We start from the raw sequence: 123455 nt of genomic DNA on the forward strand, positions 1-123455 counted from the left end.
TGGGGCGGCCTCGGCCCTCCAGAAGGATCTCAGACATTCAGGAATCACCCAGGAGGGGAGTTCTTGGGAAAGGTAGTGCCCAGGCTCAACCTCAGAGGCACCAGGAAGGGAGGCTCAGGCCGGGGGAGGCTGAAGACGTGCCCGGGCCCTGCGCCTGTGAGCCTGGGCTATGAGAAGCTCTTCTAGCAGCCCAGGGCAGAGGCCTGAGGCCACTCCCACAGTCGTTGCCCTCTGGTGCCCAGCCAGTCCCTCTGCCCAGCTATGCGCTGGGTGACAGGGACACTGAGGGCAGGGGGGAGTGGGAATGGGAGGACCATGCATCTGGCCCAGGGCAGTCGAGCCGTGGTGACTGTTAGTTCACTGTCTGTGCAGAGGGAGCTGAGGCCGTGATGTGGTGTGGCCACTGGGGGCAGGGCGGGGGGGACAGGCTGAGGGTGGGGTTGGCTGGAGAGTGTCCCTGTGGAGGAGGTTCAGAGGATAAGAGGAAAGGCAGGGCAGCATGGAGTTCAGGGGCCAAGGAGGACAGGACACTGCCTGGATGCCCACGGGGCTGAGGTGAGGAAGGACCCGGTCTCTGCAGGGCACCTGGGTGTGCAGGGTGGGCAGAGCCAGGCGGGTATCCAGCCTCAGCAGTGTGGGACCAGAGTTCAGCTCAGTCTTGAGGAAACTGCAATCAGTGTGTCCCCCCACCCTGTGACCTGGGGATTGAACCTGGCACTCTGCCCCGGAGCCACTCCCCCGGTCCTGCTTATTTTATGCCCAGGCTGGCCCTGAATTGAATGACCCTCCCACTACAGCCTCCCGAGTGACCGGGAACACAGGCTTGTGCCACCGTGCTTGGCAGCAAAGGTACTTGTCAACGTATTGCCACCGGAGAGTCATAAAGGCTCGTGGACATGCCCCCATGCAGTGAGCTGACACCAGTGTGTCAAGGAAAAGTGACAGGAAAGTCCAGGGTCACCTGGGACTGCTGCTGAAGTTGGGGCTGCGGTTGGGATACAGGCCTCGCCCCCTGAGGGCCCCATAGCAGCAGCATCCGCTGCTGGGAGCAGAAGTGGCAGCACTTCCACATGGGCCCGCGTGAGGCAGCTTGGCTGCGGGAACTGTCCTGGCTCCCGGTGCCCAGGCATGGGGACAGAAGCCCTGTGAGTAGCAAGGGCACCACAAGGGATTTAGGCCCCAGGAGCCTCAGCTATGAAACGCTCGTTGGGAGACATTAAAGAAGCAAAAGATGGGACCAAGCAATGAGTAAAGGTGGGGAGCCTCCCAGTGACCATGCAGACACGGAGGGGAAGCAATGACGTTTTGAGATGAGGAGAGGACAGTTGCCGAGTCTCCGTGGCTGAACTGGGTAGCATGTCAGGCACAGCTGGAGAGAGGGAGTGGAAGCCAGGTGTGAAATTGCTAGAAATTCTCTCAAAAATTGGTGCAAGACTGTGTCCACAGTTGTCGTTAGCACGACTCCTATCAAGTTAAACAGAAACCCACGTGTATGCGTGTTGTGGAGAACACGAAAGGATCCTGGGAACAGAGGAAGAGGCCCCTGCCCGTCCAGGCATGACCAACAGAGACGAGGTGGCAGGAGAGGGTAGAGTGGTGTGTACCACCCAGGACCGAACCCAGCAAGGTCACCTGCAAGCAGGAAGGCCAGATACGTTTTCAGATGCATCAAGGTGAGAACGTCCTGCCATGTGGGGTTCTGTGGATGTGCAGACCAATGGAGGAGCAAGGTGAGAAGCAGCCGTGGTCACCAAGAGCATTGGCACCAAGAATCATGGCCTCAAAATGCGTCAAGCAACGACTGGTAGGATCATACCAGGTTTTAAGACATGCTGAAAAGTCATGGTAGTAAACATAAAAAGAAGGAACAAAAGCAAACTACTATTTGGGCTTAAAAACAGACCGACAGAGCATCCGGCAGCTCAGAGGGACCTGGGCTATGGTAAAGATGGCAGAACAAACCACAAGCTCTCCACGTGCAGAAAAACGGAGTGGTGGCCCGTCCAGGGCCACACCAAAGCTGGCACTAGGCCTAATGATACAAAGAACAGCTCCCAAGGCTGCTAGGACAGGGTGGTCCAGGACTTGGTAAGCATGAGTTAGATAAAGGGTGTCTTTGTTTACGTCAGAGTTAAGATGAGAACCACACCGAGCGGAAGAAGGCGTCCCACTCGAGCCCAGAGCCGACAGCACCTCAGCTGGACTCCACTAATGAAGGACGTCGCAGGTAAAGTGGAGGTTAGGTGAGGCGTGAAGGTTCCGCAGAGAGAAGATGATGATCCAGACCATAGGTGATTTCCACAGACAAGCAGCGCCACGTGGGTCCAGAACAGAAGTGAGAACACAGAAGAGGGGCCCAAGGCCAGCAAGTGAACGGGAAGAAGCATCAACCCTAATAATCAGCCCAATGCACGTGACAGAACGTGTCACCGCACGCCTCTTGGGTCAGCAGGAATTAGCTGGTGGATGCCTGGTGTTGGTGACAGCCAGAGGACGTTGGGTCTGTGGTGCATCCTGTGAGAGATGTGCCGTGGTGGACGTGTGGAGAGCTGTCCGACACCATGGGGCCACATGAGGTCGCACATCTCTGATCAGCCAGAAGTCTCACCCCTGAGTCTGCAAAGAAAGCAGTTCTCATGCTGGTCCCAAAGCGGCCCACGAGAGAACGTACCTATAGCCACATGCGTGAGGACAGCCTGAGTGGGTGGACAGGAGCTGCCCGCCACAGGAGCAGGCCACAGAGTGGAGTGGGAGCAGCCCTCCTGACCTGGGAAGGAGGAAGTACAGACTCCACCTGCTCGGCCACTGCAGCTACCTGGCTTCCCAGCACGTGTGCGGGCAGGAGCTGGGACCCTGGAGTCAGTCCCCAGAGCAGGGCACTGGGGGATGTAAAGCCTGGCCCGGGCACATCTGGCTTCCCCTGGTGCTTCTGGGCCTAGACTCCAAGACAGTTCCAGACGGTCGTCAGCCACAGGCAGGAAGAGCTTCTGGCCGAGAGCTGGGAAGGGCTCCTGTTTGTCAGGGAGGGGAGGGACCCTGTTGGCTTCTCCATGTTTTCTCTGCTCTGCTCTTCGAGTCCCAGGCTGGGAGCTGAGCACAGGAGGGAGGGGTGCCCGTTGCCTTTGTGTTTCCTCGGCTGTCTTGGCCCCTGGCCTAGGAGACAGAATCAGCTACACGAGGTGCACAGCAGAACCAGGAAACTAAACCCCAGTTTCTAATTGGAATAGGGATTCCCCAAGAGCCAGAAAGCACTGGGGAGACACCCAGAGTGTGTGGGAAGCCACCAGAGGACGTGTATGGACTCCAGGGCCTGCCTACCCTAGATCCCACCAAACGGCCCAGCAGGAGCCCTCAGAGTTGGCACCCCACACTCAGGCCTGGGGGTGCACGGCCCCATCACACTGGAAACCATAGTTAGGACCCCAGTTCAGAGAAAGGGGCTGGCAGTGCAAACCTGGTCAAGCTGACCATCTGCAAAACCCAAGCATCGATTAACATTCTTCTTAGGATTCAAAGGGAACCCAGAGCCTCACAACAAGATGTTCACAGTATCCCAGATGCAATCCAAAAGCATGCAATATAATAAAAACCTGGGAAAATCTCAATAATCACAAGGGAAAAGACCTTCATCAGACACTAAGAGGGGACACAGTGACATTGTCAGAGACTTTACGGTCAGAGACCTTAGCCATAATCCAAGAATAATGGGGCAAGCGGGAAACTGGAGCATCTCAACAGAGAACTAGGGGACAGAGAATCCCAGAGCAAGACCAAGTGAGTACAAAGACTCACTAGAGTAGTCGTGAAAGAGACCCCTCCGATGCAGTCACCCGCTGCTTGGCAAAGGGCAAAGGCAGCACGAAGCAAGATGGCCTTAAGTCATCTGCAAAACCTACCCTAGTAAACCTTGACCCCGAATGGAAGGTGAAAACCCCCAGAACTTCAAGAAGATAAAAGGAAAGAAATGTGGGTGAGTCTGGATTTGTCCGTTTTTACATACCTCATCAAAACAAAAGAAAAAGAGTGAGAGTTGCACTTCTTCTTTAACAGTTGAAAACTGTTCTACAAAAGACATTGCCCAGAGGCGGAAGAGGCCAGCCACGGACTGGAGATGGTGCCTGCTGAGCACCTCTCTGATGACTGTGGTCCAAAACACAAAGGACTCTCAACAATAAGAAAACAACCTGATTAAAATACGGGCAAAAGAAGAGACACCAAAGACACACAGGTGGCAGGCAAGCATGGGAAAAGGTGCCGCACATCGTCATCAGGGAACTGGGATCGGATCAGCTCTGAGATCCCAGAACCCCACGCGCATGGTGAACACACCACCTGGCAGCACTGACGTGCCCGGGAAGGGGGCAGCAGGGAGGCTCGCCCTCTGCTGGCGGGAAGGAGAAGTGGCCAGCCCGGGGAAGAGCCCGCGGAGGCCCTCGCAGACCTGCCTGCTCTCAGCCTCACCCAGCCCTCTCAGCCCAAGGCATTTATCCAAAAGAGGAGAAAACCTGTGTCCACCCAGAAACCTGGGTGCGGAGGGTTACAGCCCACACTGTCTTTCTTCCAGTGACGGATAAATAAATGGTGGTTTATCCAGACGGTGGACCGGTACATGCCGCCAAAGCGAAACGAGGGGAGCCACAGGAAGGCAAGCCCGTGGCTGGGTGGGGAGGGAGCAGCAGGGAGAGGGGGGACTGAGGGGCTGTGGAGGGGGCTGAGTGGGAGACGCACTGGGGTACGCAGGGCTGGGGCGTCACCCTGCCTGGGCCAAAGCCCAGACAAGCAACACCCAGAGTGAGCCTGAAGGTGAGGTGTGGACGCGGGTCGAGAAGGTGTGTGAATTCTGGTTCACTAACCGTGTCCGCCACAGGGGGAAAGGTGGGCACGGGGGAGAAGTGTGTGTGTGAGAGGGAGGGAGAGAGGGGGAGGAGCACTAAAATTGAAATTAAAAAAAAAGATCCAAAGTAAACCTTTTAAAAGAACTAAATAGAAATTTTAAAACTGAGCAATGCAGTGGCTGAAATAAGAAGTCGCTGGGCAGTCCAGCAGCACAGGGCCACGGAGTGGGTGTGAGGCTCGGCCAGCGGAGGTCACCCCACCTGCACAGAAGAGCAGACAAGATGGACAGTGGAGCAGAGCCGTCGGTGTCGGGAGGCAGCTGCGCACACCTGGCGTTCCTGCTGCAGGTCCCGGGAGAGAGGGAAGCCACACAGGAAAGGGACGTGAGGGGCATGGCTGGAGGACTTCCAGGATGAACTAAGGACAAACTGAAGCAACCGGGGCACAACCGGCACCACCAAGCTGCTGAAGGTACCGCAGGAGAACGCGCCACCAGAGAAAGAGCCGCGTGAAGAGAACCGTGCTCGGAAAGACGGCGGATTTCTCACCGGAAATCACAGGAGCCAGAAAGAAGGGCACAGCATTTCTTAAATGCTGAAGGAAAAGAACTGTCGAGGTTTCTGCATCCAGTGACGATTCTTTCCAGAGTGGGGGTGAGGGGACTCCTCAGATGAAGGAGAACGTGGTCCCTGCCCTGTACCAGCCAGCTCCACACGGGTCTGAATGTAAAGGGGACCACACACTCGGAAAACAGCCCGGAGCTGTGTGAACTGGGATCAGGTCTTTGGAGGGCACCAGAAATTCTCTCCATAAAAGAGAAAATGTGAAAGGATTGTCCCTAAAAGACACTCCTGAGAGAATGAGGTGCCCAGGAGGGCTGGCGAAGGAGTGGGGCCCCGGGTGCTCACACTTCTCCCCACACGGGTGCAGCACACAGCCCTGGGGACTGCCGGGGGGCTTCTTTCCCCTTCTTTTTGCCGCCCTGGGGACCAAACCCAGAACTCAGCCACTGGGCCACTCCCAGCCCTGGAGGCTTCCCAGGAAGTCGGACGCGCACCTGCCGCATCCTGGGCATCTCCGGAACTCGGAGCTTCGTGCCAGCTCACCCATGATTGCCAGAATCAGGGGCAGTTCAGACATCCTTTGGTGGGAAGTAGTACATGATGGCCGCTGAGGTGGGTACTGCTGGGCAGCAGAAGGAGGCAGAGTGTGGACGTTGGCAACTCGAGGGAACCGGCCTCAAAGGCGGCACACCAACTGACCCATTCCAGGGGACTTCCAGAAAAGGCCAAGTGTCGAGGTGAGGAGTCGCAGCTGCCAGATTCAAGTCCAGGTTCCCAAGCCCACCTGGCAGAGTGGGGGCGAGTGACGGCAGGGGTGGCTCACAGAGGTCACTGAGCACCTAAAACGAGTGAGTCTTCTCGTGGAAATGGTGCCTAGTCCAGCTGAATAAACATGGGAACTTCACGTCCGTGTTAGCCACTGTGCATGAGATTGTGTTAGGCAGTTTTGTGTGACTTGTGGCCTACGTTGGGCCAGGTTTCCTATTAAAGTAAACCATGTCGAGGAAAGAAATGGGAAAGTAACAGATCGAAACACACACAGCAAACAGATGGCTCTTTTTAAAAATGTGCTTAGTGGAAAATTTAAAAGACAGATTGAGATATAGAATAATATAATTTAAATAAGAATATGCCGTGATCATTGTGCCTGGTTATGTAAGGCAGTCACCGTGGGGGGGGCTCAAGATAAGATCTCCCCATCTCTCTGCAGCTCTGTTTGCCTGAAATTTATCAAAAACTGAAAAGAACTCAAAAACCCACAGCCACGAAATCAGGCATTTCTTATAGGTTAGGGGAGTGCTGTGGGAATGTGGGGGAACAAAGAACAAGAGCCTGGGGGTTCACACCGGCCAGTGGTGACAGGAAGGGGGGCAGGGGAGAGAGCAAGCCACAGCAGCCAACGGCCGACCACTGGTGGGACTTGGGACTTGGAAGGTGCGCGCTCCAGGGGGAGGTGTGTGACCTCACAGTGGCAGCTCAGGTGGGCACCTCGGGTGCTGCCGGGGGGCAAGTGGCACACTGAGCTAGATGTAGGCAGTGTCACCACATGAGCCCAAAGAGAAGGTGGGAGCCTGGGTCCCGAGTGCTGCTTGGAAGGGGCCAACGGTGGGCGGGCCTCAGACCCTGTTGGGGTGACTCGTGGTGCAGCGCCAGGAAGAGTGCGGGGCTTTCCCTGTCAGAGGACGGCAAAAGTGGATCTTAAATAAATACGGATTTCCAGGAAATCCTGAGATTAAGGTACCATGAGGAGAGACGTGAAGCTCCCAGGTGGCAAGACAGGACCAGACACATGTGACACGGCAGAGTGACAGAGCTGAAGGCGGAGCGGCACATCTGAGCCCCTGCTGCAGGCTGCTGCAGGGTCACCGCCAGGCCTATGGAGATGCCCTTCAACAGGCATCCGTGCCACACCCAGGATGGCCTACAGACGGCCACTGCAAAAGGACCCCAAATCTCCACTCTCTAGGAAAACAGAACCCGTCAAAGCAGAGGGGCACGTCACCGGACCACAGGGGGAGGCCCCCGGGCGAGGGGCGGTGGGCGGTGGAGAGCAGCGGGAGGCTGCGCCTTCCGGACGCTCCTCACTTGTTCCCGTTTGCTGTCCACATGGTGGATGGACACCAAGGAAGCAGATGGGCACTGGACAAGATGCGGAGGACAAGGTGGGGTGCAGGGTTCCCATGCCCTCCCCGGGTGGACCCCCTCCAGGAACTGCTGTGTCCAGCCGTGCAAAGCTTCTGTGGGGCAGTAGGGGCCCCTTACTATGTGGGCACAATATGTCCCAGCGCTGGCTGTTGGTGAACAACCCAACCTTCAGCCCCTCTCCTCCCTGTCCTCCCTGGAGCTGGGGTGGGGCTGCAGGACCCCGTGCCCAAATCCCACCTTGGTCTTTCCAGCAAACAGCTTGTCCTGAGACTGCCCAGCCCCTGCCAGCAGCCCGCAGCCCGCAGCAGCCCACAGGACGCACATGGCTCCCAGGACTCCAAGAGCTCCGGAGCTGTGGATGTCTCTCTTCTTCCCCCCTTTTTTTTGTGGGGTGGGGGTGTCTAGCCAGGACTCCTAGACAAAAGTGCTATCACTGACCTGGCTACCCACAGCCAGGACCAATGTCCCAATATCACAATAAAGAAGATCTGAGCAACGAAGTGGACTGTCCTGGCTTAGTGAGCACACAAATGACTGGGCCTTGCTGTCACGAGTGAGCTGTGCCACCAAGGAGCGCCACGTGCCCTGTGTCTTTCCACAGTGTCAGAGCTTCTGAAGATAATGAGTCCGCAAGCCGTCCATTCTGTTGCCTTGATTCCCCAGGCACGCACGGCTCACCTGGGTGGCAGGAACCGAGGATCTTTATTCCCTTCTATCCTAATCGCTAATCTTTATAACACTCAAGTGGCACGTCATACTTGACATGACAGGTTACAGGATGCTGAGGGAGGGTTAAGAATGGCCTCGGGATTTGAAGGGTCGGAACTGAGCAAGGCAGGAAGCCTGCACAGGTGCCCACCCAGCCAAGGAGTGGGCTCAGGGTTCAGGGGTGGGGCTAGTTCAAGGCTCGGAGCTGTTGAGGCACTGAGCTGTCCAGGGAGGTGAGGGTCCCTACAGGCAGGTGGCTTCGAAGTGGGCTACACCAAGCAGGGGAATGAGCTGAGCTGAAGCCCTGGGGACAGAGTCAGGAGTGACAGCTCATGGCCCTGACCAGGCAGACAGTGTGGACCACCAGACCACTGTCAAGTGCCCTTCCTTGTGTGGGTCTCAGGCGAGGGGTTGCACTACTGGGGGTCTGGCGTGCCTGATACGCTCACAGGCCTGGTCTCTCTGATGTGGGCTTGATACACCTGTGCATCCACATGCTCTGATTTAGTTGGTCAGTTCGCCTGTGGTCATTTTTTACTAGCACAATTATTTATCGGCTTGTGCCTTGTGATTGTGCTGAGCTTCTGGGGTCACTCTTTTCGATGAATTGTGTATCTCCGACATCTGGTGGTGAGCTACGTGCCCAGAGACATTACCAAGTCACTCTGCCTTGGCACTTGCCCTCAAATGGAGAAGCTCAGGCTCCTCTGTACACCTTGGAGTAACTCAGAGCCACTCTCCACCCCTAGGAATCACATGTGAAATATTTATAAAAGCTGCCACACACGATGCAACACAGAGATTCTCATATAGACGACATTCTATGAAAGTACTATAACTAAATTAGAACTCACAAAAGATTTTTTAAACTCCATGGTCTAGAACTTTTAAAATATATATAAAGGGAAATTTTAAAACAGTACAAGTGAAGGGAAATTTAAACATTCAGTACAACCGAGTGATAATAAAAATAGTACCTATGGAGACTTGCAGGTCGGGGTAAAATAACATTCTGAGGGAATTTTTATAGCCTCAATACCTGTATTAAACAATAAGAAAGGTTCAAAATCAATGCATTAAGAATCTGGCTTAAGAAGTTACATAGACCTCACAATAAACCCAAAAAAGGAAGAAGGTCATAAAGGGCAAGGGTTGGTGAAGGGGGCCGGTGGAGGGGCCCCAGAAGCGGACGTGAGTCTCTCAACAACTGCTGAGAACAGGCAGGTCATTCAGATGTGGGCTGACCAAGAGGACCAGCGACAGAAGTGCCAGAATTCAAAAGGAATGGGAAGATCATGAGCAGCGTCACTCCAGGGCATTCGGAGACTTGGAGGAACTAGTCAGACTCTCAGGGATTCAGAGCTCACTGAAAGTGACCGGGGAGAGAAGCCCCACGGCCCTGCCGGGGCAACCAGACGGGCCGCCGGGGGGCAGGACAGGTGGGGCGCGTGCTTCCCGGAAGCAGGCAGCAGGGCCTGTGCTGTCGTTCCCAGGAGCTTGGAAGGTGCCCCTGCCTGGCTCCCGTGGGGCCAGCGTGGGCCCAGGCACTGGGGCAGGAGAGTTGGCTGCATCTCTCCTAGTGACCTGTCGGTGACCTGGGTGGGACAAAGCCCTGTCTGGTTCCTGGAATCTCCCTGTGGTGAGGCTCGAGAGCTGAGCTCTCCCTCTGCCCAGCAGGCCCGGGGCTCTGCTGAGGCCGGAACCCCAAGGACCAGCACCCTCCTGGGTCCTCCCTCCATCACCACGTCAGGAGCAGCCCCCTCTAGTGCCAACCCCCTCCATCTCCAGGCTCCGTCTGGTCCCTCCTGCAGGCGGCCTCGGTCCTGCTGTCCTCCCCACCCCGCCAGCTCTCCAGGTGGCAGAGCCCCTCCCACTCACCCAGGACCTGTTCACCCACCCTCTGTCCTGGCCCCCAGACCCACCCTTGTCCATTGTGGAGGTTAAGCATGGCCTGTAGGGTGACCGGGGTGCAGTCTTCCAGGGGGTGGGGGGTCCCTGAGTCTTGCAAGGGGCTGGGGGGCATCAGGAAGGACCCAGGGGAGAGGTGAGTTTCAGGCAGCCCCTAAGGGTATCCAGCCTGGTGCCCAGAGCAAGCTCAGTGAGGACGGGCTGCTGAGGCCACCAGCTCCTGAGCCGTCCTGCAGCCCCGACTTTCAGCCCCCACCCTGGGGAGGGAACTCCGGGGAGGAAGCCCAGAGACGGCTAATAGGGGCACTTCCTCCTACCTCCCGCCCCCTCTCTTCCCGGGTGGGGTCCATATGGTGTTCCCAGGGAACCATATTGAACCCAGCAGCACCTCCTCCGCCTTCCAGGGACCGCTGTCCCACCCCGTGGGGTCTCCGCGTTGCCTGTGAGGCTCAGCCTGGGGTGCTGGGGAGGGAAGCCCACCCTGCCCCCCTGGGGAGGGCCTCCAGTTCTTCACGTGGAGCCGGTGTTCTCTGAACTTTGGGGAAAGGGGTATGATTAGCAGTTCAAATATTCATTCATTTAAATTCAAGTCTCTCGACTAGCAGGTTCTGAGATCCCGTGATCATGAATGCCAGGACCTGGCGCTCACGAGCTGCCACTGCCAGGCAGGCTCTGGGCATCTGAACGAGCCAGACTTCTCAGGCCCCCACCTGCACTGGCCTCTGGGGGAGAGACTTGGGAGCCAGGAGGGAAGGTTCTGGAACCCGCAGCTGACGTGAGCAGTGACGGGCTGGGGTGCCAGCTTCCGGCTCTGCCAAGGCCTTATTTGGAGGAGTTTCTGCTGTAGGGAGGGTTGGGGGTGGAGGGGCAGGTGACTGGCACATTCACAAGCTATTCAGAGAGCTCCTCCCTCCCGGTTATTTTTAGGGTCTGACAAAGGGGAGCCCGCAACTTCCTGAGGCTTCCAGAAGTGCCAAGTCACAGACCATGGGCCAAGAAGGGCGTCTGTTTCCGCAGCACGGATAGGGAAACTGAGGCCCAGAGGGGTCTGTCTGAGGCAGGGGGGGGAGTCGGCCTGGCCTCCAGCTTGTGGCCAGTTCTGGGTGGCCAGGGAGGGGAGCACAGGCCAGGCCTGGCTGGACCTTCCCACCCCAGGCACCCTGCACTGGGGTCTCCCTTCCATTGGTCCTTCTGTGGGCCTGTCTGAGCTGACCGGCTGGGAGCACAGGGTACCCTGGTGGGCAGGGCACTCTGAGGCCTAGGTTTGGTGGCCCTGCAGGCTGGTCCCTGGCACTCTTCCTGGGAGGACAATACCTCTGGGCCGAGACGTTTGTAGGGCCCAACCCTGCCCCCCTCCCCAACCCTGCCCTCCTCCCCTGGGCTTCTTGTGTGAGCCGCCACCAGCCCTGTCAGTCTCATAGGCACCCAGGAAGCGTGGAGAACTCCCCGTCCACAGGGAGCTGGGGTGGGCTAGGCAGCTTAGAAAGTTCTGGAATAAGCCCCAGAAGCAAGCTCACAGTGCTGTGGCTTCTCTCTGGAGGCGAGCCCCGAGGAGAGCAGGGCCCGTGGGGGAGGGTGGTAGGCCCAGTTGGGGTTCTGGCCTTCCCTGACATGGGATCAGGAGGGCCTTGGAGGGTGGGGAGGCCAGCCTGAGCACACATGGCAGCCCAGACCACAGAAGTGGTCAGGGAGGATGAAAGGATAAGAGGAAGGACTTCCAACAGCAAGTCTGGCTAGAGCAGGGCCAGGAAGTGGGGTGAGAGAGGTTGTGAAGGACTTTGCCAGAAAGGTCCCTGGCCTGCTTAGAGGCCAGGGCTCCGGGAATGGGAGCAGGACTCCTCGGGCCCCCACCTTCCAGCACTGTGTTGATGCCAGGAAAGGGGTAACAGGTGGAACCCGGTGAGAAGGAGTTTCTTCTGGATCTTGAGAGTGTGGGTGCTGGCAAGAAGCACAGGACCTGGCAGCTCTGCTCCCGGAGGCTCTGTGCCCCACTGACTCAGAGACTCTAGTCATTGTCCTTATGTGCCTTTCCTTCTACCCACCCTTCCTTTGGCCACCCCCAGTCAGAGGAGCAGGAGACAGAGTGAGCTGTGAGGTTCTTGTTTCTGATCCTATAAGTACCACCACCACCACCACCATCACCACCATTACCACCATCATTACCACCACCATCACCACCACCACCACCACCACCATTACCACCATCATTACCACCACCATCACCACCATCACCATCACCACCAACACCACTATTACCACCATCACCACCACCATCATCACCACCATCACCACCACCATCACCACCACCATTACCATTACTACCACTACCACCATTATCACCATCACCACCATCACCATCATCACCACCACCATCACCATTACCACCACCATCACCACCACTACCACCATTATCACCATCACCACCATTACCACCATCATCATCACCACCACCACCACCACCACCACCATCACCACCATCATTACCACCACCATCATCACCATCACCATTACCACCATTATCACCATCACCACCACCACCATCATCACCACCATCACCATCACCATCACCATTACCACCACCACCATCATCACCACCACTACCACCATTATCACCATCACCACCATTACTATCACCACCATCACCACCATCACCATTACCACCACCACCATCACCATCACCACCACTACCACCATTATCGCCATCACCACCACCACCATCATCACCACCACTACCACCATTATCACCGTCACCACCATCATCACCACCATCACCATTACCACCACCACCATCACCATCACCATCCCCACCACCACTACCACCAGTATCGCCATCACCACCACTACCACCATCATCACCATCACTACCACCATTATCACCATCACCACCATCATCACCACCATCACCATTACCACCACCACCATCACCATCACCATCACCACCACTACCACCAGTATCGCCATCACCACCACTACCACCATCATCACCACCACTACCACCATTATCACCATCACCACCATTACCACCACCATCACCACCACCACCACCACCATCATTACCACCATCACCATCACCACCATCACCACCACCACCATTACCACCACTACCACCACCACCACCACTACCACCATCACCAACACCACCACCACCATCATCACCACCATCACCATCACCACTACCACCACCATCATCACCACCACCATCATTACCACCATCACCACCACCACCATCATCACTACCACCATCATCACCACCACTACCACCATTATCACCATCACCACCACCACCATCACCACCACCACCATCATCACCATCATCACCACCATCACCACCATCACCACCACCATCACCACCACCACCACCACCATCATCACCATCACCACCACCACCACCACCACCACCACCATCACCACCACCACTACCACCATTATCACCATCACCACCATTACCAGCATCACCACGACCATCATCACCACCACATCACCACCATCATCACCACCACTACCACCACCATCACCATCACCACCACCACCATCACCATCACCATCACCATCACCACCACCATCTCCACCACCATCACTGTTATAAGTAATGACAGCACCACCATTACCAGTAGCAGCATCACCATCATCACCATTATCACCATCATCATCACCATGACCACCATCATCAGCATGACCATTGCCATCATCATCAACACCACCATCAACACCACCACTCAAATCTTCAGCTCCAGCTCTATCCACACCACCTATGGTCCCTCATGTTCTTGTCCATCCTGGTCACCCTCACCATCCTCAGCCCACTCCTCTCCCTAGGGCAGGTGGTGCTGATGATGGCAGGTGGAGGGTAGCAGAAGAGATGGTCTCAGATTCACTGGTGACAGGTTGCTGAAGAGGATGGCACTTGTTCTGGGAAGCTAAGACAACAGAGGGAATGCATGGAAGGCCCAGGAAGGAGGCATGACCACCTCTGGACTCCACAAGGAATGGAGCAGCTTCTGGTGGAGACGCTGCAGCTGCCTTGGGTAAGGAACCCAGCAGTGGGCTGGGTCCACAAACTGGAGCAGGAGACCTGGTTCCAGGAGCAGTGCCTCCCTAACGTGGGATTCTGGCAGCAGGACTTGGACCAGAGTCTGGTGTGCTCGCTGTCGAGAGGATCATGCCTGGCCCACTCTCAGGAGCCCACGGCTCTCAACAGCTGGGTGAAGTCCTGAGGGACCTGGCAGAGGCCCAGGGGGAGGCCCCATCCTGGCCCTGAGCACCTCTGGGCCCCTGGTCCAAAGCAGTGCCCAGCACAGGGCTTACCACGAAGGTGACTGGGGCCCACCAGAGCAGGCCCGAGGGAGCATGTCTCCAACAGGGCCTTTCCTGGCTGGCTTTTGCATGGAGATTTGGGAGCAGCCAGCAATTTCTGTGAAGGGTCCTGAAGGAAAGCAAGGCGCGCTGAACAGCTGAGTGTGTGGCTGAGGCAGGACGTGGGACATGGCTTCTCCCTGGGAGGGAGGCCCAGCAGGGAGCAGCCAGGCTCTGGACGGCTGCATCTTGCCGGGCTGCCACCGAGCCGGACCCTGGTGGCGCCCACTGCTGGAGTCCCCTGCCTGCAGAGTGTGGGCTCGGCTTCCTGCTGTTTTGCATTTGGCAGTGGCTGTGGGTGGAGATGGGGAGTCAGGGAGCTGCCCCACCATGTCTTGGCCGCTCTGCCTGACCCTCCAGCCAGGCCCTGTGCTCTATGCTGCCTGCACCAGGAGGGGCTCGGGGGCTCAGGGCCTGGTCCACTTGCCCCTGGGGCGTCTCAGCTTCCCTCAACAGCAGGAGGGAGAAAGGGTGCAGCCAGTCACTCATCAGAACCCTGGCTGCTGGGTCTGGAGCGGCCTCTGGGAGGGGCCGCCAGGGCCCAGGAGCCTCCCTGAAGCAGACACAAGCAGTGTGCATGCAGAGGGCCAGTGGACTGCGCATGCCCCCGGTAGGTATAGCGTCTGGGCCTCTGGGGGCTCTGGGGGGCTCCTCAGGGCCACTGCAGACACTGCCCTCTCCCCCTGTGGTTGGCTCACCGTCCGCCACGCCCATGTGGCACCCGGGGGCTGTCCACGGTACTGTGCTCACTGTGGTCTCTACCCAGCCCGTCCGTCCCCATGTCACCCACAGTGAAGCTCGCAGGGACAAAGCCCCGGTGGGGAGGAGGGGCCCAGGCTGTCCAGGGGACCCGTGCCAGGTCGCCCCTCCTCCGCTTGGCTTGTTGGGATGACATGGTTGGGGCTGAGGACTCTAGAGAGCCTGTCACATGCCCTTTCGAGAGCTCCAAGTCCCCTCAGTCGGGTCTGCGGGGCTTGAGGAGGGGCAGTGGGCTCTGCCTGCTGAGGCCAGGCTCTCTGCAGTCCTGGGGCTTCCTGGCTGGGAGCAGCTGAGGAAGGGGCTGGCTCATGTCCCCCGACCTGCTGGCAGCTCCTCTCACAGCTCCCGGGCCAGGTTCCTGGAGGGACTCAGGCTGCCCCCTGCTGGAGACTGGGAGAGAGGCAGGAAGGAGCTCCTCAGCCTAGAAGGGCGGGCCGACTGCGGGGGGGCTCCCACTGGGTCTGGGGATGGCTCTGCATCTTCACATTTGCTTTCCCAACTCACTCCTGGCCAGACAGGGCCACGTGGTCTGGGGACAGCAAGCGTCCAGTGATGGACATAGGGAGCTGGCCCAGGGAACACGGAGGAGATGGCAGCACAGAACCCCACATTTCCTCGAATCCCGTCTGTCTGTCTGTTCCTTTAAATTACGGCTGTTGATTGTCCTTCCTGAAGGTGACTCAGGAGACAAGGGGAGTCTGACAGGCCCGGGACCAGGCTGGGGTCAGAGCTGCCTGTCCCCTCCGCCGAGGATTGCCGCAGAGGGGCAGGCACCCACCATGGGAGTGCCCAGAGTTCCCACCACAGCCTGGACAGGGCGCCTGGGAGCCCGGGCCAGACCCCGGCTGCCGACGGGGCAGGAGCTGCAGGGCCACTGGGACACGAGGCCAGGGGCAGGCCTGTCCTAGCCAGGCAAGCTGCCGACACAGACCACACACGGCAGTTGGGTTTTTAATTCTTTTTATTGAAGAAAAGAAAAGGAGAGAAAAAATAGATTCCCCACCCTGTGTCTTCCCAAAGTGGGCTTAGTCCTGCCCCTGGGGGCCTCGGGTCAGGGCTGTGCTCTCTGCCTGGGTCTGAGAGGGGCCCAGGGCCCTGGAAGGGAGTGGGGGTCTGGCTGCTTCCCCAGGGGTGGGGGGTGTCTAAAAAATGGAGCCAGGCCAGCGGGCCACAGGGGCTGGTCCTCTGCAGCGGAGTCTCAGGTGGGCATCCTGGGGACACTGGCCCATCCAGGCCTGTCCGCTGTCCACAGCCCCCCGCCCGCTGGGGCTCGCCCTAGAAGGGCAGAGTCTGAGGCACCTTTGGGCCTCTGGAGCCCTGTGCCTGCCGGGCTGCGCCACCTCCTGTCCTGCGTCTGGCTCTGGTCCCAGCGCGGGCCCTCTGCCTGGCCGTCTGTGCCCTGAGGCCGGGGTGCAGGCCTGGCCTGCGCGTGAGCGTGCCTGTGCCCGTCCTGTGGCCGGAGCGGGCAGAGCAGATCCCTCCTCCTGGCCCAGTGCGGGCCGCCGCCCGCCCACTCAGACCTCCGTCTGGAGGTCGATGATGTCCTGGCCCACCAGCGGGATGGTGGCTCCGGCTTTCTCCCACTCCACGCTCCGCAGCTCCAGGGGCGACGGCGGCAGTGGCTCCAGCTCCTTCTTCACCCAGGCGGGCGTCCCGTGGGCCTTCCGGAGGCTCTCCCAGGGCCGCTTGTTGGGTGTCTGCTGCTTTTCTGGCTGCGGGGCGAGTGGCAGGGGCGCGGGCGAGAGGCAGGGTGCAGCGGGAGGGAGAAGAGGGGGCAGACCAGGTCAGGAGGGGCTTCAGGGAGGGGCCCCGGCACATCTCACCCTACGACTGGCAGGGCCCGGGGCTGGCAGGGAGGGCGGCTGGGAACCCGCCTGCCCCCACCCTGACCACACCCGAGCGCCGTGCCAGGCTCACCTGCGTCCTGCCCCTCGGGGTCCAGCCTGGGCCCACCAGGCCGGTCCTCAGGAGAGGCAGAATGAGTGAAGGAGTGAGTGACCAGGTGGGCAGAGTGGGTGTGGACAGCAGGGGAGGCCCCGAGACCCCGTGCCGCCCCCGCCCTCCAACCTTGCTGTCGGGGCCCAGCGCCTCCTTGTCCTTCTCGGCCGCGTGCTGCAGCTTCCGGTTCAGGTCCTGGAACATGTCCTGGTGCCGCTTCCGCGTGTGCATGATCTTCTGCAGAGGGAGGCCACTGTCCTGAGCAGGGCCCGGCCGGCCATGCTGCCCATCACCAGCCCCTGGGGACAAGGCCCGCCACCGCCCCAACTCCACCTCCCTGCCCGCCCCAGTGGCCTGAGCTGCCTGGTCAGGGGCTGGGTGTGCCCTGCCTGTCCAGGGAGGGGGACATCAGCACCCACCTCAAAGTCCAGTTCTGCATACCGCGATTTTCGCCGCTGTGGGGACAAGTTTATGCTCATTTGTTACTGGTTCCCTAAGACTCCCGGACCATGAGTCCAGGTCCTCCCTGTGGTGAGGGAGGGCGACCAACCCGTCCTGCCTTCAGGGTCCACGCCAGGCCAGAGGGTGTGCCCCGAGGGCCTGTGTTCTGTGCAGGCTGCCTTTCCCTGGACTCACTAAGGCCAGCGGGGGGCTCGGGAGGTGCAGTGGGGTTGCTGTCAGCAACAGGCTGGCAGAGAGGACAGGAGCAGCTTCCTCCCGACGGCAGGACCCTGGGCCAGCACAGCCCTCCTCTCCCGGCCCCAAGGGGCCCGTCTGCCAGCTCATCTGGAGGCTGCTCCTCCCACATGCATGTGCCAGGGGCCAGAGTCAGGGCTGGGCAGGGGTGTCCAGCTCAGCCAGACCAGCACATGCTGCCCAGGGTCAGAAGGACTGACGAGGGCCACAAGGCTGGGCTCACCTGAGGATGCACTCGGATCCCAGGTGCATCCCCAGAGGCGGAGAGCCAGGAGGGGCAGTACATCCCTCAGGCCCTACCCTGACCGGAGTCTCACATCCCACTGGTCAACTCAAGACGCCAGGTTGATATGGGGACACTTGCTGCCACACTGCCCGTTCATGAGGAGGCTAGACTCAGCACCCAGGCTGGGGCCTGAGAGGGGGCAGGGACAAGAGGCATGGCCAGCATGGGCTGCTAAAAGCTCCCTCTCACTTGGCCTGCTGCCCTGGGAGTGGGCCTGAGGGCAGCGGGTCCTGGCCAGCCCTGCCCGGCCAGTGGTGCAGGTAGAAGCCGGCCTGTCAGCACGGCCCATCTGCTGCTGCTGCTGGGGGCCGGGAGCCTCCCCTGCAGGCCGGGCCGGCCGCCCGCGCCCCCTGGGACGCCCTTAGACACCGCGCTGAGTGCAGCCCAACCCGCTGGCCCCACCAGCTCAGGTGGCCCTGGTACCCTCACCTCCAAGGAGCTCACAGACAAGGTGGTGACGTTTTCGTTCTTGGTGACAGTCCCCGAGCTTGGTCCTGGGTGGGCGGAGGGCTCCCCCGTGTCCCCCAGGCTGGGAGGCGCTGGCTCCAGGGTGGGCGGTGGAGGCAGGGGCTGCTGGGGCGGTGGGGGTGGTGGGGGTGGGGGTGGCGGGGGCTGGGCAGGGGGTGCCTCTGGAGGCCCGCTGCCAGGGGGCTCGCGGGTGGGTGGGCTGCGGGTGGGGAAGCCGGCCTCGGGCGCCATGCTCAGGTGTATGAGGCGCGTCTGGGGCATCTGGTCGATGTTGATGCTGTACTTGGGCTCCTCCTTCGGCTTGGGCCGCAGCGTGGCCGTGGCCGTGGGCAGGATCACGTAGCTCGTGTCCAGAGCCTTCTCCTGGGCCCGGCTCAGCTCTGAGTCCAGCTTCTTAAAGATGTCCCCATCGCCAACGAAGGAGGACTTGGGTGCTTTGTCCTTCTTGAGGGTCAGTGAGTGGTTGGGGAAGTCGGGCAGGGGCCCACCAGGGTAGCGGGGCGAGCCATGCAGGTGCAGCTTAGACACGCTGGCCGGCAGGCTGTTGAAGGCGGACGGTGGCCCCTTGGCATGGGCCAGCTTCAGCTTCTCCTCCTCAGGCAGTGATGGCCGCTTGAGCGTGCCTGTGATGGTGGCCGTGCGGCAGGCCGCGATGTCCTTGTTCAGCACTGTGGGGTCATGAGCGGCAGATGGGGGTCAGGCAGGCCCCCAGCGGGAGGGCCCAGACAGGCCAGCACCACTGCCCCCGGTCCCACCTGCTGGCTGGCCTGGGGCACTTGCCCCTGACCCAGGCCTGGTGCGGAGCTGGCCAAGGCTCATATCTTTTTAAGCAAGGCTGGCACCTGGGTGCCCCTCTGCCTGCCCCAGCAAGAAGACAAACAACTGTCACCCACAAATGGCCTGTCCTAGCAGCTCAGAAGGACAAGCAAGGTGGCCCTACCCAGGAGTGCAGGGACACACCAGTGCGGCAGGAGGAGCAGCCTATTCTGGGGAAGGGACCCCGGCTGGTCAAGCGTCCCCGCTGCCCAAAGCCTGCTCATGGCTGAGTCGGTGTAGGGAAGACGTGCCAGGATCTGCCCAGGAGGGCAGCAGGCCCAACCCAGGCTCCCAAGCACTCAAGCCTGAGGGACGCCTCCTGCCTCCCAGCACCTGCAGCCTGGACGCCTATGCCTGGCGGGCACCCTCCACTCTGAAGGTCATCTGGTCCCTGGACAGCTGGCCCAGGCTGCCTGCCCTGTGACCGGGGCTTGGCTGGCCCCACCTCCCATCCCACTCCTGATTATCCCGCCTCCACTAGCCCTTGGAGGGCCAGAGCTTTCCACCACCCAGCGTCCACGGCAGCCTCTCCACACCCAGTGGTTCCATTCTCTAAAGAGCCAGACCCAACCCGGTGCCCCACCCACAATGGCCTGAGGATGGGCTCCTGTGCATATCCGGGCCAGCACTGGTGTCCACCAGCTGCTCCCTCCATCCCAGCTCACCAGGACCCACTGGTGTTAGCCACCACCTCCTGGGCGCTCCCCAGGCCCCTTGCAGGGTCTAGCCACCTGCGCCTTCTCTCCTGCAGCTGGCCCCGGCAGGTCATGCTTCTCCACTGCCCTCTCCACCTGCACCTTCCCCCAGGGTCAAGGCCATCTCAGGAGACACCCAGCTGGGGCTGGTCACTCAACAACGTCCCACGCCCCACGGGCCCAGACACCCCATCGCCCCCAGGTGCTCGGCTCCCTGTGTGGCAGGGCTAGCGTCCAGCACTGTGGACGGGTGGTGTGCCTCCCCTACCTGTGCCCAGCACTGGCTGTGTGGCCCCACCTGCTGGCTGCAAGCCACTCAGAAGGCACCAAGCACTCTGGGGGCCCAGTGCACACCCACGCGGCTGGGGTCCACCTGGCAGCAGCTGACATTCGTCACCTGGGACTGTCCCAGCCTCATGTCTATCTCTAGAGAAGATGCCCTAAGTACCTGACCAGCCAGAGGGAGCATGATTAGGTGGCCCCTCCACAGCCAAAGACTGCCTGCCACTGCCCCAGATACCTGGTTCCCAGGACACCACTGGAGGAAGCAGACCTCTGTTATCTGACTCTTGGGGGTGGGTTAGGAGCCTCATTAGGCAGATTCTCTTTTTGCTCTTGCTTCCAGGAAGCTCAGCACTAGCCTAGACCCCCAGTGGTGGGTCCTCCTCCCTGCAAGCTCAACCTGCCTCTCCTCCAGGCTTGGGCTAATGATGAAGTGAAGGCAACACAGAACAGGGTGGTTGAGGGAGGGTGGGTGGCAGGAGAGGGTGGCGATGGGTGGCAGGGTTTCATGCACAATTCCCAGCCTCGTTGCCTGGGAGGAGGGTGCAGGGGACTCAGGCAGGTGCAGGAGAGCTGGACTGGCCGACCATCAGGGGCTCAGGGACAGGTTTCTGGAGCACCCTCAACAGCACCACAGCTCTCCTGCAGCCTCGGGGTGTGAGGGACAGGGGCCTGGTGCCAGCAGAGGGCGAGGACAGATGAGCACACAGACGCTGGGCAAAGAGAAGGAAGCAGTGGGCCGACCCGGCCACCTGCCGTCTCACCTGTCGGTCGCTCACCTGATCTACAGGCCAGATCCACATCCTTCTCAAAGTCAGTCTGCAAGACAGAGGGTGGGCAGGGGTGAGGGCCGGGGGGCAGAGGGGCTACTGCTGCAGGGAGGCCTGGAGGGCCACACACAAGGTGCCCAGGCGCTGACGCGCTGTCACCAGGCACCCAGGCCACGTCTACAGAGTCCCTGCAGGGTGGCCACGCCTCCAAACGGGCCCGCAGGCCTGGGGGTGGGAGCGTCTTCTGGGCAGGGGCGACTGTGCCTCTGAAGCAGGTGTGGACGTGTCTGGGAACAAGTGCTCCTGTCCGCGTCAGTGTTTGTGTGCGTGTTCGCGTGTGGCGTGACAGCGTGAGCGTACGTGTGCGTGTTTCCTTGTCTGTTGTTTGCGTCGGTGTCTGCAGGCACGCCTGTGTTCTTCTAAGCCCCCACGGGGCAGCTGGCCAGCCCTGCTGACCGCAGCCTCCAACCCCAGGCCAGGAGCAGCCTCGAGGTCTGGAGCGCCTCCTCTCCTGGGCCCCTGCCACGGTGCTGGGGCTGAGGCAGGAAGGCCAGAGGCCAGGGACAGGCAGAGCAAGGGAGGGACGCCAATGTGGTGACGGCCACCACTGGCCATCCTTTGAGCAGTGGCCTGGTCCCCACTGCAGCAAGGAGGGCAGCAGCTGAGGAGAAGGGAATGACACCCAGACCCACCCTTGGCCTGGGCCCATCCCAGACCCATTCAGAGGCCACAGGGCTCCAGGGGACAATCCAGCCCTTGCTCTCAAACCTGGACGCTCCTTCCCTGCAAACACAGGTCGACGGGAAGATGAATCTTCCCACTAAGGTCAGGGGTCAGCCAGGAGAAGCATCAGGAAGGGTTGTGTCTCCAAGGGACCCAGTATCTGCCGGAAACCCTGACACTGCCCCTTTCTGGATGGAGAAGCTGAGGCCATCGTGGGGATTTGGAGGCCCTGCCTGGGCGGGGGTGGGTGATGCCTGAGGCCGGGAAGCCAGCCGGTGGGGGGCCAGAAGCCTGGGCAAGAGAAGGCCTAGGCACGAGCTGCCAGGTCCAGGCCCGGGGCCAGAGGGGCTGGGGGATCCTGGGTGAGCCCTGGGGCTCTGGGCTGCCCGGAGTCAGGGTCTGAGGGTGGCGGGCAGTTTCAGTATCCATGGGGGCCTGATGTGGGCAGCTGCACAGAGGCCTGGTGCTCAGGAGGCCCTGAGCTGGTGGCCTCACAGGGGCCTGTGTGCAGTCCTAGAAGGGGCAGGCTAAGAGCCGGGCAGGCGGGCAGGGCCTCACTCAGCTGGACGTGGGATGGACGCCAGCTCCACCCTTCCCGGCCTGAAGCTCTGGATCGGGGTTCACCTTGGAGAGCCTCAGTTTCCTCAAATGCAAACTGAGCTCAGGGCTCCTCTAATGGGTGCCTCGGCCCAGGGCAGCTCTGGGCCCAGGGAGGACCCTGAGGTTCCCAGTGGGGGTGCCTGTGCCCCCGGCTCCCAGTCCTACCATGAGCTGGGCATGGCCGTTCTGGAAGGAGCCCCCCGAGTCCCCGTTGCCCTCCTCCTGGCGATCCACCACGCGGCACTTCACGGCATCCTGGACCTGGGGAGGGAGCGGGGAGCGTCAGTGTGCAGCAGGGCCCGGGGACATGGCAGCTCTGGGGTGCCCGGGAAGGGGCAAGCCTGCAGCGGGGGGGGGGGGGAGGACTGAGAGGTGTGGTGGAGGAGGGGACAGGACATGTCCACAGCAGGCCATGGCCTCTCTCTTCATCTCTGAGACACTCTCGCGCTCTCTGTGGCACAAGAATGAAGAAACCTGGAGTCCCCTGGCTGAACACTGCAGGCCCTGCTGGCCGGAGTCGGACAAGGACTTCCAGTGGCCTCAGACCTGTCCTTCATCACCAAAGCCTCTTCTCTAAGGCAGGCAGACAGATGGGGGTCCCTGCAGGTGGACCGGCCTGCTCCTCCTCCAGCAACACTCTCCATTGAAGGGACCTCAGCCACGCGGGTGGGGCTGCAGCTTCTGCCTGTCCTGTCCACGTGGCCAGCAACTGCCAAAGGAGGTGGTGATCGGAGGTCCAGGGGTGCTTCGTGAGGTTCCATGCAGCTCTGAGCCAGGGCCAGGCTCCACGGCGATGCTCTGCCCGCTCCTTAACGAGGTCTCAGAGATGTCTGTCCAGCCCCCGCCCCGGCCTCACCCCTGCCACCTCTGCGGCTGCCGCCCTCAGGTCTGAACTCCCAAGCTGCTCTGTCCTTGGGGTGTCCTTGCTCTTTCCTCCTCACAGGCCGCTCTTCTTTGTTCACAAAGCCAAGCAGCCAGGACAGGGGCCGGAGGCAAGATGGTGACCTCAGAGCAGACTGCAGCCCCAAGTCCATGCCGGGCCAGAATGGCTGTTGGCAGGCGGGCAGCCGAGCACCTGGCCATGGTGCCGCTGAGAATCAAGGGCACGAGCAGATCTCTGGGGCCAGGCAAGGCACTGGTAGTGCTCAGTGGTCAGGGTGAGTGGCCGTTCGGGATGGCAGGGCGGGGCTCTGGGGAGTTCCTTCCTCCCGTGGGGGCTCTTCGGTCCCCCATGCCGTTTCTGCCTGGCTCCTCCCTCAGCAGTTCTCAACCTCAGTGGCCGCTTGGCGGGCTGTCAGGGGCAGGGGCTGCAGGCGGGGGCTTCCAGAGGGGCCGCCAGCTGCAGCATGGAACCCGGAACTTTAGGTCCCCTCCTCTTTCCTGCTGGCAAGTTCACGTTTTTCCAGAGGGGTGGGCTCGGGGTCAGTGTGGACTGACCAAGGGGCACTCCACACTGATGCCCATCGTCAGGGCCTTTTGGTGCACTCTTCCTGGGCAGTGCAGCCCAGCTGGGGAGGCCACGTGCCCTGACGTCCAAAAGGGACAGGATCCGCGGCTCCAGAGGGTCCTCCCTTTGGTCTCCTGAGATCCTGGGAGGGGCCCCCCCAGCAGCTCTCTGGGCTTCGGTGGCCTGGAGTTAGCAGCCCGCTGCAGTCTGCTCAGGTCATGACCTCTCCTCTTGCAGCCTGACCTTCCAGGGCTGGGAGTGCCACGGCCTTCCTGTTCAGTGTCCTCCCTCATCTATGAGCTTCTGAAGAGTCCACCTGCCACTGTCCTAGGAGGTTCTGGGGAGAAGGGGAGGATTGGGCCTTCTTGCCCCCGCAGCCACATCCTGGTTCTGAGCCACATAGGAGTCCAGTCCCTAGGTCACGACGCACGTCCCCCCACACTCCGAGCTCTCGGGGGTCTGGATGTGACCCTTTCTGCTGCCCCCGGCCGACAGGCCACTCAGACTTGGTTGGTCCAGACAATGCCAAAAGCATCTGCTACCAGCAATCTTGTTCAGCAGGCTCCGCAAGGATGGAGCCCCAGCTGCCTCCGTCACCCTGCACCCCGAGGCCGAGGGTGTCCTGGAAGCTGTCCTGGTCCAAGGCGGCCATTCGTGGCAGCCCTGGCTCTGTGGAACTGCGTGTGGACGCTCCTGCCCGGCCAGGTCCCTGCAGCCGACAGGAGTTGGGGCCCCCAGAAGCGGTGTCTCCCGGCTCCCTCCGCAGGGCGGGCAGGGGAAGGACCTTGGTCCAGAGGGCCACCCACCTCTCGGCGCAGGATGCAGTGCACCATCACAATGACAAAGCCCTCCAGCGAGTCGAAGACCGCGAAGAGGATCTGGAAGAGGGCGGAGCGGCGGTCCGTGACGGCCAGCACAGCCGACATCCAGGTCAGCGCCAGCAGCGGCAGCACTACGCAGGAGCTCCACAGGGAGGCCCTGGGGACGGAGGGCGTCAGCTGCCCCTCCTGCCCGCCTCCCTGCCCCGCCCACCGCCCGCACTCGGCCCTGCCCTCTCCCCAGTCGCTGGGGTCCTGGCCCCTGGGGCTGCAGCAGAGCCCAGTCAGAGCCTCCCCGAGGCCCAGAGCTCTAAGGGGACCTGGGGACTCAGGAAGAGGTCTCCGGGGCCCTGCGGGGGCCCAGCAAGGTGGAGAAGCTCTCTGGGAGAGTCCCAGGCTCCTCACAGGGCGGGGTGGCCGACTGGAACGGGTCAGGAGGGAGAGGGCGAGATAGGGAGGCCCCGCGTCCAGCTTCCAGGGCCAGGGAGCGGAGACCCAGGCCTGACAGCAGGGCAGGAGGCCACTGGGGAGGGAGGGAGGGAGGCAGGAACTCAGAGAGGGAGGGACAGAAACTGAGGGACACACAGGTGAGCAGTCAGACAAGCCCAGAGGGCCAGAGGACAGACAGGGACAGACAGGGACAGAGAGACGGCGGCGTTTCCTCCTCTCCGGCTGCGGCTGCGCGCCCACCCTCCGGAGCCCAGTGCCCTACCTGTGGACCGGCCTGAGCTGCCCCTGCCCCTGCACTCAGCCAGGGATGGGGGCACCTTGGCTGTAGGCACACCACCCTGCAGCCCTCTTGCTCCCACAGCAGGGGTGCCACGCTGCCTCAGGGCTGCGGGACACACAGGAGCAGGCAAATGACCCCGCCCCTGCACTGGGGTGACTCTCGGGGACCACTGCTGAGCCTGCTGCCTGCCTGGGCCAGGCTCCCCAGCTGCTGGCACTCTGGCACCAGGGCCACTCGCTCCCCTCTCCTTCAGGAGTCACCTTTCTGTCTCCCAGAAAGAGCAGCAGAAGGGCAGCGGGAGGACTGGACAGAGAGTGGGTCTGGGTGTGGGTCAGGGGCAGCAGGCTGCTGGGCAAGAGGCTGGGAGGGCCTGGAGTTCAGCCAGATAAAGGAGCCCCCTAATCAGTGGGGCTTGGCAGAGGTCCTGGACGGTAACACGGCTTGGTGTCTAGCACTGAGGACCCCTGTGGGCACTTCCCATCCTCATCCGTCAATCTCAGGGGCCCTGCAGAGCTGGCCACACCTGTCCCTCCCCCTCCTCCTCTGCCCCAGGCCCAACCCTCAGGGCAGGCCAGCCTTGCTCCTTTCCCAGGATGCTGTCCAGGGGGAGCTGCCCGCTCTCAGCCAGCACCTAGTGGGGTGTCCAGGACAGGCTCCCTTGCTCCTGCCTCAGCCAGAAGTTCCAGGATCTCAAGGACAGCGCCCTGGTCACCCACCCTCTGGTTCAGGCCAGGAGCGGCCAGGCGGCCTCCACCTCTCCCTCCCCAGACACAGCACAGGCCCCCGGAATCAGGGCTACGTGACCCTCGCTGACCCACACTACGCAGACTCCCCTCAAGCACTATTCACTGGGCCTTCTGTGCCAGGCACCAACCCCCAACGCCAGGGCCCTAGGCCTGGAGCCTGCCCTGCTGGGTGGGCAGGCAGCCCCTGCCCCTCCCCTCCAGGCTGCACTGCCTGCTCATTCCACATCCCGAGACGGGCACAGCACGGCACCCACTGGCCTGCACAAGTGCCCACGCATCCCCAACGGCTCTGGGCCTCGGTTTCCTACTAAGGTGGAGTGTCTGGCAACCTGTCTTCTCCCTTCCAAAGCAGATGTTCTTGAGTCAGGGGAGCCTCTCTCAGCCCCCCACGTCACCTTCCCTGACTGTCCACAGGGAGCAGCCTCCAGGCCTGACACTTACAGCCCATCTTCCCCAGGCTGGCAGATGGCTTGGGCTTGGGGACCACATGTTACCCCCAGCCTCTGCAGCTTCACAAACACCTCTACCCACAGGCTGGGAGTCAGATGCCTTGAGGTGTGGGGCGATCTGGGCAGAGCCTGGGGGTGCCACCCCATCTCCTGCCCCGCCGAGGTTCCCTAAGGCATCCTCAGGCTGCAGCAGAGTTCCCCCGGCCTCCCACCTGGGGTGGGTCCTTCACCCAGCAAGGCTGCTAACCCCAAATACCTGGCCCTCCCTGAGCAGGCTGCCCTGTCTCTCAGCCAGCGTGGGTCCCAGGCGTGACGGCAGGTCACACAGCTTGGCTGGCCTTGTGCCTCACCCGCCTGTCAGTGTAGGGTAATCCTGCCACATCTCTGCATCCAGCTCGCCTCCTGCGGGCCCACGGCCCCGGCCCTCTCTCTTAAGGCTCCTAAAATCCTGGGATCCAGGGCCCAGCTCAGGAAGCAGAGGGGCCTGGTGGGTAAGGGTCTAGGGGCTTGGCCATCACTGTGACTTGAGGAAGCCGGAGGCCTGGACGCTCAACCCTCAAGCCTGCCCACCTGAACCCACACTGCCCAGCACTGCTCAGAGCCTCTCTGAAAGCCAGTCTGCCATCGGCCGCTGACTCCAAGCCCGGCCACCAGTTCCCTTGGCTGTGGCTACATTACACACATATGCACACACTCACACACACGTGCACACCTCTAACACATCTTCACACGTTCAATCACACACACCCATACACTTAGATGCTTATACAACTACACACACCCCACACATGCACGTTCACATCCACCCACTCTCACCTCATGTGACACTAGCACACAGCACACATGCACCCACTCTTACACATGTGCACACTAGCACACACCGTGTACATGCCATCACCCTTAGACATGTTCTTGCTCACACTCATATCACAGTTTCACACTCATGCACCCCCACACAGCCCAGGCTCCCTGCCCTCCTGTGCCCAGGCTCTGGCCAGCAGCATTTTTGGGGTGTGACCAGGAAGCAGTAGCAGCCAGCCCCACACCTGGCCCTGGCCCTCGGGGGGATGGCCGTGCTCCCATCCCCACCACCACTGGCCTGGGTCACTCTGCCTCCCGCCCGCCTTGCTCACGGCACAGAGCCCAGTGCCTGGAACATGGAAGAGAGAGCCTGGGGTGGGGGTGAGGCAGGGCAGAGGCCCCGAGGAAACCTGGGGTCAGCGGCCTGGAGAGAGCAAGAACAGAACACAGACGTGAGCGGGGGCAGGGCGGCGGGCGCCCCGTGGCGGGCAGCAAGGCACTAACACGGCACTGCTGGAGACGTCGCGGGAGGCATCGGCAGCACGGGGGACTCCGCACTCGGCACACTTGAGGGGGCGCCCGAGGGGGGCCTGGGGCAGCTGACTGCAAGTGAAACCAAAGGCTGAAACAGAAGCAAACACGTCTCATGGAAACCCACGGGGCAGAGGAAGGCCAGCCAGCGGTCCCCAGGGCTCGTGCCGCCCAGGGCCCCGGCTGGGGACGAGGAGCTGGGTGTGGGCAGGGCTCCTGCTGCCTGGCTGGCGGCTGGCGGCTGGGTCTGGTGCCCAGGATGAGCTGACGGTAGGCGCATCTCTCCTGGAGTTTGCACAAGCCAGCAAACGCCCGAGGGAGGCCCGTGCCACCCTCCTCTCCACCCTGGGTACGGAAGCTGGGCTGCCTGCTTGCTGAGCGGGGGTAGGCATCCGCCTGCTGTCCCACAGGGGCCAGGCGCTGAGGGTGGTGGACGGGGGAGCCCTCCTGTCTGGGAGCTGACCTGGGCAGTGGCCCCTAGTCGTGCAGGTGTGCCACCTCTGCGTGAGCACCCAGGGATGTGTGTGCCTTCCACCTCTGTGGCGAGGCCAGGCTACGGCCCAGGAGGCCCAGGCTACAACAACGCCTGCTCCACCAGCTATCTGCCCTCCTAGGCCTCAGCAGGCCCAGCCCCAGGGGAGTCGGCTTCAGTGGCAGGCGGGCACGGGCAGCGCTCTGCAAGGCAGCTTCTGCACTGCACGGATGCAGCCAGAGGGGCCGTCCTCGGTCCTGGCTGTGCAGCCTAGGGCCGCTCTGGGGTGTGACCGCCCATCCTGGAGCGCGTAAGGTGGGGTGAGCCAGGCCTAGCGGAAGCCTGCCGCGACCTCTGTGCCCAGACTGGGAGCCAGGGCCCAGTCACAGGCACACAGCTCAGTGAGGAAGCTCCCAGCCTGCTTGGTGGCTCCAACCAGGACCAGGGACCAGGACCCAGTGGGCACCCAGGGGAGACTCTGCCGCTTCTGTCCAATGAGGCGAGGAGGAGGAGCCAGGAAGAAAGAGACAGAGACAGAGAGAAAGAGAGACACCAAGCAAGACTGGCACAGAGGGGAGGGGACACGGGTGGGGCCCCACGCAGCTGCCAGTGGCAGGACAGACAGGCAGCAGGCAGAGGGAGGGAGGGGGGCTCACAGGGGCAGGGCGGGCTCCCCCCGACTCTGGCTGTGGCCAGCCTGCCCGCCCAGAGCACCACGCACTGTGTGCCCTCTGAAGGAGCATGACTCCTGATGTCCCTTCCTCCCCGTGATGAAGGCCCACAAGAACAGAGTCAGCTGCACAGACAGGTCAGGTCCTGCCTCAGGCCACCCGGCCAGCCTGGTGGGGAAGGGTGCCCCACCACCCAGAGCCCAGCACAGGAGGGTCTCTGTGAGCAGTCTCGCTGTTCCTGGGGATCCTAAGGGCCCCGCCCTGTCACCATCAGGTGGGGAACCGAGGCACAGGGCGAGGCAGCAGCTGCTGTGTCTACGCTTCAGTCCCCCATGCCTGGGCCCCCACCCCTGCAGTGCCAAGCTGAGTGATGGGCACCTCCATCTGTGGGCTCAGGGTGGGTGGGCTCTGGGACTGGCAGCCCAGTGTGTGCAGGGTGCCACGGCGGCCCAGGCCTACCCTGCCCGCTCCTTCAGCTTCTTGTCGGTGATGCCATCTTTGGACACGAGTTTGTTGAACACCAGGATCCCAATCACCATGTTCACCTGCCAGGCAGAGAGCAGAGGTGTGGGCAGCACCACCCACGCGCTCCAGCCAACAGCGGCCACACCCCTGGGGCCCTCAGCTCAAGGGCCACCTCCAGTGCTCCCACCAGGTGGCCTCCAGTGCCAGCCAGGCGAGGGGCCTCAGTGGGCCCAGTCCAGCTGCTGTCCATGCAGAACCTCACCTCCTCCAGCCCCACGTGCCACTGCCTGCCCCTCCCAGTGCTCCACCTCAGACACTCTCCCCAGCCCAGCCTGGGGACCCCTCTCTGACCTCTCTGCTCTCACCTTGCTCGCCACCTCCCCTGGGCACCCGCATCCTGGGAGGTTCTTGGGGGCTCAGGTATGTCTCCCATGCTGCTCCCCAAGCTACTACCAAGACAAAAGTCATTCCCAGAGGGCCCACACGAGCCCGGGCCCAGGGGTCCCTAGGGTCTGCCTCTGCTGGAATGAGACATGTCCCAACTCACACATAACGCCACACCCCACTCACTGCAGGAGAGCTCGTGAGCTCCCCGGGGCCCCACTCTATAGAAGGAACCTGGGCTACCCCACCCAGAGGCCAGCGCTGTGACGCTGTCCCCATTGCTTTGCAGGCTCAGGATCCCACACAGGGACTGTGCACTGGCGCTCCGAGAACAGGAAGTCCCCAGGAGACACAGCGAGGGAGCACCTGGCCTAGGTAAGGCCATCCTTCCTGGGCACCTCACTGGCTGCCAGGACCACGTCAGAGACGTGCAGCAGGCCCTGGACCAGCCACCTGCCTGCAGAACTGCGCTGGGCCCTGTCATGAAGGGTCCTTAGGCCGGGGTCCATAGCACACAGGACCAGCAGGGATGCTCCCTGACTCTTCAGCCCCCTCCCTGGTCCCCAGGGGCCTGCCATTAAACAATGCCTGGTCTTGCTGGCCAAGGCCACTGTGGATGCCCTGCTCCAGCCCCTCCCACTCGGGCACCTTCAAGGAATAAAGAACAGGGATTCTGGTGGCCAGGCCTGTGAGAAGGGCCTGGGACTACCTGTGGAAGCCGCCCACACGTTGGCACTGACGCAGCCCAGGATCCCCCAACCCAAGCCCTGCAGGGTCTGCCATCCAGTGCCCAGCGTCCACCTGTCTGACACATTCAGCGTGTGCTGTGCCCCACCAGAAGGTGGGGAGCGGGATATGGGTCAGAGACAGAGAAGTGCCCACCCCAAGCTGGACCTAGCATCTTGATGCTCTGCTCTTCTAGCAGCACCAGGAGGCAGGCACAGGAGCCGGGCTCAGAGCTGGGTGGGCCCAGCAGAGGCCAGCAACCCCAGGCAGGTCCTCCAGTCCCAGTCCCCCAGTCCATCTGCTTGGGGACAGCAGCCTTGGGCACAAGGTGCTAGTTTTATGTCTCTCACAAAAAAAATGGACAGGAAACTCGAGGACCATGAAGGGAGGACCCCTGGCACCTACTAAGGGGAAGCCCTGGCCTCTGTGCCCAGCTCTAAAAGCTGTGTGGTGGGCACACATGCGGAGTCCTGGCCTGCATGTTCCCAGCGGCTCCAGCTGCCTGTCTGTCCATCTGCCCCCACCCACCCCTCACTCACCAAGCCTGCTCGGACCTCCTGACAGGTGTACGGGGCCACGGTCAGGCAAGCTGTGCCACAGGGACCCAGTAACACTCTGGACCCAGTAAGCACCCTGGGGGCAAGGTCGAAGCAGGGCAGTAGGAGCTGCCCACTCCAAGGTCAGGGCTACCCCAGGTGGGCACTCCCAGGTCAGCCAAGGATGAGGAAGAAGCCCGGGTCAGTACCAGCACAACGGCAGCAGCTGGTCCCACGAAGGCGTACAGAAGTCCCCCCTCCAGGGAGAGCCAGCAGCTGCAGGGAGAGAGGCTGTGAGGACCCCCGCCCTCTAGGACGAGAGGAGCAGCACCTAGTGAGCACCTCCTGCATACAGGGCACTTCACACACTTGGCTTTGCGATCCCCAGGAGCCCCAGAGGGCCAATGTCATCCCTGCTTCAGATGGAAGAAGGCCCAGCACAGGGGACACGCCTGCTCAGAACCACACGGCAGGGTCCAGGCCAGCAAGACCAAGGTCCTTCTGCTCTGGACGACGCACCTGGCCCGGCCCTTCCCACTTATCAGCCCCACACCGCCCTCACTGGAAACCACCAGGTGCCCACAGAACCATCCCTGTGGGACACTGGGGTGCGACAGGGCATCCCCTCTGGCCGGGAGGGTCCACGGAGCACACTCATCCTCACCCTTGAAAACCCACCGCGGCTTCCCCCCCTGCTCCTCCTCTCATCTCTGGGGCAGGCCACTCACCCCGCTGGGCTCCAAGCCATCTGCACCGAAGCCTGACCCCCGCAGCCCGCTCAGGGCTCCCCAGCATGCTGCCGCTGCGCCCCTGGGCCCCACAGAGCCATGCCCACCTGCCCAGGGGACCTCGCTCCCCACCTGCCCCACCCCGCAACCCTGCCGCACTCTGCCCACCCCAACTCCCCTCCTGAGCCCAGGCCCTCTTCCCCACCAGGGGACCCCATATTGCCTTTAAGATAAGCCCCAAGTGTCCCAGCTCAGCATTGAAGGCTCCCAGGACCTGGCCCAGATGACCCTTTAAAAGGTCCTCAGAGACTTCATCTGTGAAGTGGACCCTGCCCCCACCTTGCCCCAAAGGCTCATGGGAGGGAACCTGCTGAGCTGTCCGTGGAGGGTGCCGAGGCCAGGGGACTATGCCCCAACAAGAAGGTGCACCTGAGGGTCTGCTGGCCCCGCCCATTTCTCTCAACCCCCTGCCCACACCTGGGCAGGAGCCAGGGCCTGCCTGAAGGCTCAGCTTCCACCCAGGGCCCGCCCTCCCAGTCTCCCTGGGACAGCACCCGGCCAGACAGGGCAGAGGGCATGGCAGCCCTCACCCTCCCGGATGGTCAAAAGTCAGGGATCCGGGTGGTGTCACCATGTCCCCACCCCCCTGACTCACTAGTTCATCGTGCTGTACCCTCTGGCCTTGGTGAATCCCACAGAAATGGCCACCACCAGCGCAGGGAGCCCTGCAGAAGGACAGAAGAGCCAGTTGGCCATGCTGAGCCCTGCCGAGGGCGCAGCAGGGACATGTCTCAAACCCCAGAGGACAGTGTGTGAGGGGTGGACAGGAGGTCGCTGAAGGAGAGGGCTGGGGGACAGGACGGCCAGGCACACCTGGGTCTCACGGAGCCAGGAGGCGTGTTTTATGTAAGCCTGTTCTAAGTACTGCTCCGAACACTCCTGCTGAAGAGCTGCTTGCTCTCTGAAGGTCACCTTGAACTGGGCCATCTGAATGGACCCGGCAAAGAGGGAGGAGCCCCAGGGCTCAGGAAGACTCACAAGGGGAGGGCGGGTGGAGAGGGCCACAGGACAGGAAGGAGAGCAGGGGCTAGGACGGAGGGTGGAGGAGGCTCAGAGAGGGCAGCCCACCCGCTGGCCAACACCCACCGAGGCCCGCCCTGTGGACGCTCACCCCAGCCCAGGCAGAGGAAGCGCTTGCGGATGAGCCGGTTCCGCAGGCGGCCGGTGACCGCCATGTAGGACTGCCAGGCCTCGGTGAGCACCCAGCAGAAGGAGGAGAGGAAGAAGAAGTGCAGGAAGGCCGCCACCAGCGTGCACACCACCTGGGGGCGGGCAGGGCGGGCAGGGCTGGGCAGGCGCTCGCCGCCCCTGGTGCCAGCGCCCCCAGCACCCAGCGTCCCCAGCTGTGACCAGGCCAAGTCCCCAGGCAGGAAGCAGCTGAGGGGTGACCCAGTCCCTGCCGAGATGGGCGCTGTAACCTAAGGCTGAGGGTGGGTGACTGCCAGGGACAGACCCCTCCTCCCGGCTTCTACCAGACGCCAGCCCAGGAGCCCACTCATGCAATGCCTCTGTCCCCTACAGGTTGGGGTGGCTCCTTGAGGAAGAAGAGGCTCCCACCTGAGGTCTGAGCCTGCCATGTTTAGTGGGAGGGGGCAGCAGGACGGGGCACTGAGGAAGGGCAAATCAGCATCCCCACTGTGAGCTTCCAGACTCACTGCTGGCTGGAGGAGGCCCCTGCTGTGGGACCAACCCACCCCACCTGAAGACACTGGAAGACACTGGGACATGCACATGACGGCACAAGGCCACCTACCTTGTTGCGGGTCTGCGTCTGCCCAATGAGGATGAGGGCATTGGAAGAGATGATGGACAGACAGAAGTTGATGAGGATGACTGACCGCTCTGAGCGGATATACCTGTGGGAGAATGTGGGGCCTGAGGTTAGCCTTCTCTTCACAAGAGCTAGGGTCCTTACCCCAAGACCAGGGCCCTACCTACCTCCTCCACATAGTCACGGTCATCATCACCACCACTATTCCCCTCACTACTTCAATAACACCACAGCTACCGCCATGACACCATTAGTACCACCACCATCACTGTCACCACCACCACAACCATCCCCACCACCATTATCACAATCTCACCACTCCCACCACCACCACCACCATCACTGTCACCACCACAAACCTCACCAGCACCAGTATCTCCACCACCATGACCACCACCATCAGGATCAGTACCACCATCATCACCACCACTACCACCACAACCATCACCACCACCATCAGCACCCGTATCACAACCACCACTATCACTATCACCATTACAATCACCATCACAACAATCATCACTACCACCATGACCGCATTACCATTACACCACCATCACCACACTACCCCTATAACCACCAACACCACCATCACATCACCTCACCATCACCATCACTATCACCACAACAACCATCACTACCGCCACAACTACCAACTCTACAACCACCAGCACCATAATCACCATCACCACCATCACATCAACACCATTATCACCACCACCATCAGTGCCATCATCACTGCCAACACCATCACATCACCATTATCACTATCACCACCACCATCACCGTCACCACCACAACCACCATATTAACACCATTATCACCACCACCATCACCATCAGTACCACCATCACTACCAACACCATCCACCATTATCACTATCACCACCACCATCACGTCACCACCAACACCGTAATTACATGGCCATCATCACTACCATCATTACCACTAGCCCTTGGTACCTAGATCCACCCAGGTGCAGAGCAGAAGGTACATGGCTGAGCTTTGGGGGCCCTGACATAGCTCTGAAGTGCTGCGTGACCTTGGGTATTTCCTATCCCTCTCTGGATCCCGATTCCTCATGGACCCATCAGAACTGTCCCTGCCTGCAGCTGACAGGGGCGCTGGGACAGTCAGTAGGGCTCTGAGGAAGGCGCTCTGACAACCTCAGGAGCAAAAGCTCTGTGAGCCAGACCTGGAGCTCGGGGCCCCCCAGCCCTAGCCCCAAACTTCTGGGGGCCCCAGTTCCCAGGGGAAGAGCTATGGGGACACCGATGCCGGGGCTCCCTGCAGACCCCAGGAGAGGAGAAGAGGACGCTCTGCTCTGGGGCAGGATAGCGGAGGGTGCCTGCTGCTAATGGCGACCCAGTCACCAGGAGAGCGCCTGTCTCCCTCCCCACCCAGCCCGCACTGACCTCTTACTGCCTGACCCCAGGCGGTGGCCAGGCCATCAGTCCCAATTACTGGCTGACAACTTGCTGCCTGAAGAGCAGAAGGGGCCAGGCGCGGGGGCCGCACACCCTCTGGACATCCTGGGTGGCCGCCTCGCCAGCGACCTTGAGCTCACCCTCCTTGCTGTAAACTACTTGATGGGTGGGGACCAGGGAGGCCTAGATTTAGACGGTAGGGAGACTGGCCACTCAGCCACCTGGTCACAGACCTTCAGTTAAGGACACACCGCTGTGACTACCCAGCCCCATGCTCTGACCCAAGCCTGCATCCGCCATGGCCCCACCCCTGCGTGCACACCCCCTGGTGTGTATGGGGTGGACAGACGGGGCCCATCGCAGGCCTGGGGTTCTTGTGCTGAGCCCCTGTGGCCTCGAGGGAAGGAGCGTGGGGCAGGGCAGCGGGAGAGGTTCTGGGCCCTGAGCCTGGTCCCAGGCTGTGGTCCTAGGAGCGATGGCCTTGCAGGTCCCATGTGAGGACACACAGGGGTATTAGGTGACCAAGAGGACTCGGTGGGCAAGGGGCAGGTGCTTCACGTGCTCCTGCCGTGGGGCTTGGGGTGGGCATCCACCACCGAGTGTGTCAGAAGAAGCAGGCACCTCTGTAGTGCGGACCCAGCTGAAGCAACGTGTGCCACACGTCCACCCTGCCCTGCTTCAGTGGGACAGGGACACTTGTGTATGTGGACACAGCAATAAGAAACAGAGAACAGGTGTGGGCGGGCTGTGCAGAGGGCCGGCCGGGGCCGCAGGCGGAGGAGGGGCGGGACACAGGTCCTGGGAGGCGATGGAGCTCGGGGCCCACCTCCCCCAGCCAGGCATCGCGGGGTGGGCACCCACCTCCACACGGACACGTAGATGATGACCAGCAGGAGCAGGGTGAGGGACGACACGCCGCAGCCCACGATGAGCGTCACGGACGGCACCGGTGCCTTCTCCATGTTCTAGGTGTGGGAGTGCAGGGTGAGCAAGGGTCTCCGTGCTGCTGGGCCCGAGGCGGCTGACCACCCACGCTCGAGGTCCCTGAAGGGGCTCTGGGCCCTTGAGGGGAGCCCCACGGTGTCATGACAGTCTCATGGTAGGCCCCCAGAGACCCTCTGCTGCCATGGCGCCGAGGACCCAAGTCCAGGACCTCCTGTGCAGGTGGGTCTGGAGCAAAGGCCCCGCCCCACAGAAAGCTCCACTGTGCGCAGGCCCGGCCACCCCTCCTCCCACAGCCCCAGCAAAGCTCTGCTCCCTGCTCCCTCCTGCCCGGCTCTGGCTGGCACCTCAGTTTACCCCCACGTCACAGCTGTCCCTGCTCGTCCCCACCTCAGGGCCTTTGCTGCAGGGCGTCCCTCTACCTGGAGTACCATCCCCTGGTCCAGGGGACTGGCACCTTGGCCATCTGATCTCAGTGTGCCCCTTGGGGGCAGGGCCAAGCCGCCCCTCACTCCCCACCACGTGCCCAGCGTACTCATAGAAGGACACGGTGACCCTGTGCAGCCCACCATCCATGCCGTGAGCCTCCTGTACCCCAGCAAGTGAGGAACTGAGAGACCCCCGGCCCCTGCCAGCCTGCCGCCCCAGGCTCTCGGGGAGAGGAGGAAGTGAGGGGGAGCTGGGCGGGAAGGCGGCCTGGGGAGGGGCTTCTTACGGGCCCCTCCATCCCGAAGATGGCTGGCACTGGCCGCTCTCAGACCTTTTCACTTGACAGTGGCCACCCCGAGGCTCCTTCTGGTGCCTCAGCGCCGGGGCCTGCTCCGTCCACGGCAACCTGGCTCCCCAGCCCCCAGCCGCCCAGGCTGCCCCTGCTCTCCACACCCCTGGCCTGCTCCTCCCCACGTGCAGCAGGACCACCTCCCGGGCAGCCTGCCTGCCCCGGGTCTTGTGGTTGTCACCCTGACCCGCACAGAGGCTGTCAGACTTCCCGGCCCAGGAATAGGAGGGGAGGGCGCAATCTGGGAAAACCGAGGACACTGTCCAGGGCCACCCAGGCAGCCAGGGGTCTGGCAGCACAGGAGGCCAGCTCACAGACCCGGGACTCCCCACGGGTCTGGGGTCCTGGGGCAGACAGGGCATGGCCACGGCCACAGCTCCTGGCTCTAGGATGAGCTCATCTTGGAACTCACGGGATGACCTCAGCGTCCAGTGTGTCCCCAGCCCCTGGCTCCCCGGGAGCTGTCCTCAATGCTATCACCCTAGACGGGACACCCAGACGACTCTCAGGGTCAGCTGTCCTCACGTCTTCTTGGGCACACCTGGCCCTCAGAGCCCTTCTGCCCTGGGCCCAGAGCACCCCTGGGCTCTGGCCCCCGAGACCCACCTTCCTGCAGACCTTGTCGCAAAGCCTTGGGCTTTGGCTGCCCCAATCTCTACCCAGGCACCAGGTGGAGCTCTGGCCAGCGGAGACCTGCTGTGAGGTCCTTACCACTTGGGCTTGTCCCCCCACCCCAGCAACTCCACGCTCCCTCCCATGTTTCTCCAGACCCCTCCTGCCAGACCAGAGTGAGCCTGGTGTAGCCTATTTGGGGCTCCACCCTGGGGTGACACAGACCACAGGTCCCACATGCCTAGGCACATGCTGACCCGAGACAGACACAGTGCCTTGCAGAGCACAAGGGCACTGGCCTCCCGGGCCTGGCGCCACACCTGGCTCCTCACAGTGTTGGGGACCTTTGCCACATGTCCTGGCTGTCCTCAGGCTCTGCAGGAGACCCAGACCACCAGCCAGGGGGTCTCACCTCCCCAACCCTGCGTTAGCTGTCCCACAGCACGTTGACGCTCTCCTCGGGAGCGCTGCTGGATCCCACCCCTCCTCGAAGCAGTGACCCCCGGGGTTAGTCCATGACCTGTCACGTCCCCAGCGGGGAACCTGCACCGGGCTGGGAGGCCAGGTGGACAGGGATGTGTGGGCAGGTGGCCTCAGCAAACAGTCCAAGGCCCTGAGCAGGCCACAGGCGGCTAAGCAACTGTCTCGCGCCTGTGCCATGCTGGCTCCAGCCCCGACCTCTGGCCATCTGCCCCGTCTGCCCTCCGTAGGCCTGGCCGTCGCCAGCCTGCCAGCTCCCCCACCTGCCCCTCCCCACCCGGCATCGGTCACTCCTGACAGCCTTGCCCAGCGCTGGGTGCTATGGCACAGGGAGAGGCCACAGCCCCAGGACCAAGGTGCTGGGGACCTCCAGCCTCATCAGGAGGGCCGGCTGAGACCTCACGGCTGAGGGACTGGCCCCAACTCCCACAGAGCAGGCACACAACCAGGCCCCCCACTGGAGGCCAGCTCCTCCACCAGGCTCAGCACTGCCCTGGGGCCTTTGCACAGGCTGCTCTGCTGCCCCGTGCTCTTCCCCTGACCTTCACGTGGCTGGCCCTTCTCAGCGAAGTCACCTCCTCACAGAGGCCCTCCCTGAACACTTCGTCTGAACCCACCTCCTGGGTCCACCCCGTCACCACCTTTGACCTCTCCAGGGTCCTGGTCACCCCAAATGCCAATGGCTCTTCTTGTGTGCTTGGTTACTGCCGTTTCCACCACATGAGCTCCCTACCCCTCATCTTCTCCCAAGTCCTCTATACACCTCGCGTCCCTGAGACTGACTTCCACCCTGCAGTGACATCTTCCCTGTTACTGCTCCCATGCCATCTGTGGCTCCCTATTGCTCACAAGGCTGACCCAACTCCAGCTACATACTAAACCCTGAACTCTGTCATATCCTGAGCCTCCCCAGGTCACACCCTGATCCCTGAACTCAAGTCACGGTGCTGAGCCTTCATCTCAGTCACATTCCGGGCCTGATCCTGGTTGCACACAGCTGGGACCTGGCCACAACTCGCTAGCACAGCTGGAGGCCCACTGCAGACGCAGGACAAAACTGTCCTTTATGACCATTTACTCCGTGCCAGGCTGTGTCAAGAGCCATAAATACATCACCTAGTTTGATCTCTGCTGCAGCTCCAGGACAGGTGGCGTCGGCCCACGCACAGGTGTGACTCAGAGCCATTACTCAACCTGCCGCGGGCAGCAGCAGCACCCAGCGGCAGCGCAGCCTCTGCACCCACCCTGGCTCTGGGCCTGCTTCGGGGCTCCTGGGTTTCGCCCACCCTAGCTCCCAGGGTGCAACACCGGCTCGACCACCATCTCAGGCCATGGTTTGGGTGGCAGTCCCTGAGAGCCACCCTATGCCTGGGCACCACAGCCTCTGCCCACTCAGACCCAACTCCCCACATGCAGCATACCCATCCAGCCAAGGCGGGAGCCCAGCCAGTGTGGGAGCAGCACCCGTCTCTCCCTGTGGCCACCAGCTCAGCCCCAGCCACTGCCCCACCTGCCTGATGTTCCACCTTGCTCCCATGGGATCCTGCAGCACCTGGACCCCACTGCCATCTGGCCCCCAGGTCCTCTGCACCGGCTCCCCCTGCTCACCTCTGGAGGGAGCGGAGCCAGCCCCTGGGCCCAGCCTCGATGGTGCGGTGCTCTCTGCCCCAAGCCTCTTGCCTCCCGCATGTACCAGGCAGCTTTGTGCCTTCCTCTGCCCCCGGGATGGCTGTCACTACCCCCGACAAAACTCAGGTGAACCCTGTGCACCCGCCAGGATTCTGCTCTGAACCCTCCCTGGGCACTTCCCTAGACCCCACCCAGGAGGGACAGAGGCTGCTGCTGTGGCCCCAGAGCTCACCAGGCCTTCCCTCTGCCAGCCTGGGCTGCCCAGGACTGGCTAAGCATGTCTGCTGTCCACATCAGCCTGGGCCCTCCACACTCTGGAGCACAGCTCACCCTCAAGAAGGCCAGTGCAAGGTGGGACGGGGCAGTAGGGTGGGAGAGAAGGCAGCGAGGGGTCTGGTATTAGTGAGCACTGGGCAGAGGCCGTGCCTGCCCTGGTTCCTTCTGGTTAGTTTCCCTCTGAGCTGAGGCCTGGGCCCAGCACCGGGAGCCCAAATGGAGCAAGACAGCCAAGCAGAGCTGACGACTATCCCATCCTGCAGATGAGGACACTGAGGCTGTGAGAGGCAGACAGCCAGCTGAGTCCCAAGGTCAGTGTGTGGCCCTGTGCCCACAGCCTCAGCTGCCCTGTCTGGGGACAGGTTGCCCCACACTGTGACCGCCGACCTGATGCTAGAAGCCCCCACCCCAGAAGTGCCCCTGATCACTGCCACAGCAACCAGGAATGCAGCACCTTGTCTCCCACTCCCGCCCACCAACAGCGGCCTCCATTCTCTCCCTTATAGGCACCTGGCTCAGGTCAGCTCTGCGTGGAATGCCCAAAACCCCTCCGCTCAGTCCCACAGTGAGAGAGCACTGCCCCCAGTCACCACGAGCCCTGGGCACAGGACAGAGTTCCTCCACGTTATGGGGGAAACCAAGCTCAGAGGGATCAAACAGGCCACAGTGGGCAGAGGCAAGCCCGAGCCTGCAGACCCCCACACTGGCTCGACAGCCGGGGGCTCGAGGGGAAGCAGGACTGCAGCCCACTCCACTTCTCCCTGCCCTGTCCTGCTCACACTGCCCAGGGACAGCAGCCCCTGGGGCCCACGGCTGGCACCGTGCTGCATGCCTCAGCCACGTGGGAGCCCCGGGAAAGCCATGCAGAGGCAGCTGCTGCCTTCGTGGTGACGGCCTCTATGCAGAAAGTCGCCTCTTCCAGGGAGGCTTCAGGTGGACCTGCTGCTGCCCCCAGGCCCTGCCCACCTGAGGATCCTGCCTACAGGAAGGCCAGTAACACAGACCCTGTCTGGCCCAGGCCCACCCCAAAGCCTTGAGTGAGTTCCTCCCCAGGTCTCAGTTTTCCTGCCTGTCAATGGAGGAGCTTAGTAGCAATGACCTAAGATGTCCCACTTGGGTCTAACCCTGGGGAGGGAGGGGACAGGACTCTAGCTGGCAGTACCAACTGCCAGACTTCTAGAGACAAAGGTGGCGGCCAGAGTGTCCTGAGAGGCCCACAGATCTCCTCCCAAGGAACCTGGGTTCCGTGAGGGTAAGCCATGCCTCTCAAATACCCAGGATCCGGACCACTCCACACCTGCCACCTTGGACCCTTCCACACCAGGTCTGGGCAGAGCCAAGAATTGGGGGCTTACTCCCTCCTTGGTGGGCCTGCCTGGCCGACTGGTCTGCAAGGGAGGGCCTGGCCTTCCTGGGGCAGGTGGGTGCAGCTCAGTCAGCCCTTGGGTGAGGAGAGAGCCCACCAGCCCCAGTGAGGCTGGGCCAGCACCCAGGGCCCCAGCCAGCAGGCTGCCCCAGATGCGGTCTCCATGGGAACCGACAGCCCCCACAAGAATCACAGGAACAAAAAGGAGGCCCAGAGATGACGGGGCCTGCCTGAGGACTTGGGCCAGGCCCAGCAGCCTCTGCCACCCCCAGAGCCCTGCCTGGGGACACAGCCACCTCCGCAGACCAGGCTCCATCTGGGTGGGTGCAGAAGGGCTCCAAGAAGGTAGCAGCACACCCTCCTCCTTGTCCTGGGCAGCCAGCGGCCAAGTGAAGGGGCATGCCAAGCCCCCCAGCCCCAGGCGCCCCAGGGCCAGCAGTCCTCACTCCCCTGGGGACTGGCTCTCTCCAAGGTCCCAGGCCTCCAAGGAGAGCCGAGTGGAGACCCACCCGGCAGTCACTTCCCGAGGGTCCTGGGCCGCCCACTCACTCCCACTCACCCTCTCCAGTCCCGGGACCCGAGAGGGCTGCTGGGCGCAGCGACCCCGGGAAGCCGGCGGAGACGGGCGCCCTCCCTGCTCCCGCCCGCCGCCGACCCCGGCGCCCCGCCCCCGCCCCTCCCGCGCCCGCCGGGGTCTCACCGCGTCGGCGCTGAGCTGGGCTAAGATGGCGAAGGTGGAGAGCCGGTCACAGAGGCAGCGCGTCCGGAGGGCGTCGAGGGGCACCGTGCGGCAGCCGCGCCACGACCAAGGCCCGAGCTGCGGGGGGGCGGAGGAGGAGGGTCTGGGGGCGGCGGGACACGGGGAGATAGGCAGCGTCAGCGGCGGCGGCAGGCGGGCGGCCCGGCCCCGAGCGCCGCCGCCGCCGCCGCCGCGCCCGGCCCGTCCCGCCGCCCGCACCTGCGCCCGCAGCCGCGCGCGCCCCGCCGCCGCCAGGCCCCGCCGCCCGGGCGCCCATGGCCGCCTCTGCGCCCGCCCGCCGCGCGCCCGAGAGCGGAGAGCAGCCCGCGGGAGCGCGGGGCGCGGGCTCGGCGGGGAGGGCGGGCGCTGGCCCCGCGCCCGGGCGGCCCCGCGCCCCCGCCGGCCCGCGGGAGGGGCGCCCCGAGCGAGGACGGGCCGCAGGGGCGCAGGGCACACGTGCGGCGGGGCGCGAACCCAGGGGCGCGGGGGCGCTCTTGGAGTCGGCGAGGGGCCGCTCCAGAGCGCCCCGGCCCCAAGGCCTAGGGCGCCCGCAGGATCTGGTGACCTTGGGACTGCCTCGTCCCCGCAGCCACCTCTCCCAGGCCTAGTCCCCCTGGTGTCCACCGCTCATCTCGGAACTCAGCCTTCCTGCCGAGAGGTGGCCCACAGCTGGAAGTTCCCCTCTGGATCAGATCGGCCCCCCTGTTTCTCTAGGCCTGCCCTGCCCTGTTTTCATTTAAGCAAAGGGCTTGACAGGTTCTTGTGCACCACCAGGAACGGAACTGTTCACAAATCACACCCCTTATCCCTTCTCATGCTCCCGGAGCCACTTTCCCACAGCCTTCCTGGTAGCCCTCTGTCCAGCCCCCCAGCACCCAACCCTCACACCTTGGCCTGGGCTGAGCCCCTGTCCTGACCCCAAGGCTCTGCCCAGCAGGTGAAGGGGATGGGATGCACCCTGAGAATTTGAGGTTGCCAGAGCTGCAGCAGGGGGTCATCTGAACCCATCACAGAGAAAGGCCTCAGCCCTCCCCAAGTCACTCCAATCCAGGACTTGCACCGGGGCTTCAGAAGACAACCCAGGGTCTTCTCCCTGCCAGCTGCAACTTCAACCCATTGCCACCCAGCAGTGATGGGGCTACAGGTGCTTTCCAGTCTCAGGGGGTCTCTAGCCCACCCCTACTATACCAATGAGGACTTCAAAGCCCAGACCCCAAAGGGACCTGACCAGTTACACTGTGGACCAATGCTCTGTCCAGCTACTCTTCCCCAGAGGATTCCAGAGAACTACGCAAGTGGGTGTGCGTACCCAGAGAGTGCTCCTCAGACACCTGGCTCTCAATCAACCCCGCACCTAGGCTGCACCCTTGCTGCATGGCCTTGAGAGGTTGCCTAATGCCCCTGGCCTCGGTTCCCTCATCTCTAAAGTAGGGGTTGGACATGCCTGAGTGTATGCTGGTGGATGGCAGTTCTGGGCATCTGAGAGTCCTGAGCTGTGCCCATCAGCTCTGGGTGGCTGCACCTTGCTCCTTTCCTATTGCTAGCAGTCGAGGGAAGCAGCAGCAGGACCTCTGTGATTTAGGCACTGGAGAAGGGACATGCTCTGAGTGGGCAGAGGACCCCCAAGGATGAGGACATCCTTAGCATCCACTTTTCTCTGAGGCTCAGAAGGAAGGATTTGCTCCAGAGAAACAAAACAGTGTCTTCAAGTCAGAGGCAGCTCAAGGTGGGGAGGAGGGCCCAGGAGTTAGCCTTGGGCTCTACAGGGTTAAGTCTGGGCTGTGTGGCCCCTCCCCTCTCTGGCCTGCCTGCTCACCCTGAAAGGCCATGTGGAAGGCCAAGTTCTGGGGCAGGGTTTGGAGGCCAGAGGCTCCTTTGTCTGAGGACCTCTCTGTTCCTAGACGAATGCTGATGTATAAGCTGTGAAAGGCCTGGACCTGGAGGCTCTTTGGCTCCAGGGACAACTCTGTCTGAGCTTTTGGGCCTCTGGCCCCAAAAGGTAGCCTCAGCACTGACCCTAGGCCCCCAGGCTCCGGGATGGAGGCCAAGGAGCTGGCCTGCTCAAAGCAGCCTCACCCCTGGCCTGCTGCCCTGATGCGCAACACAGGATGCCCCTAAGAAGTCCTCTCTCCTTGAGAAAAGCGCACGTCCTGCTGACCACTGAATGGACAGGATCGGAGAGTACGAAGGAGAAAGGAGGGAGCAGAGTCCCTGGAAATCCTGGAGCTCTGAGTGGCACCCCAGGTCCTGCACCCCTGCCAGAGGTTTCCCAAGGTCACACTCAGACATGACAGCCATGGCCCCCTTGCCAGCTCCCTCCACCCCCCACCACTTCCAAGCAGGAGCCACTGAGCCCCTAGTGTCTGCGATGGTGAGGCAACAGTCCCAGACCTGGGGTGGCGGATCAGACACAGCCAGCCAGCACAGGAGACAGGCAGGTGCTGTGTTTCAGGTTTTGTGGTGGCCGCTAGGCCTGTCCAGAGCAGTCTGTGGCTGCTCTTAGGGTAGGACTCTGGCCAGCCAATGTCGAGTTCAAGTCCCTGTTCTGCTGTGCACAGCCCAGGTCTGGGCACTAGCCAGCCCTCCTGCTTGGACTCCAGGCCGCCTGGCCTGCCTGAGGACTTTGAGAGGACGGCACCCTGAGGCAGTGGGGAGCTGGACTGCCTGGGTCGCAGCCCACAAGCTCCCAGCTGCACTGGTGGGTCCACAGCCTGGGAACCGTGCTTGGCCCAGGGCCTCCACTGGCATCGAGGAAATGCTGCCCACCCTACAGTGCAGACCATGGAGGGCAGAGGAGGCATTTGTCCCCATCCCCGTCCAGGAGATGGTCAAGGGCTGACCACTCTGTAAGCTGCATGGACCCAGAGCAGGGGCGCTGAGGTCCAAGCAGACCCTGCAGGACAGCCCTGTGCCCCGCCCTCAGCCTCTCACACCCCCAGAGCAGGTCCAGCAACGTGCACCAGGGGAGCAGCCACAGTCTCCCACATGCAGCTCCAGGACAGGCCCATCTCTGGGCCCTCTCTGGCCCCGGGACGATGGCCTCGCTCTGCACAGAGGCTCTCCATGCACCCCACTGTGGGCAGCGTCGTCGATAAAGAAACCGCCACTCGGAGAAGGGCCAGCCGTCCAAGGCCACACAGCGAGGCCACAGTGAGGCCTAGATTCCAGGTCCCACGCGTCGCCCACCCAGGGCGCATCCCTGAGCCCTGGTCAACGGATGGGAAAGCCACCCTTAAGAGTGACCTGGAATCTGGACAGAGGGGTGACCTGGCCCAGGCCCATCTAAGCTGGGAAAAGAACTTGGTCCATGAAGGCCTCTCAGGAGTTACCCACATCTTCCCTGCAGTGCTGGACCTCAGCTGAGGACAGAGGTGGGGGTGGACATGAGGGCCTTCACGTGCATCTTAAGACACACATCCGCCTGAGGAAGGTCAGAAGCCATCAGCCTGCCTCTTTTCAACAGAATCTGTTTCTCAAAAGCTGGAAGCTCTTCCCTAAGTCTGACTGAGATCCTTCCTGCTCTAGGGGCACCAGTTCCCATCCCCGCAACACAGGCAGGTCATCCCTCTCGTGCACACAGCGGCTGCTTCCACATGTGGGAGACCATTGGCCACCTCTTCTCTGAGCTACAGAGACTTGTAGTATCTGGGTCATGGAGCCAAGTCCCCCCTCCTGGGCCCAGGCCTGAGGAATCTGGGTCACACCCGCTTCCCCTCAGCGGGTCTAGGACCAGAAAAGGAGCTGGGGCTGCTGTGGCCCTGGCCCTGGCCCTGGCCTCCACCTGCTCTCCCCCAGGCCTCCCCACACCGTATGTCCTGTGCTTCAAACCTCACAAGTCAAAGGCCACGCTGCTCCCAGGGACCCAAGCCCCCTCATCTGACCTTCTTTCCAGCCACCGTCCGGCTGAGAACCTGGCACCCTTCAGCCCATCCGCCCAGCAGTCTTCTCCAAACCCAGTGGAGGCCACAGCTCCCAGCATGGCCCTAACCCGTGAGACCCCATCCTCATTTACCCCAGCCCCCAGGGCAGGTCCACAACCTCCTCCCAATGTTTCAGGTGAGGGTGGCTCAGAGAGGGTGCTGCCCGCTGGCCAGGGGAGAGGGTCGACCCTTTGCCTCTGCTCAAGCATCTGCCCACAAGGCACCTCCCAGAGGGCCCAGGCAGGCAGGGGACAAGGCCGTGGGAGACTGAGAGGATCACCACGGCTGGCCAGTCAGCCCAGGGGCACCCCTGCTTGCCCAGTCCCTGGCGATCCCACTGCAGCCCCAGAAAGCAAGTGGGCAGCAACACCTGACCTCCATCCTTGGGCGAAACCCTCCCCCTCAGCCCTTGGGGCTCGGCTGCCACCTGTGCAGTGGCACGCACCCTGCCTGAACCTGGGGCGTGGGGCAGCACACGGGGCTCATGCGTAAGAGACCTTGGGGCCAGGAACACAGAGGGTGCACTGAGAGCCAGCACCCACCCACCCACCAAGCCAGGGCCTGGGCTACATCATGACGCTCCGGCCGGCCCACGGAGCAGGTGCTATTATGAGACGGCACACTGTCAGGGTCCCCTTGGATTTGATGGGCTAATTCACACTCCAGTGTGAATGACTCATGGGGTGCCCTCCCACACGGCAGAGAGAAGCCAGGAGTGGGCACGGGCACCCAGCAGGGGACCGCAGTGTTTGGGCAGGTAGTGGGAAGGGTGCCTCTGCTGGCAGGGCCTTTGGGGAGCCCTGGCCTTCAAGATCCTTCCTGAGCACGCCTCCTCCCGTGCCCCTGGCATCAGCCCCCTGCTCTGTCTCCACTCTATACCCCCATTCTGCCAACTCGCCCATCGGCGCGCCCCTCCCAAGCCTGCCCACTGCTGACCCAGATAGAGGCTGCTGTCACCTCCCTGAGAAGCCTGCCTGGATGACCAGGCCTGCACCCTTGCTCTGAGTCCCCCCTGCTGCGTGTGGCCCCCTCGGTCCTGAACTTGGACAGGCCAGCCCACTGGAGGCCCGGTGTGCCCAGGCATGCCCAGAACGAGCTGGGGTGGCTGGCCTGCCTGGGCTCTCTCCTGCCTCCAGGCCTGGTCAGTCTGGGCCTCAGGGCCTCTGTGTGCAGCCGCCCCCTCCCCCCCGCCTCCTGCAGGAGCCCTCCCACACCACGCCCAGCCCCCTCCCCTCTGGCTCAAGGCCTGGTCCTAAGGAGACCTTTGCCAGTGACCTCTAACCCTGAGGTCTGGACCCCTGTGGGACCTGGGTGGCTTCCAGTGTGGCTGCCAGGTGAGACTCACGCGTCCTCGGGCCTCATGCCCTTCCATGGACCTGGTGCTCAGGGCCTTTCCCAGTGCTGGCTGTATCTGGACTTCTCCCAGCACCACAGACTGTGACCAGGCCTCCAGGGCTTCTCATGTCCCCACCATGCCAGATGCCAATCTCCCAATTCCTGCCAGGCACCAGCTGCTCTGAGTCAGACCTGTCCTGGGGCTGGAACCCCTCCACACTGGGTCCAGTGGCTCTGCTCCTGACCCACCCACCCAGGCAGGGCGCAGAGCCCAGGCCAGGGGGCCAGGCAGAGCAAGGCTGTGGAAAAGCCTGGGCACTGGGCTTCCCGGCCCAGAAAGAGAGCAGTCTGGACCAGGGAGCTGGGTCCTGCCACCCCACTCCCCTGCTGGGTCTCCAGCCCGTCTGGCCCCGCCTCACTCCGACTCGCACCTGCTGCCCTGGTCCCATCCGTTCTACCTGCTTGTCACCTGCCCCTGCTGGCAGGGCCAGGGACCAGACAGCCACACCCCATCATGCTTCGGCCCCTAGTCCCCAGCTGGAAGGTCAAGGGGTACATTGACTCAGCAAGCACGTCCTGGCCTGGCCTGTGCCAGAGCACGGGACGTGGGGCACCCCCACAGGACACCCCTGGCTCCAGCCCATCTTCACCAGTAGCCCACCTTGCCTCCTCCAGGGTGCCCTCCCAGACCGCAGCGTGCCGGAGCGCTTCCTCTGCTTTCCACTGACTCTCCCACGGCCTGGCCCATGTGGACATGTCTGCTGCAATTTGACTCATTAGCTGTGCCATGGGTGGGTCCTGCTTTGCACGGGGGTGTGCAGCCGCAAACTCCCCTGGACTGAGCCTACCTCCGACATCTGTGTTCCAATTTCTACTCTCACAGACACCACTGAAACCACTACCAGATACATCAACGATGACGTCAACAGTGCAATTACTACCACCACTCTCACCTCCACCCCTATCACGTCAACACCTCTGTCATCGTCACCACCACATCACCACCACCATCACATTATCAACACCTCCACCATCATCACCACCACCACCACCATCACCACCACCATCACATTATCAACACCTCCACCACCACTGCCACCATCAACATCATCACCATCATAGTATTAACAATAGTGTCACCATTGTCACCACCATCACACCATTACATTATCAACAACACCACCATTATTACCACCATCACCACTACCAAAGGCATCTTCAAAATTAACACAGATAAATAACACTATCTCCTTCACTATCACCATCAATAACTACACCATCATCAATGGTAACCCATCATAAATAACATCGTTACTCCACAGTCACCACCACTAGCAACTCACCAACATCACCAATACCAGTCGTTACCACTGTGTCACCACTACCAACACCACCACCACCGTTGGTGACAACAGCGTCATCACATTGACAGCACCATCATCATCACCACCACCACACATCAGCAGCAGGCCAACGGCAGCAGCGTGCCACCACCACCGTCACACCAACAACCCTCCCTGCCCCCCACCATCGCACCGCCCACACCACGGCAGCATCATGGTGTTATCAGAAGCAATGCCGTCCCCACCATCAGCACCAACTCATACAAGAGTCACCAGCACTGTGACCGTCACTACCTCCCATAGCATCTGCAGCACAATTATTACCACTGCCACCACCATGACTGTCCCTCCCAAGGACACAATTACCACCTGTTCCCCCATGGTCAGCACGTCACCTCCACCATGAGTAACTTCACATGAACCCATCATCACCACTACTGTCACCTCAGCAGGTCCAGCGTCGTGACTGTCACAAGGATGGATCCTAGTGTGGCAACCACCATCACCAGCATTCAGGTCTGTGGGTCCCCGTCATGCCCCTGGCAGTGTGGGTAGGCCCAGCTCTGCAGGAAGTCCCACCATCGTCCTCACCGTGTCCTGCCTGCGGTCTGCCTGTCTGGGCTGGCCGAGAGGAGATGCCGCAGGAGCCTAGCCCTCTCCTTCCACATCCCACCCCAAGGCCAGACAGTTCCCTCACATGCATCTAAAAGAGGGTGGGGACATGGGCAGGGGCTGTCCAGGAGTCCAGGCCCACAGGGGCCCTGCCTCCTGGCTCCCACCTCTGGGCCTTTGCATATGCTGAACTTTGTAGCGCTGCACCCTACTCCCAAGTGGGCTCTCCTTACCCCTCCCAGTCATCCCAGCTCCCACCCACCCCTTGTGTCCTCTGAGAAGTCCCCAGCATGCTGTCCAACATGGAGGCAGCCCTGTCTACAGAGGAGAGACCAAGACCCAAGGTGGAGGCCAGCTTGCCCATGGTCCCCTAGTAAGGAGCAGGGCCAGCACTTGGGACTTGGCCGTCCTGCCCCCTGGCACCGTCTTGGGGGTGGACAGGAAGTGTCTAGGTGGAAGACCCAGCACAAGGGCAGGAGGAGTGGGCCTGGAGAGCAGGCCCTGGGAGATGGGGAGGGAGGCTCTTCTGCTGCCACCCCGTCCCTCCTCCAGTGTGAAGCACCTCCCAGCCACACCTCATGGGGACTGCCACAGGCCAGACGCAGAGGCTGGGCTTTTTCTAGAAAGAGAAAGGAGTTGGGGAGGGGGCGGTGAGGGAGAGGGCGGCAGGGGAAAAGTGGACAGGGGGAGGAGGGAGGAGGGGACAGAGGAGGAGTGTGCAGTGGGGAGGGCATGGGGGAGGGAAGTGGGCAGCTCCGGCCTGCTGGCAGCCAGCAGTCTGCACTTGTCTCAGAGGCGCCAGGCTGGGGCGAGTGGCACCTCCCTGGACTGGGCAGTGCAGACACTGTCCCTTTTGCTACACTGGCCCTGGAGGGGGTGCTCCGGCCCTAAGGAGACAGGCCTGGGCTTGCAGAGCTGACGTGGACAGTCACAGACCCTGAGCTGGGGGCCCAGCTATCAGACACCCTGTGTCCCTCTTGGCTCGGCACCACCTGGTCTTCCCTGCACAGGGCCCCTACCCACGGAGGTGTGGCTCCCCAGGGGTGGGCATCCTGCTATCCTGTCCAGTGGGTGGCACGTAGGGGCACCAGGAGGCAAGCCCCATGTGCTTGGGGAGTGAGTGAAAGAATGAACCGGGAGTGGGCCCCCCATGCCCAGAGGGGCCCTTCAGATGAGCCCACTCCCACTCCTGCACACCAGGAGACCATGTGGACGCGCCTGAGCCCTGTCCTCTGGGGGACAAACTGGGAGCAGTCCCATGGACTGACTGTGGACGGGGGTTGACACTGGGAGAGAGGGGCGCGGTCGGGTGTAGGAAGATGAAGCCTGGGGGAGAAGAGGGCCCAGGGCAGGCACAGGAAGGCCAGGCAGGGCAAGGCCAGGCAGCAAGAGTCCTGCCCCAGCTATGGACCTCCGGAGCCTCAGGCACTGCCTCAGCCAGGGCTGCCAGCCTGCCAGGCAGCAGGCACTCGTGAGCAGCCTTTAGCCGGGGTGCCTGTCCCTGTCCAGTCCCTCCAGCTCTCCAGCCTGCCCCAGCCCTTCCACAGCAAGGAGAATGCAGCGAGAACCAGCTCCCAGCAGCCTCCACCAGCTCAGAGGCCCAGGACCACTAGAGGGAGACTGCAGAGATGGACAGGGAAGGAGCTTGGCTGGGGCAGAGGCCAGCCAAGGTGGTCTCACTGAGTGGCACTCCATCCTTCCTGGCCCCTAGCCCCACCTGGTGGGGGAAGCCAAGCACATCCTCTCCTCCCCTCTCCCGGGCTCGCCACCGTGTGGAGGCCCTTCCCCGGCTACCAAAGAGGCCTCTGTGCCGGGCCCGTCCCCACCCTTGCCCCCCTCTACTGCCTCCTCTGCCCCATCAGGAACCAGCCGGTGTGGGAGAAATCAGGCTTGGAAACGGCTGTCGACAGCTACCTGGGGACCCTGCCAAGTCTGCCTTCCGCTCGCCCCCGCCTGCCCCCTCACTGCCCTCTCCCAGGGAACCAGGACAGCAGGGGAGGGGCCAGGCTCTTAAAGGGACCAGGATGCTCATGGGCAGGGATCCTGGAAGGGTCCCTCTGGACAGTGCCCCTGGCCTGGACCCTCTGCCAGGCAGGTGAGGTCTAGGCAGGAGTAGGAAGGGCACAGATCCACAGGGTGACGGCAGCTCTGGGCTTGCCCCTGGGCTCTGGGGTCTCAGTCTTTGCATCTGTAAAACTGGCTAATGCAGGACCAGCAGGCAGACAGACAAACAGGGAGGACCTAGTGTGTCTGGATCAGGGTCAGGCTCGGGAAGGAGCAGGTGTGGCACAGACCATACCCTCTGCCAGCCCAGCCCGTCTGCTCTGCCCCCAGGTCCCGGGAGGCCTGTGACAGAACAGGAGGCTCCGAGTTAGGGAGCCTCCCAGCCCAGGGCACAGGAGCCTACTGCAGGGCTTCTCAGAGCCTTCAAGTCCATGTGTGCATGGCCAGGAGCAGACAGGGGGACCTGGCTCCTCCCACAGCCCTCCCAGGGGCTGCATCTGGCAGAACAGCCCAGACATGCTGGTGAATCACCATGAGGCCCTCAGGCCGCTGCCCTGGCCAGAAAAAGCCCTCACGCCGGGCCTCAGTTGAACCACTTTTCAAGAGGAGAGCAGACGGTCCCGGAGGATCTTGCCGGCTCTGACTTCTATGTTCTGCAAAATTCTGGATTTTGAAAGGGCTTAAAAGACTGCAGGATCCTTGGAGCATGTCTGCGTGAAGCTCGCAGGGAGCTGTCCTTTCAGCACCAGGAGCAGGACTCCCAAGGCTGTGGGCCTCCACCAGCTCCACCTGCCTGTCCTGGGGCCACCCACGGCTCCACTTGGTCTGCAATAGGCTGATTAGTGTGCCCTCGTTATACGGCCACACCCTGACCCCAGCCCCTGTGGGTGTGGCCTGGTTTCCATGCAGGGCCTTTGCAGGGGTAGCTGGGTTAAGGGTCTAGAGAGGAATCATACTGAGCTCAAGGAAGGCCACAGATCCAGGGGCTGATGTCCTCACAAGAAGAGGGAGGACACGGACACAGAGGGGAGACTGCCACAAGGCAGCCACAAACAGGGACATCAGGACCCCTAAGAGCCCAGAGCAGAGAGAGGGAGGAAGGAGCTCCCCCTAGCCTCGAAGGGAGGTGGCCCTGCCCAGGCTGCGGTCAGAACCCGGCCTCCCGAGCTGGGGGAGGGAGAACAGACTGTTGCTGTCTGAAGCCACCCGTCTGTGGGAATTTGGGTCACCTGTCAGGCAGCCCTAGGAGACTGACAGCTCCTTCCCCAGCTCCCCACTGTCTCCCAGCCGACTCCCACCTGCCCCGTCCGTGCACCCATGCACCATCCACAGCCCACCTGCCCTCCTTCCTGGTCATCGCCCGTCATTCACTCAGACACCTGACTCTTCCTCCACCAGCTGTCCAGGGATCGCCCTGTGCTCCTGAGCCTCCACCTTCATGCCCACTGCCCAGGGCTGCCACCAGGGACGCGCCCACCCCTCGGTCCTGCTCCTGCTCCTGGTCTTCCAGCCACCACTTGCTAAGAAACCATTATTCGTCCTTAAGAGGCAGCCCCACCTCTGGGGTACTGATAGGCTTTACGTGGCTGCCACTGCCCCTGTCAAACTCACATGACTGGGGGACGGTAAGGGGGTGTACGACAGCGTGAGTGGCCTCCTCTGGCTTAGACCATTGGGCACTCTGCAAGGACCCCCTTGCTCCCTGTCTCCCACCCAGAACTGCCACTGCCAGGCTCTTGTGGCACTGGCCAGGCTGGAGGAGGGGTGTGGGAGAGCGGTAGCCCCTGGGCTGTGCTGCCAGGCCAGGGCTGCAGACCGGGTGATCCAGGATACTGCACCCAGGAAGGTGGGTTATGAAGGGCAGCAGGGACTCCAGGGTCTCCTAGGCCCAGTTTTTACAGCCTGCTGTGTTTTTGCAGGGAATTGCTGAGCCCTGTGTGCCGGGAATGTGTGAGGCTCAGTGTGTGTCTAGGGTCAGGGCTCATGTGTGATCAGGGTCAATGCTCAGTGTGTGTCTAGGGTCAAGGCTCAGTGTGTGTCCAGGGTCAGGGCTCATGTGTGATCAGGGTCAAGGCTCAGTGTGTGTCTAGGGTCAGGACTCCACTGGGGGTGGGAGCCTCCGGCACATTCCTTCCAAGATTAGTGTGTCACACTGTCGACTGTTGCATGTGGCTAGAAGAGGAGGTGGTTCTGCAAGCACATGACACATACATGACGCATGTGAACATGTATAAGTAATTCCAGCTGAGACCTGGAGCAGGGCTCAGCCAGTCCTCAGGGTCAGCGCTCAGTAGAATCCAGGGTCAGGGCTCAGTGTATGATTAGAGTGAGGGCTCAAGAAGGGGGGATTATGTGTTCAGGGTCAGGGCTTAGTGTGTGATCAGAGTCAGGGCTCAGTGTGTGTCCAGAGTCAGGGATCAGTGTGTGATCAGAGTCAGGGCTCAGTATGTGTTCTGGGTCAGGGCTCACGTGCGATCAGAATCAGGGTTCAGTGTGTACCCAGGATCAGGGCTCAGTGTATGATTAGAGTCAGGGCTCAAGAAGGGGGGATTGTGTGTCCAAGGTCAGGGCTTAGTTTGTGATCAGAGTCAGGGCTCAGTGTGTGTCTAGGGTCAGGGCTCAGTGTGTGTCTGGGATCAGGGCTCAGTGTGTGAGCAGAATCAGGCTCAATATGTGTCCAGGGTCAGAGCTTAGAGTGTGATCAGGGTCAGGGCTCAAGAAGGGGGGATTGTGTGTCCAGGGTCAGGGCTTAGTGTATGATCAGGGTCAAGGCTCAGTGTGTGAACAGGTTCAAGGCTCATGTGTTATCAGGGTCAATGCTCAGTGTGTGTCCAGGGTCAGGCTCATGTGTGATCAGAGTCAGGGCTCAGTGTGTGAACAGGTTCAAGGCTCATGTGTGATCAGGGTCAGGCTCAGTGTGTGTGCAGGGTCAGTCTCAGTGTGTGTCTAGGGTCAGGACTCATGTGTGATCAGGGTCAGGCTCAGTGTGTGTCTAGGGTCAGGACTCATGTGTGATCAGGGTCAAGGCTCAGTGTGTGTCTAGGGTCAGGACTCATGTGTGATCAGGGTCAAGGCTCAGTGTGTGTCTAGGGTCAGGCTCAGTGTGTGTCTAGGGTCAGGGCTCAGCGTGTGTGCAGGGTCAGGGCTCATGTGTGATCAGGGTCAGGCTCAGTGTGTGTGCAGGGTCAGTCTCAGTGTGTGTCCAGGGTCAGGGCTCATGTGTGATCAGGGTTAATGCTCAGTGTGTGTCTAGGGTCAGGACTCATGTGTGATCAGGGTCAGGCTCAGTGTGTGTCTAGGGTCAGGCTCAGTGTGTGATCAGGGTCAGGTTCAGTGTGTGTCTAGGGTCAGGGCTCATGTGTGATCAGGGTCAATGCTCAGTGTGTGTCTAGGGTCAGGACTCATGTGTGATCAGGGTCAATGCTCAGTGTGTGTCTAGGGTCAGGGCTCATGTGTGATCAGGGTCAAGGCTCAGTGTGTGTCTAGGGTCAGGCTCAGTGTGTGTCTAGGGTCAGGCTCAGTGTGTGATCAGGGTCAGGCTCAGTGTGTGTCTAGGGTCAGGGCTCATGTGTGATCAGGGTCAATGCTCAGTGTGTGTCTAGGGTCAGGACTCATGTGTGATCAGGGTCAATGCTCAGTGTGTGTCTAGGGTCAGGGCTCATGTGTGATCAGGGTCAAGGCTCAGTGTGTGTCTAGGGTCAGGCTCAGCGTGTGTCTAGGGTCAGGCTCAGTGTGTGATCAGGGTCAGGTTCAGTGTGTGTCTAGGGTCAGGGCTCATGTGTGATCAGGGTCAAGGCTCAGTGTGTGTCTAGGGTCAGGCTCAGTTTGTGTCCAGGGTCAGGGCTCATGTGTGATCAGGGTCAGGCTCAGTGTGTGTCTAGGGTCAGGCTCAGTTTGTGTCCAGGGTCAGGGCTCATGTGTGATCAGGGTCAATGCTCAGTGTGTGTCCAGGGTCAGGGCTCATGTGTGATCAGGGTCAAGGCTCAGTGTGTGCCTAGGGTCAGGCTCAGTGTGTGATCAGGGTCAGGCTCAGTGTGTGAATAGGGTCAGGCTCAGTGTGTGGCCAGTTAAAGGTTCTGCCTGATTTGGGATCTGGGCTGTGAGTAAGGTCAGGGTTTGGATAGGATCCTCATCTTTATGGGTCTGAGAGGTCCCTTTGACGCTGGTGGTCACAGATGTGCATCCTGTGCACCCTGTGCAAGCCTTCCCTGCGCACAGCATTCCTCCCAGGCCCTTGGGCTCCTCCTGTGTGTACCACGACACAGGCACACACTGGCACAGACCCCATCTGCTCTCTGGTGCCCAGGGACAGGAGTGGCCGACAGGTGAGGCGGGTCAGGGGAAAGTGCATTTGGATCCTGCCCCTCCTGGCCAGCCTCCAGCCCTCCCTCTTAGACTCTGCTGTCCCATGCTGGGACAGAGGCCTGTCACCCTGAGTCTCTGCTGGACCACAAGCCTCACAGAGCCCCGATGCTCAGTGACGGTGCACAGAGGGCAGGCCCAGCTGGGAGAGGCTACACACAGCCACCTGGGCACCCTCCTCTTGTTGCTGACGCCCAGACCTGTGATGGCCTAGTTCTCTGGTGCCTGGGGGTACAGCCCACCTGGGGTGGTGGGCAAATCATAGCATCCCTCCACAGCTGCAAGAGAAGGAGCAGGCAGAGGCCACGCCAATGCCCAGCGCCCCAGAGGCTTGACCATGGTTCTCTTGCTGCTCACACTCCTGCCCCGAAGCAAGCAGACTCCAGCCACAGGAAGCGGGGCTGAGGTTCCTGGGGAGGATCTGCCCAAAGCTGCCCAGCAGGTCCTCCTTGGCCACCTTGGGTCAGGGTGTCTTTTACTCAGACCTGAACTGTCAGAAATGTGGGCATGGCTGTCCTGCAGGCCGCTGGTTTCCAGTGCACTAGTGCAAAGCAGGAAGGCTCTGTCCCAGGCGGGCCAGCCTGGAGGGCAGGCAGGTGTCCCGGAGCTGCAGCAGGTGGTGGGTGAGCAGCCCTGAGGGAGGGTTCTGGCTCGGGGCAGGGCTTGGGCCAGTGTCGGGGCAGACAGGAGGGGCCTGCAGCAGCAGCACCATCTCCACCCCCAAAACTTCACCAAGTCCAAAGGTGGCCACTTGGGGACTGAAAGCATAGGGATACCTTTCTTTATCTTTTCCTGACACCTTCTTTTTCACAAAGAGCTTATGCCACTTGGAAAACCCAAAGAAAGCTATCCGACAGCAACCAGGGTTGGTGGCTTCCCAAGCCGTCAGGTGTCACAGCTCAGCTTCCAGATCCTCGCAGGAGAGACCAGAGGAGCCGGGTGCAGGCAGGTGAGGTAGCGTGCCTGGCCCTGCACACACACCCGGCACAGGGCCTTTGCACAGTTGTTCTTCTGTCACAATGCTGTTCCCAAACGCCCCTCTGCCACAGACCCTTCTGCTTCACGTTTTGGCAGATGGTGTGACTCAACATCTTACACTGGCCTGTTTACTCCCCTGGGCCTCCCCCCTGGGGACAGGAGGAAGCTGAGGGCTGGGACCTCGTACAGCAGTGACCCAGCAGTGGTCCTGGAGGTCAGAAGGTGGGCAGGTGGGTAGACAACTTCCCATCCCCCATCAGCTTCCATCAGTCCCCCAACAGCCCCACCACGGCCTCCCCTCTGCCGATGCGCATCCTGTCTGCCCTTCCCGGCTCTCTGTGCCCTGCAAACTGCAGGCTGAGGCTGTGGTTCTGCCTCCCTGACGCCCTTCCTCTCCCCACCAGCCACTCAGGACTTGCGTGTCCAGCCACAGCATGAAGGACGGCTGCATGTACGGCCAGCCCCTGGGGGTGGGCTGAGCGCACTACACGCTGCCCGGCCTGGGGAAGGGGTGCGGGCAGCGCCAGCCACAGCTCCGGATCGCACCGTCCCCGGCGCACACTGAGTCCTGTGGGCCCAGCGCCAAGCCCTCTCTGTCCTGCTCCTGAGACTGCATCTCCAGGCTCTGGGGAGCACTCTTCTGGCCCTGCACACACGTCCTCTGACCCGCCTCGGCCCCTGCCCCCGTGAGTGATGGCCATCTCCGCCCAGCAGCGCCAGGCCTGGCACAACCTCCAACCTCTGCTTCTGCAGGGGCCAAGCTCGGCTGCTGTCTACAGAGTGGTCGACGAGGGTCTGAGCACCAGGCCATGGCCGTACCCACACTGCTGGGGACCCCGGGGCCCGCGCCCCTCCCCGTCGCTTGCATTCTCCCTGGGCTGCGTATCAGCAGTCCTGGCTTCCCAGTACCTGGCGCCCACCCCCACACTAGCACCAGGACTTGGCCCGCTCTGGGCACAGGGAGGCTCAGGTGCCCCTCCTCCCTGGGAAGGGGGCGGGGGCGGCCTGGGCAGGGAGCAGCAGAGGACATTGCCAGAACACAGGTGGACAGGGGATGGCGACCCCCCAACCTAAAACCTCACTCCAGTGAGTCCCCCAGCCCTCCAGCCCCAAGGCCACCAAGCCCAGAACTTACACATCTGTCTCATCCCACAGGATACAGGTCTGGTTGGTGGTGCCCTGGGAGAGAAGAGGGGAGTCAGGGCCACTGCCCCCTCCAGAGGGCCACTGCCTGATCCACCCGAGGGTGTGCTGGGCATCCTGCCCGTGAGGTCACCCAACAGACTGCGTTTCACAGGGAAGAAGCTGAGACCCAGAGCAGAGATGGGGCTGGCCCAAGGTCACTGTGTCTGCCTTGGCCCCACCTACCCACCCAGTGTGGCTTTGGACAGCTGGCTCCCTTGGGCCCAGGTCAGGTGCTCAGTCCTTACCTAGCCCTTTCTGTTGATCATTTGATAAGGGAACGAAGGCACAGAGAGGCTGAGCAGACCCCAGTGTCACACAGCTGGAAAGGACAGGGCAGAGCTCTCCCATGGCTTCCCACAGTCCCAGCCTGGGGCTTGTGGCTGACACTGCCCTATCCTGTGTGGGCGACCTGGGTGACCTGACCCCAGGGTCCTGGCCCTCAGCCCATCCAGAACAGGCCATGGGGCAGCGGGAACTCTGATCCTACCCCCCTGGGGCCTGGGCTCCCTGGAGTCACAGCTGCTCTTCTGGGGCCAGGCACCCCACGGCTCCACCAGGGAGGCAGGGCCTGCCTGTCACACAGCAGCAGCCGCTGGAACCCAGTGCCATCCCAGGTGCCCAGGGAGGAGGTTCTCGGCCCGGGAACTGCAGAGGCCTTCCTGCAGGGCAAGGCCTGCCGTCTGCCCCAGGCTCCTGCGCAGGCCCCCCTCACTCTTCCCAGCTCAAGGGCACCCTCAACATGGAGGGGAGTGGGCTTTCCAGGGGAGTCAGGAACCAGGGAAGGGGAGGCTGGGCCCCACCACAGCCCCCAGCCGTGGCTGACACCTCAGAGCAGCTTCCGGGAGAGGCAAGAGTTCGATTTCAGCACCCCCGTCCAGCTGTGGTGCCACCCCGGGCAAGTCGCCACACCTCTGGGCCACAGTGTCCCCAGCTGCACTGGATGATCGCAGCTCACTCTCAGGTGAAGACCCAAGAAACCTGAGCACAGACGTGCAGGGCGTCAGTGGCACGCGGGGGCGGGGGCACTCACGTTGTACATGTGGGCAAACTCGATCTCCAGGGGTGTGAGCAGGGAGCGAGGCGGGGGCTTCACGGTCACCGAGATGACCTTGGAGTTCAGGACTGTGGTGTTCCTGGTGGGAAGCAGCAACGTCAGGGGCTGGTCTGTAGCCCGGCCTCCCCAGGAGCTGGCCCCTCCACCCCTGCTCCGGGCCTCTGCCCTCCTGGCCCCTCGAAGCCAGCCCACCCGCCCAAGGCTCCCTCACGCCTCCTGTGGAGGGCTCGTCCACCCCACCTGCCCACCTCTGCAGGGCCAGGAAGCTGCCCAGGTTCCGGTATAGCACAGTGCCCACCACGAACACGGAGGTGTCGTCGGCCTCTGGAAGGAAGCACACGGTCACCCCACCCATGCTGCCTGCTGCCCTGGGCCCACTGCCCTGCCCATCTGCAGGCCCTGCCGAGGGAGGCCCTTCCACCCAGAACAGTTCTGGCTGGGACCTGGGGCAACTGCCTGGGTCCCCTGTGGGAGAGGGAGAGCTGCGCCCTCCTGGAGTGACACCGAGGGCTGCAGGGCAGGCAGGACTCGCTTCTCCCCCGGGAATGGGGACCCTTGCCCCCACAAGTCCAGCCAGGCCCCCACCCCGCAGAGAGCTGGTCCACCGGTCACTTAGCTCAGCCCACCGGGGTTCCAGGTGACCCCCAGGCACTGTCCCCCTGCAGGGGGATGGACTCCAGAGCACCAGGAAGTAACAAGGAAGCAGCGCTGCCCCTCGGGGCAGGGAGCTGGGCCCCAGAGGGACTGCTCAGGTGACAGGTCCTCCAACTCTGGGGCCTGAGTTCCCTAGCAGCCCCTGCCCTGGAGGCCCTCACCTGCCAGCCCTGTGGAGAAGACGCTCTTGGACACAGTCACCCTGTCCTCCGGCACCTTGGCCCAGTCTCCCGTGGCCCGCCAGCCCTTCATGGGGAAGCTGATGTCCGAGGCACTGCTGGCCGGAAGCTTGTGGATACTGAGGACTGGGGCAGGGCAAGGGGACAGGACAGACAGAAGGTCACGTGGCCAGAAGCCTCAGCCTGGGGAGCAGGACAATGGCACAGAGATGCCCAGGGCTCTGGGGGCATGGGTCATCATCCAGCTGCCACCTCCCAGTCCCTGCTGCAGCCCTGGGCACAGGAGCTGCAGATTCCAGCCCCACACACGCTGGCCGCACACGGCTCCGCACTCTCAGGCGGGAAAGCCCCCATGGGGTCACAGACGGGGAGCAGAAGGGGCAGCAGGTATGGCCCGAGCCCCAGAGAGTAAGAACCAAGAGGGGACCCTGCCCAGACTCTGTCCCATGGAGGATCCACAGGGAGCCAGGTGCCACTCGCCCCTGCCTCCCTCCCGGGACGTGGCCCACTAGCCCCAAGTCTGTGACCTACCCTCCTGCTGTGAGTCCACTGTGCAGGTGGACACCCCTTCTCAGGACACTAAGGAAGGCTGCCACAGTCAACCCAGGCCTCAAGAACACAGCCCCGGGGCGCAGCCTCCCACCCGTCACAACTGCACCCCTTTCATTCCCACATCCCACCCCAGGCAGCCACTGACTGCGCCCTGGTGTCCCTGAGCCTGGGCGGTCACACAGATGTGGAGTTCGGGGAGCACTAGAACCTCTGGGGCCATCCTAGGGCTCTGGGGCCCCCAAGGCTGCCCCTGCCCTGCCCAGCCCAACCCAGGCCCACCGGGTGCCACTGCTTGGTGGCAGGGCAGTGGGCCCTGTCTGCACACCCTGGCTTCACCTCACTGGCTTGGCCTTGCCCTCCTTGGACTTCTGAGGTCACCCTGGGGACAGAGACAGCCCACCCCCTGTTTCAGAAGGATGCTGCAAGCAAATGACGTCACTCATGAGGCCCCTCCAAGAGCACCTGCCCTGTGCTGGGCACTGGTGTGCAGCCTGAGGGGCAGCAGTGGACAGACAGACCCCTCCTGGGTCAACAGCAGTGGATACGACAGGGCCTGCCGGGCAGTGGGGGAGTCCTCCCGTTGGGGCAGCTCTGGATAGACCTGGTGGCTGAGGAGGGGCACATCCTGGAACACGGAGGAGGAAGAAGAGGCCCTTCGGCTGGAGCCCATGGGTAAGGGCAGAGGGCAGGGCAGTGAGGCCAGCAGGCAGGGTCCAGTCCTGCTGCGGCAGGGAGAAAAAGGGCAAGGGTGCTCCCGGGACCCTTTCAAAGATGGTGCTGTCCAGCAGTGAGCAGCAGGCGAGGCATGCAGGCCAGGGGAGGGGCAACTTCAAGGTTCTGGCCTGGCCAGGGAGCGGGAGCAGGAGCCCCAGCTTGGTGGACATCCAGGCAGCAGGGCCCTGAGCTGGAGCCAGGGAGGGCCAGGCTGCAGGGGGATGCTGGACCCTGGACCTGCGGACCCTGTGTGGTTTTAAGGCCTTGAGAAGGTGAGTCACAGGCACGAGAGAGCGTGGGGCAGGAAGGCCTGGAGCCTGGACCCCACCTGTTCAGGTGGGACAGGGACCAGCCAGGCAGGAGTGGACGGTCCAGAGTGGGAGGTGGAAGGGCTGGTTTGATGTCCAGTGGAGAAGGGGGAGAGGAAATGGGGAGGGGAGGTGGCCAGGAGTCCGAAGCCTGGAGCTGCCCAGAACACAGTAGGCACCGAGCTGACCAAAGGGTCTTTTTGTTTGTTTGTTTTGGTGCCAGGGGTTGAACCCAGGGTGCTTAACCAGGGAACCACACCCCAGCCCTTGTTGTTCTCATTTTGAGACGGGGCCTTGCTGAGATGCTCAGGACCTCACTGAGTTGCTGAGGCTGGCTTTGAACTTGCAATCCTCCTGCCTCAGCCCCCCGAGCCAATGGGATTGTATATATGTGCCACCATGCCTTGCTGACCACAGGGTTCTATGGTGGACATCACCAATGACCCTGATGGAGAGCAGAGGACACACACCTGGCTGGGTGGGCACCTGGTAGGTAGGGCGAGTGGAGACGGTGAAGGAGGCTGGGGTGGGTGGGCCAAGGCAGAAGGTCCTCTGTTAGGGCTCCAGTTCTCATGGGCATGCCTGGGTGGGGCCTGGGAGAAGGCGCACCATGGGGGGTACGGGGGCAGCACGTGGAGGACAAAGGTCAGGGTGACCGGGAGGTAGGACCTCATGAGAGAAAGCACTGTGGGCCAGAGGGGCCAGTGGTTCTGTGGGCACGGGACTGACCAAGCTGGGAGCCAGGGCCAGTGACGGGGACAGGCAGCTGCAGTGAGCAGAGGGAAGATGCAGGACTGCCCACAGGAACCGGGGCTGACCGGACCAGGGCATGCCCCCGGGTTAGCGTATGGGGGGCACATGGGTGAAACTGGGTCCCCAAAGGTCCACAGGGTACCAGGAGTTCAGCTACCCCGGGCTCCCCCCGGGTCCTGGGGTCTGAGCACCTGGATTCCCAGCTGGGAGCAGGTGGAGAGAATGATCTGGAAGGAGCCTTGAGGAGGGAGGAGGGCCTGGCCCACCCCTCCCAGAGTCCCAGGGCTTTGGGAGGAAGCCAGCTCCTGCCCCTGGAGGGACCCGCTGGGTGGTGCTGGGCCGTGGGGTGGTGGTTTCTGCTGATGAGTGGGGGGTCCCAAGTGCTCAGGAGATGGGAAGAGGGACAGAAAGGGGTGGGGTGTACGGGGTCTCGGGACGCGTGGGAGGTCCAGGTAATGGTGACTGAGAGGAGGCCAGGGCCTCCCGTGGTGACCAAGGCCTGGCTCTGAATGGCGCAGGCCCGGGGCAGACTGCCAGACGCAGGTCAGTGCCCCTCCAGGGCATGGGCCATGGGGGGCGCCCCGAGCCAGCACCTCTGTGAAGTGCTGGGCCAGGAGGGGTGAGAGCTCCCTTCCACACCTGTCTCTGGGTGGCCACACAAAAGCCCTGGGCCACCTGTAACTCAGGAAAACACCTCGTGGGAAGCGAAACACCTTGGGATGGTGACGCAGGCTGGGGCCACAGACCGCATTTGACAGGTGGCCTCCCAAGCGCCTGGGCCTCCCCGAGATGACTGAGCTCTGAGGTCCTGAGCTCCACGCAGAGACCAGCATTTGCGCCTCCAGCTTAGGCACCCGCCTGGCCAGGGCAGCTCTGGGGCTGCAGCCAGGACAGCAGCAGGGGCTGGGGGACCCGTGGGCCCTAGCAAAGCTCAGCCTCGTCACGCCACTGAAGGTGGACCCCAGGGAGGGGACACCTCCTCCTGGGTGCTTCGAGATCACAGCTGGGACCGGTGCTCCCTCCTGGGTCCCCATGGGAGGCTCCCTAACCAGGGCTGGGCAGGCTTGGGACCATGACCTAAGACAGGAAGTCACGGACTAACTAGAGTGATCTGTGTGTCTGCAGAGACAGCGGCTGCTCATCTCCAGGGCGCCCCGCTGATCTCCGTGGCTCCCCACCTCCTGTCCAGACAGACCCCAGGATCATGCCATGTTTAAAAAGGAAACCGAGGCTCAGCCTTCACCGTGGAGCCAGGGAAGTTCAGGCCCCTGACAAGGTGCTCTTGGGGCTGCAGGGCAGAGTGGGGCTGGGGCAGGGGGAGCCGGCCCGGGACTCAGGGCTTCAGGCAAGAGGCTGGCTGTGTGCTCCTGGTGGGACTTGGAACCTCCCAGGGTGCCCATCATCAATGCGATGGTCCCAGAGCTCGGAGACAAAAGCCAGCCCAGAACTGGTTCCCGTCCTGGCCAGGAGGGTCGCAGGGGCTGCCTGGCCACTGCTTCTCTATGTAGGTGGGAGACTGAGGCGGAGGGCCAGCAGGGAGCTGCAGGGCAGGACACAGAGGGCTGGCCGAGTGAGGGCGGCTTACCCAGGTTGTCTGTCACCTGGTATGCATCCCTCAAGTCCTTCATGCGGAAGCCAATGACATCCACAAAGTCCTCCACCAACCGGAAGAGCTCCTTGGCGTTGGGGCCCATCTGGGGAAGGCAGCCGGAGCTAGGGGAGCATGTGCTCCCGGGGGTGACGCCCCCTCCCTCGGCCTCCCCCTCCCCTGGCTGTTCCTTCTTCTTCTGGGTCCTGCCGGTCATTTGCCAGTGACCTCTGGCTTCCACCCCCACTTGCAGACAGGATTGCTGGGACCCAGAGGGACTGCTGGACTTCAAGGGGTCCGAGGCTGGGGGCACGTCTCTGGGCCCATGCTAGGTACTGCCCTGGGGACAGGCGCAGAGGCAGACTCAAGATCGGCCTGTGAGGACAGAAGGCTAGGTGCTCTTGCACCTCTTGCTAGGTGCTCCTGCCACCTCCAGGTCCTCTGGCCACACAGCATGAGGTCACCTGGTTCCTGCCTGCCACCAAGCCCACAGGACAAGCTGTTGTCCTTCCCATGAAGAAACTGGCTTCTTCCCAAAGCCATACACCCACAGGAGGCCCCACCCAGGGCTGGTCTGGGGCCCAGGCGCACAGACTGCCCACACCCTCCATACCAGCTGGGCCTCCTCCCACTTGTCCCGGTTCTCCTCTGCCAGCAGGTTACTGATGATCTGGACAAAATTCTGGAAATACAAAGGGCCAGTGAGAGAGAAGAAGGCACTGGTGTGTGACCAGGACCTGGCCCAGGCTGCCGTCAGGACCAGAGCTCGGCTGGGACCAGGCCTGAGGCTCAATCACAGGTTGGGGGTCACAGTCCCAACCGGGGCCAAGGCTTGCGGCTCAGCCTCTAACTGGGGTCCAGGATGGCTCTCCAGCCACTGTCCCAGGCACCCGCCCCCTGGGTGTCCTCTGACAGCCCACCTGCACATCCCCAGGGGTGGGGCTGTAGTAGGCCCTCCGGAAGATCTCGGTCATGTTCCTTAGGACATCGATGGTGGACAGCAGGTCCCCACTGTAGCTGGTCCCATCCTGGGAGATCTCCACCAGTGTCTGGATGACCTCTGAGACCCCCTCCCCGGGCAGCCCACGTTGAGCCTTAGCCAGGTGCTCCCGGGTCTGGGGAGGATGGAGAGGGCCACTGCTGTCATGTCTAGGCAGGTGCCAGGGGCCTCCCAGGCCTGGAGGGCCCCTGTAACCCCTGCCTCATGTCCAGAGGGTGGGTGTGTCATGGGGACAGGCAGAGGAAGCCCTGGGCCAGGGCGGCACTCACCATCATCTGGATGTTGCGATAGTCGATGGAGACGCAGCGGATGTAGGTGGGGGGCTCCCAGTAGGCGATGCCCTCCTCGTCCAGCTCACAGCGCCGCAGGATGAGGCCTGGGGAGACCTTCCCCTTCTCAGGTGGACGTGCACTGCCCAGCACAGGGGTCCCACGCACAGCTCCCGCAGGAGTGGCTCTGTGCCTAACTCTCCACCCCGATACCCAAGGCAGGGCCAGCCCTGTTCCCTTCATGCCACAAACTCTGAGCTGCCATTGAGCACCGCCCGGGGTGCCAGGGACCCAGCAGGCACCAAGCCTTCCTGGGCCCACTGCAGGGAGCCAGGGCCTCTCCCAGGCTCCTCCCAGTCCAGAGCCCTGGGGAGCACCGGCACCTGGCCCCCGTCTTTCCTCCACAGGGCGCAGGGCTTCGCTGGCCCAGGACACAGGGCAGCTTCGGGGGCTATCTGGCATTACATCAATGGCTTGGGGCAGAGGTCACTGTCTGATGGCAGGTACCCCAGGAGGTCCTCAGAGGAAGAGGGAGAGCTGACGCACACAAGGAGGTGACAGCCATGTGGGACCATCACAGCCTGTCATCCAACAGGACCACAGGGTGGCCTGAGGCAGCTCCCTGGCCACTGATGTAGATTGGGACCAAAGCAACAGGCCCTAGGGTGCAGTCACACGCGCGGACAGGCTGGGCAAGGCACCGAGAGGCACTGTGTCCTTCATCTCACTCCTGAGAATTTGCAGTACGCAGCAACAACCAGAGGGGAGGGGAGCAGCAGGCGTGGCCAGCTACCCCTGGCACCCACTGCCCTCCTTGTCCCCAGGACCCCTGTGGAGGACCTCCTAAGGCCTCCGCCACAGGTGAGGAAACAGGTTCCGAGAGCCCCAGTGCCATTCAGGGAAGAGGGCAGAGGTGAGGCCCGACCTGAGCCCTGGTTTCCCTGCCTGCTGCCCTCGCACAGAGACTGCAGGAGAGGCGGCCAATACCAGGGTGCAGCCGAGCCCCTTCCCCACGGCGCCCACCCTGCTTTCCGCACCCTCTCTCAGCCACAGCGGCTCCTCGGGGCCCGCGGGGTTACCAACGCTGCACTCCCAGGAGCCTTGCTCCTCCCTGCCCTGCAAGCCCAGGTGGGGGCGCTGACTTCACGCGCCTCGGTCTCCCGCCTGTGACCGGGCTGTGGTGACCTCATGGGGGTGTGGAATCACAAAGGGACTCCCACATTAAGTGCATGGCATGGGTGCTGCCCTGAAAGTGTCCCCACAACGTGGTCCCAAACTCCTGGCCTGTGCTACTGGACATCAGCGTGCACACGGGGCTGCCTAGGCTCTGGGCCTTAGAGTGGAGCCTGGGGGCAACTCTATGGGGGCGTCACAGGAGCCCCCATACCCCTTACCTGTGGCATTGCGCGGACACCGGACTGCAGCCACCTCCCCAGCTGGTGTTTCCTTCCAGACCACAGCTCCAAAGTTGTCCTCGTCACAGATCTCATGTGGCTCTGCCAAGGGGCCAGAGATAGTGAGGGGCTGGGGACCAGGAAGGGGCTGGGAGCTGGCACCCACTGTTCCAACTAGGTCAGCTGCCCAGACCCCCCAAGCCTCTCCCCAAAGCCCAAACACGGTGTGGGAGGGGTCTCACCGGGACATCGCTGGGTGCCACACTGCCGGTACTCATCCTGGGGGCCCTGGCAGGCTGCTCCCCCAAAGAAGGGCCCAGAGCAGACACGTTCCCGCCGCTGACTGCCACCACCACACGTGACACTGCAGCTGCCCCAAGAGGCCCAGGCCTGCCACTTGCCGTCCACTGCAAGGGTGGCCAGACAGAAGCACAGACAGTGGGGATAGGAGGGTAAGGGTCAGGGAGCAACAGGGCACAGGGGCACACATGGGGCCACAAGGACACAGAGATGAGAACCCAAGGAGCAGGAGCCACGAGGAGAAAGAAAACCAAGACCAGGGTGCAAGAGACCAGAGACCAGCAAGACGCCGACCACAGAGCTCCCGCACCACGGGGCACGCGCCCGGCCCACTGACTGAGCACCAGCCCCACGGCCACATGCAGGACCACAGCCACCCAGGGGGCCTGGCCTCCCCCGAGGCCTGCCTGCAGGCTTACAGGCCGGGGCCCTGACCTGGACACTGCTGCAGGAAGCAGTCCCGCGTCTCCACCCAGTGGCCCTGGCACTCGGCGCCCCCGTAGGAGGGCCCGTTGCACTCGCGTGTGCGCTGCTGCCGGCCCTGGGAGCAGCTGGCCGAGCAGGTGCTCCAGCTGGACCACTCGTTCCAGTTTCCGTCCACTGCCCGGCCCAGGGGAGGAAGAAGACAGGAAGCCAGCGTGAACACCCAGCACCCCAGGGCTCCACCGGCACCGCGACCCCGCCTGAGCAGTGTGAGGGTCCAGCCTCTGGTCACACTGAGCCAGGTCTGGGCTCCTGGGGTTGGGACGTGCGCCCCTCCTGCCCGCCCCGGGCCCTCCCTCTCACCTACCAGGGCACAGGGCGATGTTGCAGAACTTGGTCTGCTTCTCGGGACCCTCGCAAGGGTTGCCTCCAAACTGGGGGGGCCTGCAGGTGCGCGTGCGGTCCCGGAAGCCGCGGCCGCAGGTGCTGGAGCAAAGGCTCCAGGGTGACCACTCGTCCCAGGCTCCGTGCACTGTTGAGGGACAGAAAGGCGCTGCTGCCCTCTGAGTCGGCGGCACCTGCCCTGCTGCCCACTCGCGCCCCACGGCCGCGCCCACCTGGACACACGGCCGAGTTGTTGCACAGCCGCTGCTCGCGCAGGGGCCCGCTGCACTGCGTGCTGTAGGAGGAGGACACGCAGAAGCGGGTGCGGGTCTGCCAGCCCTCGCCACAGGTGCTGGAGCACACGCTCCACGGGGACCACTCCTCCGCCGCCGGGTCACCTGCGGGCCACACCTGCCACATCACAGGACTGCCCAGCCAGCACTGCCCTGTGCCAGACCTGGAGGGCTGCCCAGGAGGAGCTGGGCCGGCTTTCCCACAAGGCCTGGAGCCTGAGGGCTGGCCTGGGCCACCGCCAGGTCCCCAGAGCAATTATTGGAACCTCCCCCACTAGATGGCGGCATTTCGTGGCACAGCAGCCCTGCCCTCTCCAGCTCACCAGTCTGTGGGTACGGGAACCCAAAATGCTGCAGCTCGTCCCCCAGCTCCTCCCGCCGCCGGGCATCCGTGGACCGCAGGGACTGGCTCCGGGAGCTGGTACGCCCAGCAGCTGCGGGGTAGACTCAGGTCAGCACCCCCGCTGGGGTGCCCTGTGTCCTTGGCCACAGTGGGCTTCTTGCCAGGACCACAGCTGCCTGGCCCCGCTGGGCAGCTGGGAAAGCAGGTTCAGAACACTGGCCTGGCGCCAGCCCTCCTCTGGTCACTACGGACCCACAGGACGTGGTGCTGAGGGTCCTGTAGGGCCTGTCTCCCCTGCCTCGCAGCCCCTCTCTCTAAGCCTGTGGGGCTTGCAGGCCTGGGGTCACCTGCAGGATGGCTCCTCTGAGCCGCTGCCACTCCCTCCTGCTCAACATGCCATCTGCTGCCCCCACCCCTGCCCAATGCTCAGGGGGCCTCCCCAGGCTCCTGAGATGAGCTTGGGTCCCCAGGAGAGTTCATCAAGGGAAAAACAACCCAGAGAATGACAGTCTCATTAGAACTTGATTTAACTTTATGAGGGCAGCTAAAAAATGCATGAGGTCATTAGAGAGCCCTGTGAGAAATGCATCCGGGAGCTGCTCTGGCTGGGACGGGCTGGCCTGGCCGAGCTCGCTTGGGGGAGGGAAGACGGGGACTGCGGCCCAGCTGCAGCCCCACCCCGGCTCTGGGCTCCCACCTGTACTCAGCCTGGCCTGGCCCTCACTCTGGGCTAGGATCCGCCCCATCACTCCACAAAGCCATGGGATCCTCGCAGCGCCGCCCCTCCTCTTCCCATCCTGGCGCCCTCTCTGCTGCGCCACTTGGCCTCTTCCAGGTCCAACCCACCTGGCACCGCCCCTCAGCAGCCGCCGCCCACCCCACCGCCCGCGCACTCACGGCCACAGGCCTTGCGGTTGCACAGACGACCCTCTTCCAGAACCCCCTCGCAGCCGCCGCCCTCGACGCCTGGTGCTGGCAGGCAGGTGCGCGTCCGCGTTTGCAGGCCTCCTCCGCAGTCCCTCGTGCACTCTCCCCACAGGGACCACAGCTTCCAACCGCCTGGGGAACCAGGGGGCGGGGTCAGAGCCCGGAGGACTGGGGACAGGCGGATGGAGTTGGGAGAGGTGGGCAGCACCCAGGGAAAAGCACCTGCTGCGGCTGGCTGGCAGGGGCAGAAGTGCCCCGTGGGGCCTTAGGGGACCTGGTGCCACCCAGCTCCTGGGCACCTGCTGGAGGGCTCAGGTCAGTCCTAGTACCTGGCACCTGGCACCGCCCAGGCGGGTTTGCCGGAGGGCAGTGGTCTCCCACCCACCCCAAGGCTGTCTTAGACACAAGGACCCTGAGAGGCCCAGGGCAGAGAGCTGGCTAAGGCTTGCGTTCCTGCACACCTGGACACCCTCCCAGGCCCCTCATCAATTTCTGGCTCAGGTCCTGCTCCTCGGAGCTTTTGCCTCCTCTGCAGAGAGGAGGGCTAGACTGGCCATGGCCCAAGCCCCACCCAACCCCACGCCCACCAAGGTCCCACACCAGGGCCCAGCCTGGCAGACCCAAAGACCTATTTAAGACCCAGCAGAACTGACCACCAGCTGAGCTCTGGACACAGGCCTCCAGGCCCCTGGCCCTGCTGACTCCAGCCACCCACCTCAGCCTCTCCTAGGTCTTCCTCCACCCTGGCCCTGGTAGTCCACTGCCGTCACCGGAATGTTTCCCCCAACAACCAGGCCTGCTGCCCCTGGGGGCCTCAGCCCCTTGGTGGCCCAGGGCTTCTGAGAACACTGAGGGCTGCTTGAAGGGCCAGTGCCGGCAAGCACCAGGAGCAAGGGGCATGAGAGGGCAGCCTCATCGGAGGGCCGAGCATGCAGGCGCACTGGTGGGCCACGGGAGGCCTCCTGCTGGGGGACCTCGCACTACGCAGCTGGGCCTCTGCCGTCCCCTGGTCTTCTGCACTCCAGAGCAGTGGGGTTAGATGGACTTCAGAAGAGTAGTTGACCCTTCCCAGGCTGGGCTCAGGCCCAGAGGACAGGGTATCTCTGCTGAAGACACCCTGACCTATCCCTGTTGAGGAGGTTGGTGTTGGAGCCCAGAGACGGCCCCACACTGCCCCCTGGGGGCACTGAGCCAGACAGCTTGCTCAAGAGAGCACAAGAGGCCCCTCCAGGGACCGAGAACCAGCTGGCCAAGGGCAGGGGACTCTTGGCGGTAGGGAGGGCCTCTGGTGCCTCAGCCTTACCTGTGGCCTAGAGGAGGGAACCTCACCTTGTGGGGTGAGAATAGGGACACGCAGGATGTCCCAAAAGGCGAGCAGCCCCACCACCCAAATGGTCCCTGGGTCATCTCCTGGCCTCATACCTATCACGGCCCAAGGATGACAGCCGGCTTCCCAGGATTGACCAGCAGGAGGCTCAACATCAAGAAAGCACTTGGAAATGTCCGAGTGTAAGCACGGCCTTCTGGTCAGAGCTGACCCCTGGGCCCTGGTCTGGTCTGTGCACCCTGCAATGCCTATCTTCTCTGCACCCATGCTTGGATTGGGCCAGCAGGGGGCACCAGCATGGGTGGTGGGAACCAGGCAAGGAATCCCGGTCATAGATGGGAGGCTTGCTCTCCTGCTGGGACACAGGGTGGAGAGGGGCATCTTCTACCCCCGGCTTGATGTGGAAGCTGCTCTCCCCTCAGGGAGTCCACAGCCCCGTGGTCTCCAGAGAAGCAGAGCACGAGAGCTGGAGCCCAGGGGGACCAGTCCTCCTGTCCAGTGCACCAGGCCGTGTCTGCCCGGCAGGACACAGCCAGTGCGCAGGGAAGTGGGGCGGTGCTTCTGAGCCTCTTCTCAGTCTGGGTGGAGTGTCCCTTATGGAGGGGGGGGGTGCCCTGCTCCCATTTCTCAGACAACACAGGGGCCACAAGTGAAGGGGTGCCTGTACCTCTCCCCCCAGCTCTTCCCCAGGAAGAGGCCACTCAGGGACTGTGCCAAACTGCTGGACTCAGGCCCCACGTCCCTGGGATGGGTTGCTTCCCCTCCCATGGGTGGCCCTCCTGGGTGCCCAGTCCCTGGCGGGCAAGGCCAGTGCCAGCACAGAGCCTGCACTCTAGCCCGTCCCCACCAGGCATGCTTCACCCTGTCTGTAGCAGAGGACACTGAGGCTGGGAGCGGCAGCCGCACACTGGGTGAGGCCAGTCTGCTGCAGCTGGCACTGACTGGGACAGAGGGGGTGGGCACAGGTCTCGGTCCTGAGCAAGAGCTATCAGTGTCTGTGCACCGTGCACTGCCTATCTCACTTCATCTTCAGATAAGGTGGAAGGGCCTCAGAAAGCAGGCAGGAGGGCACAGGAGGAGGCAAGCAGAGATGTCCCCCGCCCAGGGCAGAGCCAAGGGCAAGGGGAGGCACAGTGGACAGGACAGGGCGGGAGCTGCCCAGTCTCAGGAACCAGGTCGAATTCAGATCTTCAACCAGATCAGGTTCCAAATCCCACCCCTCCCCACCAAGGCCATCTGCCAGGACTGACCAGCCTCAGGAGTCTCACCTGCCATCCCATCCCATCCGTGATTCTAGACAGAGCAGAGGGCCGATTCACGGAGGCAGGCCTGGCGACCGGGTCCAGCTGGCACATGCAGCTTGTGCCCCTTTGCGCCCAGCCCAGCCCCCATGAGGAATCCTGAGTGGTGTGGAAACTGGCAGTGGGTGGGAGAGAGGGTGTCCAAGCCAGGCTAATCGGAGGATGCCACTCGGTTCCCATGGCAACTGCTGCGCAGCCTTTCAGGATAGACCCAGGTTAGGCCTCAGCTGCCAGAACACCCACTATTTCAGGGCTGGTTACCTTGGTGACCCAGGTGGTGAGGATGTGGAGGGGGAGGGGAGAGGAGAGGTGGGGATCATAAAGAGAGGCTTGGGGACCCTGACACAGAGCATGGACCTCCCTCTGCCCACACTAAATCCAGTCCCAGCTGGTTATGTTGAGTCTGGATCCAAGTCATAGGCTGTGCCCTGGTCCTGGTCACACACTGAGCCCTGGCCTGAGCTCTGGCCCTGGTCACAGATTGGTTCCTGACTCTGGTCACACACGGAGCCTTGATCCTCATCATAGACCGACCTCTGACCTGAGCATAGGATCCCTGGTCCAACACCGCACACTGAGCCCCGATCCCAGCCACCACTGATCCTAACCTTGGCTATGTCTGTCCACTAAGGAGCACTCAGGAAGTGTAGCTGCCGTTTTTGCCGTCATCTCCTGTCTAACGTGTGTCCTCACAGAGCTGACGCTCCACAAATGTTTGCCCTGCCAGAGTGGGCGCCAGAAAGGGAGTTACAGGGAAGGACTCCTGGGGTCCCCTGCCGAGCAGCACACGCAGCACAAAGGCTGTCAGGTCCCGCGGGACGCAAGGGGGCAGCAGAGGAGCAGGCAGGGCTGGGGGTGGGCTGCCCCTCCGGTCCCGGAAAGAAGCCGCTATTCTTCCCCCACTCAATGCCCCTCTGTCTGGAAGCCTCATTTCCATCTCATTATGGCGATGAATAGAGCCAATTATCGGCCGCCAGGCAGGCCGGCCACCCAGGGACGAGGGTGCACAGTGAGGGGGCTCGAGTGTCCTTCCCACCGTGGGGACCAGGCCTGAAGGCAGGGGCTCCCCAGATCCTGCGCCCGGAGTGGGCTGGGTCGGGGCTCCGCGGGAGCCCTTCCCCCAGCGCGGCCTCTCCAGTCTCCGGGATCCCCTTTGGAGGGGAGGGACGCTGCACTCCCAGCCTCATCCAGCAGAGGGCGCTCGAGCCCCGCAGGTTGTGCAACCCCTGGGCTACTGCCCATTCTTGCCCCTGCGGGGCCGGCTGGGGTCTCCTGGCACTCACTGCAAGGTGCAAGAACGGTCCTCTGTCCAGGCTTCCTAGAGGGGCGCCCAGGCGCTGACCCCGGCCATAGGACCCCTCTGAATAAGCACAGGACCACAAGGACAGGAGGCTCCCTGATGCCCCTCCCCCACTTAGCCCCACTCCTGGGCCCTGCATCCAGCCGGCCTGAAACAGCCCACCTTCTGCTGGGCTGGCAGCTCCTCCTCCTGTGGAGCACCTGCTCAGTGAAGGCTCACACAGGTCCCACAAGCAAGTCCTCCCCATTCCCAGCCCACAGCGGGGAACAGGCTCCCTGGCAGGTGCTCCCAGGTGCTCCTGGTCCTGAGAACAGTGCCCTGATCACTAGTCTGAAAACTCAGTCCATCCTGGACAGTCTTGCTGCTCGTCCTGCTCGTCCCCAGGCTCTGGCTGTCCCGCAGCCAACCTGACATCCCTTCTCCTGCCTTTCTGGGAAGTGGCACTAAATTAGGCCATGATCCTCAGCCTGCCTCCAGCCTGGCGGTCAGGGCTGGCAGCTCCCTGTGGACTCTCTGCATGGGCCCACCCTGCTCTTTCCACCTGATGGGCACTGAAGGGGTGCCTGTACCTCTCCCTCCTTCTTTTCTAGACTTTTCTAAATCGACAGGCCACGATGAGGAGCCCACTATCCCTGAGAGTGAAGACCCTGGTGCTTTCCCCAGCCCCACCATCTTCCAGCACCCACCAAACTCCACCTCAACCCCAACTGCACCCCAGTCCTCCTCCCACAGGTCAGGCCAGCTCCCGCCCGCCCTCATGCTGCCCCTCTGGCCTGCAGACCTCAGCGGAGCTCCTGGGAGTGCGACTGTATGGGGGTCACTAGCCAGGCGGGACACTGATGACTGGCCCTGGGCAGGGCCAGAGGGAGGGTCAGCTCCAGCCCTGCAGGCCATCGGGTCCCTCACATGCCTAGCAGAGCACGCATGCGCATGTGTATGCACGTGTCCACACCCCCGGACACCCAGGTCAGCTGAGCCTCCCACCCCTGCCCTGGCCTCTGTATACACACACACGGGGACGCCCACACGCACGGGGACACACACACTCGCTCCCACCCCCAGGAGGCTGCTTCTTCATTATCTTACATGTCGCTTCTGCAATAAAATTCTTTAATTAAAAACATGAATATTTAAAACAACCCTTGAGAGAAATGCCCATCTCACCAGAGGCGAGAGCTGCTGAGAGGTGGTGGGGAAGATGGAGTGAACAGGGAGATGGAGCTGGGGGTGGCACCGGGACCCAGGGTGGGTGCAGGGCCTGGCAGCCATGGAGGGGGCCGGGCAGAGAAGGACAGTTGCTCTGGCCTGAGGCATGTTTGTGGAATCTGATGCGTGACCTGGCCATGTGGCACTGGGACGGGCCTGGTGGGGGCAGGGTTGAAAATGGGCCACGGCTCGCCCAGGCTGCCCCCGCCTCGCCTGGCCAGGCACCTCGCTGAGGTGGGGCTGCACGGTGGGCGCAATGAGGCGAAGGTCCTGGGCACGGGGCTCGCAGAGGAGAGCTGGGCAGCTGCTGCGTGGGCTCAGCCCATGTCTTCTGAAGTCACCCGACCTTTCTCCTTCTGCACACAGAGGGCACTCAGTGTAAGCCCAGGTGGCACCCAGGTGTCTCTGCAGCCTACCACTCACTAAGCTGTGTTACTCGGGTCACTGCGCTAACATCTCTGTTGCCCACACGCATTTGCTGAGCACTTGCTGCATGCACCTGGGGGAAGGGCCGTGAGGGGCTCAGGCCTCCTCTTAGCACACAGTCAGGGAGGTGCACGACACAGCAGGTCAGGGGCCTCACGAGAAGGAGCATCTGAGCAAGGCTGCGGGCTCAGAGGGGAAAGCACTCAGCCCTGCGAGGTCCTGAGGCAGGGGGCAGCCTCAAGGGGGAGCCTGTCTGGGCGGGGGGGGCACCACGAAGAGAAAGCAGTGGACACATGGGTGCTTCGGCACAAGGTGAGCACCAGGCAACGGCTCCGCGGTCACTGCGGCTCATTTTCATTCTCACGGCCCAGGAAGCCACAGGGCCTCTCAGGTGCAGGGCATGGGCAGGGACTATGTGCCACCTGCTTCACGCCACCAGAAAGACGGGCAGGCCCTGAACTCCACTCCACACTGCAGAAAGAGCCGCACAGAGCCCTGCCGTGTGCACACGGGCTCACTCGCATGCATGAACACCGGGCACAGCAAAATGCATCGCACCCACACATGCAATGTGTGCACACACGTGTCACATACACACAATGTGCAGTATGAACAGTCACTGCTCCATGCACACACATGCTACCACACGTACACACATATGTGGGTGCACATGCCAGACGCATGTGCATGAATACACGTGCAATGCACTGTATGTATGTGAACTCCATGCACTGCACACACGTGCACTGCATGTATGCACACGTGTAACATGCATGTAGCACACTCACAAGGCCATTCATGTGTGAACATGCATGTGTATAACACCCTACACATGCATGGATGCGTGCTGACATTTATGAATGCACAGAGCCCACAAGCCTGTCCACTACTGACCTGTGCACCCACCACATGCTGCATGCACACGTGTGCCACCTCACCAAACCAAAGCATGTGCTCCCTGCTCCACCCTACCAGAGCCCATCCACACGCTTCCAAACCGGCTCGTGAACAGGATGTACCACACACATGTGCACACTGTGCACTCACACCTCCCCGCCTGCTCTGGGCACCACTGGCCAGCATCCTTTGTCCAAATCTGTGCACACACCCCAGCTGCCCACACTGCATCTCCAACACCCCTGCCTCCAGCCGGTTTCTGCCCCAGGCCCTCCAGGATCTCCGGCCTGGTAACACACAAGTATGCCCATGCCTCCTCGTAACGTTGCTTCTGCTCAGAATCACCTCGCCCCACCTCTCATTTCCGTGGAAATATAGGCAGAGAGGGCAGTGGGAATGGTTCAGACGTACATGGCAAGCCAGGGTCAGGCCAGGATTTGAACCCAGGCCCTGGGTTCAAAAGGTACAGTTCAAAAGTCCTGCCCCCACCTGGCCCTGTCCTGTGCCCCAGCTCTGAGTACAATGCCCCCTCCCAAGATGTCCCACAGGTAATTCGCCCTCTGTCCCACTCTGACCTCCAGATCTTCCTCCTCGCTGCGTCTCCCACCCCTGCTTCCCCACTCCAGTGGATGTCCTCGATCCTGACCAGAACTGTGGAAGCAGTCCAGTCTCTCCTGCCTCTGTGCCCACTTCATCCACAAGTCCCTCAGCTCCACTTGAAGGCCTTCCTCCTGCCCCTGCTACTGGGCCCTGACCAGGGCAGCATCAGCCACCTCCTGGATGCCTGCCCACGCCACCTTCTGCCCTAGGCTCCTGCCAGGGAGCCTTTCTGCTTCTCGCAACCCAGGGGTGTCCCCCTTTTGCTACCAGCCCTCCCGGGCCCTGCCCTTCTCAAGATCACATACAAATGCAGGGGGAGGCCTGGCGTCACAGCCACAGCTTCTGCCACGGCGGCTGCCCATGGAAGGGCTCAGGAGTGGAGCCCCAGGCTCCCGGGCACCGAGGTTCCACGGCCACCAGCACCCTCCAGCACCCTCCAGCAGACGCCTGCATCCACCAGGCCAGCCCAGAGAGGTCACGGCTCCTGCCAGCCAGCTCCACTGCTGAGTACCTCTGGAGACTTGTGTGGCCACCCCCCAACCATTCTACTAAAGACGGGCACTGCCCGGGGGGGGTGTCTGGACAGGACCCTGATGTCCGTCCACCCCGGTTGGCAGAACACCCTGCAGGGTACTCCACACAACAGAAGAAGGCTCCTCCACGAGTGGCAGGGCAGGACTCACGGCCAGATCTGCTGATGACCGCCAACCCTGTCCTCCTGTGTCCCCACCCAAGCCAGCCGTCAGCCTCTGCGTCCCCGGAGAGCACTGCTCACTCTGCTCCATTCTTCCCGGTTCTGCTTGGCCCACTACCACGCCCACTGTGCCAGGGAAGCTAAGCTGCCCTTGCCAAGGTCACAGTGACCTCCAGCCTGCCCAAATGGAAACTGGTCCACTTTGCTTCCTGGGCCCCAGCCCCCAAGGAGCTGCCTCTGTCCTCCATGGCCCTGGAAGGGCCAGTGCAGCGCACCTCTCCCCGGCCGTCCCTGGCCCCCAGCGGGCCCTGGAGAGGCCCTCGATGTCCTTGAGGGCCCTTGACCCACAATGGCCCCTAGACATTGAGCCCCCAGTGGAGCCTCACCCCTGAACAGAGGTCAGTTCCCACGCAGCCTGCCAAGCTCCAACCCCTGCCCCTGCCCAGCTCAGCCCAGCCTGGCCTCCAGCCCAGGTCCTGGGTGCACAGGGCCTCAGGACACAGGGCAGGCGTGTGCAGGACTGCCCTGTCACCTCACCTTGAGCAACCCTGGCTTCCAGCCCACGGTCACTCCAGGAGGGGTCCCACCTCCCCAGAGGAAACCCAGGAGCCAACACCCCTCAGACCGCCTGGGACCCTCTGCAGCAGGACACGCTAAGCCCCTGCTGTCCCCTCTGCCTGGAATGCTGTCCCCTCACATCCCCCAGTCTGTGAACATGGTCCACAGCCTAAGTGACCTCCCTGACCTCAAGAAAGCTAGCAGCCCGGAGAGCCAGGGCTGCGGGTGGCTGTGCGCCCGCCACTGCCAGAGGAGTGGCTGCTCACTGCTGGCTCCTGGCGCCTCTCCGTCCTGAAGGGGCAGCTCCCAAGGCAGCACTCCTGTGCTGTTCTTGCGGCTGGGTCCCCTACAGCAGGCCATGGGCGAGGGGCACGCCCCCCGGCAGCATCTCCACAGAGCCCCCTGCCCACTCCATCCGCTGTTCCCTGCACCTGGCCCGGCCACCGGCCTCAGCAGGCTCAGTCCCTTGAGGTGCCCTTGCTAAGAAAAGGAAAGGACCCTCTGGTGGGGAGTTTGAACTCCCCAGCTGGCAGGAAACTCAACCCTGACCGAGCCCTGGCCACTGGGAGCCCAGAGAGCCTGTGGTGAACAGCTCAAGGAGGCTTCCCGCTGGGACCAAGGCGCTGCTGGCCACACTGCCCTGGGGGCCGGGCCCACTTTGCCCTCACCCTTCTGCCGGCAGAGCCGCCTCAGCCTCTCCCTCCGCCACTCACCTGGTGCGCCGTGCCCACCCCTGTCCTGGGTCAGGCTGGTGAGGCAGTTCTCGGGGCCACCCGCCACGCCGTCCCTCAAGCAGACGTCCCCATGGGGGACCAAGGGGCTGGAGGCAGGGTCGCTGGCCTCTCCGCCAAGGCAGGCACAGGGGGTCTGCATGATGCCACAGGGATGGGAGCTACGGCTGCCGGCCAGACAGGCGTCCAGCCAGCGGCACAGCATCTGGCAGGCGGCCCGGCTGGGGCTGCGGTTGCCCACCACCAGGTACTCCACCGAGAAGTCGTCCCTGGGGCCGGGGGGCCCGGGGCTGTGGTCCTGGGCCGGCTGCTGGAGCTGCATCTGCAGGAACTGCTTGCTGGCCTGCAGGAAGGCGAGCGGCGCCGAGGGGTCGCAGAGCCGCAGCACCTCGTCGAAGCTCTCCACACCCAGGTAGGTGCGCGTGGACTCCAGGAAGGAGTCGAACTGGTAGGTGCGGACGCGGCCAGGGCCTCCGCAGGGCGTGGGCGCCTTGGCCACCTTCATGTAGAGAGTGTAGCGCCGGGGGTCCGGGTTGCGCAGGGTCCAGGAGCAGCGAGAGGCGTTGGCTGGAAACACAGCAGCTGCCGAGAAGTAGCCGAAGAACTTGCCCTGCACCAGCGTGGTGCACCGCTCGGCCCCGGGCCCTGCGTCCACCCCGGTGGCCCCCCGCGCCCGGCGCCCCAGCAACAGCAGCAGCAGCAGGAGCGGCAGGAGGATCCAGACAGGGCCCGGGGCGGCGGCCTGGCCCCTCATCCTAGCTCGCGGGGCCGCCGGGGTTCCGCGGGCTGGGCAGACAGGCACGGGCCAGGCCTTGACATGCCAGGGTCCGGCTGCAGGCAGGGCCGGGCCGGGGGCGGGGGGCAGGGGGCCGGGAGCCGGGGTGGGGTGAGGACAGGATGGGGCAGAGCCCGGCTTCAGGTGAGAGGGCGGCAATGGCTTCTAAAGTCCAGGGCCCGCGCGCCCGCCCATGGCCACCATGGCAGCTGGAAGAGAAAGCAGAGGGGAGCGTGGTGAACCCCGAGGTCGCGGCTCGTGGCCTGCTGGGACCCGCAGGGGCAGCACAGCGGCTCCGGCCAGGCACCAAGGCTTTGGAGCACACGCTCTGGCTCTGACGCCTTCCAGAACACCTGCTCAGTCCCCTGCCTGTCCACCCCAACTAGGGTGTCCACCTGCAGAGCAGGGGTCCAGCCAGGGGAATGGCGTCCCTCTTCCTCTACCCGCACTGATTGGGGAGGGTGAGCATGCAGCCTAGGCCTCTGGGCTGCCCAACTGGCCAGGTCCTGGTGTGGTTCCTATGGCTCTGCTCACGGCCCTCTGGATACCAGCAAGAGGAGAGGATGCCCTCTCAGCCCTCTCCTCTGTCCTCTGCCCCTCCCTCAATGACCGTCCTCCTGCCTGGGAAGAATCTGCCAACCAACAGGCAGAGAACAGGGGACAGAGGTCATTTTGACCATCTCCACTCAGCAGACCTCGGCCTTGTCTGCAGGCCCGAGTGGGAGCACTGCAGACCCCACAGCGGGAGGTACAGGGCGTGGACGTGAGGGGTCTGACTGGTGCCGTCTGCAATTGCCAGCTGTCTGCTCTGCTGGTTCATCCCTGTGCCCATGAATGCTCCTGCAGGAAGACCCTCATGCCCTTCATGTCCAGACACAGGACCTAGGGAGGAACGGAGGGACGATGGCCGCCTTGCCACCCCACCCCCAACCCCGTGAGGCTGCACCATGACAAAGACCCCAGGTTCAGAGACAGGCCTAAGCAGCTTCCTCAAGCTGCAGTGAAGGGGGGAAGAGCCACAGCAGAGCCTGGACAGACTCCCAGCCAGGTGGTCTCCCAGCACACGAGAGGGCCCGGCTGCACCACTGCCCACGTTACAGTGAACAGCAAGCTAGGCACTGCCCAACCCAGATCCACCCAGGCAAGGTCCTTCACTGGCCAACCTCAGTTTCCCACATCCATTCCACCCATCAGCTGAGCCAGTAGGGGAGGGAGGGGGTCATGGTCAGTCCCCTCCCCTCTGAGCCCACTTGGCTTCGCCTCTACTCTGCTGACCCCTGCAAAGGAGGGATGTGCTGCTTCCTGCTGCCTGAGCCCAGCTGGCCAGAGACACAAGGTCATCACGGCTCTTCATTCCCTCCTAGTCCTTCTGCAGTGGCCCCCCAAGCACAGTAGGGAGCCCCCAGGTCCGCCCACTGAGATTCTGAGCCCCCAGCGGGGATGCTTGAGGCTGGACAATCCTCTGGGCAAGCCCTCACATGGGGCCTCAGTTTGCTCCTCTGTGAGATAGAGAGGTCCTCACGGCTCTCAGCAAGAGGGTAAGAGCAGCCAAGCACAGGAAGTGACACCAACAGGGAGAGGAAGCCTGAGGCCTCTGGGTCACCTGGGGCAGCTCCGGCCAAGCAGGCCCTGTCAGTGGTCCTTGAGGAGGACAGACCTGCACTGCACGCTTCTCAGCCTGCTTGCCTCTGCACATCTGGCAACTCACCCGTTCCCCACTCCCAAAGCCCATCCGCCAGCCTGACCTACCCACCCTAAGGGGAGGCCCTGGTCAGCCTGCAGAGCCCTCCCACCCTCTCCCCTACCTCGTGAAGCTGGAGAGGCCACAGCCAGGGTCCCACAGCCAGCCTCATGCCCTGTCCCCCATTCCCAACCTTATATAGCTGCCAGCCTTCACCTGAGCCCCACCCAGGGACTGACGCTCCCCTAATGCCCAGTGAGAATCAGGGACCAGCCCCGGCCCCAGCCCCTGGGGGAATGTCAGCAAAGCCGGATGGGAAGACCCAGCCAGGCCCAGCACTGCCCCCTCGTGCCTCTGCGGCTCCACCACAGGTCCATCTCACTCTGCCCCCACTGGCGGGGCCAGGAGGCACAGGCAATCCTATTAGTCCTGACCCCGAGTCAGGGTTACCCCAAACCCACTGCATTCTGCCTGGCAGGGGTCTGGCACAGCCGGGCATGTCAAGGCCAGCCTGGGGCCTCTCCCCACAGCCTCCGTGGAAGGCCCTGTCTGGGAGGCACGGTGGGTTGGGAGAGCAGAGCAGACGCAGAGGCAGGATGCACAAATCCCAGACTCCACAGGCCGGTGGCCAGGCCCAGGGCCCTCCGGGCCTCGCATACCCTGGGTGAAGACTGGTTGCAGCCTAGAGCAGGTGCTCAGCCTCACAGCCTGGCCACGAGGTGCTGGGCAGGAGGCGCCGGTGACCTCGATCCTTGAGGGGGCAGCTTGGTGGGAAGACACGGAAGGACGCACCTCAGGTGCTTGCCATCCGTGACAGCACCTCCAGGCAGCAATCCCAGGGTCCCGCTGCAGGTCCCGCTTACAGATGGACACACTGGTTCTTTCAGCAGAGCCACACCATGTCCTCTCCCTGCCACTGTCCCAGGACCTGCAAGAGCTGGCTGCACCATCCCTGCTGGCCAGTCCCATGTCATGGGCCACCCCGTCCTCTGAGCAGCATCAGGGGTATGAGGCCCCCTCAGTGTGGGAGAGGTGGCAGTGAAGGACAGCAGCACAACAGCCTTTAAAAGGACCACCTGGCAGCCCTGGGTTTACCTGTAGGGATGTAAGGGACTGGGGGACAGGAGTGGCCTAGGGAAGGAGGCTGCAGGGATAGGCCCCAGAGGCAGCTGGAGGTAGAGGGCATGGAGGGACATTCCCGGGCGCGGTGGAGTTGGATGATCTGATCTTCGCTAGAGGACCCGCTGTCTGTAGGGGACAAAGGAGAGCAGGAGGAAGGGGCCACAGGAAAGGTCCTCGCTGAGGCAGGGAGCTGGAGAAGCAGAAGTGTGCCCATGTGTGCCTGTGGGCACAAGTGCGTGAGCACACGTCTGGGTGTGTCCCTGTGTGTGTGCGCGTGTGTGAGGGTGCATAAGCACACACGTGTGCCTCTGCGGGTCACAGGGCAGGAGGAAAACGTGGCCTCTGCTGATGCTCACCGGGGGATCCAGGTGCAGCTGGACCAGAGAGGCAGCCTGGGCAGCAGGAACCTGCCCTGGACAGCCTGGGCCCTCCGCAGCCTCAGCGTGCCGGGCTCTCCTCCCCAGGGCCCAGCAGCACCCCATCCTGAGCTAGTCCACACCGACAGACGGACCTGGGCCCGGGCACTGCATCCCCTCCCCACCCACCCTGGACGGCCAATGGCGTCCCCAGACACCAGCCACAAAAGGCACTCTGTAGTCCCGCGGCTTCCGAACAGTGCCCGCCTGTGTCCTGAGAAGGCTGCGCTGGGGGAGGGGCAGGCGCCCTCAGCTCCGAGGGCTGTCCAGGGGGGTAGGAGGCGGGTGGGCGGCCCTCCCTGCTCAGGGTGCCCATGCATTCCTGTGGGCTTCTGGGCCTCCAATGGCCCAGCAGCTGGTCTCTGGAGGCCCTGTGGGTCCTTGTAGGCCCTCTGACATGAGCCCAGGATAACCCGTGTGTGTACCTCAGGGCCCAGAGCCGTGAGACGAGGCCAGAGGTCTAGGACAGGCCTCCCTCAGGGGTAACAGACCAGGGACTGGGTGCTTGGACAGCCTGCCTCCCCAACGCCCAGGCTCCAGACCCATCCACCCACCTCGGCCTGGGCAGACCTATAGGACAGCCAGCCTGCTTCAGTAGCACCCAGCTGTACTCTACCCCAGGGGGCAGGGTGGGGGCCAGACCAGTGGGGCATCTCCACTTGGAAACGGGGGTGCCAGGAGGCTTCCCAGATGGGCCTGGGAGCCCAGCATGCTCACCATGCCTACCAGGCCTGGCCTCGCAGCAGGCCACCTTCCTCTGTCCACCGCCTGCCTGGGCACAGGGACCACCCCGGGGACCTGGCTGGAAGCCAGGGTGAGCTTGCCAGGAAGACAGAAAAGCATGGGCAGAACATGGGCCACTCTGGGGGTGCACAGCAGGGGCCTGGGCGAGGCTCTGCTCAAGGCACCACAGTCCTGGTGCAGGCCTTCAACCAACCCCACCCACAGAGGGCCACCAGCTGCCACCTCCACCAGTCACGGAAACAAGCCCAGAGAGGCTGAGCATCTCCCCCAGCTAGTCCTGGAGGGAGAGAGAGGCCCCATCACCCCACAGCCCATTCTACCACCCATGACACCTGGGCCCCAGGTCGGGCAAGGCCAGGCCTCCTGCACCCCATGAGCTTCCTGCAGGCCCGGGGCCTCCAGGGCCTTTGCTCACACCTCGCCCTCACCCTGCTGCTTCAGGTCCCTGCATATCCTCGGGCAGGTCTAAAATGAGAGGAAGGAAAGTCCTGTCACACAAGAGCTGTCCCCAGAAGGCTGTCTGATGGCAGAGCTTCTGGTGGCACCCTGAGACCTGGACCATTAGGCAGGTCTCCTGGCTCCTGATTCCTCCCACCAAGACCTGCCACAACAGGGCCAGGGCTGCAGCCAGACTAATCCTCTGTCCCAAGGAGGTAGGTCAGCCATCCCAAACCAGTGCTCAGATGGAGAACCGAGGCTCCCGGGGCTGCACCTGGGGAGCAGGCCCCACCAGGCCTCTCCCAACACCCAGAGCTCACAGGCTGCGGAAACACAGGAACAGCTGCAGTGGCTGCCGGGACAGAGCTGTGGGTCCTGCAGGTGGGCCCGGGGGGTGTGACTGTGTATGTGCAGGTGTGAGGGTGTGAGTGCAAGAGGAGTGTGCAGACACATGCTGCAGTGTGTGTGTGGCCTTGTGCAAGTGTGCACACAGCTGTGTGTGCACATGCTCTTGTGCAGGTGTGTGTGTGTGTGTGTGAGCAAGTGGCTGGTGTGTAGGTGTGCCGGTGAAGCTGTGCATGAGGCTATGGTGTGCCAGGGGCAAGGGCATGGGCTGTGTGTACATGTGCACATGCTGCAGGGGACAGGAAGACCCTGGAGGAGCCACCATCTCGGAACCCTGGGCCAGACACCAGGAAGAGTCCCTGGGGTTGGGGGCTGGGAGCAACACAGAGGCAGGGGAGGGCGCGGGAGTCAGAATCTGCTCCTTGCCATGTTGGTTCTGGCGTCACGCCCACATGCCTTTCCCTGGGCAGGCATTGCCAAGCCTTGCCCTCTAGAGCCCACCAGGTGGGTCTCTGACAGGGGGGGTGGTCTGCAATCTCAGATCAGTAGGCAGAAGCATCCTACCCTCCCATCATAGCAAGGAAAGCTGAGTCTCAGCAGCAAGGCGGCCGGTGCAAAGTCACCAGCCAATAAGCAGGGGGTGAGATCCAGGTCAGGAAGGCCGGCCAGTATTCGCAGAGGGGGATGGATATCACAAGGTGGGGCCAGGAGGTTTTTGCTGCTCCCTCTGCACCCCACAATGTGCAAGTGTGTTGAAATCAGGCCCGAGGGCCCAGGCCACCTCTGCATGGTCCTGATGAGCCCCCAAAGACCCCTGCCCCCCGCCCTTCTGCCTCTGCCTTCTCTCACTTCATGGACACCTCAACTCCAAATCCTAGCTGAGTCAGCACCCCCAAAAGTGGCCCAGAGCAGGAGCAGTTCTTCAAGCATAGGGGGGCTTCTTGCTGCCTCTGGGCTCCCCAGAATCTGCCTGACTGGACTAGACGTCACAGCCACCCAACGTGGACCAGGGACTGTGGGAGACAGGCCTGCTGCACTTCCTCTCCGTGCACGTGCTCACAGCTGCACGCTTGATGGAGGCTCAGATTCGTCCACACCCCACCAAACAGCACAGGCCTCGTGGTGTGGAAGAGGAGGCGGATGGGGGTAGGTCCCCAGGGAGGGGGCTGTGGGCATGATGGGTGGGGTGATGGCATCTGTGAAGGTCTGGAGGTGATGGTGGGGAAGTGAGTGTGTGGGTCAGTGGGGGAACAAGTGGGGTGGTGGGGTGTGCTATGGTGAGAGGATACAACAGGATGGGGGGTGAGGGGTGGGCTCCAGAAATGGGCACGATGGGGCTGCTGCTGATGGATGAGAAGGTAGAGACAGGGAAGGGTGAGCATGAGGGGGAGGTGTGTGTGTGCACACTTGTGTTGTGCAAACAGCTGTGCAGAGGACGGAGGGAAAGGGCAGAGGTGGGCACAGGGGTCCACCTAGGCAAGCAGCAGGCCAGGGCCAGGACCAACACAGGTCCCCAGCGCCCCACCTAGAGGCAGGTCCCCAGGAGCTTGGATTTGTCTAAACCATTAGGCGCACGTGTGATCCTGCTAGTGGGGGGCTTAGGTATTCTGAAAGGGCAACAGGAATGGCCAGCAGAGGTGACAGAGCCTGGCTCCTGGTGCTGAACACTTCCCATTACTTTCTCAGGAAGCACAAATGAAATAACAAGAGGGGGTGGAGCTTTGTGCTTGTCCGAGGGCAATTCCTCACCTTAACCCTGGGAGACAGCTGTCACTGCATGGATAAGAAAGCTGAGGAGCCAAGACCTGAAGACTGGCCTCTGCACCCGTCAGGTCCCAGGGCCGGTCCTGCCTGGGGCAGTGGGCTGGGTGAGGGTTGGCCTGTGCTAGGACATAAATATCCAGTGTGTCCCTTGGCCCTCACAGTCTGTGCCACACTCCCTCCTGCCTGGATGTGGACACGCACATACTAGCATGGGGCAACACGTGCAGGTGTGTGCAGCTCACTGAGAGCTCCTGTGGCAGATGTCCTTCCTGGGATCTCACAAGGAGAAGAGCAGCAGTGTGCAGGATTTCGCGTTTCTCTTCCTTGTGGGATACTGAGCTTGTGCACTGTGCTTGTGTTTATGTTGCACGCTAGTGTGTGTGTGTGTGTATGTGAGGGGGGTCCAAGGTCAGGTCAGGGCTGTATGTAATGCTGTTGTGATGAGTGTGCTTGCTGCTCTTGTGCCGTGCAGAGTGGGTGTGCGAGCCATTCAGGAGGGTGTGCATCCTGGTTCCTTGCTGTTCCCCTGTGATCTGGCTGCCCAGAGGAGGGCCTGCCACGCCCTTGACATGTCCATCAGGCCCAGTCACCAACCCTAAGACCCTTCGAGTGCTTCCCCTCAGCTTCCAGAGCACAGGCCAAGGTCTTCAGGGATCCTAGTATGGCTCCACCTCATGGGGAGCCCCTGGTTCTCCCTGTCTTCCTTCCCAACTCCTGCATTCTCCTCACCCCTGCATTCTCCTGGGCGCCAGGTCTTTGGTGGCTGTTCCCTCTGCTCAGAACCTCGGACCCCTTGACACACGCCTTCTGTGGACACCATTTAGCTGCTGCTTCCTCCTGGGAGCCTCCTGGGGGAGCAGCACCCTGTGATCCTGCAGCAGCTGTCCCCTACTCCACGGGCCCTTCAGGCTCTGGGACCCCTTTCCTCCCATGTCTCAGTATGGTGGGGGGGGTCAGGCCTGTCTACCACAGTATTTCCAATGCAAGTGTGCACACATGGGCAACCAATTAGTGTGTGCCACTTCCTCTGGGCTGTGTCCAAGGGAACCCCAGGCTCTGTATGTTTACCAGAAATCACAGAACTGACCACTGGTGCAGCTGGAGCCAGGGAGGCCACGCTTTTGGAGGGCAATGAGACAGTGGCTTGCAGGTAGCCAGAAGGAAACAAAACCCTCCAGTATCAGAGTTCCTGGTCGGGGTCCACGTGGTGCAAGCACTGCACTGGGACCTGACCAGGGCTGGCGGTGAGATGTGGTTTCACTACCTCCTGCTGTGTAGGGCGCACACTCGCACAAGACTAACACCACATGCACACCGGTGTAGAAGTCTGCATGCCCGCACACATATGCTAACAGCCTGCAGACCCACGGACACGCACGTGCATGCGTAGCACACATGTACACGTGCACACAAACACGCACACTTACGCCGGTACAAAGCTGACTCTGGCCAGGTGAGTTTGGGGAGAAACAGTGGTGGGGACTCAGGCTGCGACGCGAGGTGCGTCACTGGCCCTAGCTGCGGGAGCGAGGCATGAGAGAGGTCGGCCGGGGGCTGCCCAAGATGGGGCGGGAGCCGCGGGCCGGCAGCCGAGGAGACGGAAGGGGCGGGCAAGGCTGGCGCGGGCGCGTCGCGCGCGCCCTCTCTCGGCCGTCCGCAGTAGCGCGCCCGGCCCTCCGCCCTCCACCACCGCAGACCCGCGCCGGACGCCTCGGCCTGGAGCCCCGCGGCGTACCCCGGGGACAGGATCTGGCCCCCTCAGGATCGCTCCGGGAGGCGGGGCTAGGCCAGGCGTGCGGGCCCGGACACTAGAGCGCCGCCGGAAGCTGCCCAGGCCCCTGCCGCTCTCCCAGCCTGCCAGGGCCCTCTCCTGCCGGGCCCCGCGGCTGTATCCGCAGGTGCGGATCTGCCCCAGGACCCGGCCGGCCAGGACGCTGCAGACCCTGCACGCTGCGGACGCAGAACGTAGGATCTCGGAGGAGCGTTAGGGATCGGGGATGGAAGGGGACCAACAGGGTAATCCGCGACCCATTTCACGGACGCGGCCACCGAGGCCCTAGAGGGGCCGGAGCCTGCAGGCAAGGGAAGGGACTGGAGGGCTCTGCAACTTGGCTGCGTCCCCTCCCCGGCCCAGGATCCTAAGGAGTGCGGCGTGATGCTGAAGGCGACGAATCGCCTCCTTTCCGCCCCCGCGCGGGATCGCGGCGGGGACTAACGCCCTTTCCGGGATCGAAGGCGACAAATTCCCCGCTTGCGCCGCCCTGGCGCATCCCTTGGCCTTGGGGTTCGCCTCCCCGCCACCCGGGCTCCGGGGCTCCCCGGCCGGCTTCCCGTCCCCAGATCCTGGCGCAACAAGTCAGAAAGCAGCGCCGAGCAGCAGCTGACGAGCCGAAAGGGAGGGCGCAGAGCCCGACGCGGGGCGCCTGGCGCTCCGGGATCCCCGAACGCGCGCTGTGTCCGCCTCCGGGGACCGGGCGCGGGTGTCGGGCGCGCGGGACTGACTAGCCCGGCGGCCCACACCCGCTCCCGAGGCCCCGATTCTGCGCGGGCGGGGGCGGGGGCGCGCGCAGAAGCCCCCGCCCCCTCCTTCGCCTGCTTGACCTTGTGGGGGTACTCAAAGCCCGACCGGGCGGCACCCTGGCGTCCGGACGCAGAGTTTCGTGGCCTCCCGCGGTCCGGGAGGAAACGGCTCCCCCCTCGACCTCCCTTGCTGCCTCCTCCGCTACGAGGGTCGCAGAGGAATTTAAGGTCCGAGGGTTAGGAGAGACGTTATATCCGCTTTCCAGACCCCAAGCACCTGATACAGGCTCTTAGATGTGAGAAAGGACCCCAGCCCCCGGTTCTCCCTCCGCCTCCGCCCGCGCGGCTCTCGCTTGGAGGGGGGCGTGTGTTTGTATCTATGAGAGAGGGCACTGAGGGTCTTCTTGGGTCCCCAGGGTAGGGCAGAAACGCAGACCTCTCAGCCCCCTCCGCAACACTTATGCCTTGAGGATCCTCTGGGGCGGGAGTGCGCGCCCCCTGCCCACCCACACGCCTTCATGTTTTCAACTCCTTGGGAGTTGCCGCTAAGGAATCTTCGCCCCAGACCCGGCGGAATGGGACGTGATGGGACCTCGGGGAAGGAAGGCGTGCTAAAGGAGGAGTGGGTTAAGGCTGCTCCCCAGCCCGGGTCTGTGCGCGCCAAGAAACTTGGAAGCCTAAAATTAAAGTGGAAAGGGTAAGGTGCCTAGCAGACCCAAGTCTGAGGTGTCAGGCTGGACGCTCCCTCCGGGTCGCCCGGGAGTGACCAAGCAGGAGCCGCCGCGGCCAGGCGGAGAGACCAGTGCTCAGAGCCGCAGCCTCCGACAAGCCCTCCCGGCCGCCTAGCTTCCCGGCGACTCTCAGCTCCGCCGCCCCCTCCCGAGGCCGGAGGCGTTCTCTGCCTCGTCTAGCCGAACAGGGGAAAGGGTTCCAGGCCAGAGCTCGAGCCCCCAGCCTCCCGGGGAGGGGGCGGGGGCCGTGCTAGTTCCTCGAGGCAGCGGCGCACAGCTCCAAACCGGCGAGGCGACCGCGGAGGGCCGGGCGGCCTCTCCCTGCGGGGGACGCGGACCCGGGAGTGCTCGGCGCCCAGCCCAGCGGCTTCTCGCGGAGAGGGCGCAAGGCCGACCCAAAGTTCAGAGCGGCTTAACCGTGCCGCCCGTCCGACCGAGTGGAAAGCAAGACAAGGAGGGAATGAGCGAGGGCGTTTGCGTGTGTGTTTGTGATGGTGGGGGGCACGAGGATAGCCCTCCATTTGAACTGGGGTGGGGGCAGCCTCCCGGGACTGTCCACCGCCAATGCCGGGTCTGTGGGTGAGGGCTGTGAGGAGGAGATTGGGGGCTTCTCTGCCTTCCTCTGGCTCAGTGCGGGGCGGGGGGGGGGATGTGTCGGCCCATGTAATGTATGCAGGGGGCTCTGAGTGATTAGGAAAGGAGGGCCACCCTTGGGGTGTCTCTTCCGAGAATCCCCGATCCTTGTGTGGCTGCGGGGGCCAGATAGGGCTCCCTTAGACCCCTGCTAGCGTCAGTGTGTGAGGGGCACCACGGGAACGCCTTCCCCAGCCTTCCCAGGGTCTGTGCATGTGATGGGGAGGGGGTGCTTTCCCCAGCTCAGCCTGCCAGTCTGGCCGGGCTGTATGTGTGGATGGGGGGGGGGTGTTAAGCAGCACGGAGGAGCCTCTCCCACGTCCAGGGTCGCCCCCTCCTCAGCCTGCCCAATGCGGGCGCGCAGGGACCTGCCAGATTCTGTCGCCGCCGCTGGAGGAGGCAGGAGATGGGGGGGGGGGGGGTCCAAACTCCCGAGATCCGAGCGCAAACCAGGGATCTAGGAAGCCCCAAACCGCGAAGTTGGGAAGTCCGGGCGCCCCCCTCTCTCGATCCCCTCCCACTAGCGCTGCGCCCCCTCCCGCCGCACCCCCAGCCCCCCGCCAAAGCCTTCCTTACCTTCCCCAGCAGCAGCGGCCCCGCCGGTGAGGACTTGATCCGGCGAGTTGCAAATCCCTGGGAGCGCCCCGCGTCCTCCGCGGCCGAGCCCGGCGCCCGACCGAGCGGGGGCTCCTACCACCGCTGCCGCCCCCGGCCCGCTCCCGGCCTCGCCGAGACGCCCCCTGGAGCGCACCCGCGGGCGCACGCAGGCCCCTCCCCGTCCCCCCGCCTGCCAGAGCCCCCGGGGCGCCGAGAGGGTCCGGATGCCCGCTCTGCGGGCGATGCGGGGCGCGCGGGCCCGGGCCGGGCCAGGACGCGGCGCGGCAGCCTGTGCCGCCGGCTCGCCCGCTCCGCTCGCTCGGCCGGGGCCGCCGCCAACGCCGCGCCCGCCGCCGCCGCCTGCGCCCGCCGCTCCCTCTCCGGCCGCGCCGCCGCTCCGCTCCTCTCGCCTGCCCCGCTCTTCTCGCCTTTTTTCCCCTTCCTGAGGGGGGGGAGCCGAGCCGAGCCGGGGGCGGGGCGGCGCGGGGAGGAGGAGGAGGAGGCCGAGGACCGGGAGAAGGAGGAGGAGAGAGGCGAGAGCTGCTCCCCCGCCCGGCTGCCGGCGCTCCCCAATCTCTCGCTCTCTGAAACTGGATCCCGAATCGGGAGCCAGAGACTGCATTACGGATTACATCAGGCTTTATAGAGCTTCCAGATCACACATTAGAGGGGGAGCGCGAGCGGGGGGCGGGGTGTGGGGGAGGGGAGCGGGGTAACGGGTGTGGGGGGTGAAACGCACACAGGCGCGCACACCTAGGAAGGCGGGCTCCTGCCCCATGCAGCAGGAATGCCAGGAGTTGGGTCTCAGCCCTCGGCCTCTTCCAGGAGCAGGAGTGGCTGCCGTCTGAACGGATGGATGATGGGTGATGGATGGACAGACGGAAGAATGGAGAGAAGGAAGTTAGGGGTTGTGCACAGACAATATAGGTGCGTGGGTGGAGGGATGGAGAAAGGGTGAATAAGAGGATGGATGGATGGATGGATGGACGGACGGACGGTGGGACCGGCGACTGGGGAATCCTGTGGAATTACGGATGGAAGGGTGGAGGGTGGATAGAAGGGAGGACAGAATGCATGGGGCAGGGAGGGGGTTGGAACAGGATTGGGGATAAATGGCTGGGCTGCATAGACGGGTAGTGTTGGTGGACCCATGATGTATGAATAGGTGGAGGAGTGATGGGCAGGGGAAAGTCAGAGGCACAGGCTCAGGACCTGTGGAGAGGAGCAGGTGGGGGAGGCCTCTTGGACTGCTTAGGCTAGGGGGATCCCATCTCCCTTCAGGGGGACTCCTGCCCCTGAAGGAGTGCTCAGAGCTGTGAGGGGTCTGGGGACAGAGCCAGAAGGAGGTGGAGTTGGAAGTAAGTGGCCCCGTGTGGCTGTCCCCAGGCACTCCCTCCCTTTCTTTGACTTGGTAACAGTGGGGACATCCCAGTCCCACGTTCAGATTTTGTTTCTCTCAGCTGATGGAGTTAAGTGCCTTTGGCTATTTTTTCTCCCATTTTAAGCCACCCCTGGTCCCTCTCCCGGCTTCTGAGACCTTTGACCCGCCACCCTCAGGGGGCCCCTCTAGAATGAAAACCTGAGTCTTGAAGCAAGAGCTTCAGGGAAGTTGCTTCAAGGTGTTTCTCACCAGAATGCTTCTGCCCCAAGGTCCTTGCTCCCGCCTCACAGATGCAAGGTCCACTCTGGATGCAGACCCAGTGTCCAGTGTTTTCCACACTTACCCTCTTAGCAGGCCACCTGTGCATTGCTGCCCAAATCCAACATCTGACTCAGCTGCTTGCATCTCTCAGCTTCCCTTAGGGTACCACCCCTGTGGCACCAATACACACAACCACCTTCACCACTTTCAACCTGAGTTTCGGCATCCACCCCACACTGTCATCCCATGGCCACCCCGTAACCTCCAACTAACCCTCTCCAGCAGCCTCACAGCCAGCATCGTCCTCCACTGATGTCCAGAGGAGGAGGGCAACACACATCAACTGGGCACCCTGGCAGATTGCACATCTCACCCCACAGCTCTGTCCACACCAGTTTCCCCTGCAAGGCCAACCAGAGTCCTGAGCTCCAAGGGTGTCCTGAGGGACTGGTCAGAGGGCCACAGAGGTCCAAACCAGGTGGCAGTCAGGGAAGGGCAGGGAGGGCCCCCGTCCCAGTACAAGCCCTTGGGCAGCACCACACTCGCCTGCTCTTCCAGGAAAGGGGCCTTCTTCCCCAGTATCTGACAATGACAGAAAGAGGCAGTGTCCTGGGAAGCTGCTCCCTCCCCAGGTCCTGGCTGAGCTGCCCTTGTCTCCTTCTCCTCGCTGCAGTAGCAGCCAGTGGCCACCAGAGGGCCTCTGACATCAGGCCAAGAGGCAGCAGGAGGGGGGGGGGCTCTGAGTCAGGATCTCAGAAAGGCCCTTCCCTGGCTGGTGGGGGAGGGCAGCAGCTGTCCCTGGGCAGGCTTTGGCATCTGGCTTGAGACTGGGACCCCCACACACTGGGTCATCCAGGGCAGCACAGTCTCCCTCCCACACTGGGGCTTCTGGGGGGGGCACATCATTCCTTTCCATGTGGGGACTCCTTGCTTGCTCCCCCTGACTTGCCCCCTTAGAAAATTGCCCCCCCACCCCAGTCTCTGATCCAGAGTCCAGATGTTCCACTCCCCAGAGGTGGAGCAGACTGCAGCTGGTCTACCCACACTCCTCCCCAAGGAGGGGGCACCTCAGCTTGGCCCTGAGCACCAGCGGCAGGACCTCCCCACTAAAGCAGTCAGGGTGACCTGCGGTGCCTCAGTTTCCAACTTGGTACGTGAATGTCTCGACTGCATGGTATTTACAGTTTTCCCCATCCCGGACACTCCAGGATCCCAGAACTCTAAACCCTGAGATTTGTCTGCAATTTACATAAAGCAGTCCCCCTCCCGACACCTGTTCTAGCCCTGGCCCTATCAGGACCATCCCACATCCAAGTCAGTTTCCTTCCTGCATCCCGGGTGCCACTGGAGAAGCCCTGGGTGCTTAGGAATGATGGTCTCATCAGCTGGACACCAAGTCCTGGAGCTTCCGCACACAGCCCAGAGGGAGCACAACACTTAGCACCTTCTAAGCACTATCTGTGGCCAGAAATGGAGCTGGAGCCATAGCCATAGACTCAGCCGTGACTCCTGACTGGCCACAAGCTGAGCCCTGATCCTGGCTTAACACATTGAGTACTGCACCCTGATCCTGGTTCACGTCTGAACCTTAGTCCTGGTCACACACTGAACCCCAATCCTATGGCAGCTTTATACACAGGCCTCTGGTCCCAAGACTGTGTAGACTCTAAGGTAGCCTCAAAGGATGGGGATCAGAGAAACATGAGGGGAGCATTGGGAGGCAGGCCTCAGAGCCCCATGTATTTCCAGCCATCCTCACTTAGGACTCTCTCATTCTTCGGGAGCAGGGGTTTTTGTAAGGTCCTAGGGGAGCATGGTTAGAGCCAAGCTCGCTGACTCCCAGTCCTGTGGTCCACCCCTTGCATTTAGGAACCCTCGGGTGGGTAGGGGCCCTCTCAGGACTGGGGTCCCACAGTAAATGGGCAGGAGGGGGGCAGGCGGGGATTCTGGTCCTGAACATAGCATGGTCCTCCCAGCTGTCCAGTGGGCTTTGCAAACCCAAGGCTGAAGTACCTTTAGGGACCTGAACACAGGGAGTACCTGGCTAAGTCACATGCACTGTGATTAATTGTGATGGCAACAAGCCACAGTCAGGACGTGGGACCTGCTATCATGCCACCATTCCACTCTGCCCTCAAGCCCCCAGCCCCTCCCTGGCCCAGCTGCACCCTGGCCATCAGGCTGTCAGGGAGGAAGTGACACTGAGCAGAGGCTTCGTAGCTCTCTGTTGACCAGGTCCTCCGGGGTGAGACTCGGTGGGCCTACTCCTCCAGAAGCTTCCCTGGTGGCCTGGCGGGTCCCAGGCACGCGGCAGGTACTGCTCTCTCAGCCCAGCCATTAGCAAAGTCAAACATCCTGGGACCCTCCCTGGTCCTTCTGCCCAGCAGCCCCTGCTCTTCCAGAGAAGGGTCCCCAACAAGACAAGTGCCAGGGAGTCCCAGGCTCTCACACCAGCAGCTCCATGTCTGAAGCTCCTCAGAGACCATCCTTGACTGTCCATGTGGCATTCGGGCCAGTTGTGGTCACTGTTGTGTCCAGTGCAGAGCCAGTCAAGGCAAGAGCAGTTTTGAGAGGTGTGCTGGCCACCCTCCAGCCCAGCTTCGAGGCAGGCAGAGGACACCAGGGCTGGGGGAGCCCCCCTGCCCCCTCCCCTCCCACCCTGGCCTCTCCTTCCTGGCAGAGCAGGTCATGCCCCTGTGGCTCTGTCCATGGCCCTACCTACGGTGGTGGCTCATTGTGGGTCTACTCTGTCCAGTCTGGCGACCACTAGCCCCAGTGGCTGCCAAACACTGGAAACATGTCTGTGGCCTGAGGATCTGGATTTTTACTTTCACTGACTCTTAGTTTATTTGAATTGAAATAGCCACATGTGGCTGCTGTATCGGAGAGCACCACTCTGTCGGGCCCCTGCTCCCCTTTTCTAGCTGGGTGATCCAGGCGGGTGTCCTGCCTGCTCTGTGCCTTACCTGCTCCATCTGCAATGGGAACCTCAGGGGAGCAGACGCATGGGCTGGCCCCGTGATGAGTGCAGGGGACTGCAGGTCTCCTGTTCTCTGGTGCCACATGCCTGGTGCCTCTGTGGCCACTCCCAGCCCCACGGCTGCCTCTGTGCTTGCACTCACTCAGCCCAGCCCACGGGACAGGTCCTTTCTTCCAGACCCCCAGGGCCACAGACAGCTCCTTCCCATGGTGCCTCGGGAGCCTCTGCCCCACCTGCCTTCAGAGCCAGGGAAGGCGGTTTCCCATAGATCCACTGTCTCTGCTTCCTGCCCACCCAGCCCTGAGGGCCCAGACCCTACAGGGACACTGGGCCAGTGGCCAAGGGTGGACCAAGCTTCCAGGTCCCAGGCAGGGCCAGGAGAGGAAAGTGCCTCTAGGGACCCAGCTGGCCCTCAGTAGCCCAGCCCTGTGTCAGCCCCAGGTCCTCTGCCACAGCCTCACGCCAGCTTTGCCTCCCATCTGTCTGCCCCCTCAAGGTTCCCTAGAGAAGTGCACTGCCGGCCCCAAATCCTGGGTGGCCGCCTTTTCTCTCAGGTTGAGGATCACCTGGGGGCACGAGGCCTGGAAAGATCAAGGTCCCTGGGACTCAGGCAGGACATGTGCTTCCATGGGCACCAGGGGTGTGGGCACCCAGAAGCCCTCTGGCCAGAAGAGGGGCTGGCAGAGTGCTGGTTCCTGGGTAGGGAGACCGTCCAGTCCTACTTGGACTCCGACGGGCCGCGCCTGTGGGTAGGACTATTTCCATATGCTTTCTGGGAGAGGACCAGAGATGTGAAGCTGCTGGCCTGAGTGACAGGTGGGTACCCAGGGCAGGCTGCCGGGAGGGAAAGGAGGGAAGGAGCCTTCCTCCACACTGGCTGGGGGGACTGAGGACCAGGTGGCCTGAATCATTTCCCCCACCCTGTTCCCGTGGCCACCGGAAGGCCTGCTGGGCTAACTGCCTTTCACAGACAAGGAGAGCCCAGGCTGCTCAGGTACAGGCCCCCAGGCACTGACCCTGCCCAGGACCCAAAGATGCCCACATTTTCTCCTGGCCATGGTTTCAACCTCTCAGTCCACAGCCGCCTCCCCGGGAGCTGGGGCCAACCCCAGCAGCTCTGCCTACCCTGGGCACCCTCCTCCACCCCACCCTGCTGCCCCTGGCCGCGGGGGCAGGGAGGGGTGATTTCAGGCTATTTCCAGCCTTCGACCTCACAACTCCCCAGTGTGAGAACCCGGCGGCGTGATCTGCGGGTTTTCCTAACACCATTCGGGGGCTGGGCAGGGGAAATGCAGGTCAGGAGAGGCGAGGTTGCGGCCCCTCACACGTGCCACGGGCTCCTGGGTGGGGGTCTCCTTTTCCAGGGGTGGATCCTGAACGTGAATGTGCATTCTGACCTTCCCCAGCCGGGTGACTTTGTCCCCAACCTCCCTTTGCCTCCATGGCAGGGACTGACTAGGGCAGGGCAGGGCTCCATTGCAAAGCCGAAAGAACTGCAGCTCAGAGAGGTGGTATAACCTGCCTAGGGCTGCACAGCCAGGACACAAACTTGGCCCAGAGCCTGCGGAGTCATGGATGTGTCCCTCAAAGTGGGTCTTCAAAATTGACAGGACGGAAAGGGAGAGGAAGCATGGCAGGGAGGGCCTAGGCCAGAGGCTGCACAGAGGCTGCACAGGGCCTTCCAGCCTCGGACCTTCCTGACTGAGTTCTCAGAAGGAGCCCTAATCCCAGGTCATCATCTGGGTCCTGCCCTGACTCTGGTCACACACTGACCCTGACCAAAGACTGAGAGCACTGATTCCTGATAACTGACTAGGCTCCAACTCTGAATACCGGCCGATCCCCAATCACAGGCTGAGCCCTGACCCTTGTCACACCCTGGGCACTACCCGAGGATGGATGTCCACTGCAGTAAGTCCACCCGGTATTCATTTAGCCAGTACCCTGGCCACCCCAGTCCATCCTCCCCGCTGCCCCTATCACCTGGTCCCTAAAGCAGAGACCTGGTGGGCTTCAGGGCATGTGCAGACAGCCTCCCCCAGACCCTGCACCTCGCGGGCTTAGTGAGCCTGGGAATGGAGGACGCCAAGCGGCAGAAGGTGGGGGGATTAGGCGGTTAATAAATGGCACAGTGAAAGTCAACAGAGGCAACCAGAGAGCTCTGGGAGCCAGCGGGAGTGGAGGCCGGAGGTGGGCCTGGCCCCTCCGCAAGCTCACCTGCCCACTCAGGGCTCAACAGGTTCCTGTCCCTCTTGGGCACAGGCCATGCTCTCCCCATCCTGGGCTTCCCTGCTTGGTCCCCCATGAACACCACCATATACCCCATGAACACAGCCAGGCCACACCAAGACCCTGGGCATCCCCTGGAGACCCTCAACACCACCCGGGCCTCCATGCATCCTCCCACGTCCCAGGTCTGAGGACGTCTGAGCCCCCCACAGGCCTCACTATCCTTAGCTGTCCCATCTGGGGAGACTGGCCTGGGCACCCCAGGACACAACTCACTCTGGGGGGTATATGGACAGAGGGCAACAGATCTATAGCCTGTCCACCAGGGCTCCTCAGAGGAAGCCTCAGAACCACAAGTTGTGGAGTGACATTCTGGGGGTGAGGAGAGGCCAGATGGTCCTTATGACCTTGAAGCCTCGGAGTACCTGGGTGAGGACAGGGAGCAGGTCAGACCCCTTACCCTGAGCCTCCACGGGAGTTCGCCACCCTGCCCGCCAGGTGGTCACCTCTTCCTTCCTACCCTTCCCAGCAGGGACCTCTCAGTGTGCTGAGGATGCTGATGCTGATGTCCCCACTGTGTGTCAATGACACCCCACAGGGCTTCATCTGTGCCTCTTGCAGGGACACTGAGGGTATGTTGGGAAAGTGGCTGGCCCGGGGTACCCAGCTTAGGTACTGGAGCTGGACTTTGAATTTCTGCACCCTATCGCCTGCCCCAGGGGGTTCACCTGCGCCCCGGGCACACGTTCAAAGGAAGGCCACCATCCAGAATTGGCCTACAGTGGTGCGTGTCTATGGGCTGCAGATCCCAGGAGACTGTGTGCAGAGAGGACCCCATCATAGAGGACACTGGAGATCAGAGTGGTAGTGACTTTCCCATAGATGTGAAGCCCTGGGCGAGAAACCTGGACCTGAGCCAGCCTCGGTGGCTCCCATCCCTTCCCACGGTGACATCTCTCTGTCTTGGCATGTCAAGGACAGGGGCTACACTTAGAGATTCTTTCTTAGCAAGAAACGCAGGTAGAGGAGGCCAGGGAAGAGGTGGCCCATCAATGGTGGGGACCCTGATCTTCCTGATCGCCCCCTTCCTCCATTTTGCATCTGTCCCCAGCTGGTCACACGGTAGCAGCAAGGGGACTTTCTGTTTGCGCACCTCTTGCTTCTCAGGCATGGGGTGTCTGGAGTGGAGGCTGGGAGGACCTGCCGGAGGCAGGTGCACAGAGGTCACGGGGCAAACTGTGGCCCTCCAGTCATTGTTGAGGTGCCAACCCTCTGACCCTAGGTGTGACCTAGTCTGGAAATGCGGAAGGGTTGAGATGCTGAAGGTACCACGGCTGGAGCCTTCACCACAGCAGGTGTGAGGGGCAGAGGCACCTCAGGGGAAGCCTGAGAAGTGTGTGGGCCAGGCTTCCCCCGACCCGTCAGTGTGGAGCAGACCCCTGTCCCTTTGGAAGGACCTTGCCCCACCTGCGCCTTCCCCTAGGATTCCCACCTCCAGAGCTGTGGGGAAACCCCCTGGGGACAGCCTGGAGGTGAACACAGGGCCGTGGTGGCAGCTGGTACCAGTCTTCCTGTCACATCTCCCCATCATTGGTCGGAAGTAGGTCACCTTGTCTCTGACCAATGGAAGGACACAGCAACATTGCTTCTCTGGCTTAGACCAATCAGGGCTTGTCCCCAGGTGGACGTCCTGTGGAGCAGTCAGCCAGGTGTGAGGGGCTGTGGCACTAGGGGAGCCCCAGACCACCCACGTGCAGAAGGCCAGGGTGCCTGAAGCCCCTTCCCCAGGGGACACGAGGGTGCTTGACAGGAGCTGTCAGGAGCTTCGACATCTAGAAAAGTGGCAGGTTGGGTTTTCCAAAAGCGACTGTGGTGACCCATCCCATGATGCTGTCAGAACTCCAGGGAGGGCAGCTTTGGGGCCTGCTGGCCACCAGCAAGGGTGGAGGTGACCAGCACACTGACTTTCAGAGCCATTAACTGCCACAAAAATTTAATTTCATTAAGTTTAAAAACTGCTTTGCACAGAACCCTTCCTTAAGAGAATGAAGAGAGACAGCCACAGACTCAGGGGCGACAGCACCAGGACACATCTGATGAAGGACGGGTGTCCAGGACACCCAACAGACCCACGCTGCACCAAGAAAACAGCTCAATCTAAAAACGGACAAAAGACCCGCAGACACCGGGCCAAGGGTGTACCTGGGAAAATGAGCACAACAGAAAAGGTCGAGGTCGCGTCCCTGGGGAAGTGCGACCTGAGGCCAGCTAGCAGAGTGGCCACCCCAGAACCCTGCTGCCCGGAACAGCTGCCCAGGAGGCCAGGTGGGCGGCTTCTCACAAACCAGGCCCACGGCAGTGACCCTCCTGACAGGAGGGGAGGGCGGGGTACCCATGAGTACCAAACCCGAAGGCAGCATGGCCTCCTTCAGCTAGGAGCCGTGGTCACCCAGACACCAGACTGTCCTGGAGAGCTCAAAAGGACCTAGCCATTGAGCCCCGGGACGCGGCTCTGAACTATGACCGCTGAGCTGTGGAGTGAGCCTGAGACAGGACGCCCTGGGCAGAAACCAGGGGAGAGAAGAGCCAGGGCGGAGGGGACCCAGGGGACCGGGTGGCAGCGGCAGCAGCGGAGCAGGGCGGTGGCGGGAGGTGCGGGCTCTGCGCACTTTCAATTCAGTTGCTCTGAGTCTGAATCAGCTTTTTTTACCAAGGGGTGTTTGAAAGGCTGATGCTCTGAGTGGCCATGTGGTGCGGAAGGGCCCAGCTGGTGGGGAGGCCAGGCCACCATCTCTGGACCCCAGCTGAGGCCCTCCTGTGGCCATGTGGCCGAGGACTGCTCCACCAGTGAAGCCACCCTGGCCCACGACCCCCGCCCTGAGTCTGGACCCACAGACTCCGTGGACGCGGCCCCGTGGTTCTCTCAGGCCGTAGGAGCCGGTGGCTTGTTGTGTGGCCCTGGTGGGGGGGGAGGCAAGGAGCAGGAGGCCCACGGGGCCCGTGGAGGCTTTGTCCTGGGCCTGGGAGACCCTGGGATTGGAACAGGCCACACTGGGCCCGGAGCCACGGGGCCAGCTAAGAGTCAGGTGCTGGTTGGGACAACAGTCCTGGTTGGGCTGGGGGCTGAGGCACCAGGATGGTTACGGAAGGTGCCCTGAGGAAGGCAGAGAGGGGGTGGTGCCACCTCTGTTCCCTCATCTCTCCTGGACACTGGCCTCCCGCAGCCCCTGCGTGCACCTAGATGTGGCCATAGGGCAGGGCCCTCTGAAACCCCCAGGTCTCCCCCTGGTCCCCTGCTGCCTCGAGGCTGGCAGGGACTCAGATGGAGGAGCCTGGGCCTGGGGTGGCTGTGTGATGGGCACAGGCCCTGGGAGCCTTGGGGCTGTGCCTTCCCTCGTGCTGTTCGTCTCAGCAGTGGGCTGCCGGGAGCTCAGAGCCTGGGGTGGGGGCGAGGAGGCCTGGGTCACTGACAGAGCTGGCAGCAGGAGCAGCGTCCGAGTGTGTGCAGCCCCGTGTGCGTGTACACGCCTGGGCACGAGTGAGAGCAAGCATGCAGGAGCATGCGTGTGGGCACACACGTGTGGGTCTGGCCCTTCTGAGGGTGTGCGTGAGTATCTGCTTCAGCAGGCCACGATCCTGGAGCAGCTGAGGGTAGGGACCTACTCCCAGTCTCCTGGCCCTCCTGCCTGGCACCCCAGCCCAGGGCAGAGACGGGGGCCAGCCTCGGGTTAGAACAGGGCCTCAGGTGAGCCTAGCGAGGGAGATGTGGGGTCCAAGGCCGACTCCATTGCAGGCAACTTTGGGAACTGGTCCCTCCCGCTCGGACTGGAGGCTGGGGGTTCCCAAGGCGCTGGGGTCCTTCCCAGCCACCCAGAGAGGGGGCTGCTGCCTAGGGACAGATGCTGGGCTCCCCCAGGTGACCAGGGCTGTCACCACGGCTGCTGGGGGCTTGTGTGGGGCCACGGTGACATGGGCGCCAGCTTTAGTCCTGTGGCCCCTGTTCCAGCCCTAGCATGGAGTACCTGGACAGGGGCCTGAGGCCTGAGCCTGGATCCCAACCTGTGTCCCCTCTAAGAAGGATGCACCCCCCAACCCAAGAGGCCACATCCTCCAACTGGAAAGCAGCTGTCCTCTCCTCCCAGCCTGTGCCCACCCGAGCTGAGGTCCTCCTGAGGACATGTGGCCTCATCCCTCGCAGGCTTCAGAGCTTCTGTGGCTCCTGGCCCTTCCCGTGAGGCCCAGCTCCTCCCCCGGGTCCTGCCGCCCCAGCCAGCTCTTCCTCCTCCTCTTCCTCCCCTCCTTGTTGTGCTCTGTGCTTGCTCTGGCACATCCTGTCCTGCCAGTTACCTGGGCCCAGTCGCGGGGTGGGGAGGCCCCCATCTCCCTGGGTGAGGGTGACCCCGCCTCAGGGTCTCCACACAACTCTACCTAGTGCCACGCTGTGTGTGTGTGTGGGGGGGGGTCCTGGGGCAGGGTAAGGACTGTGAGGCAGGGTGGGATCCCCACTAGGACTGTGGCATGGCACGGCATCCTCTGTGCCCTGAAGCCAGAGTTCCCACTAGCAGAGCCAGCACAGGCCTTCGAGGGAGAGTTGGTGGAGAGAGGGAGGGAGGAGAGGGGAGGAGAGGGGAGACCAGGGAGGGAGGCTCTGGCCTCTGTAAGGACCATGGATTCTTTACAAAGCAGAGGTGCGGCCTGGGCACGGAGCAGTCAAGTTCTCAAGCAAGTGCCCCTGTTCCACAGCCCTTTTCTTCCCTCTCTGGCTTCCTCCACCCCGTCCCTCAGCCAAGCTGAGCCACAGGCAGGGCAGCCCACCCAGAGGACCCAGCGGGGCTCTCCCGGAGGACCACAGGGAATTTGCATGCTCATCTGCATACTGTACACATTCCAGTCAAAGGCAGAATCAATCTTCCAGCTTCTGGGGTCCGTTCCTGGAACCACAGCCCTCCCAAGACCCGGCAAATATGTGGTTGCGGGAGGGGCCTGCGGAGGGGGCACTACTGGGAATGGACCTCACGTGGTGATGATAATGCATAACATTTGCTCGGCACTGTAAAATTTACATAGCTCTTTCAAATACTTCAAATCACTTCATTCTCAAAACCATACTGGAAAGCAGAGAGGCCAGAGAGGATAATCGGCTCTTAAAGGTGGGGAAACCGAGACTCAGAGAGAGCAAGACAGGGCACAAGGTCACGTGGCCAGCAAGTAACTGACAAATCCTCTCCTGTCCTTCTAGACCAATGTGTCTGGTGAGCTGTGCCATCCAGCCACCTGCCCTCACCTGATGGGTAAGATGGCGTCACTGTTAGCGGTGATGACTGTGATGGTATGATAGTGATATTAGTGATGGTCGTGGTGGGGATGGTGGTTATGTTGATGGTGGTGGTCATGGTGATAGTGATGGTGGTGGTGATGGTGATGGTGGTGGTGATAGTGATGGTGGTTATGTTGATGGTGGTGGTCATGGTGATAGTGATGGTGGTCATGGTGATAGTGATGGTGGTGGTGATGGTGATGGTGGTTATGTTGATGGTGGTGGTCATGGTGATAGTGATGGTGGTGGTGATGGTGATAATGAGAGTGGTAGTGGTAGTGATGGTAGTTATGGTTGATGGTGGTTATAGTTGTTGTTGGTGCTGGTAATGGTGATGGTGGTGGTGATAGTGGTGGTGCATTCGTGGATGGTGATGACAGTGGTGACTGTGACAGTGTTGAAGAGAATGGCCCTGCCTGGCTTGGATGACTCAGGAAGCCCAGATGGGAGTTGGTGTGGTGCTTTCCAGATGTTTCCAGAGCCTGGGTCACCCTTCCTGTTGTCAGCCCACCATCTTCTCCAGTCTGGCGCTCGATGAGGGTGGGGTGATTGCTATGCTCTCCGCAATCTTCCGTCTAGAGAGCCCCTTCTGGCTGTGCTGACATCTCTCCTAGAGGAATGGGGCAGGGACCATGTGGTCCTTCCTTCTGCATCTATCCCGGTGCTAGCTCAGTGCTGGGCTCAGGGTCTGCTGACTTGGCCCCTGTTTGAGGAGCAGCACATGGAGGAGTCCAGGTATGGAGGTGGGAGGCAGCTGGGCAGCAGTCCTTACACCCAGGCTCCCTTACTCTCTAGCCCTCCCCTAGCCTTCTGCAGTGCCGTGGCCCAGGGCCTACCACATCCTCCCTGTCCTCTCTGTGCTCACCTAGAGCTGGACTCAGGGCCTCTGTCTGTGCCTCATTTGCTCTGGCTGCATTCCCACCAGCTCAGCCCAGGTGTGGGTGCACACGTATGTGCACACATGTGTACAAGCACACACACCCGCAGCCAGCAGATTCACACGTACACACTGGCCCAACAGGGTGTGAGGGTGGCTCTGAATCACATGGCCAGGCAAGGTGGAGGGTTCTGGAAGTCTTTTCTGTTGATCCCAGGTCCTGGTCACTGGGCTGAACCCCACATAGCCTCAAATGCCACTGCATCTCTGAGGGCATCTGTGGGCGTTGCCCAGTCACAACCGTATGCTCCCAGGAGGAAGCCATGGTTGTAGGAGGGTCCTTCTGAGAATCAGCTACCTGAGTTCTCTCTGGGAGCCGGGGGAGGGTCAGTGCCATGTCCGTTAAGGGGGCTTTGATGCTATGGCCTTGCCCCAGCTGCCCAAGCCACTTGCAGTGGTTCCAAGAAAATGTCCACTCAAACTGGACATTTTCTTGGAACCAGGATGCCCCTGAGCCCTCCCCTTCAGGGCACTGTTCCCACCAGGCGCTGTTGCCCGCCAGGCTCCCCACGGCAACATCACCCGCCCCTGTGGTGCAGTCCCTGGGTGCCAGTTTCTGTGTCATGTTAGAATGATGTGGAGGAGGAGGTGGGCCACCCAACAGGCTGCCAGGCCGTTCTGCAGCTTGCAGGGGGCTCAGAGGGGCCGTGCTGGCTCAGATCTCCCTGAGTTCACGGGAAGCCACTCCTGGCCTCAGGACAGCTCCCTCCTGCAGCCCCTTCCCTGCTCCTCCCTCACCCAGCCTCCCTTCAAGTAGCGCACAGAGGGCCCCAGCGTCCCGAGACCAGCCACGGCGCTCAGGCCGCTCCCTTGGCTTTCTGCACGGGATGCGGGTTGGTGGCTGCACCGCACTCCACTGCGGGATCCAACGCGGTGCTTTGGCCCTAAGTGCCATTCCTGTGCCTCTGAATCCCCAGTTGTTCCATAGAGTCCTGTGTCAAACTGAGGACAGGGCCTGCTGCGTGTCTCCCACAGCCGCTGCTCCGTGCCCGCTCCCGTGCCCTGGACGCATTTGGTTGAGATGGTGGACTGGGATGTTGGGCCCTTTAGAGCTGGGTCCAGCCAGGGACACAGCACTGGGGTCCTTGCTTTCCTGTCTCCTTGGGCATCCTGGTCCCCAAGCAGGTCAGGTAACAGGCAGACGGAGCTCCTCACTCTTCGACTCCCTAGCCCACGTGTGGCGCTCAGGCCACGGTCCCAGGCCAGGTCCCAGGACGGCAACACAGTGCGGGGGTCTGTCTGCCAGCGGGGAAGACGTGGTCTCTGGGGACCCCACTGGTGTGAAGGACACTAGAGGAGCAGACTGGAGTCCACCCTGAGGCAAAGCCAAGGGGGATCAGGGGCATGTTGGAAATGTGCCCCGTGCAGACAGCAGGACAGGGCTGCCATGTCCTGCCGGCCGTGGTCCACTCACCTCTAGGCTGTGAGCCCAGGCATCCGAGCCAGGCCCTGGAGACAGGAAGGTGCGCGAGAGAGAACACATGGGTCCCGGGTTGGGAGCCATGTGCAGGTTTCTGTGGCTTCCTGGCTCTGGCACATCATCCTGGCCCTCCCCCTGCTCAAGTCTGCTGGTGGACAGGTGGGAGGCCAGTGAGCCTGGTGGCCTGTGCTCTGGCTCAGACGAGGGGCTTACTGGTAAGTGGCGGAACATTGCCCGCCAGGTTAAATTAGGCGCCTTGAAATTAAAAATACATATTTATTTTAACTGGCCTGTGTGTTCAGAGAGAGATGAAAGGGAGGGGAGATGAAATATTACAAATTAGATCATTAAGGAAGCAGAGAGAGCGCACACAGCGAGCAGGAGGGGAATCGCGAAGTCCCCACACAGCGCCGTGCAGAGGGCGGAACAGGGGTTAGAAGCCAAGAGGAGAAACCCACCGAGGCAGGCAGCGGGAGCCCACCGGCCAGCCTGAGCCCAGGCCGCCCAGCCTGTGCCATGGCCGCAGGCGGACAGCTGGCGCCCTTTCAGAACTGTGGTGGGGTCTCATGACCATGCCATCGGCAGCAGGAGAGCGTCGTGGGAGGGATGGTCAGCACCCACAGTCACAGTTCTGGTGTTCGATGGTGACAAAGTTGTCCCTGCTGGTGATGGGCTGACGCAGGGGGTGCTGGAATTGAGGTCGGGGCTCAGGACAGTGCAGGCGCTGTGCCCAGCGTGGGGACAATGTAGTGGTGCAGCTGTGCTGCAGGTGTAGCCGTGGGGCTGGGGGACACCATGCATCTGTGAGAAGAGTCCCCAGCTGGCCCTGTAGTCAGGATGCTCCCACTCTGGGGACAAGCCAAGGACCTGTGGGAGGAGGAAGTCATGGCCACGACCTGGGCAGGGCTGACCCCGGAGGACCACACAGTAACAACGCTGGGGGGACCCTGCACTGGGCCAGGGCCACCATGAGCCAGGTGTGGAGGACAGGGTCTGGGACTTGTCACCCAGGGTCTCTGCAAGGACAGTGTGCCAAGGGTCTTGCGTGTGAGGAGGTGGCAATCTCGGCACACACCCACGCACCCCCAGGATCACACCCACGCACCCCCAGTATCACACTCACCCTGTGTGCGCCATGCACAGCCTGGAGTGGGGCAGGCAGGTGATGTGGGTCATCAGCAGGGCTGCGGCTTGTGTGACTCGTCCCCCTGGGCTGACCTCCTTAGGGCCCGTGGCTGCCTGTGACCTACAGGCCCCAGATTTAGACGGCGTGAAGAACAGCAGCTCCCCAAACCCTGAGAAGGTGGGGAAGGTTATTGTCCCCCAAGGAAGAGAACAAGACAGAAGGCACGCCCTGCCCCCACCCCATCCCTGGCCACAGAGGAATGGAAGCCCCCGGACAGAGGCCAGGAGCTTGTCTCAGCCCTGCTGACTGGGGGGTGCCCCCCTCGTCCTCAGCCTGCAGCGTGCTGCTCACTCCTGCTCCGGTGCGTTGGCTTGAGCGCCAGGATTGCCAGGACCTCATGTGGCCAAGAGGAACACCTGCTTTCCTCAGAGATGGGTGCACAGCTCGCGGAGACCCACACGCGCACTAAGGTTCTGCTGGGCCAGGAAGGGGCCATCTGCCCGCTCCCAGGCTGGATGGGACACCACATGGAGCACCTCTGCTGCCTTGGCCATGAGAACCGAGGCCACTGAAGGGACCCAGGGCTGTCTGAAGCCCAGACTGCCCATGGCATGCGAACTCAGGCAAACCACCCTGGCATCTGAGGTCAGAGGTTGAGGGTGGGAGCAGTAACTCCCAGAAATAGGGGGACAAGCGGGGACACTGCTCTGAGCCGGGAGGGACCCGTCCCGATGGGAGGAGCATCGGTGCTGTTGCTGGCTTTACCAAGGGAGGTGGCTTGCCTGTTCACGGGTGACAGAGGCTGTGGCACTGTGGTTATCCCAGGTCCAGGAACGAGTCATGGCCCAGGAGCCTGAAGCTGTTGCCCTGAGCTCTGCCCCAGCCGTAGCTCCCTCCCCTGCACTGTGGGCCGCTCTCCCTACGTCCAGTGGGGCCCAGCTCACCCCACGCCCACTCCCAGGGCTTCAGGGTCTGCTGAATCGCAGGGAAAGAAGGGCATTTTGGCATGTGCAGCCCACGGTGTACATGTGTGCACCATGTGACGTGTGGGCTGACTTGCATGTGTACCTGCACATGCAGTGCCCATGCAACCTGTTGTGTATGTGCCTGCACCACACATGCGCGTGCTTATGTGTGTAAGTGCACATGAGCACACACGCATGTGCACCATGCACCCCATGGCTGTGTGTGGGTGTGAACATGTAGGCATGTGCACACAGGTGCACAGAGCTATGTCACGCACATGTGTGTGTTTGTGTACCCCTTCATGTGTGCCTGGCACATGCATGTAGCCAGGGAAGGAGCAGCGGGAGATCTCGCTGTCCTGGAGGCACGGGGAGGTGCGGTGAGTGACAGCGAGATCACACAAAGGCCAGGCGTGCTTCCCACAGCGGCAGGACAGACATGAGGAGCTGCCTGTGGATGTTAAGTTGGCCCAAATGGAGACTGTGAACCGGGCCTGCCAGGTGTTCATTTCCATGACAGTCTCTGCAGGGGACACCAGCCCCCGGCCACCCTGGCCCCCTGGCATGGAGTGATCCTCTTCCCCTCAGCAGCCTTCCCAGGCCCCGCCCCTCCCACGCAGGAGCAGGGTGGCTGAGCCAGGCCCACAGCACACAGCTTCCCACCGCCTCCTTTGGCATCTGGCAGAAAACCCTGCCCAGGCCAGCTTACCCACCAAGGGAGGGCCTGACTCAGGTAGAGGAAATGGGGCTGTTTGGGTTCCAGGCCAGGCATCACCAGGGCCAGGCCTGCCTCTCTGCAGTCCTCCGTGCCTTGCCTCAGCTTGATGGGTCCATGATGGCTCACTTCAAGGAGCAGATGACTTTAGTGTCCTTGGCTTCCCCTTGTCTTACACCTTGTGGCCCAAGATGACTGCTGGCGCTCCAGCTGGCACGTTCATCTTCTTCAGACGATCACCAGGAAGAAGAAAGGCCCATGCTGCTTTTTAAGGGCACTTCTAGAAGTGCACATATAGCGTCCATGAATTCCACTGGTCAGAAATTAACCACCGGCTGCAAGGCAGGCTGGGAAGTGAAGTCCTTATTGGGCAACTTCTCACCCAGCTCACGTCCCAGGCGCTGCTCCTGAGAAGGAAGGGGTCCTGGGGGTGGCAACGTGTGCTGCAGGCAGCACCTCCCAGATTATCACAGCACAGCCTGCCCCAGTGAGAAGGGCTCAGTGGGCTGGTCTCAGTGCCCTATGCCAGGCCAGCTGCTGGGGTAGTGGACTCTGGCGTGACCCACTCACTGTCCTACCCTGGTCAACCCACAGTCTGGTGGGGAAGACAAGCTTGGACCCAGGGGAGGCGAGGGACTCAAATGTGAGGAAGCAGGGTTCACTTGGGGTGCTTTAGCAGGCAGGCAATGTGGAGCAAGATTGGGGTGGCCCCAAGCTTGGCACAGACTCTTTCTGCAGACCCCCAAAGACTGCCCCTCAACAGCAACCCCAGGTGGGTTGTCCAGAGGAGGGAAGGGGCCTGGCAGGCAGGGAGCACAGAATGAAGTGTGCCGGCCACACAGGTCCAGGTGCTGGTGCCTGCCTAGCGCCCACCAGGCCAGCAGGAAAGTGCAGGACCCTGGCCCCCCAGCCTCGGCCCCCGCCTCCCTGGTGAGTCCCAGCCTAGTGGGCCACCTGTGCGACCTGTCTCCTGCTCTCGTGGCCCTGTCCCAGCCCCCACAGAGCTATGGGGCCACTTGCACTCACTGGCCACATGTCAATTAGTTAATTAACACGTTCTCTGCTGCAGCCCAGGGGACGTTCAGGGCAGACCAGCTTCACTGCTACACAGGAGCCATCAGCCCCCAGCTTCCAGATAACCAGAAGAGCTGGGACCAGAGGAGCTCCTGCCCCTGTTACCCACTCCCATTTGGCATCCCTGGCCACCCCCGCCCTCTGCAGACTCTCTCTAGGGGACAGATGTTGGAGGCTGAACCAAGGGCAGAGGAGAGATGGCTGTGCACTGGTCAGGGTCACCATGGGCTTCAAATGGCCCTGGGGTGGATCCCAGCCCTGCTGCCCAGCCCTGTCCACTGTAGGCCCTAAGTCCTCATCCATGGTAAGACATGACAAACAGCTCCACTTCAGAGGATGTGCAGATAAATGAGGCCCCAGGCAGAGGCTGGTGGACAGTAGGTGCTCACTAAATCCCAGTGGCCACCTCTCACTTCCTTTGGGGAGCTCCCCAAGTTAATGGGGTATGGGGCGCCAGAACACCTTGAGGGAGACAGTGGAGGGGAGGAGACCAGGAGGAACCGGGGGGAGGGGGCTCCCCCAGGAAGGCTCCTGAAGACCCACCACCCCCAGGTTCCAGGCCTTCCCTGGGTCTGAGGTCCCCAGATCAGTGAAGCACTGATTCCCTTATTGGGTCCTATAAGTCTGCCTGTGGTTTTATGTGTAACTGTCAGCACAGTCAGGGTACAGAAGACTGTCACCACAAAAAGCCACCCCTTGTTATCCAGCCCAGCAGCACCTTCCTGCCCCTCTCCCGAGAACACACCGTGTCCTGCTGTAGCTGGTCTGTCTAAAGTGTCAGCAAAGGGACCGGCAGAGGCCCCCTCCCGAGGCTGGCTGCTTCTATGTAGCAGAGCCCACTGACCACTCTGTGCAGGTGGTCAGCTCTGTGCCTGCCTCTGAGTCCTGCTCCCGTGTGGTTGTGGCACGAAGTGCTCGATCACTGGCCAGGGTGTGGATGGTGGGCAGTCTTCAGAACTACCAGGGCCTGTGTGCAGGGGTGTGTGAGCATGCTTCTGTTCCACGTGGGTCATGGCCTGGAGTGGGACGTCTAGGTCCTACAGTCTAAGAACCCGCCCACCGGTTGCGGTGGCCACGCCTATCATCCCAGCTACTTGGGTGGGGCATCTCTCCCCTTGCCACCCAGATGTCCTCCCGGGAAGGGTGTTTGTCTGGTCTTTTTTTTGCAGTGCTGGGGATAGAACCCAGGGCCTCGCAATGCTAGCAAGCCTCTGCCACAGAGCTGCACCCCAGCCCTTTCCCTGAACTTCTTACTGCTAAATGATGATAGGAAGGCCCAAAGCCACCGAGGGTCTTGATCTAGGTTCCCCTGAGAGTGCCTGGGAGTCCTTCTGCCTGGAGGCTGCTGCCACTGGGTGCATGAGTCTGGCCTGTGGTCCTCACCTGTCAGATTGGGCCATCACCCTGTGTCTGTCTGGCCCTGTGGCTTCTGATGACACACAGTCATTGGGCATTGGGATTTTTACCTTTTAAATAATTCAGAATTTTTCTGTGATTTCAAGGTCCCATGTCCCCCACCCTGAACTGGGGGTGAAGGCAGGGGCCCTCTAGCACGGAGCTATACCTCCAGTCTTTTTTTATTTTCATCTTAAGACAAGTCCTCACTAAGTTGCTGAGGCTGGTCTCAAACTAGCAGTCCTCCTGTCTCAGTCTCCCAAGCAGCTGGGAGGACAGGTGTGTGTCACCTTGACCAACACTGCTGTCTCTAGTTTTTGGCAGCTTGATTTCAATGTGTCTGAGAATGAATTTCTTTGGATTAAATTCCTTGGAATTTGCTGGCATTCTTGAATTTCTGTGTGTATCTATTTTACTAAATTTGAGAAGTTTCAACCACAATTTCAATCACACAGAATATCTTTTTTCTCCATCACACTCTTTTCTTGTCCTTCTGGGACTCTGACTTCTGAAGGTGAGATCTCCGGATGTGGTACCGCAGGGCCAGCAGCTGTTTTCTTCTCTGACCCTTCTTCCTGTTGCTCATGTTGGGTACTTTCTGTCCACCACTACTCATGTTCAATAGTTTGTTCCTTCTCCTGTCTCCATCCTGCAATTGGTCTTGTACCACAAGTATTTTTATTTTTGTTGTGTATTTCTCAGTTGCCACGTTTCCGCCTGGTACTCTTCCCTGACCCTCCCCATCTCCCCTTTCTGAGCCTTCCTGTGCTTCCATTTATTTCAAGAGTGTTTGATGTTACTTGTTGGGGCATTTTTATGACAGCCTCTTCCAAGTCTTTGTTTGGATCCTAACATCTGTGTCGGGTCAGTTGGCTTCCCTTTACTGTTTTGTTCTGGGAAAACCGCAAATTGTCCTTTCCTGTTCTTCACACGCCAGGTCATTTTGGATTAGATCCTAAAAAGTTTGAGTATTATTTTATATGGTTCTGGATCTGGTCTAGACCTAGGGAGTTGGAGACCCTCTTGTTTTTAGCACTAATGGACCCAGTCAGGTCGTGGCTGACCACTCTGACCAGTCTTTGGGGTGGTTCTCTGTCAGGCCAAAGCTGTTAAGTGCCATGCAGATCTTTCCTGTGTGTGAGCACTCTGTGGCCATTCTGGCACTCAAGCAGTGTCTGCCCCCTGGATGATACCCCAAGTGGGTAGTATGTGGTTTAGGGTCCATGCATGCCAGCTTGGGGTTGATCTTGGGCAATCCCAAGCAGCTTTATGGACCACCTCCCAAGCTCCCTCTCTGGTTCTCCCTGACACTTTGTGTTCCCCAGGGCCTGAAGGGGGTCTTCATTAAGACATTCTGCTGAGCACTTGCCAAGACTGTCCCCTTATCTGGGACCAATTGGAGCAAAGAAACTCCAAATGAAGAGGGGAAGGCTTCAGGGTCAGCCCACTCCCTGAGAGCCCAGGCCTGTCCTTGCAGGAGAAACATCCTCTTCCTTGGCCCTCTGAGGGGCAATGGGCCCTGTTGCCACCACCACAGCAGCAGACTGCCCAAGGGCTGGGGTGTGACACATCAGAGAAAAGAAAACAGGAAATTGTCCCTTCCTCTCAGTGTTGGGAGCCTCTCTCTGGCTCTTTGGGCCAGGGTTACGGCTGGGGTCCCTTCTGCTTCTCTCCCAGGACCAGTGCCCATGTCTAGGCTGCAGGTGGCCTGAGCCCAGGCCTGAGGACCCCAGAGGTGGAGGACACACACCTCTGGGGCACGCATCACCTTCCAGCCCTTTGCCCAGTCCACACTCTCTATCTGCTGTCCCAGCCCTCAGCACCTGCTCCCTCCCTTCTCCCCACACTTCAAAGCCTTGCTCAGTGGGCAGGGAGGGGGAGTGTGCTGGCCTCGGCGACCTGGACCTGCAGCCCCAGTATGCAACCAAGAGCGCCCCTCCTCTCTGCCTCAACAATCCAGGGGCACCCACCATCTCCAAATGGAAGAAAGCCAAGGGGCAGAGCCCACCCCCTGCCAGCCCGTCTCCAGCAGCAGGAGTGTCCTGCTGTCCGCCCATGGACACCGTCTGAGGGTGGCCCCCACCCTGGCCACCACTCAGGCGGGGCTGGAGATCAGCTCTGCTCTCTGCCTAGCCTGTTCTTGCCTCCAGCCCACTGCAAGCCCAGCGCTGTAGCCAGATCAGTCTCTGCCAGGCTCCACCCCCAGAAAACCCTTAGCCAGGGTGGCAGTGAGGGTGGAGTCCAGGAGGGTCCCCTGGGGATGCCATGGCTGGTGTGCTGTGAGGTACCCACCCCACAGATGGAGACTCAGAGGACCACCCAGACCTGGGACATCCTGGTGATGTGGTTAGGAAAGCACCCTGTGGGGACACCCACTGGCAGGGCCAGGGGCCTTGGGGACACCAAGCTCATCCCTGCTGCCTGCCTGAGCACCTCAGCTCAGGCCCAGGGCCAGCAAGGTGACTTTGGCCCCCACATGTGACATGTCCCCCATGTCTCAGAGGTCTCCGTCCTTGTGCCCCTGGAGTCCCATGGCCTCTCCTGCCCCTGCCCCTGCCCCTGCCTGCCCACACCCTCTGCCCTCTCACCCACTGACTTCCAGGTCTCCTTGACCCAGTTCAGCATGGCCTGTCCCCCTCTCCCGCCTGATGGCCCTGTTCCCACCTCCTAGGTGTGGCCACACCTCAGCATCGCTGTGCATCTGTGCTGTCCACACCAGCCCTTCCTCAGGTCCCCCACTGCATGCCTGCAGTGACACTCCGGCAGGCTGAAAGAGGACTGGCCTAGAGAACCCAGGCCCTGGGCTTCCAGCAGCCCAAGGGGGGTCAGCTGGAGAGGTCTGCAGGTCAGTGGCTGGCCATAGCCCCGTTCCTTGCTGAAGCCCCAGTCTCCCCATCGTAAGAGGAGGTGCCATGCTGTGTCATGAAGGCCTGTTCCGGAACACTCCACGCAGTGTCCCAGTGCCCACTGCAGCTCCACAGCACAGCTGCACAGGGCATGCGAGGCCCAAGGCAGAGAGAGGAGTTGGCCAGCAGCACGGTGTGGGCCAGGGAAGAGGAGGGGCCAGAGGCCTGGCCACAGGCAAGGGAAGCAGGTTGTCACACCCCGAGCTCTCTGTCCCTGGCAGCCAAGGTCCCACGATGAGGCCCCTCTGAGGTGTGGTGACTGCCCGCTGGCCCAACAGCCTTGGGGTGGAGCAGGTCCTGGGGCCAGGTGCACACAGACAGGGCTGCAGGGACAGTGCCGAGGGCAGGGTCAGGCTTGGGTGTCATTAGGGGAGCGCCGGCACCACCAGCACAGGAGCTGGTCCCCGGGAGCTGATGGCTTGGTGCTCCACGGCAGCCCTTCCCCAGGCTCTTTTTGCCCCACCCATGCCCTGGATGCCCCCTGTTCAGCCCCGACGCCCTGCCAGCTCAGGGACCCACGCTGCTGGCAGAAACCAGAGAGCCCAAGCATTGCTTCCTGAAGCTGGGGGCGAGCTGTGAGGCGCTGAGGCCCTCCCAGGACACATGGCTCGTGCCCCGATTCCTCAGGGTGAATGGGGCCCTGCACAGTGTTGGGCCCCACATGTACCTCGAAACCCTTAGCTTCCCAAGCTGCCCCTCTGCACAGAGCTCATCAGAGCCAAGCTGTGGGGAGGTCCATTCAGAGGAGAATAAGACCCAACTCAAGCCTGTTCAAGCAGAAGGAGCAAGGGGCCCCGGTAAACCTCCGAAACAACCAGTGTCAAGTCTGGATCGATCCAGGAGCTCATGTGATGTTGCTTTGTCCCATCTCACCCACCCCTCAGCTCTCAGTGCCCACCTGGCAGCAAACAAGCTAGTGTCCCCTGTCTTCAAAACTTGAGTCCATGGAGGCAGTAGCCCCACCAGATTAGAAGGTATAAAACGTCTAGGACCCTCACCAGACTAGGGAGCGTCAGGAAAGCTCCCCCTAAGTTACACAGAATGGGGTCCCCATGGGAGGGAGCGGTTCTGCTGGGAGAACCTTAGATTCTGAGGTGGACATTTTCCTGATGAATGCTTATTGGGAAAACTGATCGGACAGCTCTCAGGCAAAGGGAGACACAAATGAGGTCCTGTGGCCCCAGAAACCTCCACTGACTGGGTGGAGTCTAGGGAGCTGGGACAACCCTGCAGACCAGAGCCACTGGGGGCTGCGGTTCCAAACACCACCCAGTCCTGGGCGGGGCTGCCCCGGGGTGGGGGAAGCTCCTTTACCAAAGGCCGTGTCCAGAGGGGCTGGCACCTCCCTACACCGAGGCAGCTGGGAGCAGGCCATGTGCTAGGGAACAAGCTCCCAAGCTTCACAGCTGTCTGAGCAGGGCCCTGCTTGTCTCTCCACCTGAGGGCCGTGTCCTCTGTGGCATGGACCGGCAGCAGCAGAGCTCAGGGCAAAGTGGAGGACAGGATGTAACCAGGAGGTGAGCAGGCTCCCTGGGGGGCACTGGGCAGAGTCTCACAGGTGGGCCCAGCCCCTCGGCAGAGGCAGAGTCCTCCCAACAGCCCGAGGTATGCAGGAGAGCCACCCCAGGCACACCCGGCTGGGACACTTCACCCAGGCAGATCCCCAGGGCAGGACCTGAGGACGGACCCCATCTGGGGTCTCAGGATCATAGGAGCCCTTCCTACCCCTGGTCACACTGAGCCCTGATCCTGGTCACTCTGAGCCCTGATCCTGGGCACACTCTGAGCCCTGACCCTGGTCACTCTGAGCCCTGACCCTGGTCACACTGAGCCCTGATCCTGGTCACACTGAGCCCTGATCCTGGTCACTCTGAGCCCTGACCCTGGTCACACTGAGCCCTGATCCTGGTCACTCTGAGCCCTGACTCTGGTCACTCTGAGCCCTGACCTCACTGCATACGCCACTGGCACAGGCCTTGGCCTCAAGGGCCTGGCTCTGAGAAGCAGAGGTCCACAGTGTGGCCACTGGGCTCACTCGTGGCAGGGTACGGCCTGGGCCTCCACAGTGGTCCCCACACTGTCCTGGGCCCAGCTCCATCCTGGGTCGGCGCCCTGCCCTGCCCACTACCCGTGCTCTGCGTCCCGCTGGAGGGCCGGGCAGAGTGACTCAGCAGGCTCCTCCTAGCTTTATTTTTGTCTCCATGGAGCCCTATAAATACAGCAACGGTCGCTGTCAATATCCCCATGTCTCCGCCCCTGCTGCTGGCCCGATGCCAGGGGGTGGTGTGGAGCCAGGTCAGGGTGGACCTGAGGCAGAGGCCAGGTGCTCCTGGGAGGCAGAGAGCCTCAGCCTGGACCCACTGGTGACCCGCGCCCTTGGTGCCCTTGGCACTCTTGGTTACAGAGCAAAGCACAAGTCACGCGTTTCCTCATGCTGGAGACGCAACATCTTCCTGCCTGAGAAGTGAGGGGACCGTCCAGGTGTGTGTGGTCCAGCCCCCACCATGTCCTCTTCGGAAGGGGCGGGCTTTGCTGGTGTCCTGGCTGCTCCCAGTGCAGAGCTGCATGGATGACATGGATGACGAGCCCAAGGGCTTGGGGTGAAGGGGCGGCGTGGGGTGGGGGGCACTGCAGTTCATCAGAGTACTCCCTGCCCTCCGTGGCCTGGCACCAGGACAAGGCAGGGACAGTCCCCAGCCACCTGTGGACCAGAGGCCTCCCACACCGGTCAGGCACAGGAGGAAAGTGGAGGATGGCAACCCTGGAGAGGCGGGCAGAGGCCCTGCAGTGGGACCCAACCCTCGTGGCACTGATGCCTGTGCCAAGCCCACATGTGCAGTCTCGGGTGCCAGTTCCCTACCAGGAGCTGAGGCCCGAGAGAGGGAGCCACTGGCTCAGGTTGCATGGTGAGGAGGCTGGGCCCTGTACCCAGGCCTCCTCCACCCCCTGAGGGCAAGGCTCCAGCACCCCTGAAGCCACAGCTGGCCTGGGGCCAGTGCGGTCACTCAGCATAGGCCAGATGCTGCCATGCTGGGCGCTCCTGAGCCTCTGCCCACGAGGCTTGGCAGCCTCCCTCCTGGCCCCTTGTGCCCTCTACCCACCTGGGAATCAGCAGACACAGGTCTCTGTGCTAGAAGATGGCACCTCGCCAACACCTCCAGGTGGGTCACACCCTCGAGTCCTAGGTGAGGGATGGAGGGGAGGTTGGGGTACGCTGGTGCGCTTGTAAAGCCAAAAAGGCGGGAGGTCAGGAGCCAGGGAACAAGAAGGAGGCACCCAAAGGAGGTTTGCTAGGGGTGCTCCTGGGTGAGGTGCGCCATCTGCAAGGGGGTGGGGGCGGAGAAGACAGGGTGGGAAAGGCAGGAATAGTGCTAATCAGGGAAACCGGGGGTGGGGGTCTGGGACAGCAGGTTGGCCCAGCCGGGTTTAGGGACATTGTCTGTCGCGGTTGGGTCAGGGCTGATGTAAGGTGACAGGGCGATTGCTTCAGCTGGCGGGAACCCTGATGATTGGGTTCGGTTGTCAGGTCAGCTTCTGATTGGCCAATGTGGGTCTTAGCCAGGTGGAAAGTCCCGCCCACAGCTGCCATGGAAGGAAAGAGGGAAGGGACGGCTTCGAGCCCACACCACTGGGTCTCAGCTCAGAGAAGGCTCTAGGCCCTGCTGTGCAGCCCCACAGGGTGCAGAGGAGCTAAGAGGCCCCGTGGCCCTCGGTGGGTGGACGTGGTGAGCCCCTGCTCTGCCCTGCTGGGCTTCCCTGGGGCTGCTCTGGCTCCAGCTTAGGGCATTGTGGCCAGTGGGCCCTGCACCTGTCCTGCCTGGTGACAGGGGCACCTTGAAAGGACAGGGCTCCTCAGGACCCTCTCGCAGCTGCCCACTTCGCACCTGGGGAGCAGGCCAGGTGCATGCTGGCTGCAAGACCCAGCTGCTCCAGGTCAGGGTGCAGACAGATGGTTAAGGGGCAGGGGTGGGACACTGAGTCACACTCTGCTTCTCCAAGTGGCACTCTCACCAGGGGACCAGGGGCTGTCTGTCCTGACCACCAGCCAGTGGACCCAGATCTGCCACCCTGCAGGTGACACTGACCATTAAGAAACAGAACCACTGCCAAAGCCCCCCCTTGCAGATGGGGAAGGACTAGGAAATGCCAATGGTGCTGAGGATCCGGGGCTGCTCGGTGCGGCTGGGTTGGGACCCCCTGGCCTCCCTTCCCAACACTGAATACCATCTGGGGCTCGGTCCCCTAGTCTGGGGCAGGGACTTGTTTCTCCCATGGCCCTGCTGGGCCAGGCACAGAGCAGATGCTCTGCTGGGTGGAGCTGTGCTCGTCTGCCCCAGGGACCCGCTATACTGCCTGCCCCTACTAAACTGGGGCACCTTCTCCTTTGTAATATCTGTGGGCTCTTTTCCTCCCACCCTGGTGAAAATAGAGGGCCGTGCATGGTCATCTGCATGGCCAATGCCAGGCCAGCTTCCCACAAAATGCCCCATGCCCCTCTCACTCTGACTACTCCCTGCAGACTGGCAAGGGAGCAGCCCCCTGCTGCCCAGTCTAGATGACCTAATCATGGCTCCCATCACATCCTAGGGGCCAGAAGTACTTGTCCATCCAGGCGCCAGGGATATCCTGTTCCCTTGCCGGGGGCCCATCAAGCTCAGAAGGCGAAGGCTTTTAGGATCAGGAAAACTGTCCCTCAGCCTCACCCATTTGTTCCTTGAACCATTTTCTAATCCAGGGGCAAATGTCAGGGGTAGTAAAGGGACAGTTGGGGTCTCTGGTCCAGAGAGAGATAGCACAGCTGGGGGAGCAGATGGGACACCAAGGGTAGGGGAGGTACTGTCTGAAGCAGTAGGGACCTCCGCCCCTGGGGTCTTTCCGCAACCTGGTGAGGAGGGAGCACCTTAGACTGGAGCCAGGAGCACCAGTTCTGCCCCTACTGCTCAGTGACCTTGTGAGCCACTTCCTGCTCCAGACCTTGGTCTCCTCCAGGTGTTCTGGGGATCTCCAAGCTCCTTTCTGGCTCAGCCTCTGGAATCCGTCGTTCATTCACTCCACAGTTACATAATAAAAAATAACAGGTGTCAGTTGCCACCAAGGATACCCAGTTTGGGGTGGGTGACAGTGTGGAGCAGGTGGCAGGCGAGAGAGCTAGCTGCTGTGAGCGAGGTTGGGACCCTGGGCAGGATGGGATCCCAGCACGACAGGTGGCCTGGGGCAGCTGCTGGTGGGCTTTGTGCGTCCGGCCAAGTCAGAGGAGGTGCTGAGGCGAGCTGCGCAGGGTCCCATGTGAGCAGGACGGTGCTCTGCACAGGAAGGGCAGGAGACCGGGGGCAGCCTCTGCTACCGCAATGATCCCTCCTACTTCATCAGCCAGGAGGTGGGAACCTCACGGTCGAGTTGTGCCCACTCAGCACTGTCCTGAGCTTCGGCTGGGCTGTGTGCTTGCTGGGGAGGAAGCCCCTGGAAGTACAAACTGTTGTGATTTTGCAAAATGCTTCTGTCTCTGATTTTTATCTTCACTCATTAGCATCTCACTACCACTTCCCTGTGTGCAGTGGTAGGGGTGCTTCCAATTCCTGAGGTGGGTACGGGTTGACTTGTGACAGTGAAGTCAGCTCTTGGACCCTGAGTTTGCTGGGGCGGGGGCTGGGACTTAGGGTGGAGCTCAGTGGTAGAGCTCTTCAATCCCTAGCACTGAGGGAAAAAAAGACTCTGCTTGTGCAGGACTGCATTGTGCTCACCTAGGGGGAGTGGAAAGGGAAAGAAACAGAGAGGGCTGGGGTAGATCCCCAGGTCACTTCTGCATTAGCAGCTGGGGTAGAGCCACACTGTTCCTCTTGGCAAACTCCTACTGATCCTTCAGCACCCAGTCCAAATGCCTCTTCTCTGGGAAACTTCTCCAGTTCTTGGAGAGAATATGGCATTTCCTCATACAACCTCCTAACGACAGACTTGTGGCCCAGTAAGTGATTCCTTTGGATCATCTGTCCTCTCTTGCTCCTTGATACCCTGAGGGCATTGTCCCATGTTTTTAGCTCTGGTGACTGGCATTGATGCTTGAAGTCTACTCAAGATATGACACATATGCCCCGGGGTACCCATTGTGGCTCACATGGTTCCAGGGCTCTCAGTGGGCCCGGCCGTGTGCAAAGGGATCTTTAGGTCTCTCTGGCACTCGAACCTCATGTCAGCTCCATAGCGATGGCAGCTCCACAGTCTGCCCATACAGGTGAGGAAGTGGCTGTTCAGGGCAGACGTCTGATGTGCAGGTCACTAAGCAGGACACTGTGGGAGCAGGGGTCACGCCACTTCTTGCCCTGCAAGGGTTGGCTGGTGGCTCAGCTGGAGGAAGTGGAAGAGCAGGAAAGGGGGAGATGCAGCCATCTCTCCCAAAGAGAGAGGAATAATACACCCTGATTCCAGAGCACCTTGGAAGAATTGGGGTTGGAGACACTGGCTAAATTAATCCTGGTGAGAAGATGCTAGTCCTCGGCCCTTCATGAACCAGACGCTCCTGCACCAGGACCGTGAGAAAGAGGGCTTGCCCTACTCAGCCCTCCCCCTGAGCACTCACCAGGTTCCCTGAAGGAGTCCAGAGCTCAAGAACAGCCTTCCCCTCCATTTCTGCTCCCCACCCAGGGATAAGGTGCATCATTGCCTGCAGACCTGGGTTGCCCACAGGAGATGTAGAAGGTAGCTGCTTTCTCTCCTGAGCCCTGTGGCACTGCCTGCCATTTGCATCTTCTCCTCCCCCCTCACCTTCCAGCTCCCATTCATTGGTCCTCTGTGATGGAGAGTCCCCTCCTTCCTGAGCCCGTAAGTGGATGCCTGGAGCTCAGGAAGATGGATTTTATGATTTGGATATAAGGTGTTCTCCAAAAGCTCCTGCATTAATGCAGGAATGTGAAATGATTGGAGTGTGAGAGCTATAAGCTAATCAGTGCATAGTTTGAATGGGACTGACTTGGAGGTATGTGGGGAGCCACTCTGATTGACCCATGCCTGAGGCCCTGACCAATCACTACATTTCGTAGTGACTTGAGCGTTGTCCCAGATCAGGAAGTTGAGGGCATGTCTTCAGATGTAGGTGTGTCACTCATGGGCTTGAGCTACACTCACCTGTTATTTTGTAATCCTACCCCTTTGCCCTGTTTGGGATAGAATGTTCCATGGAAACTCCCTTTGTGTGTCCCCTTCTCTTGCTCTGCCTTTGGGTGTGGCCTTCCTAGATGTCAGTCAACCTGCTGACAGCAGACATCACAAGGCTAGACTCAACCCCCTGACACCTGGCCCCTTGCCTCATTTGAATGGCTTCTCCTCAATAAAAGGGCTCAGCTCGCACGCTCTCCCCCCCCTCCTCTCTGCAGACCCCTAAGGTCAGAGGAGCCGTCACAGGACCCAAAGGAAAAGGAATCTCTGTCTCTTGTGTGATTATTTCGTGCAGCCCAGTTCCCCTGGAGTGACCCTGGGTGTTAGTCTCGAGGAATGCGACAGAAGTGACTGTAGGCAGATGGGGTGTGGCTGGAGGAGTCAAAAACTGAGATGTGCCCTAGAAGAGGGCTTCTTCCTTGCAGCTCCTTACCTCTCCCCATCTCTCCTCCTGACCCTGACAGGAGCTGAGCATCTTTCCTCTGTTGGGCCTTCTCCCATGGTGTGCGTGGGGCCAGAGCAATGGAATCTGCCATCTATGAACTGAGACCCCTGAAACTGTTACCCCAAATAAACTTTCCCTTCTCTAAGTTGTTCTTGTGAAGTATTTTTGTCATAGCAACTCAAGGGTTGACTGAAACAGAAATTGATACTGAGAAGTGGGATCACTGTGTGACTAACATGACCATGTAGTTCAGAAGCCTTTGGAAATGGTTTGCTGGAAAAGCGTGGAAATGTTTGGAGATTCAAGCTGGAAAAGTTTTAGAATTTGTGAGCAGAGCTTAATGGGTGAATCTGGTGGGAACACGATGCTGATAGGACTGCAGATAGTAAAGACTATGCTCATGAGGTTTCAGAGGGGAGTGAGAGTCTAATGGGAATTGGACCAGAGGTCACTCATGTTACATTCTGATAAAGAACTTGGCTACATTTTGCCTATGTCCTGAGACTTGGTATAAGACTGAATTTAAAATTGATGGACCAATTAATTGGTAGAGGAAATTTCAAGGCAGCACAACATTCAGTCAGTGGCATGGATATTGCTAGTGGCTTTAGCCAGGTTTACTGTGAAAAATAGGAGCAGAAAACAGAGCTAAGGGATTTTAAAAACTTGCAGTTTGACTAGAAAAGTGCAAATCAAGTTGGGGTCAGGAAGGGGTGGTTGTTGAAGAGATTACAGTCCCTAAAGAGTCACTAAGTGCTGAGAGCCATAGCCAAGTGGGAATGACACATGGCATTTTTGCCAGAAGGGAGTGGTTGAGAGGTGAGGCCAGCAAGCCATTGAGATGATGATGGTTATGTTAAGCTGTGTATTCAATTGTATATTAGACCCCTGCTGTCCGCCTCAGGCACCAGCTACTTTGGAGTTCTCGTGGGGATTCCTGGGGAGTTCTCGTTGGTTGGGGAAGTGCCGGAGGAGGGATTTCCAGTTGGTGTGTGTTGTGTCAAGGGAGAAGGCTGCGTGCGTGGCGTTCGCGGGAGTTCAGAAATAAAGTTTGTTCCTGCTTGAGTGGCTCGTGATTTGTGCCCAGCCAGACTGTGGCAACTAAGTGCTTTGCACAGAGACAACAGGAAAGATGACTTGAGGGCATCTCAGGAACTTGCAAGACCACATCCACTGCATGCTCAAAGATGTAGAATGGAAAATTCGCTTGAAGAAGAGGTCATGGGGACACCCTTCTCACATGGGGTGCAGGGCTAGCAAGTTGTTTCACCATGCTGACCCACACAGGCACCCGGAGGCTGCTGTATCTGCGACTCCAGGGAGCCCAAGTGCTGCAGAATCCGAGGCAGACCTTGGCATCATCCCTGTGGTGGTGGTTCTGCAGGAAGGCAGGATGCTGGAGTTAGGGGCAGCCCCTGAGAGGACAATGCATGAAACTGTGAAGGCAAAGCCAAAGAGGGAATGGAGACCCAGGAATTAAGAGATGCCAGTAATGTGGACCATCTGCAGAAAAAAGCTGTTGGTTGCAAAAGCAGACTTTGAAAGGCCCTGGCTGCAACTGGCAAAGCCAAAGGGGCAGGGCTGCCCAGTCCCTTTGGAGAGCACATCCCGCGGCCATGCGTCCTAGACGCTGTATTCGAGGTAATGGGATCTGTTTGCCTGCTGAATTTTGGTCTTTGTTTGGCCCCATCCCTGCCCCTATTCCTCCGCTTTGGAATGGGATTGCTTATTCTGTGCCAGAGTATATTGAGTATACATAACTTGCTTTTTGTCTTTACAGGGGCACACAACCAAGAGTTTGCCTTGGGTCTCAAAAGAGACTTTGGACTTTGACTTTTGAGCCATGCTGGAACTGACTATGGGACTCTTGGTGATGGACTAAATGGAGATAGACATGAGTTTTGTGGGTAGAATGTTATGGTCTGAATATGAGATGCTCCCCCAAAGCTCTAGTTAATGCAGGAGTATTTAGAGGTGAAATGACTGGGTTGTGAGAGCTGTAATCTAACCTCCATCCTGGTTTGAATGGACTGACTGTGTGGTAACTGTGGGCAGGTGGGAAGTGGCTGGAGGAGGTAGATCACTGGAGTGTGCTATGGGAGTGGACATCGTCCCTGCACACTTTTCACCACCCTGTTTCCTGACCCTGCCATGTCCTGAGTTGCTTTCGTCCTCCACACCCTTCTGTTATGATGTTCTGCCTCAATTTGAGCCCAGAGCAATGACAATGGCTGCCTATGAACTGAGACCTCTGAAATTGTGAGCTCCAAATAAAATTTTCCTCTTCTAAGTTGTTCTTATCAGGTCCATTGGTCATAGCAGTGAAACAGCTGACTAAAATAATGGAGGCCAAGGGCTGGCTCAGGGTAGTGCCTTTACCTCTGTCCCTTTTACCTCAACCTTTGTCTCTTGCAGCTCATTGCCCCGGGATAAGACAGTTGGGCCTGGTTCCTCTCTCCTGTGGTTCAGTGTCAGCAGGAGGTTCCAGGCCACAGGGGCAGGTGGCCAGCCAGGAGAGGAGTTACAGTGCACCTTCCTGCATCAGGGTGGCCCAGTGGTTGGAATGACAGAGGAGCTTTGAGGGGAGGGATGAGTGATAGGTGAGTAGCAGTGTGGTCACTGTGGGTTGTGGCCATCACCACCATCACATTTGCTCCTACAGTCTGTAGTGCCTTTGCTCTCCATGAACTCACTGGATCCACCACACAATCCCTGAAGGTCCTGGCTGACCAGCAAGGAGCCTCGTGCCAGTATGCATGTCCAGAACACTTATTGCCCCTAAGGGGTCCAGCTCTCACTTAGATGATGGGGCTAATGCGTGCATGTAAGGAACATGCAGGAGAGCCAAACTGTGTGCCCTCATCTGCTGCATAAATCCCTCCCCAATGTCCCAGACACAGTGGCTGCACGGGTCTGTGGCTTCAAGGCCATCACAATCTGAGCCCATGGAGGGAAGGCAGTGTGCTGTGGGCTGTCTTGGTTGGGTGTGGGATGATGTCACCAGGGGCTCAGTGCTGATCTTGCATGTCTCTTCCCTGGCCTCCAGCCCTCTGGCGTAACCCATCCCCTGGTTCTGTCCTGTGTGGCCTCAGCTAGGTTGCAGTCCACGTGTGACTGTCAACAGAGCTGTCTGGATGCAGCTAGAGGCTCTAGGCCAACCCCATCCTCCTCTTCTTACTGGGTACCAGAGTCCAAATGTTAACTGGGCTCAGGGGCCCAGGATGCAGTTATCTCCCAGCTTCCCTGCAGCCAGAAGTACCCAGGGACCTAGTTCTGGCCAAGGGGTGAAAGCAGATATGGAGTGTGCAAAACACAGGGAGCATCCTTAGAAGGCTGTGGAGAGTA

At 61.6% G+C, this 123455-nt stretch overlaps 1 protein-coding gene across 4 annotated transcripts; it reads right to left on the reverse strand.

The window, feature by feature from the left end:
- Window positions 1-16261: 16261 nt before the first annotated feature.
- Adgrb1 (adhesion G protein-coupled receptor B1) lies at window positions 16262-78798 on the reverse strand. Of its 4 annotated transcripts, XM_027949254.3 has the most exons (30): window positions 78027-78798; window positions 68975-69136; window positions 68058-68168; window positions 67675-67839; window positions 67427-67589; window positions 67070-67245; window positions 66577-66741; window positions 66335-66436; window positions 64941-65047; window positions 64592-64786; window positions 64285-64353; window positions 63669-63777; window positions 59739-59882; window positions 59172-59247; window positions 58900-59002; window positions 57820-57863; window positions 42092-42233; window positions 36170-36273; window positions 33864-33966; window positions 33222-33372; window positions 32706-32775; window positions 31532-31598; window positions 29671-29756; window positions 24800-24971; window positions 22712-22807; window positions 21233-21272; window positions 18622-19328; window positions 17630-17665; window positions 17340-17447; window positions 16262-16984 (listed from the first exon to the last, which is right to left on the reverse strand). In XM_027949254.3, the coding sequence occupies exons 1-30, from the start codon at window positions 78796-78798 to the stop codon at window positions 16787-16789; spliced, it is 4743 nt and encodes a 1580-aa protein (XP_027805055.3). In that variant the 3' UTR covers window positions 16262-16786. The 4 variants fall into 4 exon arrangements, with proteins under 4 accessions (XP_027805055.3, XP_071458501.1, XP_071458502.1 ...); XM_071602400.1 differs by lacking the exons at window positions 66335-66436; window positions 66577-66741; window positions 67070-67245; ... (3 more) ...; window positions 68975-69136; window positions 78027-78798 and having other exon boundaries at window positions 21218-21272; window positions 64941-65012; XM_071602401.1 differs by lacking the exons at window positions 63669-63777; window positions 64592-64786; window positions 64941-65047; ... (6 more) ...; window positions 68975-69136; window positions 78027-78798 and having other exon boundaries at window positions 21218-21272; window positions 64285-64313.
- Between the last annotated feature and the right edge of the window lie 44657 nt (window positions 78799-123455).

The sequence above is a fragment of the Marmota flaviventris genome, chromosome 15 (assembly GCF_047511675.1).
Source record: "Marmota flaviventris isolate mMarFla1 chromosome 15, mMarFla1.hap1, whole genome shotgun sequence".
NCBI classification, from domain to species: domain Eukaryota; kingdom Metazoa; phylum Chordata; class Mammalia; order Rodentia; family Sciuridae; genus Marmota; species Marmota flaviventris.

What these genes read in the sequence shown, in the direction of transcription:
- Adgrb1 (XM_027949254.3), bottom strand. Translation starts at nt 78,798, where the DNA reads ATGAGGGGCCAGGCCGCCGCCCCGGGCCCTGTCTGGATCCTCCTGCCG. An exon ending in CTGTGGGATGAGACAGATGT is followed by an intron (nt 42,234 to 57,819) that starts GTAAGTTCTGGG and finishes CGCCGCCCCCAG; the next exon opens with ACCCTCCTCCTCCGCCCCCC. An exon ending in ACTGCATCCTGCGCCGAGAG is followed by an intron (nt 22,808 to 24,799) that starts GTGGGTGGCCCT and finishes CTCCCTCCCCAG; the next exon opens with GTCCAGGATGCCGTGAAGTG.